Source organism: Tursiops truncatus, chromosome 14 (genome assembly GCF_011762595.2).
Source record: "Tursiops truncatus isolate mTurTru1 chromosome 14, mTurTru1.mat.Y, whole genome shotgun sequence".
Lineage (NCBI taxonomy): Eukaryota > Metazoa > Chordata > Mammalia > Artiodactyla > Delphinidae > Tursiops > Tursiops truncatus.
The window spans coordinates 15152598-15285460 of NC_047047.1; the positions used below are offsets into that span (position 1 = coordinate 15152598).

The 132863-nt window shown below is 40.3% G+C and overlaps 1 long non-coding RNA gene across 4 annotated transcripts; it reads left to right on the plus strand.

Annotated features, from left to right (window-relative positions):
- Nucleotides 1-863: 863 nt before the first annotated feature.
- LOC141276382 (uncharacterized) lies at nt 864-85794 on the plus strand. 4 transcript variants are annotated; one of them, XR_012325874.1, is made up of 6 exons: nt 864-1048; nt 5007-5059; nt 7650-7697; nt 39506-39588; nt 66755-66968; nt 85709-85794. It is a non-coding gene; the product is annotated as an uncharacterized lncRNA (long non-coding RNA). The 4 variants fall into 4 exon arrangements; XR_012325875.1 differs by having other exon boundaries at nt 39506-39574; XR_012325876.1 differs by lacking the exon at nt 85709-85794 and adding an exon at nt 71302-71316.
- The last annotated feature ends 47069 nt before the right edge of the window (nt 85795-132863 follow it).

The following is a 132863-nucleotide window of genomic DNA, read 5'->3' on the forward strand; positions in this document are numbered from 1 at the left end:
AGGTTTTGTTTTTGCTCTTGTTTTTTTCCCTTTCAGCCTGTACCCTCCACAAAAACACAGAGAAGAATCTTTGCATGTTTCCTAAAGAACCTCCTTCTTACCCAGTCTGTGGACTGTCAGAGCCAGGTAGGCCTTCAACAAACGACTGATCACTTTTGTGAGGCTTGGATGGAGAAAGCCCAGCGCCTGCATCCTCTCCTTGCAGGAGACTGTGTCACTCCAATGTGCCCACAGGATGTATGCCCAGCTCAGGTCTGGCCGGCTCTGGGCTTTTGAGGCCTTTCCAAACATATATGTTTCTGTGAATCATGAGGGATGCTCATTGTTGGCATATTTAGTACCTGAACCAAGTGCAGAATCCTCTGTACCCTCTTCTGCCCTAATGGTCCTGCCATTTGGACTCATGCACTTGCCTTTCTTCTTACTTGCCCCTTATCGTGGGTCACTATTCTCCCTTCTGCCAAAGTGTGTCCCTGATATCCAGAACTCCTCGGCCTGGAAACAGATCCCCAAATCTATGAATTCTCATGTCAGGTACTTTAAACTGGGCTTACAAGACTGGGTATTCTGGACTGAGTGTCAGAAGCCCTGGAGAGGACAGTTTGGCCAAGAGATGCCATCTCCCAGCTCTGACCCAATGGTGCTGCCATGTATGAGGAGAATGACCCTGGTAGGAAGCTGTCTGGGTAGAAACCTCATGAGGTCAGCAGTGTTCACCCATAATGTCAGAGAGAGTTTGATATGGTATAGTGGGAGAGACCCTGACAGAATGTCAGGCAACCAGAGTTCTGATCTTAGCTCTGCCAATTATTAGCTGTCCAAGCCACTGTGATGTCAAACACAGATGCAGTGGGCCTTACCACTTCAGTTCACTCTGGCCAAGCTCCAACTGCCAGCCTCTGCTTCCCTTGGTCTGCAGCCTTTCTCTAAAGAGCCATGGAAGGTCACTCTGCCCACACCCTGTCCCAGCGGCCCTCAACCACTGACTCTGGGGAGGAGGCATACAAACTTTGCAGCTCCCTCGCTATGTGAGTGGCATCATTCTGAGGTGTGTGTTCCACTCTATTTCCAGAATTTCTTCGGGGATCCACCTTCGGTTGCCCACTGTGGCAGCTGGACAGATAACACATCCTTCACTGGCTGCTTTCTCTTTCTTGGCTCACTTTCTCCTTACTCTGTTTTTCTTGCATCTCTTAAAAAAACTATTTGCACATGAACCCTTGTTGCAGAATCTGCTTCTGGGGGAACCAAAACTAAGACAATAGACATGTGGGTCACTTACTTTCCTCAGGCCACAGGCTTCTCACATGTTAGGTAATAGTACAGTTTGCAAGTATGTTGTGGTGGTAGAGTTTCATGTGCATTTCTGCAGGCACCATTCTTATCTGGAGCTCAGGACAGACCTGTGAGCAGACAAGGTCTTGTTATTCAATTTTGCAGATGAGGAGTGAGAGGCTCTGAGAAGTTTTGTGAGTTGCCCAAGGCCCCTCCACTGATAAGTGGTTGAGCTGAGACTGGAGCGCATACCTTCAAGCTCTGAGGCCTCTCATCTTCCTTCCCAGGGTTTCTTGGCCTTCACTCTTCCCTTCTAAAAATTGTTTTTATATTTCTCAGAGTCAAAGAAAGAAGAGTTCAGTGTCAGATACAGATTCCATCATCTGGGCTTTGTCTTTGGAGCTGTGGTCAGTGCTGGCTGGAGGTGGTGCCCCTGGGGTATCTCTGGTACCCTGGAGGGGCTCAAAGCCTTCTCCATAGGTCTCCCAAGGGTGCTGAGCTCCCAGGGTCACTGAGTCCTAAGGAGTACATTCACATGTCATGATTCCACCTTCTGGCTGTCCTCTCCAGTTGGCTTCAGACCATTAGCTCCAGTGTCATAGTAGAACCCAAATGCATAGTCAAGACTGCCTTGGCCACAGGCTGCAGGATGGGTTGTCTATACTGGCTGCACATCTCCACTTGGCTGAGTCGTCCTAACCATACTAACTGGTTCTTAGTACTGACTCTCAGCAAAGCCTTTGTCATATGATATCCTGGGAAGAAGGTCAATAAGTCCCATGGGGGGCATTTCCCCCAGTAAGACAATAGCTTAATTATTAGCCCATCCTAGGGAGGATGTCTTTGGATGATGTCCCCCTGACCCTATACATCTATTCTGGCCCCAAATCCCACCCAGTCGTCAGGCAGGAGAACAAGTGTGTGCCTCTCAACTTTGTCGGTAGTTCTCTTGGACTTGTTGACTTCTCTCTCTCTCTCATTTATTCCTGGAACACTCCTTCACCAGAGCAACTTTCTCTATTACCTCCATTCCTTATTCTCAATCTCATGCTCTCCCTTAGTTCTAGGAAGATGGCAACATCTGACCAGTGCTATTTTGATTTGATATTCCTTAGCATAGGCTTATAGTCACCTGCACCTGCACCTGTTTCTGGCTATTTCAGGTAACTGCTTCCTCAGAGCCAGCTCTAGCTGCCAGGACCTGACCGGGTGTTAATTTCTTGGTCAGAACCTGGCTGGACCTGATCATGACAACCACAATGAGTATTTAGAAAAGTACCATTGATTACTTAGGTGACGTTTTTACCTCTGGACAGAAGCAACAAAGAGTATGTGGAGCTTTTGCAAACTCAAAGCTATCTGGGCTAGCTTTTTCTTTATTTCATGTGTTGTTTTTATTTTGAGATTATTTGGGGGCATCAGCCATGATTTTGGTCAGAGTGACGGGTAGACAGTGATGCTCTGATTGAAGGGGGCTGAAAATAGTCTCAGTCCCCACCCAGTAGTATCTATTCTCATTAGCCACAGCAGTGTCTGAAACTCTCACATCACTGTGGGGTTCATGATGAGTCAACAGGATCCTCATCAAGACTGCAGTACTCTCAGGGAGGCGTAACACTGGAATGACTTTTCTTCTTAAATACCTTCGCACACACGTGGGGACTCATGACCCTCAGAGATGAAGACGCTTCCTAGGAAGTCTAATGATCAGATTAGAGTAGATCAGTTCCTTAGAGAGAGGCCAAGAGAGTAGGACACAGGTAAGGATAGGTAAGTTTTGAAGGAAGGGAAGGAGTGAGTGACATCAGAATATAGAGTGCCACTCACATGGTCAACACAGAAGAGTTGCTTGTTTAACAAAGGGGCAGAATGAGGGTCCTTGGCATCAGAGGGTAAGGGACAAAAAGGCTTTACATTCTTGTCTCAGATCAGCCCTCACCTTGATCTATCTCATCTAATCTTTATAGCAGTCTTCCCAACCCATTTGTGAGGTATGCCACCTCAACTTTTCAATCTATTCCTTTCTGGGAGAAGTGTAGAATGAAAAAGCAAAAACCAAAAAAGAGCAGATGTCCAAAAATAATACTTGAGTCTCCTCTTTCTCATCTCTAGAATGGGAGAAATACAGAATTATTGTGAGGGTCCAATAAGATCATGTGTCTATTTTGTAAACTGTAAAACTCCTAGGCAAACATCCAGTTGAATTATCTTGGAGAACACCTTCCTTTGCACTGTCAATCACTCTCTCTTCACTTTTGGTTTCAATTTCACCTCAATATATTCTTGAGGTAATCAGAAACCTCTTTGGGTTTTGCCAAATCCAAAGGAGGAATTATTTCACCAGGCCTGCAGGCAGTGGTTATTTTTTTCTCTTGGGCTCACCTGGGAGGAACCATCCAAAGCATCATCTCCGGGGAGGTTCAGAGGAGAGGGTGACATGCGTGGCGAGGCAGATGGGGGCTAAGCCAACGCCCCTTCAAACATGAGAAAGCCATGGTCCCTGAGACCTTTTGTTCGGTGCTTTCTCAGCCTGCAACACAAAGCCTTTCTCAATTTTGGGGGTTCACGATGGTAGGCATTGTTGCCTAAGAACGCTCCACAATGTCAAAGCCATTATCAGGCTGAGGAAGGCAGTGTTTTAATTGAACTTTTCCTCCAACCTTCTGCCCTTCACAGCTATAACATGACTGATTGTGCCATTATGGCCCTTTTACAAGGCCCAGAATGGAAAAGGCAAATTATGTGCAAAGAAATGTTTAGACAGGAATAAGTCTGAACTTTCGAAGTGTTTGTTTTTTTATGTCCTGCTACCTTTTTGCTGCTGACATTCTTGCTCACAGGATCAGGAGACTATCCGTCATTACAGGTCTTCAGGCAGGTAAAAAAGAAGAAAAATACAAGCAAGAAAGGTAGGGAGGGAATTGGGCTGACGTGTCTCATTTTCCTTGAATTTTATAAAGATGCCCCAGCTCTCTCCCATCTAAAGCATAGCCCCCTCCTCACCCCACCAAATTCTTCTTTAACCCTGAATTTTCTTTCCCTCTCCCTATGGTCAAGCTTCAAAAAATGTAACCCAATTGCTGCCTTTACTTTCATATTCCATAACTTGCTCATTCCCTCAGACTACCTTCTGCCTTGGCTGGTTCACTGGCCTTGACCTTGTAATATCCCAAGGGGTCTCTCAATTGTAATCCCTTTCCTCTCTTTGGCTTGACTTCTTCTACTTCATTTCAGGCCACCATCGTCTCTTGGCTGGATTATTTCAGCACCTTCTTAAGTGGCCTTCCATCTCCTATCTTCTACCTTATCCTTTCTAATCCACTCTCTTCACTGTTGCCAAAGGGATCTCCAAAGTCACCTCAGTACTCTCAGGATGTCCGAATCCCTTTGCCTGGTTTATGAAGCCATTTGAACTCAGCCACTGCCCACTGCCTGCCAGTCCCTTCTCACATCTGGTCCTTGAGTCATATTGGTTTATTTGTAATTTTCCTAACTAGTTCTGCTGTTTCTTTTCTCAGGATCTTTGCATGGTCTTCTTCCTCTGTTAGAAAAATCTCCTCCCTTTGCTAGGCTGATCCCTGCTCATCTCCCCAGCAACAGCGTAGACTTCCTAGGCTCCGGGAAGCCCTTTCTCTCTCCATGAGTCTAATCCATCATGCAGTCCTCTAGCTCTATTTCCCCCATTCTCTCCTACCGTACCCGTCTGTTCACTCTCTTCTCCCCATTTCTAGACAGTGACCACCTCGAAAGCCTCAGAAGCTGACTCTAACATTAGGATTCATGGGTAAGTGATGTTTTAAAGAAAGTGCTTCTGGGCGTAAAGAGATGGGGAAGTAGGACAGTAATGGGGAGAGAACCAAGCACAGATCTGTCCTCAGGGAACCTCCCAGGGAGGGTTCATACAGGTCCTCTGGGGAGCCCTAGAGTGTAGGTGATGCCCCAGCATTACCTCATGGGACACCAGGGAGCTGGGCTGTGAAGTCCCCACTCCTGTCAGTCAAGGGCTGCCATGGGGAGAAGTAAATTCTGGAGATTCCAGCTCTCCTTCCGTGTGTAAGTGTCTGTTAAAAATGACTAAAGGTGATACAATAAAGTTTGTTTAAGACTCATGAAACAGGCAGTCTCCATTCCCAAGGGTGCAGAGAGCTGCAAAATGGGGTAGAAGGCAAGATTTTTTTTATAAGATAAAGAATAGGGAACAAGGAAGAGAAAAACAGAACACCATCTCCCCGGGCTCCTTCATTTGAGCAAAATTTCGGAGTAGTTTAAGTATCCTCAGGAATCTATGATCCAGTTCTTTTAACTTATAAACACAGCTCTGGCTGGACTGGATGCCTAGGTTAGCAGAGGTTCTGGAATAGCTGCCACACCACGCCCAGATTCCCCTCTGCTCTGATCCCTAGGCTCTGCTTCGGCCACCTTCCTCCTTCCCTGATGGAAACTACTTTGTTAGTCTCTTTTTCCATCTGGTGTATTTTTTTCTCTCCACTTTTATTGAGATATAATTGCGATATGTCTTTTAAGTTTAAGGTGTACCACGTGGTGATGTGACATACATATTTTTGTAAAATGATTATCACAATAAGTTTAGTTGACATTCATCTCCTCATATAGTTCCAAAACAAATTATTTTGTGATGACAACTTTTAGAATCTACTCCCTTAGCAATTTTCAAATATACCATACAGCCCAACTGCTGTCTTTTTTTTTTTTTTTTTTCAATTTTTGGCCGTGCCACATGGCTTTTGGGATCTTAGTTCCCTGACCAGGGATTGAACCTGAACCCTAACCACTGGACGACCAGGGAATTCCTTCTGCTGTCTTTTGAAGTCGTATGACATGTTCGCACATTTTCAAACCCTACTAAAGGACAGGGGTCAAGTATTTTTCCGAGGAGTTTTCTGAGCCTCTGCGTGGGGGTGGGGAAAGTCACCTAATTCCAGGCTTCAGATAAGGCTGAGGGCGAGCTCTAGCTGATCCAGCCCAGCTACTTCCATGTCTCTCAAGATCTCTCATTGTGTAACTCACAGCTGTTTCACCAGCCCATCTTCATCTCACCCCTCATGCCGTGTTCCACCACTAACAAACTCTCTGCAATTCCTCCAGCCCAGAGGTTTCACACTTCAGTGCCTTTGCAAGAGCTTTCCCTCTTCCTGGAATATCCTTTTTCTATTGCTCTGTTTAGAAATTCCAATTTTTTTATCAAGACTGAGCTTAATTTTCACCTTTTCTGTGAATGTTTTACATGATTTATTTCCCCTCTTAGCACCTGAGTTGAGATCATCATATCAACTTTATTTAGTGTTGTCTCTGGTACTGATTTCAGTTATTCAAACAATGACATGGTGCTACAATTTTATATTTTTGCTTACGTTTTCCTTTCCCATCGATACTATGAGCAATTTGAGAAAAAGTACTTGTTAAAATGTAGGCATATCACACAGGTGGAATTCAGCAAACGTTCCTTAAATAATTTCTTACATATAATACATTACATGTAATCACACTACATGTAATATTTGTACTTGGGCAGCTCTGGGGTTCACTTGAATTTGGAATCAAGTGAAAAAATTTGGGAGCTGCTGTCTTACAGTCTAAAGTCCTTTGCATGCAATCTGGTGTCCCCTGGATCAGGAGACCTGTCTTTCAATCTGCAGCTACTCAGTAGCTGCCACAGTGGGCAGTCACTTATCTCACTGAGCTTTGGTTTTCTTGTTGGAAAAAAGAGGGTTTATACATCCTGCAGAACTCTGGAAACTAATTGTGATGTTAAGAAGCTGCCTAGAAGAATGCTGAACACCTACAGGGTGTTCAATATATGTTAATTTACTTAATGAATAAAGGAATGAATATATTAATATCTCTTCGGGTAGAGTCGCTGACATCTGATCTAATATAGCATCTAAAGGAGAACAGTTTACATGTATACCAATAGCAACAACATTCTGATTTGTAAATGTATTTATGTGCTTCTACATTTCGTGCTCTCACATGCATTCGTGGGCACGTGTGACACACACGCCCTTCCTCTTTTGTACACACAGTTCCAGTGTGTCTCAATTTTGTTTGCCGGTTATACAACAGACCTCCAGGATGAGGCCTACCGGTGACAGAGAAGTTGAGGCAACTTTTGCTGCAGTTTTGACATTACGCCCCAGTGGCATTTTATTTTCTTGTCTGCTTTTCTTTAGTCCGAAGCTGTGGCACGCCTCTCCCCTATGTGCACAGCTGGAGAGAGCTGCTTACTACAGTTGTCAGCCGATCTGATGGCTCGCTGTCCACATTGCTATTCTACGAACCTAAGATTTCTGGTCTACCTAGGAAGCCCCGATATCTTAAGTTTTTTCCAGTGCTTACTTTGCTTCCATTTTTAGGTGTGATTGAATTCTGCAAAAACCCTCTCAGTGAAAGAATGTTTTTTGGTAAGTACTTGAAATCCTCCATTTGTCAGATTTCACTTTTAGTCGGTCTCTGGCTATTTCATACCACGTAGGCACCTCCAGGCTCTCAGTCTCTCTCTTGCATGCCTATGTATCACACATGTGCCATCACTGCCTGGTCTCCAGCCCAACATAACTACTTTCAATCCCTTCTCCATCTTTGAGCATACTTGGAGGAAAATGGATTTCTTTCACGTCTGTTCCTGAACTGTTTTATCTCGCTTCCCCACGGTCAGGCCCTTCTCCATCTCAGTTCTGTAGTCTTTGTCATTGATGATGTGGCCCTTATTGAGAGCCCTCCCTCAATAAGACACTGTCTTCCCATACTTAATCTCCCAAAGACAGAGTGTGTTTGGGGGACAATGCGTGGGGCATGTCCCCCACCCCCATGCACCCCATGGCCCACACTTTATTTCTCCTTAGCACCACCAGCATGATGTTAACAGTCTCAGAATGAAATCTTGAGGCCACCAAGAAGAATTCTAGTACAGAAGAGAAGTATCTTGAAACTGCCCCAAATCGACTAGCCGCCACCCAAAAGAATCTTTCTCTGATCACGTCTTATTTGAGCCCCATCCTGATGCTGGGTTAGTGAGTTGGGTTTTCTTCTCAGAGACAGTTTCTTCACCTTGTTCATCACTGAACTTAGAGCCTCCACCCCTGCCTATCATGTCGTTCAAAAGAACGTTCAAATCCTACTCCTGTACTACTCAGGGTAGTTTACCTTCCCTGTGTCTCGACCATTTTCTCCAGCACAACCTTGGGCTTGCCCTTTCACACCAGAAAGAAATGTCCACTGGGGTGTTTACCGAACAGAAAAGCAAACTTCCCCCTCCTTCCCTTGAATATTGTCATGCCCCTTTGAATAGGAAACATTATACTTAGTTTCCATATTTAAAATTAGTATCATTTTTTCCTTTATGGCACACAGATTTTACTTTTTCAAATATTCACCCCCAGGTTTACATTCCAAACAGTTTTTTCTTATTGATCCATTAAAAAGAAGACACTTTAACTCACTAATCCTTGGCCATTTCAGTTACAACTGATCTGCTAATTCACACCTATTACAACAATTATGATATCTATTAATGATAAGGAAAATTGTTAAATTATTATTAATTGTTGGCATATAATGTATCTGTTATAAATATTTGTAATAACTCATAACTACATACTCATCACTCAGTAAAAGGGTCTTCTCCTTAGATTCCCACACCAGGGTGTATTTAGCTGTTACTGTGCACCAGAGCAGTGTACCAGCCAGCACACATTTTGATTGATCCACTGTGATTGATAGATGCCCTGCTAAACATTATCAATATTACCTTGGTCCACACTCATGTCTGGCTTCAAATAAACAATTAAAATAAAATCTGTCAAGTTTCTAACTTCTTGGAATACCTAAGTCCAGGTATTAGTTTATTTAAATTACTGAGTTGGTTTAACTCAACAGCTACTTGTTATTAGAACAGACTTTTAAAAATATATACAGTGTAGAACCCCATCCTAGAGGCTGGGACTGTGTGTTCAGGTAACTGAATGCTAATTGGGTAGATAGGATCACCCCACATAGTGAGATCTTCATACCTTTGTATGTTATGCTTATTTCCCCAGGCCCTTCCTGATCTTGGGATAACCTTGGCCTGGGTTGATGATGACATGTTTTTTGACTCTGACAGTCTGCACCATTTGGTTCTCAGGACTCTTTTATGTTTATCTTTGGTTTCTGGTGGCTCACTCACTCCTCGGGGGTGGTTTCCAGGTCCTCGGTGGTAACTTGGTGGTGGGCAGCTTTCCTATCCCAGATCCTCTGGTCTTCTGTGAATGGCCCTCCTGGGTTAGCAGGAGGTCTGGGGTTCCAGCCTGAACTTGCTGTAGGGCAGAACTAGCTGTGGACTGTAGAGCAAAGGGGAACCAAAGGCAGCATCTCAGACATAATGTAAATCCAGTGGAGAGTTTAGTAGCCTGGGTAGGAAGCAAAACCTAGAGCATGCTGACCAAAGAGGTTGAGCGGCAGAGGAAAGATCTTTGAGGCAATGATCTGTGGAAGGTGGGAGCCTTTCATATAGGGCCGGTGACTTGGGTAGGAACTGAAAGGCTGGCGATCTTTCCTACTTTTTCCTATTATTGTGGGCATCTTCATTCAGCAGAGGACTCTGTTTATACCTTCAGGACCCCACTGCTCTGCAAGCTGTAAAGGAACTCCCCCGCCTCCCCACAAGAGACTACAGATTCTTGCCAGCATGGCATGATCTAATATCTAATTGATAGATCTCAACCATATTTTAAAATTTACTATGGCTTCTCTTATGAGACGTCCAACAAGTTTTCAAGGGAGCTTGACACTTGTGACACTACCAGAACCACCCTCACACCCGTGGACTGTATTGGGTCCCTTCGGCTCTCTCTTATTTCCAGGGTGCTCTCTGCCTTTTTGGGGCATCCTCTTTAGTGGAATCCTCCCTGTGGGTTGGTTAGCCACCAGTTTCCTCTTTGTCCAAACGTTATAATCCCAATGTCCTAGGGCCAGACCTTCAGCCTCTGAGCCCCTGTTGATCTGGAAGCATTTCTGCAAATAGTTTCCTGGTGTCCTTTCCTGCAAGCCTAGTGGAGGGAAACAGATGGGTCTTCTCCCTGACACCTCAGATGGTATCCAGATGGAGGTGCAAGGCAGTGTGCACAGACCCCCAAGTGTGAGGCTCCCCTGTGACTGTTAATGTCAAGAGAACAGGGAACCCCCACACCCAGTCTTGTGCCTCCTTCCTCTGTTCTAAGGTAACATCTGTCTGCTCCCCCTGCCTCCCTCTCTCCCGTCCCAGTTTTGGCTTGTCAGCCTAATGAAGTGACCTCAGCACTAACTGTCCCCTCCCTTCTGCCTTTGAGTGCCATTCTACAAGTTAATGCTCCTCTCAACAGGAGTGAGGTGAAGCGTTCTTGCCACTTGGTCCTCGCTGGGCACCTGCAATGCCAGTTCAGTCTGCCAGGGGCTGGGCAAATTATGGCTGCATAGGGTGTAAGACTATCAGCTGCTGTCAGTCATGGGCACTTCAGGGAACTTCAGGCTATGGTGACATTCTAGGAAGGAGGGCTGAAAGGAATTGTTCCCTTCTGTTTGGAAATCACGAGATCCAGGTTATCCTTGGTAGCAAGGTGGACCCTGCTTTCCTGGTGGGAAGAACATATTTCCACCATCACTGCAGTCTTTACCTGTTATTGGGAGAGAAAAACGAACCAGCTGAGATCCTTCCCTAACCCCCATGAATGCTGATGTCTGGTTCGGAAGCCTGAGTTGTATGCTGGAAGTGACATAAGGATAACATAGGGACAAATGCATCAGAAGGAGGCAGTGAATTGTGGGCTACTCAGAGCAGGGCAAAGAGCCCTGGGCTGCTTAATAAGAGATGAAGCTCTAAGGCCAACCCAGACATCACTTGAGTAGCTTTAGCTACTGTCTTGGTCAGTTCAGGCTGCTCTAACAAAATGCCACAGGCTGTGTGGTTTATAAACAACAGAAATATTATTACTCATAGTTCTGGGGACTGGAAGGCTGAGACCAGGGTGCCAGCATGGTCCAGGTTGCAGACTGACGACTTCTCGCCACGTGCTCACATAGAGGAAGGCACTGGGAAGCTCTCTGGAGTCTCTTTTATAAGGGGCGCTAATCCCATTCATGAGGACTCTACCCCATGACCTAATCACCTCCCAAAGAACCCACCTCCTAACGCCATCACCTTAGGGATTAGGATTTCAACATATGAATTTTGGGGAAACATATCACATTCTCTTTGTCTCTGAGGTTCATAGGTCTTTGCAGCCTAACTTCTAAGACCCTCTGAGGACCTTTCACTTCTTGGCAGGGTTGGGGGGGAGCAGAAATGTCTCTTAATTCCCATTTCTACCAAAACACATCAAACTCCAAGCTCTACTCACTTGCTATTCATCATGCTGGTGCAGGCAGCTGTTCTTTCCTAGGACGTAAGGCACTGGGGGCCTTTGTTCTTAAATCCCCCATATGTGTCTGGAACTCGGGCTTCTTTTTACCCCACCCCACCCCACCCCCAGCTCAGCACAGGACTCTGAGATCCACAGGAAAGTTTACACCTGTTTTTTCACTCTCTGACTTTAATTTCCCCTCAGCCAGTCTAGTCTAGATTGGTAGGGACCCTGGCACTTTGTATATTCTTTTTTATTTGAGGATGTTAACATTTCATGCTCTGTATTCTTTAGGGCTTAGGCTTGCAACTAAAACAACCTAAAGCTTTGCAAATAAAAAGCCATGACTTTTAAGTCTTTGCTACAATTTTTCAAAATTTATTTAGAAGCTCTACAGCATTACGAGCCTCTTGTTTCTTTGTATTCTGGATAATTCCTCCCAGTGGGTAACACTTGTCACTGACTCAGGAGATGAAGATGAAAAATCTGGTAAGAAAGTGGGAAGGTGGGAGGCTGCAGGAAGAGCTAAACTAATCCCATCAGACAATGAGATACGTATTAATTTTTTTTTTTTTTTTTGCTGTGCCTCCCGGCATGCAGGATCTTATTTCACTGACCAGGGATCAAACCCATGCCCCCTGCAGTGGAAGCATGAAGTCCTAACCACTGGACCACCAGGGAATTCCCATAGTGTATTTCAGTCCATTTTCCTCTGCTGGATACAAATATTCCATGGCAAAGACAACAGAGAATTCATAATCAGTCGTTATTAGCTACTTAATGTGAATTAGTTTCTCTTATTTACAGAGGCTGAGTTCTAAAAGCAGGCTTGACAGGAGACAGTGGAGAGGTAGGTTTAGGATAAAGGCAGTGGAAAGACCAGGTACAGTGGGAAGAAGGAGCAGCCAGGGAGTATTTTATGGGCAGCGGAAGGCTGTGATGGAGGGTTAGGGCTTGGGGAGAGGGAAGAGGGATGGAGCACCCAAGATGAGCTTCACATATTTCCCAATTATGCCAGAATTGGAGAAACCTGGGGTCAGCACATCCAGGCGGAGGAAGAGGGAGGTCTGTGTTCAGAGCCAGGTCAAGAATTGACTCAATGATTTGTAAAAGTACGTGGGAGACAGACTTCTCAAATTTCCAGGTGACTCAAAGGGATGGAAGTAATTATGAACGTGAAAGGGGATGCCCAGGTCCAGTGGGGAGATAGGCTATTCAGGAATATAGGAGAGAAGAACGGCCCTCGTATGACTTGATCCCATTATGGCAGAGTGTTCTAGACTGTGGGATGAACAGCTCTGTAGGGATGGGTGGCGGTTATCATTCTAAAATTAGAGCTTTTACATCTAAAGTGAGACAAAATAGAATCCTTTTATTGCACATGACTGAGAAAAACAGGTGGACACTGTCTTCATGTTCTCTTCAGTTTCCTACATGCTGTCTCCCTACCCTGTTTCTGGAATGCCTCCCAAATCTTTGCTTTGATCCCAAGCATCAGAAAGTGTGACATTGCTTGTTAGGCAGGGGAAAGAAGGATTCAGCTTTTTGCCTTGAAAGCTCCTTGTGTTCTGAGTTTTGGACTCTCTTTTTAGGGATATCTTCATTAAAAACCATTCAATCACAAGATGACAGTAGAGATATAATCTAAATTTATAAGCTAGGATGCATGGATGCATCCCATTGGGGGGAAAGCATCTAATTTATGTTCGCGCATATAGTTTTCTTTGGTTGGTGTTTGTGTTCTAAGTTTCTGGAGGCATCAAACAGAAAAGCCTTGTAATTCCAGACGGGATTAATGTAGAGAGTATTTCATTCAGGAAGTGAGACCACAAATAAGGGGAGGTACTTTTAGATGGCCTTTAAATTTTTTGAGATACCACTCAAGTGCCTGCAGAAACCCAAATCAACTTTCTACTTGCATTCTTAATTTTCTCTGCACCTCATTTCTTTCCTGGATAGAGACCATTTTTCAGGCTGGACAGGAGAGAAAGAGCACCCATGAAAGGTGCAGACTTTTCCCTTTCACGTTACTTTCACCCTAGCTCTGAATTCTGTTTCCTTCAAAGGAAATTTTCTTGGGTCATAAACAGTGCTAAACAAAGCAACAGGGAAAATATGTAATCCTTTAGGGTGGGTCAAAAACCTTTGTCTGGGAAGATGTATCTATTTTGCCATTCTCCCTGGATATGCCTTTCTCAAGCCACAAAAGGGTTCTGTAGCATCACCCATGTCTTTTTCAATAATGCCAGTTATTCTTCTGAGAGAGATCTCAAATGCTTCTCAGGATTCATTCATTCATCCAACGCACTAATGGTGGCTATTATATATCACACACTAGGGAAATACGACCAGCTCACATTAAGTGACCACTCACCAGGCATCATAGTACTCTAAGTACTTCACACATATTTTCTCATTTGGTCCTCTCCGCCTTGCCATGAGGCAGTTATCGGCAATATTCCCATTCATATTACAGATGAGGAAGCTCATCTGTAAAGTAAAGTAACAGGAGGTAAAGTAAAGTAACACAATCAGACAGTCAGGGACCTGACCCATGATCAACAACCAGGCAGTCTGACTTTAAAATCCATGCTCTTAACTACTGAGCTGCAGGAGACCAAAGTTTTCTCTACAAGTAGTTTATACTCTAGTAAGAAATGAAAGCTTACACTCTAAGGCACACAGGCTGAATCGAGGTGAGATGACACTTTTGTGGCATATTGGATGTGACATACGAAAAAGTGTTAGCACAGAACATGGGTCAATTTATTAAAGGTTTATGGTTTACACAGGGAAAAATTAGGAGATAGGCTATTCTTCCACCTGGAGAGTGAGATGGATATTTCCTTTCCTTACTTCTTCATCCTGGACATTGCAAGGTAATAGGCATGTGAAAATGTTTAGACTCAGAAATTTCGATCGGAGATTCAATCTGGGGGAGGAGGACAGTGGCTATTGGCCTATATTTTTGGAAGTATTTTGGCCTGAGTGCTTTTGTGGGGTTGTTGCTTCTTCACTTTTACTATTTTCCCTGTTTAAATGCCTTCCTCCTGAGAGTCCCCTTTGAATCTGGAAAGCTCAGAGAAGACAAGAAAGCAGGCTACGTAGTTGTGGTACTGAGTTCAAGGGTGAGATGGGAACTTTCAGACCTCCTAGTTTGTTTATCTTGGCTCAGGAAAGGAGGCAGTGATTTGGGGTAGAAGCTCTGTCCAGCGATGGAGAGTATGCATTTATCTGAAACATCTCTTGTGCTATAATTCTCGGGCACCAAGGTGAGGCAGAAGGAATGGATGAACCCAATGCCGATCTTTTCATATGAAAACATATGAAAATTAATTCTTTGCCTGAATAGCAAAGGTGTCACTAAATCATATTCTTAGTACACCCAAAATCCTGTTAACTGTATATTTTCCAATTAAATTTCATGTTAAGAATAACCTGGAGTTGTTTAGCTCTTTGTGTCCTAGATAAACCTATTATTTTGGGATAATTTTAGTCCTCTCAGTTTTTGCTTTTCTACATTTTGAAATTTGCATGAGTTAGAAATAAGTTATCTAAAAACACCTGCTTTCTTTGTACTTTTAGAAAGAAGAGATGATTAAGCTCTTTTCTAGTCTACTTTTAACTGTCTGAAGTTTGAAAAAACCATCTTCAGAAGATAGATCATCAAATTGAGGCCATTCTTAGGGAATCATGGCATTAAATGGTTCTAAGAATACTCAAAATGACAAAAATCCAAGGAAAAAAAATAATGCTTGACTTTCATTTTACTGTTGAATCATTTGAACTATTAAAAGTGAGAAAATTTATTATAGTGCAACAGTTTACGTTTTCCCATTTCTAAAGAGATAAATAAATACAGAAATGGGGCCATATTTCTTCAAAGATGAATGGCTTAAGACAACAGAGAGACTATTCACTAAAAGCCATAATGAGTAGGGGCTAAAAATATAGCCACTTTACGATGTCTGCAGTAGCTCTTCAGCTATCTGCATTTTATAGGATAGAAGAGAGAGTGCCTTCACCTACCCTGACTTATCCTGTATTCATTGCACTTACTCTATGTCTCAACACCGTTTTCTGGTGTCCAATGTATTTCCTTTTATTTTTACAATGACCAAGAAGCAGTTTGGCTTAGAAGACTAATCTGAGTGTGAGGATGGGGGAAAAGGCAGGACCTGGTGTTATAGTTTTGACCAAAATGTCTATCTGACCCTAGAAGTGAAACTTTCAGTCATTTGTTCTCATTTTTTAATCTCAATGTCGCCAGGCATCCTTATTAAGAATAAATACAATAGTTTTATGAAACAGGAAAAGGACTGTGTCCACTAGTAAGATTACTCTCAGGTTGCATTTACGTAGTCAGTTAAAGCTCTTTTCCATGGAAGGTGCTGCTGTATGCCCTAAAGAGAGAAAGCTGTTCACTTTTAGTCTCCCCCTGCCCTGATTCAGAGACTCTTGTAGGGCCTGAGAGTGCTAACAGGATCATTAGCTGACATGTGTTTAAATGATAAATAAACCTCTGAAGAAGTGGAAAGCAGGAGGTCTCACAGTTCAGAAAGCAGAGGGTCTTCCAATCAGTTTGCTATTCTGCTTATTGAACTCATCAAAATTCAGAGGAAACTAGAATAAATTAGTATAATCGCCTTTCACTACATAAATTCTTTTGATTGGCCCTACATGATTCTCTGTAAAGAAGAAAACCAACCTGGTCAGTTCCGGGCTGGTGTTCATCTCACAAAAGGCCTCTGGGGCATTAGATGTTCTCATTGTAATGGGCCAGCCGAGCCCATGACCTTTTCCGAGCCCATGACTTTTCCCATTTTCCAGGAACTATTCTCTCCTCCTCATCTACAGGAGTCGGCTTCCAGCTCCATGTTGGTTTGGCATGACTCTTCTCCCTTGGGAAGGACTAACTCTATCAGAAGTTGAAATTTGTCTCTAACTGGGAACATTCTTTTCCAGGATTTGGAATAGGGCGTGGGAGAGGGAGAGAGAGAGAGAATGAGAACAGACTGAAAACATGTAATGGTAGGGGCTGTGGAGTGGTCGTGGTCCCCTACAGTCAACGGAGAAAAAGCTGAGAGAGTCGGTCTGGTGTAAACAGTGAGAAAAAACAGCAGCAGCTTTTCACGTTTTTTTTTTTTTTTCTCCTTGGTTTTTGTGAGAATCCCTACATCCCTGTAATATTGCTCCAATGTATTTTACCTAGATCAAATTGGTTTCTGTAACTTGCAATCAAAGGATCCTAACGAAAACAGTTAGTGGGAAGCAGCTGCATAGCACAGGGAGATCAGCTCGGTGCTTTGTGACCACCTAGAGGGGTGGGGAGTTGGGATAGGGAAGGTGGGAGGGAGACACAAGAAGGAGGGGATATGGGGATATATGTATACATACAGCTGATTCACTTTGTTATACAGCAGAAACTAACACCACGTTGTAACACAATTATACTTCAATAAAGATGTTAAAAAATTTGGTGATGTATTTGGCTTGTGGATTCATTTCCAATAATTTAAAATAGAAACCTGAAAAATGGTTTGTATCCAATTTGATATGACATTAGAACAGGAAAGTCAGGTACAGACTAAATGGGGCATAAAGTATGCTTTGGAATTAAAACAGAACAGATACCAGCCTCTTACCATCTTTAAGAAAGTGGGCATATCATTTAACCTCTCTGAGCCTTCATTTCCTTAACTTTAAAATGGAAATTATGGGTGTCTTATAAGATTATTGTTAAATTTAATGAGCTACAGTATGTAAGGCAGCTAGCTAGCAAAATGAGGCACTCTCTCCTAGTTATGGAAAGTTTATGTTGGGGAAAATCTATTAATTTGCCTTTTTTTTTTTTTTTTTTTTTTTTTGGTCCTGCTTAGTGTTGGTTCAGGAACTGGAGAGGACTGGAGGACTGAATCTAGGCATGGAGGAGTTATAGTGTCTCCAGAGAGATTCTGGATGGGTAGGGGGTGCAGATGGGCTGAGGATTTTTGAAGGGGAGAAGATAAAGGGAATAGAGAGGGGCAAATACAAGCTTCACTTACCTGATAGTTTTGATGATGACCTGGCCAGGCTAAGAGATCCAAAGTGACTGATGAAAAAGCTGCAGTAACTATACTACAGGGTGGTTCCCTTCTCACCAGTCTGCGGTTCTGATGCATTTACATGTGATGCTGAATTTATAGTCAGCACCCATGTTTCACGGAGCCTCTTAAACAAGGGTTTCTCAGTTTCAGTGTTATTGCCATTTGGAGCCCACAGTTCTTTGTTGTGGGGGCTGTTCCATGAACTGTAGGGATGTTTAGCAGCATTTCTGTCCCTTATCCAATAGCTGTGACAACTAAAATTGTCACAAATGTCTGAAAACATTGCCAAATGGCCCTGGAGTGGGGCAAGATCACCCACGCTTGAGAACCACTACTATAAAATATCTTTAAAAAAAGAAAAAAAAACCAGATTGGTAACTGTTTTCATCAGGGACTCCAATCATAGAAAAAACAACCAGTAGAAATGGGACATTCCATCGCCAACCTCTTATTCCTACAAACTTGGCCCTGATGGCATCACGAGCAACTTGTAAGAGGGCTGGATTTGGAACAATAAGACCTGAGTTCAGATCCTCTCGCTGCCTCCTGCCTGGTGAGGGACTTGCATGGTAGCTGAGTTGGGGAAACCAAATACTCAGCTCTCTGGTTCTGATCGATAACAGAGACATGAAGGGCACCCGCCATACTGTTATCAAAGTCTTGGGTTAATATGCAGGCTATTGCAAAATCACACCTAAATGCCTGGTCATGTGCGTGGGGGAATGTGGCTTAGATGGGGGTTTTCTCCACCCCCTTCCCCCTCCCCCCGCAACCCCGGCCCCGGCCCTTTAAGCTTTGGGACTCGGTGAGTGGGGAGATCTGCCTAGGAGACTTTGAAACACACTTCCCCAGCCAGCAGTAGGCACTTCTCATACTCCCAATTTTTTTCCGGGGCACACGGAAAGCAGTGGGCCTCTTTCACCCACTGAGAAGAGGCTCCACTTACACATTTAACTGAAATGTTGGACCAAGAAGCCTGCCAGTAGAGTGGCTCTTAACCCACCCACAGACTCCAGCCAAGAACCAGAGATTCAGTTCCACTCTGAGCTTGTGCAGAGGACCTCGCCCTGGCACCACCCCCTGGAGCTTCTGCCCAATCAGTGACCACTCTCACTAATTCTAGGAGCCCCTCCCCTGGGAGGCAGGAGTAAGAGGGAGGGAACCTGGACCTTCTTGCTTTGGGGAGAAGCGAGGGACTCTTGCACAGAAATAGAAGGCAAGGGAGGGCAAGTGTCCCCACCAAGACGATGCCTCATTCTCCTTTGTCTTCAGGGTATGTGCAAAGAAAATTAAAACAGAAGAGAAATGTATGGGACTTGGTTATCAGTAGTTATTAGTGCTATTTTAAAGAGGCATTTAGTGGTTTGCCTAGCTAAAAATCACCAGACTTCAAATTCACGGAGGTCCTTCCTTTAATTCACCACTCCCCACCCACATCACGGACTGCAGCAGGAATTATGTTGATTTGGCATCCAAGGCCCAGCAGGAACAACCGGTGATTAGAAAACGAAATGTCCAAGTCTCAGAGTGCTCTTGATCCAGGAGTTATGAGGAGGCGCAGGGAGCTTGTAAATTAAGCTCACTCCTTTAAGTAGCATTTAAAATATTAACAAAGAAAAACAAACCGTTGGGTAAATCCTTATATAATCTTGCACACTGAGCACTATCTGTTTTGCATTGTTTTGTGTTTGGAATGCTGTAGATGACTCCAGCTGACCCTTGAGTACTCGCAGCACAGCCGCAGTGGGCACAGGCAGACCTGCTTCTGGATTTCTTATGCCTACTTCTCATAGCTGCTTTTGACTGTCATTAGGGGCAGTAGCTCACTATTGTTAGAATTTGTTTATCACAAAATCCTTTAGATTTCCTGCTGAAAGTCAAGTATAGGCTAAGATACCAAATGACTAAACTTATTAGAATAGTCTCTAAAATAGGAGTAAACAGCCTCTGCAATGAGGGCCTATAGCACATTTCTCTAAGTCATGAGTAGTGTTAGCTAATGGACTTTATAGTATCTTTTTGTAAAAATTTTTATTGGAATATAGTTGATTTATAATGTTAAGTTCAGGTGTACGGCAAAGTGAATCAGTTACACATATACATATCTTTACTCTTTTTTAGATTCTTTTCCCATATAAGCCATTACAGAGTATTGAGTAGAGTTCCCTGTGTTATATAGTAGGTCCTTATTAGTTATCTATTTTATATATAGTAGTGTGTATATGTCTATAATATATATTTTGAAAATTTATGACCTCTATCTTTTCTCGCTGTCATTAAAAACAAAGAGATAAACATTATTTTGTTCTGAGTAGCTGACATTTTAAATAACTGACCTTTATTAAACTTAGGTGAGAGAATACATACCGGTACCACCTAAGTTCAAACAATATTAGTCGGAAATAAAAATTTCTAGGAAGGGAATTCATTCTACTATTAGATTTCTTTGTTAGGAACCAAATAACAACTCAGCAGTAAACAAAGAGTTGAGGGAGAGTATATTAATACTGTATTTTGGAAAACAGTTGTTCAAAATATGTGCATACACCTTTGTCAATTTAACTAAATAATAGCTTAGCCCAGACAACTTAGTCTAGAAATCATGTACCCAAGACATGCTTCTATGAACAGTGTTTTAAAATTAGCATTGTGTTTTAAAATTAGCACTTTTTAATAATATAAAGCTTCCTTTATCTAAAGCTAAAGCTCACTGAAAACACCTACAATGGGGACTACCACAAGTGAGGCAGGCAATTTTGGTATTTTATTGGGAGGGGAGAGAGTTATATCTGGAGAAATGTTTTCAGAAATTCATTTCAGGTTCAGACATCCCCAAAGGCTGATGGAGCCCGAGGTCTGTGCCCTTTACCTATAGGTTGCATTTCTAGTGTCTCTGGAAGAGAAACCTTCCTGAAAATCCATCTGGCCTATCTGGACAACCTCTCTTTTCCATTTGTCCCTATTGCGATTAGGAGGAATTTTTTAACCTGTAACTTGGGAGAGTCTGGGAAGTCAGCTTCTAACTTTGCTGGGTTGGGATGAAATAAGAGGAAATAGTGTGGTGTTTCCTGGTGCAAATGCTGCTCAAACTTTTACCAGTTGTGTTACCTAGGGTGAGATTTTGAGGTAATGCGTTTAAAGTGTTAACATAGTGCTGGACACATAGTAAGTACTCAATAAACTATGTAATGTTTTGTAATTTTCAAATTACTCTTTTTGACCACAGTTCTTACTTATTTATGATTTACTAAAACTATCTGACAATTGAAAGTGTGTTGTCTCTCCCCAGTGCTATGTAGTGTGGGGGTTGGGTGATTTGATGGGGATGCTGTGGACTTCTGAGGCCTCCTCTCCCTTGTCCCCACACCTGAAGGGTTCACCCAAAGCAGATGAGAGACTTATCAAGTTGAGCCAGTGTGAAGATGATGACCTTTTCATCTATACTTTTCTCAAACACTCTGACTGAGTCTTAGTTGACACCAAGATTGATGTGAGTGGTATTGAAAGGCCTCTTGGTCCCCAAATGCCTCTTCATTTTGTATCAGTGTCTGGGATCCCCACTCTTCTGCCTAACAGCAAAGGAAGTTTTGCAGAAGGAAATACGAGTTTGACTAGTTTGTTCTTCCCTTTTAGAGGTGAGAAAACAGGCAGACTACTGAGCCCTCCTGTGTCCCAGCTCTTGGTACTATCATCAGAGAAGGACTCCTGGGCAGGAAGGACCACGGAGAGCTTTTAAGGTTTTTAAGTTTTCTCCTATGTTACATGAGTGGTTTCTACAGGAGTAAACAGGTAACATGCAAGCAATTTCTCAATGCCTCCTGTTGAAATCCATGGAATCCCAGAACAATACTGGCCTCAGACTTTGACGGTTCGTATGTCATTCTCCACTTTAGTTGCAGAAGCAGCAGGTGGAGTGAAAAGAGCGTGTTTAGTGCAGCCAGATTTTGTTTTGGTTGTCAGCTAAAACAGAAACCCCATCATTCTGGACTTGGCAGCGTGTTAGTAGAAAAGCCACCAGGAAGCTCTGAGTTGGTAATTTAGAGCACAGACTTATTCCCTGATACAGCTGCAGAGCAGCAGGTGGTTAGGACTTAAGCAAACACTAGCTTAAACAGAATAAGGAAATGGAGAACTTTTTTTTTTTTTGCACATATCAATATGGCTAAGGATGTGAGAGTTCATTTCTTGTTCCACTGGATTCTCTTCTTATTAACTGGCTCAGCCACATATAAGAGAGAATATCACTCAGTTCTATTCAACTTAATGAACATTTATTGAGAACCTACTGTGTGCCAGACACAGTGCTAAGTTTTGGGAATCTTCGTTCTCTAGTTTAGATTTTGGTGTGGAGTCAGATATACATATAGATTCATAATAAAGGAACAAAAATATTCCTTCAGAACACTGGACGAGGAGTGATTCTGATCATGAAATGGGAGAAGCCTACTAGGAGAAAGGGAGCAGAAGGTAAAGGGTAAAGAGAGCAGAAATGGATTGGAGAAGAAATTCAAGGCAGAGGGAATTGTCAGAGGAAAATCTGTAGGATAACAGAGTGCGTGTTGGAGGAAATATAAAAGGGATGTCCATTCTGTGTCTCAGTCTGATGGATATGCTCATATTAAAAAATGCAAAGGGTCCTTTAGATTATCTCAACCAAATCATCTTCTGTGGGAGGCCACAGACCATAGACACCCCAAACTACAAAGATATGCAGGAAAATTTTCTTGTTATATGAAGTATGGGGCGAACAGAAAGAAGAATTGTCAAAAGGAGATAGAGACTAAGGGAAGCTATGGAAAGAAATTTAGAGTAAAAAGAGTGTAAAAAGATAAATGAATATAAAATGAATATAGGAAAATCAATAATTTTTATCTATACATCTAGTACTTCTTCAAAGATATAGTGGGAAAATGTTATCCATAAGAGCAACACAAATGTAAAATACCTAGGATTTACCTTAATCACAAATTTGGTGCAAAGCCTAGATAAAGAAAACTACAGAATGCTATAGAAGTTATTAAAACAGGTTATTAAAAAGATTTGACTAAATGAATGAAAATAAAATGTTCATGAATGGGAACCCTCAATTTGTAAAGATATTGTGGGTTCCCCAATTTTTATAGGTTTAATGTAATTCCAATTAAATTCCAACAGGATTTTCTTTTTTTTTGAAATGTAGTTCTAAGAGTTCACCCATTAGAATAAATGGCCAAAAAATTAGGGAATTTTGAAAAAAATGAGTGTTACCTTACTGGATAGTAAAATGCATTTTAAACCTAAAATACATAATATTTTATAATATTGAAGCAAAATACATATAAATAAATTGAATAGAAAAAAATAACAAAGCCCTGAAACAGATATTTACATATAAGAATTTAGTATATGATTAAAGAGAGATTTTTTAATTAAAAGAAGGATTTGTTAATTTATGGTGCTGGGACAATTAACTATCTATATAGAAAAATTTTCCCGTTCTTATAGCACACAGTATACTAAAATACATTAATGTTAAAGAGTAAATGTAAAGTAATAAATCATATGAACATTTTAAGAAAATACAGGCAATTATTTATGTTTGAGGGAAAAACATTTTTTTTTCAACATCAAAGCAAAGGTATAAATTATCACACAAAATATTTGACTACCATGCTTATAATTTAATACAAAAAAGTAGTGAATAAAATAAGTTAAGTGAAAAATATAGAAAAGTATTTGTTATGTATAATTCAGAGGGTTAGATCTTTAATATATAAAAAAGTTTTAACAGATCAATGTATAACAGCAGGGAAATGACAAAGAATATGATAAACAATTGGCAAAAGATGGCAAACAAAAGGAATGTTGAAACATTTTTGTTTTGCTTATCAAATCTGTAAAGAATTTTAAAAATACAATATTTGGTATTGATAAAGGTGAGGAAAGTAAAAATGCTCTTTCAGTGTTAATGAGAATTTAAATACTTACATATAAAAAGTGATTTAATAATAGTCATTACAAGCTTTAAAAATGCTAGGCTCACTCTGCTATTTTTTTGTAGGAATTTGCTTAAGGAAATGATCAAAATTGTGTGCAAAGACTTGTCGATGAACGTGTTTACCCCAGTGGTTTTACAAATAATAGTCAATAATTAGAAATTACCCAGATTTCTGAAAATGGGAATGTCAAATAAATTTATATGATAGAATAAAATGAGGAGAGTTTAAGTAAGAAATCTGCTTGAGGAATCATACTGAGCCATTTCTTTACTGGAGGGCTGGGCAGAAAAGAATCAAAACACACAACAAAGCAAGGAAGAGAAACTTTGAGCTCCTTTATCACACCAGACATGGCAAATTCCAATGCATAGTTACAAAATGGGAGACCCTAAGACTATAATCGTGAGTACTGTTGGAGTCTGTTTGGTGTTGAATGAAATTATGTAACATGAAGTATTTTGTAATTCTCCCTAAATGCTAGACATTATATATTATTTTAACTATTATGTGGGGAAGCAGTTTCAGGTTGGAGAAATAAACTCTAGGTCATGGGATGGTTAGTGACTGGGTGGCCTCAGTACTGAAGCCTGAAATCATGAAGAAACTTACTATTAAAAATTACAGAGTGGGGAAAAATATAGTCCATAATAGGCATTTAAGATAAAACATCTTCTCTCAGAACGTATTAACTAGACAACAGGAAGAGCTTACTGGGGACATCTTGAAGTGTTAAAACTAAAAAAAAAAAAAAAAAAAAGAAAAAGTGTAGCCTATAAAAAATCATGTTGTATAAGATTTAATGACCATGGGAAAATATTCCTCCATTTACTTTACATTGAAGAAGAAAAAAGAGAATAAATTAGAACCATATTTGGGTATGATATCACGATATGAAAAATTTACAGTTGTGTACATATTTACAAATTTAATAACGGAAGCACATAGATCTACATGTTAACAGTGATTATTGATGGGTGATAGGATTAGAGATTATTTTAATTTTATTCTTTGTAGTTTTCAAGTCTGCTACCAAGAACTTGAAATTGAAAAATAAAACATATACACTCCATTTTCAACAGCCTAATCTCAGTGCCTGGCACAGAGCATGCTTACTTCCCTGGTGGTGCTGTGGTTAAGAATCCACCCGCCAGGGCTTCCCTGGTGGCGCAGTGGTTGAGCGTCCGCCTGCCGATGCAGGGGACACGGGTTCGTGCCCTGGTCCGGGAAGATCCCACGTACCGCGGAGCGGCTGGGCCCGTGAGCCACGGCCGCTGAGCCTGCGCGTCCGGAGCCTGTGTTCCGCAACGGGAGAGGCCACAGCAGGGAGAGGCCCGTGTACCGCAAAAAAAAAAAAAAAGAATCCACCCTCCAAAGCAGGAGACATGGGTTCGAGCTCTGATCCAGGAGGATCCCACATGCCGTGGAGCAACTAAGCCCCTGTGCCACAACTACTGAGGCTGTGCTCTAGAGCCCGTGCTCTACAATAAGAGAAGCCACTGAAATGAGAACCCCGTGCACAGCAACAAAAAGTAGACCCGCTCGGCGCAACTAGAGAAAGCCCTCGCACAGCCACAGAGACCCAATGCCACCAAAAATATAAATAAGTTAAAAAAAATTTAGTAATTGGAGTGGAAAGTCCAGAAACAAGAATGTCAATGGCAGTGAGCATGGTGCCAGGACTGGGGTCCCCTTGATTCTTGACAGGCTGAAAGACCCAGAGGCCCCATAGGACAGGGAGTGTGAAGAATTTGTAAAATAGTCCAGAAATCACATCCTTCTCCTCCCTGTTCTCTACTCTCCTCAACCCTCCCCACCCACTGTAGGGTTTGTAGGGTAACTAAAGGGCTGATGAAACACGAATGGGCTGAGCTATGGTGCTGTGCATTTGAAGCCATGCACCTCAGATTGGACTTGAATCCATGTGCCTAGGACTCGAACCCAGCCAAAATCTACATTGGGATTGAACCCACAGGCTGGGACTTGAACCCAGCCAGAACCCACTGTCTTTTTCTTTTTTTAAAAAAAAAATTATATTGTTTAACATCTTTATTAGAGTATAACTGCTTTACAATGGTGTGTCAGTTTCTGCTTTATAGAAAAGTGAATCAGCTATACATATACATATGTCCCCATATCTCTTCCCTCTTGTATCTCCCGCCCTCCCACCCTCCCTATCCCACCCATTTAGGTGGTCACAAAGCACCGAGCTGATCTATGCGGCTGCTTCCCACTAGCTATCTATTTTACGTTTGGTAGTGTATATATGCCCATGCCACTCTCGCACTTTGTCCCAGCTTACGCTTCCCCCTCCCCGTATCCTCAAGTCCATTCTCTAGTAGGTCTGCAACTTTATTCCCATCTTGCCCCTAAGTTCTTCTGACCATTTTCTTTTTTTTTAGATTCAATATATATGTGTTAGCATACAGTATTTGTTTTTCTCTTTCTGAATTACTTCACTCTGTATGACAGACTCTAGCTCCATCCACCTAACTACAAAAAACTCAGTTTTGCTCCTTTTTATGGCTGAGTAATATTCCATTGTATATATGTGCCACATCGTCTTTATCCATTCATTGTCGATGGACACTTAGGTTGCTTCCATGTCCTGGCTATTGTAAATAGAGCTGCAATGAACATTCTGGTACATGACTCTTTTTAAATTATGGTTTTCTCAGGGTATATGCCCAGTAGTGGGATTGCTGGGTCATACGGTAGTTCTATTTTTAGTTTTTTAAGGAACCTCCATACTGTTCTCCATAGTGGCTGTATCAATTTACATTCCCACCAACAGTGCAAGAAGCTTCTCTTTTCTCCACACCCTCTCCAGCATTTATTGTTTGTAGAGTTTTTAATGATGGCCATTCTGACCGGTGTGAGATGATATCTCATTATAGTTTTGATTTGCATTTCTCTAATGATTAATGATGTTGAGCATTCTTTCATGTGTCTGTTGGAAATCTGTATATCTTCTTTGGAGAAATGTCCATTTAGGTCTTCTGCCCATTTTTGGATTAGGTTGTTTGTTTTTTTTGATATTGAGCTGCATGAGTTACTTGTATGTTTTGGAGATTAATCCTTTGTCAGTTGCTTCATTTGCAAATATTTTCTCCCATTCTGAGGGTTGTCTTTTCGTCTTGTTTATGCTTTCCTTTGCTGTCCAAAAGCTTTTAAGTATCACTGTGCTCCATTTGTTTATTTTTTGTTTTTATTTCCATTTCTCTAGGAGGTGGGTCAAAAAGGATCTTGCTGTGATTTGTCATAGAATGTTCTGCCTATTTTCTCCTCTAAGAGTTTGAGGGTGTCTGCCTTACATTTAGGTCTTTAATCCATTTTGAGTTTATTTTTGTGTATGGTGTTAGGGAGTGTTCTAATTTCATTCTTTTACATGTAGCTGTTCAGTTTTCCAAGCACCACTTACTAGAAGAGGCTGTCTTCACTGTATATTCTTGCCTCCTTTATCAAAGATAAGGTGACCATATGTGTGTGGGTTTATCTCTGGGCTTTCTACCCTGTTCCTTTGAGCTATATTTCAGTTTTTGTGCCAGTACCATACTGTCTTGATTACTGTAGCTTTGTAGTATAGTCTGATGTCAGGCAGCCTGATTCCTCCAGCTCCGTATTTCTTTCTCAAGATTGCTTTGGCTATTCAGGGTCTTTTGTGTTTCCCTACAAATTGTGAAATTTTTTGCTCTAGTTCTGTGAAAAATGCCAGTGGTAGTTTGATAGGGTTTGCATTGAATCTGTAGATTGCTTTCAGTAATATAATCATTTTCCCAATGTTGATTTTACCAACCCAGGAACATGGTATATCTCTCCATCTATTTGTGTCATCTTTAATTTCCTTCATCAGTGTATTATAGTTTTCTGCATACAGGTATTTTGTCTCCTTAGGTAGGTTTATTCCTAGGTATTTTATTCTTTTTGTTGCATTGGTAAGTGGGAGTGTTTTCTTATATCACTTTCAGACTTTTCATCATTAGTGTATAGGAATGCAGGAGACTTATGTGCATTAATTTTGTATCCTGCTACTTTACCAAATTCATTGATTAGCTCTAGTAGTTTTCTGGTAGCATCTTTAGGATTCTCTATGTATAGTATCATGTCATCGGCAAACAGTGACAGCTTTACTTCTTTTCCAATTTGGATTCCTTTTATTTCTTTTTCTTCTGTGATTGCTGTGGCTAAAACTTCGAAAATTATGTTGAATAATAGTGGTGAGAGTGGGCAACCTTATCTTGCTCCTGATCTTAGTGGAAATGGTTTCATTTTTTCACCATTGAGGACAATGTTGGCTGTGGATTTGTCATATATGGCCTTTAGTATGTTGAGGAAAATTCCCTGTATGTCTACATTCTGGAGGATTTTTATAATAAGTGGGTGTTGAATTTTATCAAAAACTTTCTCTGCATCTGTTAAGATCATGATATGGTTTTTCTCCTTCAATTTGTTAATATGGTGTATCATGTTGATTGATTTGCATATATAGATGAATTCTTGCATTCCTGGGGTAAACCTCACTTGATCATGGTGTATGATCCTTTTAATGTGCTGATGGATTCTGTTTGCTACTATTTTGCTGAGGATGTTTGCATCTATGGTCATCAGTGATATTGGCCTGTAGTTTTCTTTCTTTGTGACACCTTTCTCTGGTTTTGGTATCAGAGTGATGGTGGCCTCATAGAATGAGTTTGGGAGTGTTCCTCCCTCTGCTATATTTTGGAAGATTTTGAGAAGGATAGGTGTTAGCTCTTCTGTAAATGTTTCATAGAATTCGCCTGTGAAGCCATCTGTTCCTGGGCTTTTGTTTGCTGGAAGATTTTTAATCACAGTTTCAATTTCAGTGCTTGTGATTGGTCTGTTCATATTCTTCATGATTCAGTCTTGGCAGGTTGTGCATTTCTAAGAATTTGTCTGTTTCTTCCAGGTTTTCCATTTTATTGGCATGTAGTTGCTTGTAGTTATCTCTCATGATCCTTTGTATTTCTGCAGTGTCAGTTGTTACTTCTTATTTTGCATTTCTAATTCTATTGATTTGAGTCTTCTCCCTTTTTTTCTTGATAAGTCTGGCTAATGGCTTATCAATTTGTTTATGTTCTCAAAGAACCAGCTTTTAGTTTTATTGATCTTTGCTATCGTTTCCTTCATTTCTTTTTCATTTATATCTGATCTGATCTTTATGACTTCTTTCCTTCTGCTAACTTTCGGATTTTTTGTTCTTCTTTCTCTAATTGCTTTAGGTGTAAGTTTAGGTTGTTTATTTGAGATGTTTCATGTTTCCTAAGGTAGGCTTGTATAGCTATAAACTTCCCTCTTAACACTGCTTTTGTGGCATCCCATAGAGTTTCGGTCGTTGTGTTTTCATTTTCATTTGTCTCTAGGTATTTTTTGATTTCCTCTTTGATTTCTTCAGTGATCTCTTGGTTATTAAGTAGTGTGTTGTTTAGCCTCCATGTGTTTGTATTTCTTACAGATTTTTTCCTGTAATTCATATCTAGTCTCATAGCATTGTGGTCAGAAAAGATACTTCATACGAATTCAATTAAATTTACCAAGGCTTGATTTGTGACCTAAGATATGATCTATCCTGGAGAATGTTCCATGAGCACTTGAGAAGAAAGTGTATTCTGTTGTTTTTGGATGGAATGTCCTATAAATATCAATTAAGTCCATCTTGTTTAATGTATCATTTAAAGCTTGTGTTTCCTTATTTATTTTCATTTTGGATGATCCGTCCATTGGTGAAAGTGGGGTGTTAAAGTCCCCTACTATGATTGTGTTACTGTCGATTTCCCCTTTTATGGCTGTTAGTATTTGCCTTATGTATTGAAGTGCTCCTATGTTGGGTGCATAAATATTTACCATTGTTATATCTTCTTCTTGGATTGATCCCTTGATCATTATGTAGTATCCTTCTCTGTCTCTTCTAATAGTCTTTGTTTTAAAGTCTAGTTTGTCTGATATGAGAATTGCTACTCCAGCTTTCTTTTGATGTCCATTTGAATGGAATATCATTTTCCATCCCCTCACTTTCAGTCTGTATGTGTCTCTAGGTCTAAAGTGGGTCTTTTGTAGACAGCATATATACAGGTCTTGTTTTTGTATCCATTCAGCCAGTCTATGTCTTTTGGTTGGAGCATTTAATCTGTTTACATTTAAGGTGATTATCGATATGTATGTTCCTATTACCATTTTATTAATTATTTTGGGTTTATTATTGTAGGCCTTTCCCTTCTCTTGTGTTTCCTGCCTAGAGAAGTTCCTTTAGCATTTGTTGTAAAGCTGGTTTGGTGGTGCTGAGTTCTCTTAGCTTTTGCTTGTCTGTAAAGCTTTTACTTTCTCCATCAAATCTGAATGAGATCCTTGCTGGGTACAGTAATCTTGTTTGTAGTTTTTTCTCTTTCATCATTTTAATTATTTCCTGCCACTCTCTCTGGCTTGCAGAGTTTCTGCTGAAAGATGAGCTGTTAACCTTACGGGGATTCCCTTATGTGTAACTTGTTGTTTTTCCCTTGCTGCTTTTAATATTTATTCTTTGTATTTAATTTTTGATAGTTTGATTAATATGTGTCTTGGTGTGTTTCTCCTTGGATATATCCTGTATGGGACTCTCTGTGCTTCGTGGACTTGATTAACTATTTCCTTTCCCATATTAGAAAGTTTTCAACTATAATGTCTTCAAATATTTTTTCAGTCCCTTTCTTTTTCTCTTCTTCTTCTGGGACCCCTATAATTAGAATGTTGGTGTTTTACTGTTGTCCCAGAGGTCTCTGAGACTGTCCTCAATTCTTTTCATCCTTTTTTCTTTACTCGGCTCTGCAGTGGTTATTTCCAGTATTTTATCTTCCAGGTCACTTATCCGTTCTTATGCCTCAGTTATTCTGCTATTGATCCCTTGTAGAGGATTTTAAATTTCATTTATTGTGTTGTTCATCTCTGTTTGTTTTCTTTTTAGTTCTTCTAGGTCCTTGTTAAACGTTTCTTGTATTTTCTCCATTCTCTTTCCACAATTTTGGATCATCTTTACTATTATTTTTTTAAATTCTTTTTCAGGTAGACTGCCTATTTCCTCTTCATTTGTTAGGTCTGTTTGGTTTTTGCCTTGCTCCTTCATCTGCTGTGTGTTTCTCTGTCTTCTCATTTTGCTTAATTTATTGTGTTTGGGTCTCCTTTTCACAAGCTACATGTTCATAGTTTCCATTGTTTTTGGTGTCTGTCCCCAGTGGCTAAGGTTGGTTCAGTGGGTTGTGTAGGCTTCCTGGTGGAGGGGACTAGTGCCTGTGTTCTGGTGGATGAGGCTGGATCTTGTATTTCTTGTGGGCAGGTCCATGTCTGGTGGTGTGTTTTGGGGTATCTGTGGCCTTATTATGATTTTAGGCAACCTGTTTGCTAATGGATGTGGTTGTGTTCCTGTCTTGCTAGTTGTTTGACATAGGGTTTCCTGCACTGTAGCTTGCTGGTCGTTGAATGGAGCTCGGTCTTGGCGTTGAGATGGAGATCTCTGGGAGATTTTCACTGCTTGATATTCCATGGAGCTGGGAGGTCTCTTGTGGACCAATGTTCTGAACTTGGCTCTCCAACCTCAGTGGCAGAGCCCTGATGCCTGGCTGGAGTGCCAGGAGTCTGTCCTCCACACAGCTCAGAATAAAAGGGAGAAAACAAAGAAAGAAAGAAGATAAAATAAAATTAAATAAAGTAAAATATAATAAAATAATGTTATTAAAATAAAAAATACTCATTAAGAAAAAAAATATTTTAAAATAATTAAAAAAAAAACCCAAAACGGACAGACAGAACCCTAAGACAAATGGTAAAAGCAAAGCTATACAGACAAAATCACACATAGAAGCATACACATACACACTCACAAAAGGAGAAAAAGGGGAAAAGTTTATATATATCGTTGCTCCCAAAGTCCACGTCCTCAATTTGGGATGATTCATTGTCTATTCAGGTATTCCACAGATGCAGGGTACATCAAGTTGATTGTGGAGATTTCATCCACTGCTCCTGAGGCTGCTGGGAGAAATTTCCCTTTCTCTTCTTTGTTTGCACAGCTCCCGGGGTTCAGCTTTGGATTTGGCCCCACCTCTGCATGTAGGTCACCTGAGGGCGTCTGTTCTTCGCTCAGACAGCACTAGGTTAAAGAGCAGCTGATTCGGGGGCTCTGGCTCACTCAGGCTGGGGGGAGGGCGGGGTACGGATGTGGGGCGAGCCTGCAGCGGCAGAGACGGATGTGACATTGCACCAGCCTGAGGCACACCGTGTGTTCTTCCAGGGAAGTTGTCCCTGGATCACGGGACCCTGTCGGTGGCAGGATGCACAGGATCCCAGGAGGGGATGTGTGGATAGTCACCTGTGCTCGCACACAGGCTTTTTGGTGGCAGCAGCAGCAGCCTTAGCGTCTCATGCCCGTCTTTGGGGTCCGTGCTGATAGCCGCGGATTGTGCCCATCTCTGGAGCTCCTTTAAGCCTCGCTCTGAATCCCCTCTCCTCGTGCACCAGGAAACAAAGAGGCAAGAAAAAGTCTCTTGTCTCTGCGGCAGCTCCAGACTTTTTCCCGGTCTCCCTCCCGGCTAGCCGTGGCGCACTAGCCCCCTTCAGGCTGCGTTCACGCTGCCAGTCCTCTCCCTGCGATCCGACCGAAGCCCGAGCCTCAGCTCCCAGCCCCACCCGCCCCAGCGGGGGAGCAGACAAGCCTCTTGGGCTGGTGAGTGCCGCTCGGAACCGATCCTCTGTGCGGGAATCTCTCCACTTTGCCCTCCGCACCCCTGTTGCTTCGATCTCCTCCGTAGCCCCGAAGCTCCCCAGCTCTGCCACCCACAGTCTCCGCCCGCGAAGGGGCTTCCTAGTGTATGGAAACCTTTCGTCCTTCACGGCTCCCTCCCACTGGTCCTGTCCCTATTCTTTGTCTCTGTTTTTTCTCTTCTCTTTTGCCCTAGCCAGGTACGTGGGGAGTTTCTTGCCTTTTGGGAGGTCTGAGGTCTTCTGCCAGCGTTCAGTGGGTGTTCTGTAGGAGTTGTTCCACATGTAGATGTATTTCTGATGTATTTGTGGGGAGGAAGGTGATCTCCGCATCTTACTCTTCTGCCATCTTGAAGCTCCTCCCCCACTCTTTTAATTGAGATCACACACCTGGTCTCAGGACTTAATGAAGCTCAGTTTCTTGATGTCTCATTGCAGAAAGAATTCAGTGAGAGACAAAGTGATGGGTAAGAAGTGGATTTATTTAGAGAGAAACACACTCCACAGACAGAATGTGGGCCATCTCACAAGGTGAGAGGCCTTGAAATATGGGGTGGTTAGTTTTTATGGGCTGGGTAATTTCATAGAGTGGGAGGATTATTCCAACTATTTTGGGAAAGGGGCAGAGATTTCAAGGAATCAGGCCACTGTCTACTTTTTGACTTTTTACAGTTAACCTCAGAACTCTCATGATACTGGTGGGTGTGTCATTTAGTATGCTGATGTATTTCAATGAGTGTATAATGAAGCTCAAGGTCCACTGGAAGTTGAATCTTCTGCCATCTTGGACCTAGTTATTTCTAACCAGTTTATGTCATGTCCTATGGCTATGTCATTCTTTTAAAGGTTGTGCCCTGCTCCCTTCCCTCCTGTTTCACATCCATCCACATCTTGTTCTCTGTGCATGCTCCCCAGCTGCTGTGACCTCCAGAAGTACCTTCGATGTAAAATAGAAGAAAAGAGCTTTCTTTTTTAAGCAGCTGACTGATTGGAGAACCAGAGGGAATGGCAGTTAACACGGACTGAGGATCTCTTAGCTTCCTTCATCAAAATGAGTCAGCATGATGAATGAGAGTCCCCAGTACCCACAGGAAAATGAGAGGTTGATTGCAAGTGGGCTAGAGCTGATAGTACAACCTGGACAGAACACAGGGGGACTAAAATGAACACTGGGGTAGGACTGGTCATGTTCTACTCACTCCTTCTCTCTCCCTCCTTCTCTCTTCTCCTTGTTTTATTAAGCACCTACTGAATATTGCCATACCCTGGGAGCCTTTGTTCCAAATTTCAAATTGCTCAGAGTGTAATGGAGCTACCCTTCTGGGATAGGTTGCACTTTAGGCTCTCTGTAATTGGCTCCTATCCTCTTCCAGGGTTTCCTGGTATCCTGTCCCCCCGACTCCATTACTCCCTGAGGGATGAAGTGAGTGATGATCTGTACACTCTCCCATGATATTAGCTAGACAGTAGGATTTAACACGCTTCTCTCTTGCAGGTGGTGATGCTGGGAAGACAGAACAGGATGAGTCCCTAAGTCAGTGGAGTGGGGTTAAGGGGTAGAAGTAGGGGAAGCTTCTTAAAATGCAGATTCCTGAGCCCACATCCAGGTCTTCTGATTGAATGGATCAAGGGTGGGGTCCCTGGTGGATTCTGAAGCAGGCAGTCCTCCACACTTTGAGTCCTTGTCATCTTGATGGACTTTCTGCTTCTCTCAGATTTACCTCCCACTGGTGACAGATGCTGGCTGTGGACCCTGGGAGCTTCTGGAAACAATGGTTAGGTGTCCAACCAGGCAGGAGGTCAGGTCAGCTCCACTTCTTGAGTCTTCTTCCTGCTGAGACCCTTCTCTTGGGCCCTTTCTGCCATTGTACAACTGGGTCAGTCAGTAAGCAGTGTTTCTGAAGGGACTTGTTCAGCTTCGTCTAGGTTTCAGGGAAAGTCCTAGAGAAATTAGCTATTTCCTCAATAGAGTTCCAGAGTGATCTCCTTTAGATCAGTAATGAGGGCAAAAATAGCATGGTAATGAGGCTGATTCTTCCAGAGTAACATTTGGGCTGATCAGTGCAGAATGACCCTCTGACATGTATCTTTCAGGCAGGCGGTTGCAACCTATCCAAGCTACCAATTTCTTTTTCCTACAAGGAAGGAGTGAGAGAGAGCTCTTGAGAATCTTCTTGATTACACCTCTGTCACTTGCCATGTTGTGCTCACCCACCCTTCTGTCACCTTCTATTTCAGTGCTGGCTGTGGATCCTTATTCTGGTTGAGTCAGTTCATCTGTGTCTCAGATCTCAGTATTAGCTGATTTCAGGAACTTGATTTGTTACATTTGATTTGTTCAGCCCTGACCTTGACCTCCTACCTCTGATCCCAGATATTCTCTGATCCAAGTTCTGAGAATGATAATAAAATGTGGTACACATTGGACCTATGTTTTGGTTCACAAAGAGACTAGATTAGAAGCCAGGCACCTCTATCCTCAAGCACTAGCTTTAGAAACACACGGTCAGTGTGCTTGAGGGAGCTTGGCTAGCTTGGCATCTAAGGTTCTACCATGGTGGAAATTCTCAGGTCTTGCCTCTTGAACTTTTTTTTTTTTTTTTTTTTTTTGCGGTATGTGGGCCTCTCACTGTTGTGGCCTCTCCTGTTGCGGAGCACAAGCTCTGGACGCGCAGGCTCAGCGGCCATGGCTCACGGGCCCAGCCACTCTGTGGTTTGTGGGATCTTCCTGGACCGGGGCACGAACCCGTGTCCCCTGCATTGGCAGGCAGACTCTCAACCACTGCACCACCAGGGAAGCCCCTTGCCTCTTGAACTTGTATCAACAAATTACAAAATATGACCTTTTATTAAATTTATACCTTTATGTGTTTTGTTGAAGTAAAAAACCAAAAGGTACATGCTCCTCCGGGAATGGAGAAAGCTGAAGATATTACACTCTGAATCTGAGAGCTGAATATTATTTAACCAAGTTCTGAGAAGCAGTGATAAAAAAACATTTCATTTTGGATCCATGGTGAGGCTTGTGCAATGTGACTGGGAGGGCAGCTGACCCTTAGGAAGGGTAAACAGACTCATGCTGCTTCCGTTCTTGGTGGCACATGTAAGATCTGATCTGGGGAGAAAATGATGAAAGGCCAGTCCTGCATGGGTTGGCAAGACCACTTGACCTTTTTCCTGGTTTTGCCTACTGTTTTTAAGTGTTACTTCTTAGTCACTTCTATAAAAGGTCTCATCCCCTTCAGCAATCATCCTATATAATTCCACGTGATGTTTTTCTGATTTCTTCTTCCTCTGAACTCTTGGAACTTATCCACAGTATTCATTTTCAATTGACTATTTCTCATCCTGTCCTGTTTCTGATCACTGCAATTTGTTTTTTAGCCATTTTGAGAGCCTGTTCCACATTATTCTTCCTTGTATTGTGGAGACAAGTTTTCTACTCTTTCCCCCCTACTTCTGCTCCTCTGCATGTGTTCCTTCCCATTTCCTCTACCCTGCATCCTGATAAAAGACATTTTCACATATTGATGTATGGGGAAGACATTCTGGCTTACACATTAGTTAACTTGAATTTGTTGCTAACTAGAACAGCCTCTTTGTGGCCTATCAAACATGCATTGTACATCTGCTTTAATTATTAAAGAAAAGGGTGCATCGACTAGAAGTAAAGGAAGTCCATGTTAAATAAAGATTAAATGACTCCCTTCCTGGGACACTAATGCTGGTACTCCTTCAATGATAAGACTCCCATCGCAGGTGCCAAGACTATACTGACTTGCTGTAATGTGCAGATCTGTTTTTTATTTATGTATTTTGTTTTTTGAATCCTTGAAGGACTGTATCCTGACTTGTTTAATGTTCTTTGTTCTGATGAGATATAAGACTATGCTGAAAACCATGCTTCCCTGGAGCAGTTCCTCAGAGTTATCTGAGAGGCTGTCCTCTGGGCTGTAGTCCTCAACTTGGCTCAAACTATTCCTATTATAGATTGTTTATTGATGATTTTCATCAACAATCCTGTTCTCAAGAGTAGTGGAGCCACTACTCTGAGCGTTCACTAGCTGGGAATCAATTATTAATGAGCACTGTCACTGGGTGTTTTTTTTTTTGTTTTTTTTTCCGGTACGCGGGCCTCTCACTGTTGTGGCCTCTCCCGTTGCAGAGCACAGGCTCCGGACGCGCAGGCTCAGCGGCCATGGCTCACGGGCCCAGCCGCTCCGCGGCATGTGGGATCTTGCTGGACCGGGGCACGAACCCACGTCTCCTGCATTGGCAGGCGGACTCTGTCACTGTGCTTTGAAAGTCAACACAGCAGTACTTACTTTGGTCCTTCTCACCCCTATGTGCTAAGTGTACCCTGGTGGGCTGTTTTCTCCTACTTCATATGCTGGTGTTCTCTGGGCCTCTCTCTGTTGAGGCCTGAGCATCTCTGGTGCTGGAGAGAGTGAAGTTATTTATGGTAGTTGCGTGTGCATGTGTGTGTGTGTGTGTGTACGAGTGTTACCGGAGAGTAGGTTCTTGTCTCGTTGCAGAAAGAATTCAGAGATGAGACAGGGAAGTCAAGAAAGCAAAGCAAGCTTTGATTAAGTGACAGTATGCTCTCAAGGGGAGAGGTGAGTAGCTGCACTGAGTTTCTTTGGCAAGCCAGTTATGGAGGGTATGAAAACAAGTGGGTAAAATATTCACTGGGGAAGGAAAGTTTTGGGGGTCGTATTCCCTGATTTTCATCCCAGCTCCACCTTTCCGAGAAGAGGAGGGATTTTTGTCCTTATTCAGTCTTGATCAGAAGCTTCATGGTGTTGGTGCATAATGGAAACTTGTTGTCTGCAAGGCTAATTTTATCGTAATGAGAGCAAAATGGGCAAAAGGTTACATTCGGGTGCCAGAGATTCCAACCTTTTCCCACCTTTCTTTGTCTGCCTCCAGGACGCTTGCCCCCCAAAATGTGTGCTTTCCTGTCAGTCTGGAGGTTTCTACTTTTCCTTGTCTGCCCCAGGACCCCGTTGTTTACAAGATGTATGGTTTCCTGCCGTTTGGCCCGTGCCCATGTTTCTCTGCCCATATCTAGTTATCTGCCTGCTCTAACACAGAGATGGACACTTAAGACTGAAACCACATCCCTGTCCTCTAGGTCAGCTGTTACCAAAGACCTCGGCACCTGGTCTTTGGCTTATGTGTAACAGCTAGCGCCGGCCAGACTCCACCATGAAGTCTTAACACAATGCATCTTCCATAGTACTTTCATTCACATTGTGCATGGCCGAACGAGTGAGCAAAAAATGAAGTAATGAAGAGGCAAAAAATGGTGATCTTTAGAGAGACATCTTAAAAAGTGATTTGAGTGTTTGACAGTAATGGAAGAAGACACATTCCCTGTCTCCTGGAAGGGCTGGCCTGAGGCAAAGTTGTCAAGTAGTTAGCCTGGCTGTCAGTGGCCTTCTTTCCTGCTCAGTCATCTAGTTTTCTAATCCTGCCTTCAGGCAGTCCAGATTCTTCATGTTGTTTTTCTTCTATTACTTTTCAGTTTAGTATTTACCCCCACCCCCAGACACATTCCTTGTCCTTTGTTACCGTGAAATAAGTTAAGTGTTTGAACTCTTTGGAGCCAAGACCTAAGGTCCACAGAACCTGCATTTCAGAACAATGTGGGGCAGGGGGATTCCACTGGGATTGTTGGTCTGTGAGGCGTAGGAGGGAGGGAAGGAATAATTCTACAGTTAAAAGGAACTTGGGATACGTTTCTTTTCTGTTTTTCATAGGTGAGAGTCTTCCCAATGTAGAGCCAGTAAAGTGGCAATGTGCCTAACACACAGGAAGGCTCATTCAGAGGAGAAGCTCAGCCTTCCCTGTGAAAGGCAGTGAAGTCACAAGTGTGGACCTGAGGGCAGCTGCTCATGTATGATCTGAAGGGTGGCAAAGGTTATGCTGAAAACTCAGCCTCTGTGCCCTAGTAACGAATCAAATCTCGGAGAAAGAGTTTTGGGTGAAGTGGAAAAGAATGGGTTAACTGGTTCCTCTTCCACCTGCCAACTCAGTCATCCAGGGCCTGCTTCCCTTATGCTGCCATGTGGTTTCCAAAGAGAAGTGTAACATGGAGGAAACAACCACTCTAGTTGTCTCCAACAGGGAGAGGTGCATCCTTTTCACTTACATTCCCGTTGGCCAGAACTAAGTCCAGTGGCCCCAACTTAACTACAAAGGAAGTGGACAATGCCCAGGGACAGAAAATGGTACAGATATGTGGCATGATCTCTGCCATTATCACTGATAAAGACCTTCATCCCAGATGGTACCTGGTAGAACTGAAAAAAAGTGCAGCCCTATGAAATAAGACTGATCTGAGTTTGAATTCCAAGTGTCAGTTCATTCTCTGAAAATGAAGATAAACTCATGGGGTTTTGAGGAGAATTAAGAGATGTGACGTTAATAAAGCTCCCATTTCAGTGTCTGGCTCAGAGAGCACACTCAACAAATGTTATTTTCCATCACTTCCCATGCCTGACTATGTAGGATACAGCATTGCGGACAACGGAAACATTATAACCCAACTTCTTCCTTACGTATTCTGAATAGATCATTTTTTGGAGGGTAAGTGGTAGGAAGCTGCCACGTTTTTTAGGCTAATTCCTTCAATTCACTCCTTTGGTTTATCTTTAGACTTAACATTTACTAGGATGAACAGGAATATCTCTGACCATCAGAGTGCTGAGCTAGAGAAATTGCATATTCCTTCTTTCTAATTAATCTGGCTAGTCCCTACAGCTACTTTAACAAGCTATGATACGCAAAGATGAAGCATTCCAATTATTTTTCTATAATGCTATAATGCTTTTACAAGTGCTTTCCTCTAATGTATAATCTCCTAAATCAGACACTAAAGAAGAAATGCCAGCTTTGATTTGCCAAGCTTATCCTTCTCACCAAAGTGGGGGAGAAACAACCTACCAAAATCTTGATTCTCTCAATAGCTGTGAACTATTCCCTTTAGAACCAAGTCTTTCCTCTGTTGAGTGCTGAGTACTCCTTCTGTGCTTGTTTCCTGCAGGGCCCACCACTGATGATGGCATTTGGATTCAGTGACTTTTCTTTGCGATGAGGATGAATAAGACATGAAGTGAGCAGAAGCGGGTGTGTGTGTGGCGGGGAAGGGGCAATGATGAGGAAGAAAAATAGGAGGTGGAAACAGTCCAAGGAGCAGTGGAAGAGGAAACAGAGAGGGGGAAGATGCACAGCAAGTGACCACACTGGGTCTCATCAGCTACCCCCAAAACGCAAAACCAGATAGTTGGGGAGGGGAAACCAGCTCGAGATGTAAGCAGAAACTCCAAATTTGAGTTTTGTGGGATTTGGGAATGAGTCCCTGATCTACTATTTTCTAGGTGTATAATTCTAACTGCCAAAATTACTGTTGTAAGATTTAAAAAAAAAAAAAAGGTGAAAGAACCATGTGATATCGAAGACATCATACAAATGTAAGTTATTTTTAGTTATTTTATAGAGATGTAGTTAGATACATATAGCATTAGACTGAGAAACAGCAGGGGAGGCAAAGCTTATACTTGTTTAGGAAATTTTCTGAATATACATCATATGTCACAAGTTTAGTGAAGAGTCTCGCCTCATTGGGGGTATAAACAGGAAGTAGTTTTGTTTTTCTAAACAACTGCTACCAGTTGTGCACTGTCCAACCTTTCTGCCTCATAGCAAAGATTGTTATGGACTCAGTCTGCTTTCCTAATTTCTCAGATACTTTTTGTTAACAAAGCAGCCTCAAGTAAATTCTGTGAGACTCAGTCCTGATTATTTTAAAACTTCATTCTCATGCATAAATCAAAGTCATTCCCTCCTTAGCTCTTGGAGTTGGATCAGAAGATGAAGGAGAGAGTGATGCCAAAAGCTCGGCCTCTGTGCACCAGTGATGAATCAAATCTCAAGGATAGAGTTTGGGTGAAGTAGAAAAGAATAGCTTTATTGCTTTTTCAGGCAAAGGGGGACACAACGGGCTCCTGCCCCTCAGAAACTATGCGTCCCAACCTGGGAAGGTTTGGTGAGTTTTATAGCAATGGTTCAAGGGCGGGGTTGCTGATAAGGATCAGGGCGTGCACTGGGCCTACACTTCTTTTTATTTATTTATTATTTTTAAAACATCTTTATTGGAGTATAATGCCTTACGATGGAGTGTTAGTTTCTGCTTTATAAGTGAATCAGCTACACATATACATATATCCCCATATCTCCACCCTCTTGTGTCTCCCTCCGAACCTCCCTATCCCGCCCCTATAGGTGGTCAAATAGCACTGAGCAGATCTCCCTGTGCTATGCTGCTGCTTCCCACTAGCTACCTATTTTATGCTTGGTAGTAGATATAAGCCCATGCCACTCTCTCACTTCGTCCCAGGTTATACTTCCCCCTCCCCGTGTCCACAAGTCCATTCTCTACGTCTGCATATTTATTCCTGTCCTGCCCCTAGGTTCTTCATAACCAATTTCTTTTTTTTTTAGATTCCATATATATGTGTTAGCATATGGTATTTGTGTTTCTCTTTCTGACTTACTTCACTCTGTATGACAGACTCTAAGTCCATCCACTTCACTACAAATAACTCAATTTTGTTTCTTTTTATGGTTGAATAATATTCCATTGTATATATGTGCCACATCTTCTTTATCCATTCATCTGTCGATGGACACTTAGGTTACTTCCATGTCCAGGCTATTGTAAATACAGCTGCAATGAACATTGTGGTCCATGACTCTTTTTGAATTATGGTTTTCTCAGGGTATATGCCTAGTAGAGGGATTGCTGGGTCATATAGTAGTTCTATTTTTAGTTTTTAAGGAACCTCCATACTGCTCTCCATAGTGGCTGTATCAATTTATATTCCCACCACGGGTGCAAGAGGTTTCCCTTTTCTCCACACCCTCCCCAGCATTTATTGTTTGTAGATTTTTTGATGTTGGCCAGTCTGACTGGTGTGAGGTGATACCTCATTGTAGTTTTGATTTGCACCTCTCTAATGATTAGTGATATTGAGCATCCTTTCATGTGTTTGTTGGCAATCTGTATGTCTTCTTTGGAGAAATGTCTATTTAGGTCTTCTTCGCATTTTTGGATTGGGTTGTTTGTTTTTTTGATATTGAGCTGCTTATAAATTTTGGAGATTAATCCTTTGTCAGTAGTTTCATTTGCAAATATTTTCTCCCATTCTGAGGTTGTCTTTATGTCTTGTTTATGATTTCTTTTGCTGTACAAAAGCTTTTAAGTTTCATTAGTTCCCATTTATTTTTGTTTTTATTTCCATTTCTCTAGGAGGTGAGTCAAAATGGATCTTGCTGTGATTTATGTCATACAGTGTTCTGCCTATGTTTTCCTCTAAGAGTTTGATGGTGTCTGACCTTACATTTAGGTCTTTAATCCATTTTGAGTTTACTTTTGTGTATGGTGTTAGGGAGTGTTCTAATTTCATTCTTTTACATGTAGCTGTCTAGTTTTCCAAGCACCACTTATTGAAGAGGTTGTCTTTTCTCCACTGTATATTCTTGTCTCCTTTATCAAAGATAAGGTGACCATATGTGTGTGGGTTTATCTCTAGGCTTTCTATACTGTTCCATTGATCTATATTTCTGTTTCTATGCCAGTACCATACTGTCTTGTTTACTGTAACTTCGTAGTATAGTTTGAAGTCAGGGAGCCTGATTCCTCTAGCTCTGTATTTCTTTCTGAAGATTGCTTAGGCTATTTGGGGTCTTTTGTTTTTCCATACAAATTTTGAAACCTTTTGTTCTAGTTCTGTGAAAAATTCCAGTGGTAGTTTGATAGGGACTGCATTGAATCTGTAGATTGCTTTGGGTAGTACAGTCATTTTCATATTGTTGATTCTTCCAATCCAAGAACATGGTATATATCTCCATCTATTTGTATCATCCTTAATGCCTTTCATCAGTATGTTATAATTTTCTGCATACAGGTTTTTTGTCTCATTAAGTAGGTTTATTCCTAGATATTTTATTCTTTTTGTTGCAATGGTAAATGGGAGTTTTTTCTTAATTTCACTTTCAGATTGTTCATCATTAGTGTATAGGAATGCAGGAGATTTCTGTGCATTAATTTGGTATCCTGCTATTTTACCAAATTCATTGATTAGCTCTAGTAGTTTTCTGGTAGCATCTTTAGGATTCTCTATGTATAGTATCATGTCATCTGCAAACAGTGACAGCTTTACTTCTTCTTTTCCAATTTGGATTCCTTTTATTTCTTTTTCTTCTGTGATTGCTATGGCTAAAACTTCCAAAACTATGTTGAATAATAGTGGTGAGAGTGGGCAACCTTGTCTTCTTCTTGATCTTAGTGGAAATGGTTTCACTTTTTCACCATTAAGGATGATGTTGGCTGTGGGTTTGTCATATATGGCCTCTATTATGTTGAGGAAATTTCCCTGTATGTCTACATTCTGGAGGGTTTTTATCATAAATTGGTGTTGAATTTTTTCAAAAGGTTTCTCTGTATCTGTTGGATGATCATATGGTTTTTCTCCTTCAATTTGTTAATATGGTTTTTCACATTGATTGATTTGCGTATAGTGAAGAATCCTTGCGTTCCTCAGATGAACCCCACTTGATCATGGTGTATGATCCTTTTAATGTGCTGTTGGATTCTGTTTGCTAGTATTTTGTTGAGGATGTTTGCATCTATGTTCATCAGTGATATTGGCCTGTAGTTTTCTTTCTTTGTGACATCTTTTTCTGGTGTTGGTATCAGAGTGATGGTGGCCTCGTAGAACGAGTTTGGGAGTGTTCCTCCCTCTGCTGTATTTTGGAAGAGTTTGAGAAGGATAGGTCTTAGCTCTTCTGTATATATTTGTAAGAATTTGCCTGTAAAGCCATCTGTTCCTGGGCTTTTGTTTGTTGGAAATTTTTAATCACAGTTTCAATTTCAGTGCTTGTGATTGGTCTGTTCATATTTTCTATTTCTTCCTGGTTCAGTCTCAGAAGTTTGTGCATTTCTACGAATTTTTCCATTTCTTCCAGGTTGTCCCTTTTATTGGCATATAGTTGATTGTAGTAATCTCTCATGATCCTTTGTATTTCTGCCATGTCCATTGTTACTTCTCCTTTTTCATTTCTAATTCTATTGATTTGACTCTTCTCCCTTTTTTTCTTGATAAGTCTGGCTAATGGTTTATCAATTTTGTTTATCTTCTCATAGAACCAGCTTTTGGTTTTATTGATCTTTGTTCTCATTTCCTTCATTTCTTTTTCATTTATTTCTGATCTGATCCTTATAAGTCCCTCCCTTCTGTTACCTTCGGGATTGTTTTTCTTCTTCTTTCTCTAATTGCTTTAGGTGTAAGGTTAAGTTGTTTATTTGAGATGTTTCTTGTTTCTTAAGGTAGGATTGTATTGCTATAAACTTCCCTTCTAAGAACTGCTTTTGCTGCATCACATAGGTTTTGGGTCATCGTGTTTTCATTGTTTCTAGTTATTTTTTGATTTCCTCTTTGATTTCTTCATCGATCTCTTGGTTATTAAGTACCATGTTGTTTAGCCCCCATGTGTTTGTATTTCTTACAGACTTTTTCCTGTAATTGATATGTAGTGTCATAGCATTGTGGTCGGAAAAGATACTTGATACAATTTCAATTTTCTTAAATTTACCAAGGCTTGATTTGTGGCCCAAAATATGGTCTATCCTGGAGAATGTTCCATGAGCACTTGAGAAGAATGTGTATTCTGTTGTTTTGGGGTGGAATGTCCTATAAATATCAATTAAGTCCATCTTGTTTAATGTATCATTTAAAGCTTGTGTTTCCTTATTTATTTTCATTTTGGATGATCTGTCCATGGGTTAAAGTGGGGTGTTAAAGTCCCCTACTATGAATGTGTTACTGTTGATTTCCCCTTTTATGGCTGTTAGTATTTGCCTTATGTATTGAGGTGCTCCTATGTTGGGTACATAACTATTTACATTTGTTATATCTTCTTCGATTGATCCCTTGGTCATTATGTAGTGTCCTTTTTTGTCTCTTGTAATAGTCTTTGTTTTAAAGTCTATTTTGTCTGATATGAGAATTGCTACTCCAGCTTTCTTTTGATGTCCCTTTGCATGAAATATCTTTTTCCATCCCCTGACTCTCAGTCTGTAGGTGTCCCTAGGTCTGAAGTGAGTCTCTATTTTTTTTTTTTTTTTTTTTTTTTTTTGCAGTATGCGGGCCTCTCACTGTTGTTGCCTCTCCTGTTGCGGAGCACAGGATCTGGACACGCAGGCTCAGCAGCCATGGCTCATGGTCCCAGCCGCTCCACGGAATGTGGGATCTTCCCGGCCGGGGCACGAACCTGTGTCCCCTGCATCGGCAGGTGGACTCTCAACCACTGCGTCACCAGGGAAGCCCTGAATTGAGTCTCTTGTAGACAATATACATACAAGTCTTGTTTTTGTATCCATTCCGCCAATCTTTGTCTTAGTTGGAGCATTTAGTCCATTTACATTTAAGGTAATTATTTATATGTATGTCCCTATTACCATTTTTAAAATTGTTTTGGGTTTATTATTGTAGGTCTTTTCCTTCTCTTGTGTTTCCTGCCTAGAGAAGTTCCTTTAGTGTTTGTTGTAAAGCTGGTTTGTTGGTGCTGAATTCTCTTAGCTTTTCCTTTTCTGTAAACTTTTTACTTTCTCCATCAAATCTGAATGAGATCCTTGCTGGGTACAGTAATCTTGGCTGTAGGTTTTTCTCCTTCATCACTTTAAATATGTCCTGCCACTCCCTTCTGTCTTGCAGAGTTTCTGCTGAAAGATCAGCTGTTAAGTTTATGGGGATTCCTTTATGTGTTATATTTGTTGTTTTTCCCTTGCTGCTCTTAATATTTGTTCTTTGTATTTAATTTTTGTTAATTTGATTTATATGTGTCTTGGTGTGCTTTTCCTTGGATTTATCTTATATGGTAGTCCCTGTGCTTTGTGGACTTGATTAACTATTTCCTTTCCCATATTAGGGAAGTTTTCAACTATAATCTTTACAAATATTTTTTCAGGCACTTTCTTTTTCCCTTCTTCTGGAACCACTACAATTCGAATGTTGGTGCGTTTAATGTTGTCCTAGAGTTCTCTGAGACTGTCCTCAATTGTTTTCATTATTTTCTCTTTTTTCTTCTCTGCAGTAATTATTTCCATGGCACACCCTGTGTTTTCCCGGGGAATTTGTCCCTGGATCATGGGACCTTGGCAATGGCGGGCTGCACAGGCTCCCAGGAGGGGAGGTGTGGATAGTGACCTGTGCTTTCACACAGGCTTCTTGGTGGCTGAAGCAGTGGCCTTAGCGTCTCATGCCCATCTCTGGGGTCTGTGCTGATTGCCGCAGCTCATACCCGTATCTGGAGCTCCTTTAATCGGTGCTCTTAATCTGCTTTCCATACACACCAGGAAACAAAGAGGCAAGAAAAAGTCTCTTGCCTCTTCAGCAGCTCCAGACTTTTTCGCTGACTCCCTCCTGGCTAGCTGTGGTGCACTAGCCCCCTTCAAGCTGTTTTCATGCAGTCAACCCCAGTCCTCTCCCTGCATCTGACCGAAGCCCGAGCCTCAACTCCCAGTCCCTGCCTGCCCCAGCAAGTGAGGAGACAAGCCTCTCAGCTGGTGAGTGCTGGTTGACACTTATCCTGTGTGTGGGAATCTCTCCGCTTTGCCCTCTGCACCCCTGTTGTGGCGCTCTCCTCCATGGCTCCGAAGCTTCCCCCCTCCACTATCCACAGTCTCCGCCCATTAAGGGGCTTCTAGTGTGTGGAAACCTTTCCTCCTTCACGGCTCCCTCCCTCTGGTACAGGTCCCATCCCTATTCTTTTGTCTCTGTTTATTCTTTTTTCTTTTGCCCTACCCAGGTATGTGGAGAGTGTCTTGCCTTTTGGGAGGTCTGAGGTCTTCTGCCAGCTTTCAGTAGGTGTTTTGTAGGGGTTGTTCCACATGTAGATGTATTTTTGATGTATTTGTGAGGAGGAAGGTGATCTCCATGTCTTACTCCTCTGCCATCTTGAAGGTCTCCTCCTACACTTTTTAATCTGGCCTCAGGTGGTCTCCTGATGAGCTTCAAGTTTATCAAACTGACCTCCTCTCTGGAACATCTTCCGTTCTGTGGGTGTTTTAGTTCTTCAGAAGAGCTTAAAGACATTGTTATGTGTATCCCTTGAGGTGAAATCCTGCCCCTGCCCCAAGGTTACAGTATTGTTTCTTGGCTGCTCCTCCCTTGTCTATGCATCTGCTCCTTTCCTTGATTAGCAACTGTTTGAAAGCCTTCCTGCCCAGGAGCCCCACAGTGTCCTGCTTTCAAGAGGAGGCTGAGGTCCTTACTTACACAGCAAGTTTACTCCCCTCTCCTGTGCTCATCCTTAGCATTAATCTAGTTATTTGTCTGTGGGCTAATGTGACTGGTTGCTGATAAGTGGTTCACACCCAAATTGCTTCTTGGGCACAGGTGGTCCTTTCTGGGGCAGGTCACATCCTCTGATTGACCCTCAGCTAGAGGATTCCCCCCAAAATCCTCTGCTCAGAGGGCCTGTTTACCCTGTGGCTGAAATTAGCAAGTACTTAGAAGATTCCTGCCCCCCAAAATGGATATATACTAAATTTAGAAGTGGAGAATGTTATTACTATTTTTTCTTAGCTGTATCCTTAGTTATCAAAACTAGGAAAACTGAGGAGAACCTAGTCTCTCTGGAGTTTGTGTATATTGCTATGTAATTATATAATATTAATTAATGAACACAAACTCAAGCAGGATCTATCTATCATCTATCTATATATATGTATGTATGTATTACCTATCTATCTATCTATCTATCTGTCTATCTTTCTATCTATCTATCTATCTATCATCTGTCTCTCTGTCTTCCATTTTTATCTAAAGCCTAGCACAGAAAATCTTGAAATCGTTTAAGCACAATTCATTTCAAAAATTTTTATATTAGTGGTAAATATTTCCTCTCATTTTACAGAGAAGATCACTTTCATGATACTATAGCTTCTCTTGTAAATTAAAAATATTTTTTCCAGCTTTATTGAGATACAATTGACCTATAACATGGAGTAGGTTTAAGGTGTACAATGTGATGGTTTTGATTTGCTATACACATATATTGTACAGTGCTTACCACCATAAGGTGAGTTAACACATTCGTCACCTTACACAGTTATAATTTGTGTGTGTGTGTGTGTGTGGTGAGAATTTTTAAGATTTATTCTCTTAGCAACTTTCAAACATATAATAGAGGTTTGTTAACTATGGTTACCATGTTGTACATTACATTATATCCCCAGAACTTACTCCTCTTATAACTGGAAATTTGTATCCTTTGACCATCTTCACACATTTCTCCCACTCCCACTCTCCACCACCTAGCAACCACCAATCTGTTCTCTGTTTTTATGAGTTCTTTTTTCCCCCCTCCATATATATGGAGATTATATAATATTTGATTTCTCTGTCTGATATTTCACTTAGCATAATCTCCTCAAGTTTCATCCATGTTGTCACAAATGGTAGAATTTCCTTCTTTTTTATGGCTAAATAATATTCCATTCTGTATGTACACCACATTTTCTTTATCCATTCATCCATTGATGGACACTTATGTTGTTTTCATGTCTCGGCTATTTTAAATAGTGCTGCAATAAACATGGAAGTGCAGATATCTTTTTGAGATAGTGATTTCATTTCTTTTGGATATATACCCAAAAGTGGAGTTTCTGGATCATATGGTAGTTCTATTTTTAATTTTTTGAGGAAACTCTATACTGTTTTCCACAGTAGGTGCAACAATTTTCATTTCCACCAACAGTACACAAGTGTTCCCTTTTCTCCATATGTTTCCCAGCACTTGTTGTCTCTTGTCTTTTTGGTAATAGTCATTCTAACAGGTCTAAAGTGATATCTCATTATGGTTTTGATTTGCATTTCCATGACGATTAGTAATATTGAGCATCTTTTCATGTATCTGTTGGCCACTTGAATAGTATCTTAGGAAAAATGTCTATTCAGGTCCTTTGACCATCTTAAAATCAGATTACTTGCTTTTTTGCTACATGAATTTCTTATATATTTTAGATATATCAGATGAATTGTTTACAAATGTTTTCTTCCATTCCATTAGTTGCATTTTCATTCTCTTGATTGTTTCTTTTGCCACACAGAAGCTTTTTAGTTGGATGTAGTCCCACTTACTTATTTTTGCTTTTGTTGCTTGTGCTGTTATATCCATAAATTCATTGCCAGTACCAATGTCAAGGAGATTTTTTCCCTATGCTTTCTTCTAGGACTTTTATGGTTTCAGGTCTTACATTTAAGTCTTTAATCCATTTTGATTTAATCTTTGTGAGTGGTGAAAGATTCTTGTAAATTTTTGGATAAAGAAGATGTGGCACATATATACAATGGAATATTACTCAGCCATAAAAAGAAACGAAATTGAGCTATTTATAATGAGGTGGATAGACCTAGAGTCTGTCATACAGAGTGAAGTAAGTCAGAAAGAAAAAGACAAATACTGTATACTAACACATATATATGGAATTTAAGAAAAAAAATGTCATGAAGAACCTAGGGGTAAGGCAGGAATAAAGATGCAGACATCCTAGAGAACGGACTTGAGGTTATGGGGAGGGGGAAGGGTGAGCTGTGACAGGGCACGAGAGAGTCATGGACATATACACACTAACAAACGTAGTAAGGTAGATAGCTAGTGGGAAGCAGCAGCATGGCACAGAGATATTGGCTTGGTGCTTTGTGACAGCCTGGAGGGGTGGGATAGGGAGGGTGGGAGGGAGGGAGACGCAAGAGGGAAGACATATGGGAACATATGTTTATGTATGACTGATTCACTTTGTTATAAAGCAGAAACTAACACACCATTGTAAAGCAATTATACCCCAATAAAGATGTTAAAAAAAATTTTGGAATTATGTGGCTATCAAGTGATATTGAAAGTTTCCAAAGATGGGCATGATGGAAAATTCTGCATATGAGATGACATGAGATCCAAGGTAGACTCTAGCCTGCAAGTTGAGGTTCCCTATATTTGATGAGGAGCATTCTTAACCTTGATGAAATGGGAACTTGTTGTTAAACTTTTTAAGTGAATAATTACAGCTCCTTATTCTTTTCAAATTTATTGTATTGTCAGTTTACCTATTTAGATTTGGGTTTTGTAAATTTAAGACACACTTGTAATGTTTCTTTGATTCTTGGAAATATTTTTGTTGGGTCCATATGACCTTAGAGTCATCTTTTCCTTCAGTACAAGCTTTATGCCAATATTTATTGCTAACCTCACTAGGATGTGTTTTCACAAGCAGAAGCTGGGCATTAAATCCCCTAGGTAAGATTCATCAATTGCTTCCCTTTGATTCTGCAGTTCTATACACACTGCTATGTTATTTTCTGATGATTAGCCCCAAGGCCATTAGAAAGATATCACTGAGGAATGCTTGATTACAACAGAATCCTAGGAAATGAAAGGAAGCACAGCAGCCATCCCTAAGGAATGGGCTGCAGGGTGGTAACTTCTATTTTTCTATGTGTGTAACCAACTTTTTGTCTATTAATACAGTTCCATTATGAAGGTCTTGCAGAGACGTTCACTCAATAAATTAATGTCATCCCAATTGTAAAATTAGAAAATCTCAGAGTTGGAAGAAATCTTGAAAGCCAGGTAGTCCAGTGATCTGCTCTATGTTTAATTCCCCCTCCAATATCCTGAAAATATCTCTCAGCATCTGTTTGAACAGCCCCAGGGATGGGGAAACTACAACCCCAGGGGTCAGTACACTCACTGATATTGAAAGTATATCCTGTGAGGAAACAATCGATCACCTGTCCTTTCCACCCTTCAGATCTTGATTATAACCATTTTCTCTCCCGTAGATTTCTTCTCCATTTCAGTCATCACCCTCACCCTGCTTCATCACCTCCTCATTTGACAAAAGTTCCAGGCCTCCATCACCTTATTCTGCTCATCATATCTTCTTTAAGTGTCATCTCTAGATTTGAACCCAATATTACAGGTATGGTTTGATCAAGCTCAGAGCAGAGCAGAGGAGAATCACAGCCCTTATTCATTAAAACCTCTAAAGTTTTCTTTATCCCCTCTCCCCCTCTTTTTCAGATGCTAAATCATGTTTCCCTTGTACCTGTGCACTTGAATTTTGGATCTAAGGACAAGATCCTGTATTTGTAGACACTAAATTTCATATTGTTAATTTCTTTTAGAAACATTTTCTTATTTATTACATCAAATAGCCAGCATGCTTACTTTATACCATTTTTTTTAGAAATAATTCTTGAGCTTTGAAAATAATTTTATTTTTATTTAATTAATAACACAGATTTAGGTAAAGATTTCTCCTAAGCCTTTGCACCTATTTCTAAGATTTTGTTCTATGAGGATTGGTTTATATTTCTCCTTCTCCCCATCCACCTAAGAGAGACTGTTTTTAGACAGAATAATTTTTGAACTAAAAAAAAATTATCCATAATACCACATATCCTTCTTTTTTATGCTTCTGAAAAAATATTATTTGTATTTTTAATTCAAGAATTTAAACATTACTTGTCTGACATCATCTGTATTTCATACGTGTTCTGAAAGTCTTTTAAATAATGATTTCTTCCTTCCCTGTTTAATTTTAAAGAATAATTGTGGTGAAGTTTTCTATTATTTATTTCCTCCATATCTTCTCTTTAACTGTCTTCCAGAATGCTTATGAATTGGTGATTATTTCTCCCTGACCAATTTTCATGGTTCTCTATATAAGGTTTTTAACCCTCATTATTGCCTGAGTCAAGGAGGTAATTTCCTTTTCTCTCTGTTTCTTCTGTGCCTCCTCTTCCAAAAACCTGCTTTCTAGTGTTTCTTTCTGACTGTAAATGGTTTCCAATTTACTATTTATTCCTTTTAATGTCATCTTCTCTCAGTTCTTTTCAACAGACAATCCTCTAAAACTTCCTACTGGAAATGGTGGTAAGTTTTCCAGGCATCTTTTTTTTTTTTTTTTTGAATTTTTGAATTTTATTTAATTTAGTTTTTTATACAACAGTTTCTTACTAGTTATCTATTTTATACATATTAGTGTATATATGTCAATCCTAATCTCCCAATTCATCTTCCACTCACCCACCACCACTTTCCCCCCTTGGTGTCCATACATTTGTTCTCTACATCTGTGTTTCTATTTCTGCCCTGCAAACCGGTTCATCTGTACCATTTTTCTAGGTTCCACATATATGCATTAATATATGATATTTGTTTTTTTCTTTCTGATCTACTTCATTCTGTATGGCAGTCTCTAGATCCATCCACGTCTCTACAAATGACCTAATTTCATTCCTTTTTATGGCTGGGTAATATTCTATTGTATATATGTACCACATCTTCTTCATCCATTCGTCTGTTTATGGGCATTTAGGTTGCTTCCATGACCTGGTTATTGTAAATAGTGCTGCAATGAACATTCAGGTGCATGTGTCTTTTTGAATTATGGTTTTCTCTGGGCAGGTATCTTGAAATTAAATGTTTTCTAAGTTTTTTTAAGGAGGAGCCAATGGAATTATCTATTTCTGCCTCTTAACATGCTTTCAGAAGCTTGCCCTTCCAAAATGCAAGCACTGAAGCACTTGTTCAGAAGATTGTTTCTGATTTTAGGCTTAGCCAACAGTTTTCAAAAAAAAAAAATCTAGAAAAACTGCTTTGATTTTCCTAGTCCTTACCAAGGCCCCCATTTTTGTGTACTCTCTCCTGCTGTCTCAGCAATGTCACTTTTTAGTTCAGAGTGCCAGAGACTCCCATTTAGGTGTGTGGCCAAATGTGCCAACAGCTGCCTTCCCTAAATTGGGCTACAGCAGCTGAAAATCTGCCCAGAGAAGAAATGCACAGATTTTTGGCTTCAGGGAAATCCTGGAGCAGCTCACAACTTTGCTTCCCCACATGTCTGCAACAGAAGGTGTATGGAATAGTGATAGAGTGTTGCTTCCTAGGTGATTTTGTACCGTCTGGACCATGATCTGAAAGAGAGGCTTTCATGATGTTTCAAAAATGTACATTGTTCTTAGTTTCTTGTAATCAACACCTTTCTGAGGCAAAGGAATATTCCCAGAGGATGAAGAACCATGGCTTCTGGGCTTGGTTCCAAATATAACTGCAGAGACATACAGTAGATACAGCCTCATCATCTTTGGGAACTTTAAATCTGGTCCAACCAGGTAATCTCACCTTCTGACCCTAGGGTCAGGCCTCCAGATCTGTTTCTAAATCCCCCTAAAGTTAATGATTTGTGGTCATAGTTACAAAACTCTCAGAGATGATGGAATATTCCATCTCTCTCTGTCCCTTAAGAAGGTAAAATGATGTTTTATTCTTTCTTATTAAGGAACGTAGATACACAGTTCTGAATATAGCACACTTCTGTTAATGGCATCAAGATTGGTCTCTTTTCTTAAAATGTAATGATATTTTCTTAGGCAGGAATTCAGCACCGGAGATGGTTTTCAGCAGCCTCTTCCCTTTGATCATTATAATTGAATAATTATTACATACACTTGAATGTTCTATTTATGCTAATACATTGGTTATGGGGAATGACACAACAGTATTCAGATTATGCTGGTTGCATTAAGAATGGAAAAAAAGGCCACTATGAGGTAATTTCATTTCATTATTTTTGTAATTTTTTCCTCCTCATTAACGTTTTTTGGAATCTTCATATTCAAAGATAGAGTTTATTGAACAAAATTGCTCTCTCTTAGGCTAGATCATTTTTCACAAAGCCCACAAGACTGGGGAACATTTAGTATCAATCCTCTTTGTTAGTTTCATCTGTTGAAAAAGGTCATCCAAACTAAGTAAGCTAGAAGTTTATTTTTCTTTGAGATGGAAGTATGCAGGCATGCAGGCAGTCTAAGTTATGGTGCCTCTGCTCTACAAGTTGTGAGCAAGCCAGGCTCCCTCAACTTGTTGATGCACTTTTTTGTGCTTTCTCTTCCTAGTGTCAACCAATGGACCAAGATGGCTGCCCAACTTCAGCCATCAGGTTTACATTCCAGTCTACAGAAAGGAGGAAATGCTGGGGCAAGGGGTACATATCAACTGGTCTCTAGAGGTGTGACATCATTTTTTTAGGCCTAATCAGGCAGTACTTAGGTCTCTGGCCCCATATAATTGCAAAGAAGCCTGAGAAACAGTTGTTGTTTTTTTTTTTTCTTCCTCTGGGCAGACATGAACTGAGCTTTTTAAAAAACCCAAAATTCTATTACTATTAGAGAGGAGAGAAAGTTTATTGGTAGTCAGCCAGCAGTCTTAGACTCATTGTCCTCCAACCCTTGAATGAACCAGAGAGACATGTGTTGGAACGTCACTGAAGGCAATCTGAATGAGGCTGATAGAGGGCCATTCATATTCTGCTCCTACTGTTGGCCTGATGGGAAGTTCATCTTGGTTCTCTGGGGAAAGACATTTCTTTCTCTTAACCTTCTCTTTCTCTTATGGAGCCCACTCATGTTCTTTAAAATGTTAAAGCTTTGGATAAAATGCAAATGTTCTTTGAGAATATTAATGGATTAATTAGCATAATGTAGTACAAAGGACATAGATATTAGAATCAGACAAAACTACATTTAATTCTGGCTCTCTCATTTATTAAATGAGTGAATATGGGAATGGATATGAATATCCTGGCCTCAGTTTTCTCATCTGTAAAATGAGTACCATAATACCTTACATTTTTATGTGTGTGTATAGTAAATTATTTAATGTTTGCAAAGGGCAAAGTTGGTGATTAAAAATGATCCCTCCTTTGCATTTCCCTACTAACCACACACACATATCAGCTCCAATCATATCTTATATCACCACAGCACTGGGCCTCAAGTAGATGTAACCAATGATGGGTGAGTTTTGATAGAGGATGGTGAGAATTATTCTGGAGGAGAGGGAGAGCTTTGTGAAAGATCTGGGTGAGTTACCATGGTACAAGGTCCCGGTGAGTATTAGGCAAGATTAGAATTCCCAGCTGCATCCAGGAACATGTTTATTTTGACATGTTGTAGGGATAGTTTAATTCAGTCATTTTTAATATGGGCATATTTGGATATACTCTGAAAAACAAACCACTAAACTTTCACCTTTTAAAAGTTGTCAGTCATTGGGCAAAACCAGCATCCATTTGGAGGGAACCTCAGGACGTGTTTGAACAATGGGTGGGTGTCAAGAATGAGGGTGAGACTCAAGGATGGAGTGAGGATCAGGGATAATTATTAATCACATAGGAGATATGTAGTCTTTTAGAACTTCAGGAAATCATCAGTGAAACTGGGGAGAAAGACAGGACCTGAAGATCCCTTCAGAGGAACTTAGAGCAATCAGCATATGCATACCCTGGACGTGTGTCACTGTTTATGAGTTGTGATCCTGTGCTTTTGAATTTGTGCCATGACATGTGCTGTAATCTAGGGTGGAGTTAGCCAGGAGTGGTTTTTACCCACCTAAAGGACTGTTGTGAAGAATTGCTCTCTCCTCCATGGTTTATGGCTACCATCTCCATGCTATATGTGAAAGCAGCCAAGCAATAATGCACTAGTGGTGCCTTTCAGAGCTGCGTAAATCCTTCCTTTGATAAACTAGGAACATGTGGACAAGGTAAATGCCCTAGGACAGAAATGCTATCCAGGATCCTGAAAGAAAAGCACCCTCACATATGTCATAATAGACATGAAGAGAAATTCTGCTCAGAATAGTATTTTTCTAAACCTCAGAATTTTGTGTCATATTATGTTTTTCTGTTTAAAACCCTGTCTGGCAATGCCTATAATTTTAAGAAAAAAAGCAAAATCAATCAATCAATCAATAAATGTGGCTGTGTATCTTATCTTTGTTATAATGCAATGGTGAATGGTGGTAATTTTTGTGTCAGCTTTACTATCCCTAACTAGGGATTTAAGGAGTAGAGTAAGGTGGCCATCATAAGAAGAAATATGGTATATTTAAAAAGTTACTGATACATGACACTTATGGAACTACAACTGAGAAAGCAGTGATGTGAGGGTTTTGGAAAAGAAATAAGTTAAACTGTCAGCTCCTACCTCTGTGTGCTACAAATCGTTCTTGGATAAAATACAACAATTCCAGTGTTGTGTATCATAATTGGGAGGTGTAAATAAAGCATTATGGTAAAAAAAAGTCATGCAACTTTTATGTGGAGAAATAAAAATGACCTATTGTCTCCTATAAAAGGGTGTGCCGCCGTCATATGAGGCGAATGTGAGGTCAAGAAATAAAACATCCATAAAATATGGCCACAGTTTTCTAAGTTTTAAATCTTATGTAGAAGTTGACCTTAAATGAAACCGTGGGTTACGTCCTGAATGCCTGAACTAACCCTATTAATTTGTTGAGTTTATAAATGAACCCTAAATATATACTTTTCCTCCAAAAGAAATAAAACCTATTTGTCTTTTGTGTCTGTTTTAACCAACCAGGGAACCAGTTTGAATGGGACCTGGATTGAAATATATTCAAAATCCAAAGATATAAAACATCTAAAATATATCCTGAATCAAATCAAAATTCCATTTGGTCATCTCTTGAGAGGGTCAAACCATCAAAGTATTATTGTGAACAGATACTATTATCAACTAGTAGAAGAGAAGTAAAGTGCCCCTCCTGCCCCACTTTTAAACTTTTTTTTTTGTTTTTTTTTTAGTGTACATGCTTTCTCTTTTGAATTCATCTGCTTCTAGTTCATCTTGCAGCATTTAGATTTTCATTCATTTTCACATGGTGAATTTTGCATTGGAAATATTTGCTTAATACATGACAGGTTTCTCATTTCTCTAATATTTGAGTTCATCTTCAGCTTTCTTGTTGGTTCTTAACTGAAAGCTTCATCGAGTGAATATGTTGGACTCTCCAGTCTAGATTCATCAATTCATGGAGGGAGGGCAGGGCTTTTGTTTGCCCTGGGTTGCTGTGTTTATCTATTGAGATGCTGAGGATTTCGATAGGTGCTCTCACAGAGTGAGGATCTAGGAAGGTAGTTAAGGAGGAGAGAGAAATCTGGAAGCCTCTCTTAATGTTTGCATTTGTTGGAGAAGCTAGGAAGTTTAGATTTTGTTTGTTTTTTTTAAACATGGCCGATGTTCAATTTGGTTTAGATGGAAGAGCCATTAATCACTAAGGTGATGAGCAGTGAGAAACAGTCACTGAGAAATTGTTGGGACTAGGAGGATGGTAAGAGGAGAGACCCCTGCATGTCTTCATGGACACTTTCAAAGCATTGAAACCTTGTCTGAGCCTGCCCCGGTTTTATTCTTGGTGAACATTTCTCAGCATCCCCATCCTCCCCAGGCTCACATTCCCATGTATATTTACAGGCTGCTCAATGCTTACATTGATGCGCCTCAGGGTTTGATATTTGATGTTACGTTATTTTTGTTTTATCTTCCCCTTAAAAGCATTGAACTGAATCATAAAATAGTGCTGGTAAGACATAGGCACATACAAAAAAGGAAGGAGTGGGCCTGACGCTGTGAGGCAGGAATTGGGTTTGTCCTGTGTTGGAGCTGGGTGAGTCCCCACGGGCAAGACCAGGCTTCACCCTAAGGGGTTGGGGGAAGCAACTTGCTTACACCTGGCATAAAGGCTGTGGTCATTTTTTAAAACTGGATGAAAGATGTCTAATAAATCTTCCAATTTACTTTTGTTTTTGTTGTTTTCACTTTTGTTTTGTTTTTGGTGCGTATCTCCCCTACACGTTGTGGATATGATCAAGGACAAAGCCAAGCTTGCCCATCACTTTTTCTCCTCTGGCGATACCCACCAGAATCAGAGTGCTGGGCTGATATGACCATGGGCATATCCTAGAGGTAAACTCTGTTGGTCTTTGTTAGAGAAATTGTATTTTGTTAATTCATGTTTTTCTAGAAGGAGACATCCACTTTCCTCCCAGCAGAATGGGGGTGGCATTGGAGTGACATTTCTGTTTCTTCTTGTAACCTCTTTACTGCATCTTTTGCCCAAGAAGACTGACATTTGATTGGTGAAGTTGGTGGGAGGCTAACTTCTCTTGGACCTCATCACCTAGGCGAGGAGGCTAATGCATTGAAAAGACAATGCTTGCCCATGACTCGTGTTCTTGGCCTCTATTTTGCTGATTAAGCTTGTAAATGGGCTTTACCTTGCACTTCAGGCTTTCATTTATGAGGCTGATGCTTTGATCCCTCATCTTGTCATTAGTTCCTTGTGTTTGTGCCCTGACCCTCCTGTAAGGGAGAGGAGAGGGGTAACTGGTGTTCGAGTGTGCCCACTGCCTAGGTGCTGCCTGATGGCTGCGTAGGGCTCACCACTGTTGAGACCCTTCCAGGACTGACCTGAATTGGATCCTAAACCATACTCGTCATTAAACTCCAGAGCTAATGAATCAGCACTTCATTGAGGAGAGTACAAGATTCTGTGTTTTGAATATGTCCTACAGGTGACTGTGATGATCAGCCAAGTTTGAGAAGCATCTTTTGAGACTTTTACCAATATCTTCCTCTACCATTAAAACTTACATTTTCCTTGTCATATTCTTTCAGGTTCCTATTTAGGAACTAATCAATGATTGACTTTGGTGGGGTGATTGGTTTAATATACCACTGCTCCAAAAGAGGGTATTTGTATGTGTTAACAAAGAACTTCTTGGGGCAATTCTAGGATTAAAAGAAAGACACCATTCCAGGTTCTGTGTCATCCTGTGGGGCTGTATGTGAGTTGTCGTGGTGGTGGGGAGCCCTTTAAGCACTGTTCACATCACAGCCTCCTGCAGAACTCACATAGGCCCTTAGAGTGTATTTCAGGGTGACAGTATTTTCTGCCCGTGCTGCTGGACTTGGAATGAGAAAGTAGATGAAATGTAAATTCAGACACATTTGGGAATGAGCATTTCCTTCTTTTGAATAGACTGTCATGGAGTCGAAGATACAGGTTACAGGCCAGGGATTGGTGACATTCATAAATTATCAGATCCTAAAATTCACATTCTAACAGGATTATTTTAAAGAGGTTTAGCTCCCTTTGGTTGCATAATGTCTTATTCTTTCATCTTAAGCATTCATGTTTGATAAAAATGATTCCTCATGTAAATTCATTTATTATAATTCAATCCTTCCTAAATTCCCTTGATATAGAGCTACAGAATGTTACTTTTCTTTTTCCTCTTGAGAAAGGTGCTAAAAATGCAATGCTGCCTTATGGTATATGAATTCATCCAAAATTCTTGCTACAAATTCTCCTGCCTTTTTAGAAGCCCTTTCTTTCTATAACTTGATTTTTGCCTGCCTCACATATTACTGTCCACTTTTGAGCATACAAATACTCATTATGAGTACACATAATGAGCATTGGATTCAACCAAAGTTATCCAGTTGATCAATTTACTCCCTTCTTTCCTGAGCAGTCTGCCTTTCACTACTTCTACGCTTTTTAGCCATTTTGTTCCTCCCCATGGGATGAATGCACCTTCAGAATGACCATCCTGGTTATGCCTCATGGTCCTGCCAATCCAGAATTACGGCAGTGACAAGGGTATCAAGGGATGACTGAAGTGAGATCTGGTCACTGAACTTCCTAATATTGACTTCAAAATTACAGAGGTATATGGTTTATCTTTCTCTGGCAATTGCAAACTAAAATTAACAATAACATGTCAGTTAGTATTAGTCTTATGAATATTTGGTTTATAGATTAAGGGTTAGGTAAATGTCTGCTAGGTATTGAAAGAGAGAGTAAAAGAGAGGAGCTCTTGCTGCACATGAAAAAGCCAATGGTCCTTATCTGCATGCTAAGTGGTTCTCTGTTCCTGTTGCTCAACTGATATGATTCAGTGCCTTACTTTGTAGATGGTTTACGCCTGGCAAATGGAGATGCTCAGCCATGGAGCCAGTGATGCTGCATCTTCCTAGTCACGTGTCTTCAGGAGATGGGCCTACTGAATTAGTATTTGCTATGGGACAGTGAGTGAGGAATTCAGCTGCAAGAAGCCAGCAGAACAGGAGGCCTTGTGTTTGCCCCGAGTAACCTCCACAATGTAATATAGAACCAACAGAGAAATGCTTTGGTGTTTCCAAATCCTAACTTTAGAAATTTATTTATTTGAGATAATATACTATACTTCCAGGAATCCTATGTTAAAATATAAAGTGTTTATCCTCCCTAGAATGTCAAGTCATTATTATTAGCCCAAACAAATGAATGATGGTCTGTCACCAGATACAACCAGTATCCTGAGGGCTGGGGCAAAGGATGGAAAAGTTTGAGACTGAGCAAGTGAGGATGGCCAGACGCTTACTCTCTCCCAGGAAATGCCCTTTGGCACATTATCAGTAAGCCACAGTAGGCAGTGTGAGTATAGTTGCCTTGTATCCAACCTAAGGAGCAGATACTTAGAATGGAGTCCTGAAAGGTCTAGGGTCTGAGCTGGACTATCCCCATCTACAAGTAGTTCTCTTAGCTCTTGAGAACTTTGTGCTCTCCTCTAATGCACCCTAGGAAGGGCATCCCTTGGGAAGGACCCCCAACCCTTGCTGCTTGAAATCATGTTTCCTCCAATGCAGCTTTATTCAAGGATTTTTAATACTCATTTGGAAGTCATAGTAAATTGCCATCTGACCACCCTTATGAATCTGATTTATATTTAAAGATATTTATATCTATACATTTTTTTTTACATTGAGTACAGCTATCTCCAGTGTTGCTCCTTAAATCATAATCCTTTTTAAGTAAAGTGGTAGTTTAGCCAAAGAGATTGACTTCCAGGACTGATGGGTTACTGGTTTCTGAAGAAAAATGTATTTGCCCAATCACTTAAACATGGTCAGGAGGTATTTCTTTAGTAACTAATAAACTCCTCCACTCTCTGGTCTCTTGTTTGTGGAAAGGGATGTGAGCTTGCTTTTAGGCATGCGGGATGATGCATGGGTGAATTTTCTACTTATTCTTAACTGCAGATCCTATGTCTGAAGCTCTTGGATTTGGGGTTTGCTTAGCATTAGAACCCCTTGGATTGGGGTTTGCTCAGCCATTTTGCTTAATGTTTTATAATTTCATCATAATTGTGTGAAAGGCAATCAAGTATTTTATCTTTCTTTAATAAGCCTCACTGTAAACAGGAATAATGGATCTATCCCAGAAAAGGAAACAGGACACTGATTTTTTTTTTAAATCATTCCTATGCTATACCTTAGAAAAAGGCGTAAAGGCTGGGAAGCAGCAAAAAAGAGGCTACTGACAGAATCAGTTTTGATATATACCTGAGAAAAAGCTCTGAAAACTGAGAATGTTTATATCCACAGCATATTGTGAGAAACTCATAAAGTGATTCCTCCCCAGAAGTCAATTTTATTGAAATTAACTGCACCTCCACAGTCTGCACCATAATTTTATAAAATGTAGCCATGTAGATGTTTGCAAATAAAATCATAACAAATTCCCCAAAGCAAAAAGTATAAGGTTAGAATCATTATTTAAAATGCATTCACATTTGAAATAAAAGAGAGCCCTGTCAATTCACCTAAAACAAAACAAAACCTTTGAACATCATACGATTTAAAGATAAATTAAGGTGGAATCCATGAGTTGCTTAATACAAAAAAGGACTATATATATATGTGGAATCAAGTCTCAAGTTAAAGTATTATTCAGAGAAAAATTGATAGTTTTAATTCATTTATTAGAACACAAGAAAGACTGAAGATCAGTGAGCTAAGATTTCAGCTCAAGAAGCTAAAACAGCATAAAAAAGTACATCAAAAAATATAGAGGAGGACTTCCCTTTTGGCGCAGTGGTTGAGACTCCGCCTGCCGATGCAGGGGACACGGGTTCATGCCCCGGTCCGGTCCGGGAAGATCCCACATGCCGCGGAGCGGCTGGGCCCGTGAGCCATGGCCGCTGAGCCTGTGCGTCCGGAGCCTGTGCTCCACAACGGGAGAGGCCACAACAGTGACAGAGGCCTACGTACTGAAAAAAAAAAAATGTAGAGGAAAAATATTGATATAGACATATGCTGAGAGAAATCAGTACAGATGAATGCAGAAATTAACAAAATAGAAAGTAAAAAGTAAAAGATGCTTAGTCAAACTAAAATCTTTTTCTTAGAAATAATCAATAAAATTGTCAAAGCCTTGTCAAAATGATCAAACCAGAGAGCAATAAATGAACAATAAAAATGTTTAAGAAGAAAAAAGGGATGTATGTAACAAAAAAAGACGGTAAAAATATAGGACGAGAGGGTTCACTTTTGAAAATACAGCATGAGGAGCTCTACAGACGCATTCCTCAGCAAAATAACCAGAGATGTGAAAACTATTTAAAAAAATGTAAAGTCTTTGTAAATAATCCTTCAGGTATACAAAAAATGAAGAAATAGCATACTCAAGAAAACCCACTAAAATTTTGTAACAATAGTGAGAGTCTGTGGCATTTGATCCATGGCCCTCTTCCTCATTATCTTTATCCCAGCTCAGCTTGACTAAAGCTCTATTCTGGGTGGGTGTAGCCAAGAAGATGGGACATCCTTTCCCCTCAGCTCTCACTAAAACTTACCTGTCTCACTAAAAAGGGCAGGCAATCACCACTTCTCATCCCCTCCAACTCCAAGTTGAAGAGGTTAAATTCCTGATGAGTGTGGTCATGAGGTCCCTTCCTTCATCTAGCTCCCAACCACAGGGTAGAGGTTCTACCTTGGGAGTAAAGAAATAATACCAGATAATAACTCAGACCCACAGGAACAGATGAAAAGAATGAGAAATGGTAAATAAAAAGGTAAATATAACAAACTTTATAACTATATAATTGTTCCCCTTTCTCTTCTCAATTTCTTTTATAGACATAGAAGTAAAAATTATAACAAAATATTGATGGGTTTGTAACATCTATAAATGTAATATATATGTAGCAATAATAGTACAAAAAGGGGTAAGAGGGAATAGAGGCATTAGGAGTAAAATTTCTATATCTCACTTGAATTAAGGTAGTATAAATTTGAAGTAGAGTCAGTAAGTAAAAATATATGTTAAAAGCCCTGGAGCAACCACTAAGAAAATTATTTGAAAAAAACCATTCAAGGTAATAAAACATTTCACTAGAAAATATTCACTTCATGAGAAAGAACACATAAAGGAGAAACAGAAGAACATAAAAGACCTGAGATGTCCAGAAAACAAAAGTAAAATGTCAGATATAAATCAAATTATATCAATAGCAACATTAAATGTGAATGAATTAAACAATATAATCATAATGAAGAAATTGTCAGCATGGATAAATAAACATGATCCATCTGTATCCCATCTACAGCAGAAATACGTTAGATTCAAAGATTGAAAGCAAACAAATGGAAAAAGATATATTATTCAAGAAGCAACCGTAGGAAAGCTGGAGTGGCTATACTAATATAAGACAAAATAGACTTTAAAAATGTTACAAGAGATAAAGAGGGGCATTGTATAATGATAAAAGTTTCAATCCATCAGGAAGTTATAATAACCATAACCATATATGCACCTAAGAGAGAATGTTAAAAATATGTGAAGTAAAAGCTGATTGCATTGAGTGAAGGAACAGAGAATAATAGAGACTTCAATACCCTACTTCAATAATGAATAATAAAAAGTAGGCAGAAGATCAACAATGAAATAACAAGTTTGGCAACACTACACACAACGTAGTTCTAATAGACATCTCTAGATCACTCCATCCAACAACATTAGAATACACTTTCTTCTCATGTACCCATGGAGCATTCTCCAGGATGATCTATATGCTACACCTTAAAACAAGTCTTAGGACTTACCCCGGTGGTCCAGTGGTTAAGACTCCACGCTTCCACTGCAGGGGGCATGGTTTCGATCCCTGGTAGGGAACTAGGATCCCACATGCTGTGCTGCATGGCCAAAAAAACCAGAAAAACAAAAAAAAAACCTTAATAAATTTAAAAGGATTGCAATCTTACAAGGTATGTTCTATGATTGCAATGGATGAAATTGGAAATCAGAAACAAAAAAAAAAATTGAGAAACCCACAAATATGTGGAAATTAAACAAAATATTACTAAAAAAACCCAATGGGTTGAAGGTGAATTAGAAAACACTTTGAGATGAATGAAAATGAAGACACAATACACCAAAACTTATGGGATGCAGCTAAAACAGTGCTTGTAGTGGTACATACCTATATGGTACATACCTATGTCAGAAAAGAAATTTATAGTGGTACATACCTATATCAGAAAAGAAGAAAAACCTCAAAACAGTAACATAAACTTCAATTTTCAGAAGTTAGAAAAAGAAGAGGTAATGAAACTCAAGTAAGCAGGAGAAAGAAAATAAAATCACAACAGAAGCAAATGAAATAGAGACTAGAAAAACAATAGAGAATATTAACTAAAACAAAAGTTGGATTTTAAAAAGAACAATAAAATACATGAATCTTTAGATAGATTGACCAAGAAAAAGGTGAGAGCAACTAAATTACTAAAGTAAAAACTGAAAGGGAACATTACTACCAAACTTACAGAATCATAAAGAATGATAAGGGAGTAATATGAATGGTTGTATGCCAAAGATTAGGTAACTTAGATGAAATGGACAAATTCATAGAAAGAAAGATACTACCTAAACTGGCCAGGAAGAAATAGAAAGTCTGAAGCTAGAAATTGCAGTATTAATTTAAAAAAACTCCCCACAAAGAAAAACCTGGGACCGGATGAGCTTACTGGTGAATGCTACCAAATATTTAAAGAAGAATTAATATCAATTCTTTACAAACTCTTACAGAAAATAGAGGAGGAAGCAATACTTCCTAACTTATTTTATGAGGCTAGTATTACACTGATATCAAAACCAGACAAAAACTCTAGAAGAAAGAAAACTACAGACCAATATAGCTTATGAATCTAGACACAAAAACCCTCAACAGAATACTAGCAACAGACGTTATGCACAATGACCAAGTGGTGTGGAATACGATCTATGCTGGAGAAACAATAAGACTGTCAACCAAGAGTTTTATATCTAGTAAAATGAGTGATCAAAAATGAACAAGAAATTAAGAAATTATGATACTAAAAACAACAACAAGAGCTTAGAGAATTTATCAGGGGCAGGCCTGCCAGATAAAAAAAATAATAAAGGAAAACTTTCAGGCTGAAATGAAAAAAACACTAGGTGGCAACTTGACCCCAAATGAGAAAATAAAGAGTATATGGTATCATTTGCATTTGGATTCAGATCCCAAGTCAACCATTATTGACTATGCCAGTTGCACATGTGACTTAACCTCACTCACCTTCTGTCTCTCTGTGGACAAAGTGGGGTTAATCACACGTGAAAACATGGAATATAACACATGGAAAGCTCCTAGCAAAATGCTTGGCACATAGTAGGTGTCCAGTAGCTAGTGGCGGTATCTTGCATTTGTTTTTCTCACTCTTCATTATGTTAGTTGGGGAGTGTGTTTTTCTCGGAGACCTTACTTTTTCTTTTCTTTCTGAAAGGCAGGAAAACTTTCCAGCCCTTGGGCAGGTGATGTTTAATTTCTTTCTGACTGAGCCCAGGGGGATCCTCTGAGGACTGTGCTCCAGGCAAGCGCCACCAGAGTCCTTCTTTGTCCTCTGCCTGAGACAGGCAGTTTCTGTAGCTGGTGCCTCCTGTCAGTCTCAGCCAAGAAGCTGCGGGTGCTGTTTGACCTGAGAACACCAGGTGGCAGCTGTGGCTGGTCTCCTGCTGCCCCTATCCAGTCACAGGCCACTTGGCCTCAGGCCCCTGGGAGGGGCTGGGCCAGCCGTTGCTAGCGCAACCAGGTCAGTTCCTTGTCTGTTTTTCCCCATGTCCTTCATCCCCTGCCCATCTCCTGTCCTTCTCCACAGCTCCGGCTCCATGGAGCAATACTGACCATCTTGAATCAGAAAACACACTTGTCCACAGTGTAGGTGTTTTGGGCCCCTGGGAATTTTGCCTCCATGATTCTGAAGAGGGGAAACATGCCTATTTAGAAACGTTGCTCTTTTAAGCTCGTTTCTTCTCTGTTTATCCATACCGTGCTGCTTCTTTCATGGTAAATTTTTACAAAGATTTTATGTCTGAGGCGTTCACACATGGGCAGTGAGTTATGTGATCTCACTCTAGAGTTGAGGTTTTCCAGGAATTTGGGGGTAGTCTGGCAAGAGAGTAACAGAGGGCTTCTCCCTGACAAGAGGTTACGAATTGGACCAACATAAAATGGGAGGGACTCCTGCTATTAACCCTCTACTGCTCCAGGACCCATTAGAAAACATATTTGTATGTGGATTCAGCCTGGAGATGAGAAAATGGGTTTGATGTTTCCTTTCTGTGCCACTGCTCTTCAAATTAACCTAAGCAAAGTAAGGGCACTGAACCCTTTGAAAAATGTTGTTATATAACACTTTGTTTATTGTGTTATTATTTGTTTTCATATTGTTTTCTCCCAGTAGGCTGTGAGCTATTCAAGGTCAGGAGTAACCCTTCATCTGTGTCTTTAGATGAGCTATCCTCGTAAAAGCAAAAACCTTCATTTATACTATTTATACTCTATTCTACTAGGAGGTTCTAATGAAAACTGTGGTTTGCTTTGCTAAAAGCTCAGTTGAAAATCTTTTCATTTTAGTGAATATTGTAGGTGATATGAGGTTTTTCCTGCTTTATTGAATCCAATCTAGTGAAACTGACTGTGAAAGCCTTCAGAGCCATTATTCTGAACCTCACTTCTCCATGCTCAGGTCTCAGGAGGGAGTTAGGACAGGTATAAGCAGGGCTGGCAAAGAGAAGGCTTGAGTGCCTACTCTGTCAGCCAGTGTTCAAGGCAACCATTAATATAGTATCACAACAGGGCTCTCCCACTGAGCTCAGACAAAGCCTTAGCATTCTTCTGGAGGGGGTGCTCCAGGCAGATGCTACCTACTGATGGGAAGTGGCAGTTGAGATGGAGTCTGTTTGCCAGCTTAGCTTAAATGAGCCACAGAAGTCCTCTAAAACCACCTTTTTGGCTAACTTCTTGGTATCTGCTCGCTTTTCTTAGATGAACTCCTTTGGCCTAAGCAAGCAGGGACTTCTCCAAATCTGAGCATAGTCAGCAGATTCTTTTGCTTAAATGCATTTACCTTAGAGTGTTACTATTGATTTAACTGAATAATTCAACTATTTTACTTCGCATTGGTTGAGTTCAATAATCCTGATCTCGAAGTAGACACATGGTTTATTTTCTTTCTTCTAGGCAGGATCCGCACTCAAGAAATGCCAGACTTGCCCATCTCTAGGAGATACATCCTCGTTGCCTGAAAAACCCCTTCTTTCTTCCAGACTCTGTCAATAGAGAAAAAATTGCACAACCTAAAAGTTGAGAGTTATGTTTTATTTGGCAGACAGCACTGAGGACTTAAGCCCAGGACGCAACCTTTTAGATACCTCTGAGGGACTGCTCTGAAGAGGTAAGAGGGGAGCCAGGATATAGAGGGGTTTTTGCAACAAAGACCAGGTAGTCGGAACATCAAAAGATTATTGTTAATTAAAGAAAACTACATATCTTAAGGAATTTAGTGATTTTCTATGTATGGGAATATGCAAGAATCTGGGCTTATTGAAATCATTCCTTTGATATGCACCTCAGCTATCTAGGGCCAGTATCCTGTGCTTTCTCATCCTGAGTCTCCTCAGGATGCACCACTGTGAGGTGGCTGCAGTGGCTGATGGCTTGATAGTGGGCATCCTGTTTCTATCCTAATTTCCCTCAGGGCTCACCATTGGGCTGGCTGTAATGTGATGGCTTGATGGCTGTAACATCCTTTGTTTACGGATATGACAGGCAGGCAACATTGTTTTCACTGATAACTCTCTATACTGTACATATCCTACAAAACCTAGAAGTTTCAGGTCTCACTCTCGTTTCTTGATTCCTCTCATTACCCCAGTTCTCATGGTTCCCAGTTCTTCCTCCAAAGGAAGCCTGTCAGACCACCTGGCTTCATTGACCTCTCCGAGGGAAAGGACTATATCTTTTAAATCTTCAGATCTCTGTAGTGCCGGGGATGGTATTTGACATATAGTGAGCTTCCAATAAATGTCTGTGAAGTGAATGGATTTGTATGTACAGAGGTTTACAGTTTATCAAGTTTTCTTTCACACACATTATCTCTCTATTAAATCCTCAAAATGGCTCTGTAAGGCAAATATTATTCCAGAAGAGGACTCAGTAGCTCAGAGAGATTAGGTAATTGTTCTGAAGATGTACAGCAAGCAAGAAGCAAAACTGGGACTCTACCTTACTCTTCTAACTGTAAGCCATTATCCTCCCACCCTCCTATGTCATAGCTTCTTGGTTATGAGCTGTTATGTTTTCATTCACTGCTATATATTCTGGGTTCATATCATCTCTACACCTAGATTATAAACTCCTCAAGGGTAAGGTAAATATCTTGCTCTTATTCTGTCTGCACCTTTTCTCTCATTATTGTAATAGTTTGGCAATTCTAAAAGCCTGTATTCTGTATTGTCTGATCACTGAAGGCCACAAATCACTGTAAGATAATTTTTTTGGTCTTGTTTGCAAAAAATCTGATTTGTCTGATGAGGTCATTAAAAAGAAGCATGAAATATATTCAAAAGAGTCTGGAATTTTATGCTGTGATGGCAGTATCTGAGCTACCTGAGCACATATAGAAAACCATTAAAGAAGCTGGTATTCTTATTAAATCTTACAAAAAATTTTCCTTTAGTCATTGTAAGTGAAAAGACTTCAGTATAACACTTGCCTACCAAGAATCACAGAGGATCTAGTGGGACAGAGCTTAATAATAAATTCTGGCACTTGGAGATGGGTCCTGGTTCTGTGAAGGTCTCTTGCCCCCTTTTCTGATTAAGAATTTTCCCAGCAGTTTGCCACAGTGTGGGGAAAAAAAAAAGGAGAAAGAGAATTTTCCCAGCAAAGGAATATTGGGTTAAGCAAACTTGGTATGTTCCTTGAACTCATCCCCATTATATATGTTACTGATGCACAGTGAGGCCAAACAAATTGAAATGTCAGAGTTTGGAGGAGGGAAATGTTTATTGAAGGGCCAAGCAAAAAGAATGGGTGGCTTGTGCTCAAAATACCTGGAAATCCCTGAAGGATTTTAGCAAAGCATTTTTAAAAGCCAAGTGTGGGAGAGGGGTCACAGGGTATGAGATCAACTCATGAACAATTCTCTGATTGGTTGATGTTGAGGTAACAGAGCAGTTAATATTATCAATCCTTAGGCACATATAGGTCTGGGGACTCATGACCATCAAGTAGTTAATTTCTTCTGTTTAGTGGTGGTTTTAGCATCTGTAAAACAACTCAGGAAGTATGCGTCAGATACTATTATCTAGGTGCTTCAGAGAGGAGCTAAAGCAGAGGATATGGGGAAGGGAGTAGGGTCCTGCTTGGTTTTATATATATATAGTCTTAAAGTAAAGTTAATAAGACTTTCTGGGTTATACAACAATTCCCATGATATCTAATGCTACCAGTTAGCTAAATTTAGTTGTGGTATGGCCTAATTTTACTCTGTAAATATACGATCTGAAATCATATTCCCATTAAGCAGGAGCTGAGGGTAAAACCATCCAATAGTTAGTTTTTTAATTTAACTTAATTTTTATTTTATATTGGAGTATAGTTGATTTACAATGTTATGTTAGTTTCAGGGGTACAGCAAAGTGATTCAGTTATACATATACATGTATCCATTCTTTTCCAGATTCTTTTCTCATATAGGTTATTACAGAATATTAAGTAGAGTTCCAATGGTTAGTTATTAAAATATCTTATGTTTAGCCAAAATATTACTCTCTACAACTATAAATCTTTTGATTTTTTTTTTGTTGCTCTTGGAGAAAGCTGAAGAAGTTCTTTCAAATCTGTAATTAATGAATATGATTGCAGTCCAGGGAGGCCTTCATGGTTGCCTATGATGCAGAAGACATCAGACTAGGGACAGAGATACGAGGGTGAGGGACACTTGTTATAGCTTCAAACAGCTTAGAATCAAGTATGGAGTGGAGATAAATGTTTTTAAGGTAAACAAGAGATATTAAACCACAGGGCTATGTGAAAAGGAGGAAGAGATTACCACCAGCTTAAACAATTAGGGCAGGCTTCATGGACAAGGTGGAATTTGGACTGAGTCTTAAATGTGGAATTGGATTTTGAATGATGAGAACACTGTGAGTAAAGCCATTCCTTAGGGAACAGTGAAAAATCCAGTGTACCTACTCTCAGTATGTGCAGAGAAGTAGTGGGAAACAAAATTGGAAATGTAGATGGAGTCATGGTATGTGGGGTCATTATTCATAAGGAGGTGAAATTTCTTTGTGTAGGCTGTGGAAGCTTCTACCAGAAGATTTTTAACCAAGGTACTGCCAGCTGTTGGAAGTCTGGGTGAGATCAGAGAAGTTGGTCAAAAAAGGGACAATTTAGGGCTTCCCTCGTGGCGCAGTGGTTGAGAGTCTGCCTGCCGGTGCAGGGGACATGGGTTCGTGCCCCGGTCCGGGAAGATCCCACATGCCGGGGAGCGGCTGGGTCCGTGAGCCATGGCTGCTGAGCCTGCGCGTCCGGAGCCTATGCTCCGCAACGGGATAGGCCCCAGCAGTGAGAGACCTGTGTACCCAAAAAAAAAAAAAAAAAAAAAAAAAAGGGACAATTTAGAGGCTTATGTGTGAATAAATTTAGTATGAAACTATGTAGAGTTCAAATACTGAAAGAAAACTTTCATGTCTAGTCAACAGTCAAGTTTTGATCCTTCACAGATACTCTCTCTTGACTCCTCAAATTCAGCCTCTACTGTGTGGAGAAAAGGGAACCCTCTTGCACTGTTAGTGGGAATGTAAATTGGTACAGCCACTATGGAGAACAGTATGGAGGTTCCTTAAAAAACTGAAAATAGAGCTACCATATGATCCTGCGATCAAAAAGATACACACACCACAATGTTCATAGAAGCACTATTTACAGTAGCCAAGACATGGAAACAACCCAGAGGCCATCAACAGATGATTGGTTTAAGAAGATGTTTTATATATATATAAAAAAAAATTATAAAATATATATAAAAAATTATATATATTATATTATATATAGTATATATCTATAATATATATATCTATAATATCTATATAAATATCTATATAAATAATATATATAATATATATATATTTTTTTCATTTCTAATATCCTACTGGTCTTTTTAAAAATTTATTTATTTTATTTTTTTGACCGTGCTGGGTCTTCATTGTTTCATGCAGGCTTTCTCTAATTGCAGCGGGCAGGGGCTACTCTTCATTGAGGCACGCAGGCTTCTCATTGCCGTGGCTTCTCTTGGTGCAGAGCACAGGCTCTAGGTGCACGGGCTTCAGTAGTTGTGGTGCACAGGCTCAGTAGTTGTGGCACATGGGCTTAGTTGCTCTGTGGCATGTGGGATCTTCCCAGACCAGGGCTCGAACCCATGTCCCTGCATTGGCAGGTGGATTCTTAACCACTGTGCCACCAGGGAAACCCCAGGGACCATCTAGTTTTTCAACTTGTATACTCGAAACCGAACACAGAACCTGGCACACGGTAGATATATAACAAGGGCTTATGAAAAACAAGAATGGGAAAACAATGAATATAAAGACCACTACATGTGATCCTCTCTTTAGGATTTGAGTTTCAGTGCACGTAAGAAAGCTGGAAGAGTTTGCAAAAAAAAATAAATAAATAAAGCATACCCTTGCATCTTGCCCTTCTGTGTCCATTCTCCCCAGGAGATTCTGATTCATCAAGACTGGGGTAGAGCACAAAAATGTGAATGTTTGAAAATATGCACTTGTGGTTATGACAGAGGCAAAAGGTAAGAACCATTGATCTGATTTCCTAGGAGCAGGAGGGATGCTGGTAAAATTTGCCTCTGGATTCACAGGCAACTGCAATAAACTTGAGATGTCAGAGGCTTTGCCTCCCTCTGTTTTGTTGTGAGTCAGTGTTTGGGGATCTTGAGGGACTTTTACCCTTCTCAATTTGAAAGCAATCATTTTATAAACACTTGACCGGTGAGTTGGTTGAATGGTTTTGTGTACAGACACATTGAAGAAACTATCATAACAGTGAAAGGATTTTTTTTTGGTGAAAATTAAAAATTCTTAAAAGATCATTCAGGATATCAGAAGCTGCCAGGTTAAGATCTTCCATTTTTCTGGGGAAAGATTAAATTTCCCCCCTTAACTGATTGCTTTTTGTGAATTCTTCTCTTTGTGAAGAATTGACTCCTGCAAGTACCCCCTCCCTCTACATGATTAATTTTCTCATTTTCTGTTGGATCATTTCCAGTATTAAATATGCTAAAATAATTTACATCTCTTTTTTTTTTTAAAAAAACTATAGTCTTCACATTACCCTCCCTCCGACACTAATGTTCTATTTTCCTGCTTTTATTTATAGTCAAACTCTATGATAGAAACTTGAAGAACAGTATCTCTGGACTGACAGTGATAGGTTTAGCATTGGGGTCATAACAAAAAGGCTGGGTTTTGGAAAAAGCTCAAAGAGGGGATGCAAGTACAGTTTACATAGGATAGCAGAGCAACAGTCTAAAACTACATATCAGACAGGCTCAATGGCCTTAAAGTGAGAGGCGGGGACAGATCTTGCCATCAGTTGATGAGCAAAGGATGAAAGAGAGGCAAGGAAGGAAGACTTACAGTAAGCCTGTGCTTTTTTTCTAATAATTTGCCTATGAAGAGAAAGAGTTTAACATGCTTAGAGGGACTAGGAGATCAATTTGAAAACCACAGTGCATTAACTAACCTGGATGAGGATTGGACAATTAGACAATTTGGAAGAAAAGGGTGAGGTTACTTAATTAAAACTGGCTGTACTTGACTTTGTGAACTGCATTTCTATCTTCAACTCATCACAGTGATTTCCTGATTTTACTATTTAGGAGTTGGAAGTGGGATCATATCCATCACAGAGAGATTCCCCTCCTCTGTTACAAGAATAACATGTAGCAACCCTAAGCCTTTGATGTTGTCAAGTTCAAATGGGCCACTGTAAGAGATACTGAGTAGGCTTGCCATCTCTCATGGTTGATAAAATGACACTGAAAATACGTAATCCCTAAAGTTCAATTCTATCCAATGGCTTCTCCTTCTAATGTGACTACAGTACAAGAAATCCCACCATTAGAGTCAGTTTCAAGGATATGATCTTAGCATATTGAATTGTATTATCTTAGATTTGAAAGAGTCCAACCTGTAATCCAATTTAGGAATCTATTCCACCATCACCATAAAGTCTTAGTTTGAACTTGCCTTTGGGACCCTTAACAGATTCCTAATGTTTTCTTCATGAGGAGAACTAGTTGTCATCTGATTTATCCAGGGTAGCTTGCTGTCACTTAACAAAGGGGAGGGCTCTCAGAAATAGGAATCAGGACAATAGGTCTGAGAATATGGAAAGGTTTCTAGGATGCTGCCCAGGGAAAATCTACCTGAGTGAGTTATAAGAGTGAGGGTGGAGGGTATAAGGATATAGCTTTAGTGGTTAAAGCATCATTGAAAGAATACCAAAAACATATTTTGGGTATGAATTTCTTCCATCATTTTGCCCAGCTTTGGCTGTGAGTGACAGAGCCCCATGGCTCAGTGCCTAGCAGGGTACCTGGCACAGAGTAGGTGCCCAATAAATATTTGTTGACTAATAAATATCTGTTGACAGCATGCCTACTATTTTTTTATTTTTTTTGCGGTACGCGGGCCTCTCACTGTTGTAGCCTCTCCTGCCGCGGAGCACAGGCTCCGGACGCGCAGGCTTAGCGGCCATGGCTCATGGGCCCAGCCGCTCCGCGGCATGTGGGATCTTCCCGGGCCGGGGCACGAACCTGTGTCCCCTGCGTCGGCAGGCGGACTCTCAACCACTGCGCCACCAGGGAAGCCCAGCATGCCTACAATTTAAGAATATGTTTCTTAGCATTAAAAAATTCTGGATTTGATTGCTGGTTTTACTGTAAACTCGTTGTTCCTGTTACCTCACTGACTCTCAGGTTCTGTTTTGTGAAATGGATGTGCTGGTCATACTAATCTCATTGGACATCTGTAAACATATATAAATACATAAATACACATACACACACTATAGGTATCTTTATCTATGTCCGCCTCTTTCTCTCTCTCTCTCTGAGTAGGCACAGGGAGGTTAAATAACTTGCTCAACTAATAAATAGAAAGCTGTGATTTGAAGTCCGACAAGAGCTCTAGAGTCTGTATTCTCAACCACTGTGTCACCTTTCCAAGGTGATGCATGTACAATTATTGTGCCTGGCACAATGTTCCCTTTGCACCACTATTACTATTATTTTAGTCTCAGGTTAAGCTCTTATTATGGTTCAGAATGTCCCCCGAAGACTGAGAGAACCAAGATCTCCAAAGCTGAGAGGCTAGGATAAGATGATCTCCATCACAGAGGATGTAAGTAGTAGCATGCTTTGGTAATAACCTCTGCTTCTCCAGCATTTGTTTGAGTTTTATTAAGTGTGATTCTATGACAGCACCCCCCTAGGGAGAAACCAATTTCCCTGGTTCTCAGTACAGCATGTAGCGTGGTACATGTACTTGACAGTTTACTTCAAAAGTGATTATCACACTTGTGTTCATCTATCAGCCAGCCAATGACCCCCAAAGATTCAGGGAGACTGAACAGTGCAGTGCTAGATCAATATCATATTTCACTTTGTCAACAATGGATATCTGGAATAGCTGAGTAGGATGAGAGGGAAATGAGCTATAGGATTATTGAGCGGGTTCCCTCTGGAGTCATCCTGGTATTCATCAGATATAAACCAGGAGCCGAATTTTTGTTAACCATAGACCCAGAAAGAGATAAAAAGTCTTTTATTTGATAGCTGATAAAGTATAACTTATGGGGCACGATGTAACTAGTGAAAAGTTTTCCTGGTGATAAAGGAAAAAAATCCCTTCTATATTGTGGTAGTAATTGATTATATGTTTATACTCTCCTCTAACTTTCCAAAGTTTTTTGCATGCATTATATTTCCATAAATATTCCCCTCTACCTGGGTGTCTCCTCATTTCTTATTCTTCTCAGCATTGTTGGAGGAAAAGTGAATTTTTCTGGATAATTTTTCTCCTCCTTTTATTGTTGGCACTAGATTATGAAGGTCAGTTATTTAACAAATGTTTGTGTATTGTTTCCTCAAGGCCAGTTTCTATGGTCGACAGAGTGGAATGAGGCACATTACCTATTCTCCCAGAGCTTGCAGTTGAATAGGGGAGGGGGAAACCAAAAGAGAAATAACTGAATATCTTGGAGCTGATTCCACTCTATATTATGACTGATGCTTCAAAAGGGGTGAGAAAGGAGTGTGAGAGGTGAAATGACCGAAATTTAAAAATCGGAGGGAGGATGACAGAGGACGCACTTGTTACCAAGAAATTAGGGCCCCATGCTATGTGTGTGTGAGTGTGTGTGTGTGTGTGTGTGTGTGTGTGTGTATGTGTGATGTAGAGTTAGATCTTAGGAGTTCTTTTATTCCATCCAAATGTCTGAGAACTAACTCACGGGCAGATATGGGTAAAGGAGGTAACTTGATATGAGTCAGGATAGGACACACCAACCTACAGTGATAACTCTTAAATCTTAGCTGTTTATTACAGCAAGTGACTTTTCTTGCTTACACTATTTGTCTACTTCAGGTCAGTGATTGCTTCTGTCCAACACTTCCTTCCATTTGGACCCACACAATTTTGAATGCCGGGAGTTGTTATGTCAGGGGAAAAAGAGAGTGAGTTTCTTGAACTGGCCATTAAATGCTCACAGCTAATTGGCCAGAACTAGTCATGCAGCCTCAAAGAATCAGAGATGGGTTGGAAGTCTAATACCATCTTGTGCCCCCAAAGGTAGAGAGCTGGAAATATTTCATGAACAGCATCCATGACAAACTCAAACTACCATTGAACTTGGAACAGGGAAGCCAGCTGCTAGTAAAAGAGATTTCAGGCTCTTTTCCCAATCCTAGGTAACAGCAATGAGCAGTAGTGAAATGAACAGAGGAATACAAATTAGGACAACTGGATTCTAACCTCAAGCCTGATCAAGAACATGTGTCTAAGTTTCCTTACCAAAACCAGTTTTATAGAATTTTTCTGAGGATTAAATGATATTAAAGTTTTATGGGTAATAAGAGTGAGGAGATAGGTGAGGAGTCCTGAAGGTTCTCCTGTTTTTCTTTTTCTCCTCTTCCCTGCTGTAGTGTCTTCTCCTGCTGGACCCAGGCAGCTGTGTTTTCTTCTTGGTAAATGAATGGAAACAGCTTGAGTACTTGTCTCAGGAAGTGGGCAGGCCTGCGTCTTCAGGGAGAAGGAAGTATGAAGTTGAGTGAGGGGCAATTGGAGGCTTTGCCCCCTACCAGATGTGTCTGAACATGTGAAGGGGGCATTTTTAAAAGAAATTTTATTGAAGTATAGTTGATTTACAATGTTGTATTAATTTCTGCTGTATAGCAAAGTGATTCTGTTTCATTCATATATATATATATATATATATATATTTTTTTTTTTTCATATTCTTTTCCGTTATGGTTTATCACAGGATATTGAATCTAGTTTTTTATGCTATACAGTAAGACCTTATTGTTTATCCATCCTATATATAATAGTTTGCATCTGCTAATCCCAAACTCCTAATCCATACCTCCCCCACCCCCTTCCCCTTGGCAATCACAAGTCTGTTCTCTATATCTGTGACTCTGTTTCTGTTTCATAGATAGGTTCATTTGTGTCATATTTTAGATTCCACGTATAAGTGATATGTGGTATTTGTCTTTCTCTTTCTGACTTACTTCACTTAGTATGGTAATCTCTAGGTCCATCCATGTTGCTGCAAATGGCATTATTTCATTCTTTTTCATGGCTGAGTAATATTCGATTGTATATACGTACCACACCTTCTTTATCCACTCATCTGTCGATGGACATTTAGGTGGTTTCCATGTCTTGGCTATTGTAAACAGTGCTGCTATGAACATAGGGGTGCATGTATCTTTTCGAATTATAGTTTTGTTCGGATATATGCCCAGGAGTGGGATTGCTGGATCATATGGCAACTCTATTTTTATTTTTTTGAGGAACCTCTGTACTGTTTTCCATAGTGACTGCATCAATTTACCTTCCCACCAACAGTGTAGGAGGGTTCCCTTTTCTCCACACCCCCTCCCACATGGTGGGGGCATTTTGGACATTCAGACTGAAGTGCACAAGTGGCATTTGGCAAGTGTTAGGTAGGGATGCTAATTGTCCTGTGATGCTCAGGACAGTCTTGCATGATAAAGAATTGCATGACTCGGAGTACCAGTAGTTGAGAAACACGTTAGGGAAGAAGCAGCTGTCAATACAGGGTATAGAAGCTCTGTAATTTAAGGTAGCTGTAAGCTCCAGAGAGGATTGCGGTGAGGTTGCTAGATTCTTAAGAATGGGGTTTCAGTCTTCTTTTTCTACTTAGACATTGTACATGGTGATCGCTCAATTAAATACATGGTGAGCGAATGCCCCAGTTACTGTGTTCCTGGCTCTTTCCTAGCTCTTGTATGATGGTGTTCCTGAAGATAGCTAGAGGCTTCAAAGGAAGGTTTAGGTGACTTCATGGATGGTATTCTAACAAGTTAGAAAAGGCAGATAGGGATATCTGGGACATGTCCCTAAACTCTTCAATTTAACATCAGGGCAGCAGGTGATGCTCCCTGCTGCATGTCCCTTGATGCCTTGACCCCATCAGAAATGAGACTCTTTTCCTGAGATACAGAGCTTGGTCCTAAGTCTGGGTTAGTCTTTGGTTCATACACTCCCCCCTGCTTGTCTACCTTTAGCCATCATTCCAAACTTTACTTTTCTTCAATGTCAGGTTCAATTATGCTTCAGAAAGTATACATTCTTCTAGACTGCCTGGTTCTTTTTGTTTGTTTGATTTTTTTTGGAGACATATTAAACAAAATATGAGATTTCTGTTTAGGATAACTTATTCTACAGGTGGAATGGAGGGTGACAATAAGAGATAAGAAGTCAGTTCTGTTATAATGCTTGTTTTGAGAATACAAATTTGTTCCAACATGATTGAAATATTAGAGCATGATTTGAGCACCATGTGAGTTGAGTGTTTGCTTGTGCACAATTTTGTCTACTACAAACACTAAGTGAATGCAGAAACTGCATGTTGCTGAATGGTGACATGGAAGAAGGCACAGAAAGTACACACACACTTACCAGCTCCCTCAGTGCAGCCTGTGCTATGAGCCACATCCCTCCTCATTGGGCTCTTCAACCTTCTGATGTGAGATAATCCTTCTCTACCACTTCACAATAACTCACATCTGCAACTCTTCCAATACCCATGTACCCTGGCAAACTTCAGGTCTTTCTCAAGGTAAAGACCCATATTTATTGTTGTATTTATGCTTTTCTTAACCATGTTAGATGTGTCAAACTGGACTATCATTTTGATTTGTTTCTTAGCTTCTGTTTTTGTGTCACTGATAAAGGTTTTGAATGTTGTGCTCCCAACTCCATTTTCGCCATGAGTCTTATAATTTTTATTGCACAAAATTGCATAGCATGATGAATTTCAGGCACACATAGGTCCTGTTAGAGCATAACTGACTGTACCATTTTGCAATCCAAGTTTTGGGATACTTAGTCAAAATTGCTTGCAGGGAGAAGATGGGGTACAGCTTTTACCCCACTTATTATCTGAAGAACCCACACAGCATAATAACTAGGAAAGACCTTTATCAAGAGGGAGTAAAAAGGGGAAGCTTTGGGGAAAATAATTATGCATCTTTACATGGAGTGACTAAGAAATTACTCTTTGTTACATGTCCACTCTTGTCTTCATGGGCCTTTTCCCTTGATTCCACATGGCAGGGAAAAGAGAGATGACGCTTCCTCAGTTTTGTAGGCCTGCCACAAGTTCGTCTATGGAACATTCCTATACTGAGTTACTGATCACTTGTCTTAGTTTATATGCTCAAGACGTATATTTCATAAGTAACAAAATTACGGAACAATAACTGGTGCTTAGAAATGTACTCTGACAGCAAGAAGACAATGAACAATATCTTTAGTTTTGAAATAACACCTAAAACTCATCTTTTGCCTTAAATAATAATAATAAATGTGAGTTTGGGAGCAGGCTTTGTTTTATACATCAAAAGAAATTGGTTTTCTTTACAGGATAATGGAGAATTCTGAGAGTAAGATGATGGGGTTTATTCAGAGGCTGAGGGAGTCTTTCTTCCACTTCTATACTTCTGCTACTCTTGGATCCTCCTTCTTCTATCTTGAGCATCTCTCATTTGGGCAGTCTGGGCCTTGTCTTCACAGACTGGTCAAAATCCCTGTGATTAAAACAGAAATGGTACCAATCCTTTTAAGGAGTTTGCGATTTATAGATGACTCTCAGAAAACTAAAGAGCCTTCAAGGTTCAAATTTCTAATGGTAGAATTCCGGACATTGTAGTGTTTTTGAGCTTTATTTGAGTGTTAAAATTTTATTTAAATTATAGTTATTAAAGGGACTTCCCTGGTGGTGCAGTGGTTAAGAATCGCCTGCCAGTGCAGGGACACGGGTTCGATCCCTGGTCCAGGAAGATCCCACATGCCGCAGAGCAACTAAGCCCATGCACCACAACTACTGAGCCTGTGCTCTAGAGCCTGTGAGCCACAACTACTGAGCCCGCGTGCTGCAACTACTGAAGACCACATGCCTAGAGCCCATGCTCTGCAACAAGAGAAGCCACTGCAATGAGAAGCTCACGCACTGCACCAAAGAGTAGCTCCCGCTCACCACAGCTAGAGAAGGCCTGTGCGCAAAAACAAAGACCCGACACAGCCAAAAATAAATAAATAAATTTACAACAAATTATAGTTATTAGAGAAAGATTAATATATGTTTTTAAAAAACTGAAACACATACAAAATGGGCGAATGGTGTTCATAGATTAAAAGGACAAGTGAGGGCTTCCCTGGTGGCGCAGTGGTTGACAGTCCGCCTGTCGATGCAGGGGACACGGGTTCGTGCCCCGGTCCGGGAAGATCCCACATGCTGCGGAGCGGCTAGGCCCGTGAGCCGTGGCCGCTGAACCTGTGCATCCGGAGCCTGTGCTCCGCAACAGGAGAGGCCACAACAGTGAGAGGCCCGCGTACTGCAAAAAAAAAAAAAAAGGACAAGTGAAAACCATCAAGTCCACGCTTTTTGAACTCTGCTGAGGGATTTTCTTGGTGGGGCTGGGTGCAAATTAGTAGAAAGGCAAATAGCCAGGTTTCAACTTAGATCTGCATGCATTTTACGTAGGATTTCTTTTAAGAAAGAGTTAAGCTGCTTAAAAGATGTTTGCAAACCAGAGGCTTAGCCTCCTGTTTGCGTGGCTCCTGGCTCAGTGCTTTCTCCATTAATTGTCCTTTGGAAAAGAAGTTCTTTTTGAATTAGAGAACTGAGCTACTTAGCTTCCAGGTGACACAGAGCTGGGCTTACTCTTGATGAGTCAGAGAATGAGAAAAGGAACTAAGTTTATTGATTGCTTATGAGAGGCAACACACTGGGCTGCCAATACTTTCCATTTTATTGTTTCAATAAAACGAGAAAGCACCTGTAATCATCCCCATTTTGTAGCTGAGAAAACGGAGGCCCAAAGGTTAAGTCCCACATCCCACGTCACAGGACTTGGCAATTACAAAGCTTTCATGGAGTCCAGGCCATTTGTATGATAAAATAATTTCTTCACCCTTCACACTATGTTGAGTAGGGAAAAGTTCAGGACAAGAGAGATAAAGCATGTTACAGTGTCTGCTGCCAGCAAGCTGATGTGAGGCAGAGTGTGAGACCAATCAGTACTAATTAGACATTTGGGGAGGGAGGGTCCCTATTTGAAAGTTCACTTGGCTTTTCCAGCCTCAGGTAACAGCTTATCCCACTGCAGCATTAATGCCTCTTGTTTTCACCCCAACCCACCCCCCAAAACATGATGGCATCTCTATGTATATGTGTTATTTTCTTTCCCTGTGCAATACTGACCTGCATTATAACTGAGTCTGACTTGGCTCATGCTTTTCCAACCAAAATCCTTGAGGCTTTCCCTAGTTCTCTACTCTTGGACAACAAGTCCCAGGAGAGATGGAGAAAGCAGATATTAACCCCTAAGAAGAGGAGCTGGATTCTGCTTCATGGTCTCTGCAGTTATGACCACTGTCTTCCTGTCTCTCTTGCTTTCTACATCTGTCCACTGTGCCTATAACACCAGCTTCGGCCTCTATTGCTAAAGCTTCAACTTCAGGGTTATAAACAAAAATCTCTTTTCATTTATAGGTAGAATATTTTGCTGTGTTTGTTGTTGCTATTTTAGTATAATTTTAACAAAATGGCCAAGAAGAAAATGGACAAGCGACTAAAATTTACAACTCTATGTTCATACAGAGATGGCCTATCTTAGAGAGTGGTGCCCTGAACCCTTTAGTGGAAGAGGGGTGGTGGCATCACATGTGAACTGTTCCCATCTCCTTGTTTATCTTAGAGGAGGAACACTCCTATGACTCATTTGTGGAAGCTTGAGACTTATGATGGGTTTTGTTTGGGTCTGAGATGTTCGAAGTGAAGACAGGTGGTGTAATAGGGAAGAACAAATGTGACTCCATATTATATCTGTTTCTTTTACTTTAACCTTTGTATCCTATTGCCTTTGCTTGGAGTTAAGAATGTTGCCTATAGCCTGAAATATACAGGATAGCCCAATCTCAAGGCTCTGACCTTTAAGAGTATAACACTTTCCCATTCATATAGAGCTAAAAAGTTGCAAAACAGAGAATAACATTTGTCTTGTTGGAGGTTTACAGGAACGTCATGACCTGACCTATGTGGACAGCTGTAAGAACAAAGGATTCCCACACTAATAAGTTTGCCACAACTAGATACGCCCCTCCCTCACCTTGCCTTTAAAAATGCTTTGCTGAAAACCTTTGGAATTTTGGGGAGCACAAGCCACCTGTTCTCCTTGCTTGGCCCTGCAATAAACCTTTCTCTGCTCCAAACTCCGACATTTTGGTTTGTTTGGTCTCACTGTGCGCTGGGCACACAACTTGTGTTCGGTAACCATGAGAGTAAAGAGGAAATTACTATAGGATAATGGGTCTAAAATGTAGGGGTTAGTTTCCCTCTTTCTATCCATAGCACAAAGATTCCTTTTATTACAGAGCCCTCCCTCCTGGCCAGGGAGTGGAGGAAGCCTTTTGTATGAGATTCTTCACTGATTAGCATTTCTGGTAATTAGGTCCATAAAACATGTCCATGTTCTCTACCTGGTAAGGATAACTTCTCTTTTATCTTACCACACTTTTATAGTTTCATTTTGTGTTAGTTGTTTGGAGATGGTATCTTTCCTTTCCACCAATTTGGTAAGGAAATTGTTTTCCTGTGGCTTATCTAAATTGGATGTGCAGCTACCAGGCCATGGAGAGCCCACACATAGACGTAAGTGATACATTACATGCTGAGATGTTGAGGGTGACAGAATACATATAGGGACTTTCAACAGTGCTCACCTGGCAAGTGCTATTTATTGCAAACTGATAAGAATCTACAAGATGCAAATGGAGTCTGTCCAGAAAGAAATATCAAAACCTCCCCCCAATTTACCACTTTTGATAAAGGTGCTTATGATTTCTTCTGGATCATGGGTGGCGCTGTTTACAGCAGGTAGCTAACCTATGAGAGGACTGAAAAGAAGTAGTCATATTGAAGGAAGTGTAGCTCATGAAACTTTCAAGCAACATCAGTGTCATCACATTTCCTGCTCCCAGGGTATGGCAAGAGAATCATGAGGCCAATTAAATATCCTGATTCCCAGGCCAGACTGCACCAGAGTCCACTGTTCCTTACTAAGAGAGGGACCCTGGAGCAGTAACACCAAGGATCATTGTACAGAAAAGGACCTCAGGGCCATCAGTCCCCCAGTGTGAAGGAGTTTCCTTGCCCACAAGTCATCTATTCACTCAGCTAACTTTTATGCGTACCTATTTTTTACCATGTAGACAGGAAGAGAAGAGCTCTGGAGGTCTCATTACACATGCAAGCATCAATGCATACATGTTTTAGGAACTTGGACAACTGCCAGATGTGTGAAAAAAAAAACAACCTGGAAAATAGTAAACCTGGGATTAGATCTTTTGGGGGCCATGGGTGAAAAGATCCACAGTGCTGGCATGTCTTCCACCCCACAGATGATGATCATGGCGTGCAGGACAGTGAGGGTCTCCCCTAGTTTCTCTTTGCCTCATCTTACTGGGCTCTAAGTTCTGTGCGCCTCCAGGTGAGAAGAGGGGCTTCTAGAAAGAGCCGAGATGCATGGGACATTGTCCCACTTGCCAAGATCATTGTCCCACTTGCCAAGATGAGGCTTATTCTGGAGATTAGCCAATCTTAAAGGGAAAGGGAAGGGCTTCCCTGGTGGCGCAGTGGTTAAGAATCCATCTGCCAATGAAGAGGACACGGGTTCGAGCCCTGGTCCAGGAAGATCCCACATATCACGGAGCAACTAAGCCCGTGTGCCACAACTACTGAGCCTGCACTCTAGAGCCCGCGCACCACAACTACTGAAGCCCACGTGCTAGAACTACTGAAGCCTGCGTGCCTAGAGCCTGTGCTCTGCAACGAGAGGCCACCACAATAAGCCCGCACACTGCAACTAAAGAAAGCTCACGTGCTGCAACGAAGACCCAACACAGCCAAAAATAATAAATAAAGAAAATAAATAAATTTATTTAAGAAAAAGGGGAAAGGGGAAAAGAGAGATGGAGAGGGCAGGGAGCATGTGAGCACAATTAGTGAAATTCATATTGGCAATTCTGTGGGGATCCCCAGGGACTACGTGGGCAGGAATCTCTAGGTTCCCAGGCAAAACCCTCTGGCTGTCTGGCACATCTGGTGGCAGCCTTGTCACATTGCATCAGCTTTAGGGGCCTGGAGAGTTTTCCACCGAAGACATCTGGCTGACAGAAACACAGTTGAGATGGTGGGCCCCGAGGTGGCCCCTGGCAGTCATGTGAGATGTGCCTGAAGTGTCCCCGTGCTTCATGTGACTGGGCTCCAGACAGCTTCACTTTTTCTTCACTATTACAAGATGCTAAGAGTCTGTAAAGCACTAGATGAGGCTCTGCAGAGAGAGACATTCAAAATTCCCCTTTCTAGCTCCAATAGTGGTTCTAGCAAACACTATGGGTGTGGGCTTTTTGATGAGATTGTTGAATCTACCAACAGTAGGCCAAAACATGAGTTGCATAAGCACCAAGAATTTCTAGGACCCTGCAGTCTGCTGGTTCCCTGTCACAACCTTGGGCCTCCTTGGGGTCATCTGAGAACAACTGGGACCCACTCTCAGTCCTCCACATGCCTCCCTCTGCCATTGCTGCTCTGCCTCTCCCACCCCACGTTGGACTGAACAGCTGCCAAAGGCAAAAGAGGACATCCCCCTTGCTATGTCCAGGAGGTGGAGGAAGCATCCTCAGTGTTCACAGATTCCCTCCTGATCTGGAAGTTGTTACTCCTGGAGCCTCTAAGTGCAAGGAGAGAGTGAGGACACTGCTGACATTTCACTTTTGTGGGTCCTTCTGGAACTCTCTACCACCTTCCCCCAGCTACTTCCCCTGTGCTGAGTAGCTGGGCTGCCTGTTCTTATCCCTCTCCACCCATGACTCTGTCCCTATGCTCAAGGTTTGCTCTTGATATGGAGAGGGAAGCTTTTGGAGTTTGGAAAGCCATTTTGTCCTTCCTTTGAGGACTACCACTTCACTCCTGATTCAAAAACCCCAATTTGAAAACTCAGCATTGGGCAAGGACACCTTTATTTTAGGCTGGATCCTTCCTCCCCTGATTAAATATGGTGGGAAATGACAAGGCAATGATATTCACAGGGGATGGAAGACATTTCAGTTTACTGTCTCAGTATATTAGTACTGAAATTAAGTTTATGAAATACCCACATTATAATTGGTTACCTCTCAGACTCCTGAGAGGATCTATAGGTTCCTCTGAATGCTGGGGCATCTGGCTCTCCCAAAAAGCTGGATGCAGTGTTTCTCAGGCTGGGGTAATGTGCAACATGTTTTGACTTGCTTCTAACAACAGAATACAACAAAGAGCCTGGGATGTCACTTCAGTGACTTAGGTTACAAAAGTTTGTGACTTCATGTTGCTATCAAACTCCCGCTATTGCTTTTTTGGTTTGCTTACTTTGTTGAAGCAAGAGTCCGTATCAGAGAGGTCCACATGACAAGGAAATGAGAGGTGGCCTCCAGCCACCTGCCAGCTAGGAACTGAGGTCCTTGGTACCAAGTCCAAGCTAGTATTTTTTGCTGTACAACAGGCCAATAAATCGAGGTGCTGGGACAAGGAATAGTGACTTTATTGGGAAAGCTATCAGACCAAGAAGGTGGCTGACTAGTGTACCAGAGAACCATCTTACTTGAGTTGGAATTCAGGCTTCTTTTATATCAAAAAGTGGAGAAGGTGTAGCTGGTTGTTGCGGATTTCTTGGCTTTGGAATCATTTGTTCTTGCAGTTGTCCAAATAGGTTGTTCACAATGTTCCTATAAACATCCAATAAGACAATTTCTGTTCTACAACTTTTTATCATATTATACCTTTACAGGTCAAGCCTGGGAGGCAGAGTCTTGAGAATGGGCTATTATGTATATTTCAGGTTATAGGCAACATTCTTTTACAAAGGAGCAGAGCCAGCATGACTAAGTACAGGCAACAGAGCACAAAGTTTAGAGCTGAAGGAAGAGATCTAACACGGAGTCAGGTTTATTCTTCTCTGTTGCATCCTCTGTCCAATAGCCCAATGAAAAATTGAGTCTTGCCAACAACTATATGATCTTGAAAGTGGATCCTTCCCCTGTTGAGCCTTTTAAATTATTATTATTATTATTACAGTTAGGCTTTCCTGTACTCCTCTGTGTGGTATACTTAAGCTTTTCTGGACTTCTATCATTTTCTCCAAGTAAGTGGGGACTCAAAAGGGATGCTGGCACCTCTGTCCATATTGTAGTGTTTTCTAATCCCACATCAGGGGCTGGAAAATTGATCTTGATATTTCCTTCCCCGTAAATGTTTCAGGTTTATGTGGACCAAGAGCAGCATGCACAAGGATGTTGCAGAGCCTCCATGACATATTAAAGAGTGACACTGCTAGCATACCACTGGTAGGGAGATGCTTAATGTGTTACCCAGAAAATGTCTTGGTATCCATATTTCTATTCAAAAGGACCTTCTGCTTTCAGTTTAGAAATCTTTGGGGGAAGTTCTCACCACCTAAGATTGACAGAATGCGTACAATGCATAGAAGAAAGTAGGAAACATAACACTCATATGTAGAAAGAGAGATATCTTTAGAATATAAAATGTCGGGAACATCACAGGAACTTAATTCATATTTGTCAAATTAATGAATAATAATTAAAGGAGCTATGTGAAACAAACCATCCTTAACAACATATTCAATCAAAGATCTGGAAATCAAAATTTAAACAGTTACATAAGAAGAAATAGAGAATTACCAAAAGCAGTATGCCATAGACTAACATAAGATAGTAATTGTGTGGGGCTAGGATCAGAAGAATCTGTATTTTAGGAAAAGAGGAATCTTAGCCTGGTAACTATCTATCTTGGGTTACCCATGACTGTCCTGGTATATAAATATACCTGTTGTTCTGACATAATCATTTATAGCATCCTATTTTATTCTTAAAGTGTCCTGGTTTCAATGATAAATTATATAGTCATTCTACTCTTAGCAAATATTCCTAGAGACTATTTATTATGGAGCCTTTAGGGAACTATTTGTAATGAATATCAAAATCCCCACTTAGAATAGCACTGTAGAAATAGAACACAAGTCATGTAAATAATTTTAAATGTCCTATTAGCCACATTAAAAAAAGAGATAGGGGACACTGATTTTCATAATATATTATATTTAACCCAATATACCCCAAATATTGTCATTTCAACATGTAGTCAACATATAATTATTAACGAGACATTTTACGTCCATTTTTTTTCACACTAAGGCTTTGAAATTCAGTGTGCTTTTACCCTTGCAGTTTATCTCGATTTGGACCAGCCACCTGTGCTCAGTAGCCACATATGGTTAATAACTACTGCATTGAACAGCACAGGTATGGAATATATAGTTTGTTGAATATAGTTCTATTATGTTATCTGTATAATGAAATACATGTAACTCCTATTCCATTCTTGAGTCATCTGTTGTCATTATAAAATTAAGTTAAAGAATCTCTCACCATTAGGACTCTTTCTTCATCTTTGGATCTGTTTCATTCTACTTTGATTTAATTTTCAATCAGGTTCTTTCTTCCCACAGGTAATATGACCACTAAGCATTCTAGACTTATTTTTCACCAAATTGAAAGTGACTTACTCTTTCTCAATAGTTACAGCAAGTGTCCAGGGATTGAGTCTGATTTGACCAAGCTGGGTCACATGCCCATCCCTGATGTGGTCACTGGCCCAGGGTGAAAAATTCTGACGGTTACACACCTATCCCTGGAGCTCTGAGGACATGGGGGTTAAATTCCATCCAAACTTGATGAACTGTGAATGAGGAAGGGCTTTCCCAGTAGAATCTAGGTGCTATTACTAAAAGGGAAATGATAATCCAGGGGCAGCCTTGAGTAGTTCTGTAAGAGAAGACACCTTCCCTCAACTGCCAGAAGCTTATTAAAGGCCACCAATGAAATCTCCTCTCCATACATCTCCGGCAATCATTCTCAGTTATTCATATGGTAAGTGAAATGATATCTAAAAGATCCAGTGTCAGCCTCCGTTGGGAAGATTGCGATGAATGTGTTCATTTGGCTCCCAAACCAGGGCTTCAGCCTCTCTGGGGCTAAAAGGAAAAACATCCATTTTATCCAGATTTCTTTGGGATTTCTCTTACATTCAGTGTAGACATGAATGTCCCAGAAAGGGCCAAGCCATGTATAGCTAGTTAAGGACCCATATCTTTAGGAATGCATCCTAGAAGCATGCCTAGAGCCTAAAGGGCACATTGACCCCACTAGCAACAACATTTTGATGGGCTTTAGGGGTTATGACAAGTGGACCCTGACCATGCTTTGGGGGTGCTGGAGGGCAAAAGCCTGCAGTTCAGAGCAGGTGGGGGATGCCAGAGCATCATGGTAGTGCAGTGGCTAGGAAGAACTGTAAGAGGGAAAGGATGAGCCTGGGCTAAGGAAGAAATCAGCAGAGGGGTCACATGGTCCCTACATGCTGTATCTAACAAAGCCTTGGGAACTCCACTGCTAGGGTGTTACCCAAAGCCTCAGGCAGTGAATGCTGCTCTGTGAGTGGTAGTCCTGAAGAGCCAGGTCCCCCCAAGCCCACTGTCAGCAAGAAATCACTACGCCATCTGCTGGGACCAGTGCCTGGACAAAACTCTCCCCTTCATGGAGGTCAGTAGAGTTCCGAGCTTTGTAGGCATCCTTCTGGAGCATGCCCCACTGACGGTGTTGTTTTGTGACATGTATACTCGTAATTGCCACATCCATGCAAAACTCCCTGATAAGTGAGTAGAGTGGACAGAACATGTGGCTGGGAAGCAGAAAGTCCAGGACTGAATCCTGGCCCTGCTTCCTATTAGCTGTGTGACTCTGAGCAAGTCCCTAAAACATTCTGTACCTCAGTTGCTTCATCTGAGAAATGGACAGTTATAATGCCTGTCTTACATCACCATTCTTGGATTAGTTCATTTATTCATTTGTAACACTAAATATTCATAAAAGGTCTGCTTTGTGCGTAGCACTGACTTAGGTATTGTTTATAACACAAAAATAGTTCCTGCCCTAATGGAGAGGATCAAATAAGATACTTGATTTAAAATTACCCCTTAAACTTTAAAGTATAATAAACATGTAAATGGTGATGATGATCATGTTATATTAATAATGCAACTTACTTTCTCATGCAGCTGCCTCTCTCCCAGCCCCTCCTCATAAGCATGTTGAATATACATCAGCAATTTCCTTCTCTTGGAGCAGAGATTTCATTTTCTCTGTCAGTCTAGGCAAGCAGTGCTTATATTTATAATTGCCCCTACACAGGCTCTGGGGGCACCCCAGGGCCAGGCATGCCAAAGTCGTTAAGATGTAGCCTCCTCTGCTCTCTGTCACCATGCAATCATTGACCTACAGAGCCACACAGGCAAATGTGTCATTGATGTGTAATTAATGAAGAGGGAGTCAGGGGCCCAGCGTTGACACCCACAAATCAAGGCCTTGTCAGGCATGGGGGCGTCGATGGGACTTTTGTTCTTTTAGCAATATTTACTGTTACAAAATGCTGCACAGTCGAGTTGGGAAGGGGGTGCCTTTGTGGCATTGGTGATGTGCCTGTTTTCAGGAGCCACAGGGATAGGCATCCTCTAGATTCTCTGATGAATTCAAGACGTCATAGGCTGAAGTGGATGAGGGAGCGGGAGGGAACATTCTTCTGTTTAAAATGTATGTTTAGATTCCCTCTGATTGTGGGCTGCCCTTGGTTTCTACAAGCCCAGGGGCTTTGAAGGACTTCTGTTCATCCCAACTTATTGAGCATTCCCTATGCGTAGGTGATAAAACAGGACATGACCCATGAGTTCAGGTTTTTTGCATTTAGTTGATGAGGAACAGGGGCCCTTGCAGGCCAATCGGAGATGGAAGGAATCTTAGAGCCTGTATTGCCTGACACTCTGGACAGGAATCCTTTCTATGTACTTCTAAGTGCTTACCCATATTTTCCTGACTATGGTTAGACTGACAGAGCAATGGGTCACAGCACCTAATCCCAACTCCTCACTTTTTGGGAGAAGACAGAGGGGGCAAAGATCAAATGAAGAGGAAAAATGACATCCTTCCTCTTCTCTAAAGGCTCAAGGAGAACCCAAAGCATGATGATAATTGGGAAATCCAAAGCAGACCTATACTGAATCCAGGCTTTAATACTTGGACCACATATGTTGGGTTGTTTAGTTCTGGGACATTGACAGTCCCCTCCCAAAGCCAAGTCTCAGTCCTTGTCATCCCTTAGAACTGATCTGTATCTAAAATTTTATGCACAGCTTTCCCCATCTCTGAGCAAACATTTCTGTCTCTCCAGCCCTCTTGCTTCTTTTCTCTTATCACACATACTCTACAACCTTATCTCTACTCCTTCCTCTGTCCCTTTTTCTGTCTTTGCTGGGTCATAGTGTATCACTTTGGTCACTCTCTTGCCAAGAACATACCAATTATCTTACTCCATGGTCCTTATGCTGCAACTTTCCTACACATTCCCGAACACTTTTGATCAATTTGACCATCTGCTTCTCTGCTCCAACTTCCAGATGGCTGGATGCTGTAGGTAGGGGAAAAGCACATGACTGTACAGGTGTGGTTTCCAACTTTAGCTAGATTCTCAGTGCTGCTCTGCAATCTTCCTACATGGTCCCAGTTGGTATCGTCATCTGTTCCTCAAAACACTTATGCAACTCCAGCCACTCCTCAAATTTATTCTGCAAAGATGGCTTTGTTTCCTATTATCACAGCGAAAAGTTAAGGCCCTTAGACATGAACTCTCCCCATCTTTCTTCTCCTAATGCTACAGATTTATTGATTTAACTCATGTTACAAGATATCTTTCCAAATCAGTTTCTGAGACAAGGATTCTTGTGTGTAGTTTATTTGGGAGATGACCCCAGCAAACTTCAGTAGGAAATGGAACGCATACAAGGAAAGGAAGGCAGCCAGTGGGGGTTGTGTTATAGAGTGAGTTTCCTGTGTAAGTAACTGGGGCTTAATCCTGCTGGCAATTCTGAGAGTCAGCAGAGAACACGTGTGAGAGTTGCCCTACCCACCCCCCTACCAAGGGATGAAGGATATTTACACACCATCTCCCGTTTAATTTGTGACCAAAGTCTGCTGCAGGAGCCACTATGTTACTGACCAGAGTTCTTGGCTCCCTTAATCTATAAAAATTGATCAGAGGCCAGACAAGAAATTCAGGCAAGGCTTTATTGGGGCCCCTGCTGCAGCAAATGGGAGCAAGAACAAGCAACAGTTTCCCTTGCTTGCCTGCTCACTCCCTGAGCAGGGGTTGGGGGGGGTTAGGGGGGGAGCTGGTTCCTTATATGGGATGAAGGTAGTGGTGGGTCCAGGGGTCAGGCCGGAGGGGTGGCTTAGGTAGTTTGCCCACCGCTTTGGTGCTGTTGTGTGTAGGGGGCATGTACCCTGTTTTTGCTCCTGGCTTTTCAGAAATGGCAGTTGGGTTTTTGGTCTCTTTGTATTTTGTTGTCCTTAATTTGCCCCAACTGTGCATGCACACAGTTATTTTTAGTCCCTCATAGTTTCTTTCTATTTTGTTGCTTGAGGAGATGTTTGTCCAGGTCAAACACTGCAGCAAAGGGTCCCAGGTCCCAGCCTTTCTCAATTATTCTCCAGAATTCTTGGCCTGGTGCAGTCACATTCTCTTGGAAGGGTAAGACCTTGTTCCAGCTGGTAAAACTTGTGAAACTTTTGGGTGGGACCTACCTGGCTCTTACATATTCTGCATTCTCTTTCCAATAAACTATTTATCTAGAAATGCTAGGCTTTTTCCATGAGATGACAGTTATTTAGTATTTAAGTCAAGATTTTTAGAATAACAAAAATATTGCCTTGCATCAAGCACCTGGCTCCTGCATCTGAAAATCGTGGTTTTCAAGAGATATTTTGTGTGTGTGTGCATGTGTGTGTGTGTTTGCACATACTATAGGTTTACAAAAGACTACCTACAGCCTTTTCTTGTTGCATATTATCTTCTCTGAGGTAATGAGTCACATACTTTCGCTCTATATTTAATATTGGAGGAAGCCAAATGATGATGATGGTGATAATAAAATCATCCCTGAGAAAAAATAAATTGGGATATATTTAAAAATATTATCTTCTACTCTTATCTGACAGTGTCTCCCCTGTTTGGCTGATGATGTGACAGACCATAATGCTGATGCTGGCAAAGATGCATGCTGGACTCCAAGTTCTGAAGCTGATGCCCACCAGAGTCCTAACTGATGCCCAGAATTCATGTCTGTCTAAATTCTTGGCTGCTGAGCCTGTTGGCCCTAAAGCTGCTCTAGTTCCGAGTTCTCCATGTCTCTCAAGACTTTAGCAGAACCATGCTTTACTTTTGTTCCTATCATATGTTTCCAGCTTTCTGCACTAAGAATTAGGCATAAACTCTTGGGGTCTATACCTGCCTCTGAACCTTACCCCTTTGGTTTCCTTAACATTTCTAAAATATATCTCGTCATCCCCATATCCAGTGGAGGTCCTGGCCCATGGTATGTGTTCACCTATTGTTTACCAACTAAACTGAGTCTCATTAGTTTTCCTCCAGCTCTCCCACTTGTTCTACAGCCTGCTTGAGAATAATTTCTCCAAAAGGCTAAATAAATAATATGTAAACCTTCCCATAGATTAAAGAACCAACTCCTGAGCAGCACGCCCAAGACTGTAACAGGGAACAAATCTGACTCTGTATTGGATCTGTTTCTTTTACTTTAACCTTTGTATTCTATTGCTTTTGCTACAAGTTAATCACTAAAGGGATGTTGCTATAGCATAAAGAATACATAATGGCCCATCTCCAGGAACCCTGCCTCCCATGCCTGAGTGTTAAGTTAAAATACCTTTGTTTAGCTCACAGGAAACATCCTGTGAATGGCTGCAGGAAAGAAGAAATTAACACATCCCCTCCAGAGTCTGGTGGAACAAGGAAATATTTGCAACAACTTATCATCTTTTTTACTTTACCTGCTCACCTACCCACTTTGTTCTATAAAGAAAATTAACATTTAAACCCAGGCAAGATGGTTCTTTGGGACACTAGTCCACCATCTTCTTTGTCTGCTGGTTTTCCGAATAAAGTCACTATTCCTTGCCCCAGCAACTCATCTCTCGATTTATTGGCCTGTTGTGCAGTGAGCAGTATGAGTTCTGGGAGCAGTTGGAGTTGGTAACAAACCTCCCATGGTTGACTTTTGTCTTTCACTTCACCCTCACCTCTTGCTGTAACCTCCTTTTTGCCTGTTGTCTGAACACATCGATGCACTTGGACATCTGAACACATGTGAGCACTGTGACCTCATTGTGCCCTTCTTCCCTTTGGTCCTTCTGTTCTGCATACCCTTTCCCCTGCCATGTGCCGGGGGACTCCAAATGTTTTAAAAACTCAGCTCAGTCACCTCTTCTCTGGAGCTCATATATGCTCCCAGCAGAGATGCTCATTGACTTCTATTGGGACCGCATATATAAAAGGTAGATGAGGAGAGTGTCTACCACAACAGTGGCTGTGGGGTTTTAATGGTATAAAATGATATAAAGCATGGAAATCTTCCTGGTGCAGAATCAATACTTAATGCATGTTAACTGTGTTAGTTCTTTAGACACCTTTACTATGAAGATCATCGCAATCTGTGGTGTCATTTATGTGCACATTTCCCAGTGCCCATGGGATGGAGCTGTGTCTTATTCATCTTGTGTCTCCAATATTTAGTATTATGTTAAATAAATGGATGAAGGAAACCCATCTCTGCGACACTTGTCTGACACTTACCTGGAGTTTTATAGGCCAAAAAAATACCCCTTCATTATTTCACTTCATTCTTAAATTTTTTTCATGAACAGCCAATTTTTTAGGACAGTGAAACTATTCTGTATGATACCATAAGGACAGATTTATGACATTAAACATTTGTCAAAACCCATAACTGTGCAACACAAAGTGAATCTTAATGTAAACTGTTATTATTAGTTAATAACAATGTATCAATATTGATTCATCAATTGTCACAAATGTTCCACATGAATGAAAGATGTTAATCATAGGAGAAACTGAGAGCATGGAAGAGGGAGGGGTATATGGCAGTTCTCTGTACTTTCCGTTCAATTTTTTTGTAAACCTAAAATTGCTCTAGAAAATAGAGTTTAAAAAAGTTAAAAAAGTTAGTTAAAAACGTAGGTTCCTGAAGCTGTGAGGAATAGTGGGTGGTATTACCTGAAAATTAGAGACGTGGTATAGTTGGCCCAATGACACACAATTAAAACAGAAACAAGATTTACATTTTCTTACGCTGCACTTTCTGTAGTTAGTACAGGATGAACATAGAATCTCCACTTAACTTTTTGTGAGGGATAAGACAACCTCATCCTTGACATTTTCCTTCCAGCACTTTGGAAAGTAAATCTTAGGTGGAGTAGAGTTTATTAGGGACTGGATGAGAATACCCTTCACAAGACTAATTTAGAGTCTTTATGACTCAGTAGAGGCTGTCAGTCCTAAGTTATTTGACATTTAATTCCTGCTGATATAAATTTTATATGACAAATAGTTTCATTTAATTGTGTCACCTCTGGCTTATATACACCATAAAAGGTTTCCGTTTTAACAGCCAGCAACAAAAGAGTATCGGCTGAGAGGAATAATGTTGAGAAAACTTGCAAGAGCACGGATGGCTTTCTGGGGGAGAAGATCTCTGGAGGGAGGTGAGGTGGCTTTGGGCCCAAGTACACCTGCACCTGCGCTTGTGCTGAGTGCCTGGACTGGCAAGGGCACTACTTCCTCTTGGGACCTTGATTGATACTCTTTTCTTCTAGCAATGAGTCCACATGTCTGCCCCTCCTCTGGCTTATCCTTTCCACTGATGGGTTTTATGCAAAAAGAACTTGCTTCATAACATGCTCTGGCATGCACTAATAACAATTTCATAATAATTTCACGAAGAGTCTCTAATTTTGTATCTTTGTTTCTTTAAGTAAAACCACTGTATTTAGGGATAGTGGCATGACTGAATCCCATTAAATATTTGGAAAGTACTGACTTGTATTTATGTATCAACAAACTATTTACTGAGCAACTAGTATATGCCAGGCTGTATCATAGACACTATGGAGAATGAGTGGTCTCTGTCCCCAAAAGGTTTTCAGTCTACTGGGAAGAGCTGACATACCTATATAATGAGACAACAATAAAAGGCATATGTGTGCAGCACTTTATAATTTATTAAGGACTTTCATGTGTCTATTACAACAACACTCTTGGGGGGAGAAGAGTGTATTGTATTTCTCCCATTTTACTGGTGACAACTCTGAAGTCCATGGTGTGACATGGAGCCTGATTGCTGATAGGAGATTAGTAATAACGGTTGCGCCTCAGAATGACATTTGTCCTCAGGGTAGGAAGTAGCCTACGAATGCGGTGGCTATAACTGTGAATAGTAGTATTATTCCAATATTTCATGTTTCTTGGAAGGCGTGGGAACCATAGTATAGGCCATGTCCTACATGGGCGTAAAGGCAGATGAAGACTATAGAAGCTCTGTTTGCATGTAAGTATCGAATAATTCAGCCATAATTAACGTCTCAGCAGATATGTGTGACAGATGAGAAGGTGGTTGTCATGTCTGGTGTGTAGTGTATTGCTAGGAATAGGCCTGTTAGGATTTGTATGATTAGGCAGTGGCCAAGTATGGAGCCATCATGAAGAGATGTTTGATGGGGTGGGGAGATCAATAAATGTGTAATTGAGGGTTTTTGTTAGTGGGTGTGTTTTTCGAATGTTGGTCATTGATGTTCTTGTAGTTGAATAACAATGATGATTTTTCATGTCATTGGTCATGGTTGAAGTCCATGTAAGAATAATGATGATATACATTGTTTTTATTATAAGCATTATTTTTGTAATTAGTCTTGTGGGGGTTTCTTCAAAGCCTTCGCCTATTTATGAGGGTTTAGGGTTGATTGTGGGTGGCGGTGTTGGGTGTGGGATTGTCTTTAGCTTTGGTGGTTCCTTTTTAGGTTTAATAGTATTTTTGATTTATTTGGGGGGAATGTTGGTTGTGTTTGCTTACATGACAGCTATGGCTACTGAGCAATATCCTGAGGTTTGGGTTTCTAATAAAGTTGTGTTAGGAGCGTTTCTTTTAGGTTTAGTGGCAGAGTTTTTAGTAGTGTTATATGTTTTAGAGAGTGAGAAGGTGGATATTGTGTTTGAGTTTAATGGGTTGGGGGATTGGATTATTTATGATACAGGAGATTTTTGGTGTTTTTAGTGAGGAAGCTATGGGAATTGCTGCTTTATATAGTTATGGTACTTGATTGGTTATTGTTACAGGTTGGTCATTGTTTATTGGTGTTGTAGTTATTATGGAGATTACTCGGGGTAACTAAATAAGAGTATACCAAGTATACCAAGAGTATATTTGGTATACCAAGAGTATACCAAATAAGGAAAGATAAAAAGTAAAGTTTGATAAGGCCCTGTTGGTTTGAGGTTACTATGGAAGCCTTTAGTTGAATAAAGGCTGTAGTTTTTGGTAAGATGATTTCTATTCAGGTTAGGTCTAGTAAGGAGGTTGCTAGTTTTTGGCTTATTAATAGGTTTAGGTGAGGGGGTAGCCGATGTATAATTGTGGGGAAATATCCTAATAGAGTGGAGAATTTAGTGGAGTTTGATGGGTATACGTATTTTAAGTTTTGTGAGTAGATGTTAATTTCGAATGCGAGAATAAAGCCTAAGGTTGTTATTGTGAGAGCTGTTAGTTTTAGGTGCAAGGGTATGGTTATTAAAGGAGTGGTTATTGGAGGAATATCGTTGGACAGAATACATCTGGCAAAGATACTTCCGATTAATAGGCATTTGATAGGGTTAATTAATAGGGGATTATCTTCATTAATGTTTGTGAAGGGAGGGAAGTGAGGTTGTCCTAGTAGTGTAAAGAAGATAATGCAAGTGCTATAAATAGCTGTGAGGGAGGTAGCGGTTAGAGTTAATAATAGGGCTCAGACGTTGGTATAAGACGAAGTGGTGGCTTCGATGATGAGGTTTTTAGAGTAGAATCCGGTGAGGAATGGTATTCCTGTTAGTGCGAGGCAGCCAATAATAAGGGCAGTTGTGAAGGGAAGGGTTTTGTATAGTCCTCCTATTTTTCGAATGTCTTGTTCATTGTTTAGGTTATGAATGATAGAGCTGGAGCATAAGAATAATATGGCCTTGAAGAAGGCGTGTGTGCAAATGTGTAGAAATGCCAGGTAAGGCTGGTTGAGACCAATTGTTACTATTATTAGGCCCAGTTGGCTGGAGGTGGAGAAAGCAATAATGTTTTTGATATCGTTTTGGGTGAGGGCACAAATGGCTGTGAATAAGGTGGTGAGGACACCTAGAGAAAGAGTTATTGTTTGAATGAGTTTATTATTTTCTATTAGAGGGTGGAAGCGGATGAGTAGGAAAATACCTGCTACAACTATTGTGCTTGAGTGGAGTAGGGCTGAGACTGGGGTGGGGCCTTCTATTGCTGAAGGGAGTCAGGGGTGAAGTCCAAATTGGGCTGATTTTCCAGCTGCAGCTAGTACGAGTCCTACAAGAGGAAGATTTGAGGAGTTTTGGTTGAGTGTGAAGATTTGTTGTAAATCTCATGCGTTTAGGTTAAATAAAGATCATGCTATTGACATGAGGAATCCGATATCTCCGATGTGATTGTATAAGATTGCTTGAAGGGCAGCTGTATTTGCGTCTGTCCGTCCAAATCATCAGCTGATGAGTAAGAAGGATATAATGCCTACTCCTTCTCATCCAGTGAAGAGTTGAAAGAAATTATTAGCTGTAACGAGGATAAGTATAGTGATAAGGAAGATGAGTAGGTATTTGAAGAATTGGTTGATGTGGGGGTCAGAGTGCATATATCATATTGAGAACTCTATGATAGATCATGTGATGAACAGTGCCACGGGTATAAATATGAGTGAAAAGTAGTCTATTTTGAAGCTAAGTGTTAGTTTAAGGGTTTGGATGGTAATTCAGTGTCAGTTTGAAATGAGTGCTTCTTGGTTTGTGTGAAGAAATATTATTGTTGGGATTAGGCTAGTGATGAAGGCAGAAAGGATAACATTTTTTACATAGTGTTGGTACTCGTTGCTCTTGTAGAGGTTTGTGCTGGATATTATGATTGGGGCAGTTAATATTAGTACTGTGAGCAAAGCAGAGGAAATGAATAGGTTTATTACTTTTATTTGGAGTTGCACCAATTTTTTGGTTCCTAAGACCAATGGATAACTGTTATCCTTTAAAAGTTTGCAAAAGCCACACTGTTAGGTGTGGGGGCATGAGTTAGCAGTTCTTGCAATACGTTTTCGGTAGATAAGAAGCTTTGATCTTCTGTTACTAGTTTCACAAACTAGTGTTTTCTTTAAATTATATTTACAGTAAAGGGGGCCTAGGATAATTTTGAGGTTTAGTGATAGAAGTAATAGGGGAATGATGTGTAGGGCTATTAAGGCATGTTCTCATGTGAATGAGGGGGTGAGGTTGTTGATATGGTGAGTGTGTTTGCCGCGTTGTGCTGTGATTAACATATATAGGGAGTAGAGGGCTGTAATTACAATATTTGTTCCTATTAGGATAATAGTGAGGTTTGATCATGAGAAGGCTGATATAACTACGAGTAGTTCTCCGATCAGGTTGATAGTGGGGGGGTAGAGCGAGGTTTGTTAGGCTTGCTAGTAGTCATCAGGTCGTTATTAGTAGGAGAAAGATTTGTAGGTCCCGTGCTAGGATTATGGTTCGGCTATGAATTTGTTCATAGTTCAAGTTTGCTAGGCAGAATAGTATAGAGGCTGTGAGGCCATGGGCGATTATTAGAGCGGTAGCTCCTATGTAACTTCAGCGGGGTTGGATAAGGATGGCTGCGATAACGAGTGCTATCTGGCTGACTGAGGAGTATGTGATGAGTGACTTTAGGTCTGTTTGACATAAGCAGACAGAGCTGGTTATGATTATTCCTCACAAGGAAAGCATGAAGAAAGGGTAGGCCATATGTTCTGTTAAAGGGTTAAGAATTGATGTAATTCGTAGTATGCCGTAGCCTCCAAGTTTTGGTAGTACAGCTGCAAGGACTCTTGAACCTGTGATAGGGGCTTCTACATGTGCTTTGGGTAGTCAAAGGTGTAGTCCGTAGAGGGGTATTTTTACTAGGAAAACTATTATACAGGCTAGTCATGAGGATATTGGATCAGGAAGTGGATAGCGGTTGGATTCAGTGTTGTAGTAATAGAAAATTTAGAGATCCTGTTGTATTTTGTAGGTATGTTAATGCTACTAATAAGGGAAGGGACCCTATTAGTGTGTAGAATAGGAAGTAGAGTCCTGCATTGAGTCGTTCTGTTTGGTTACCTCAGCGGGTAATAATGATGAGAGTGGGGATTAGTGTGTTTTCAAATATGATGTAGAATAGGATTAGTTCTGTGGCGGTGAATGTTATAATTAGGAGTATTTATAATGTAATCAGTATTGTAATGTAAAGCTTTTTTCAGATGAGTGGTTCTTTGAGAAGGTGGGATTGGCTTGCTATTAGTATTAAGGGAAGGAGTCATATTGTTAGGATTAGGAGTGGTGTGGAGAGGGGGTCGGAGAAGAATGTTAGGGAGTAATTGAGGCTGTTGTCGTTGAGTTGATTAAGGAGGTTGGTAGGCTATGAGTTGTGGTATTAATTCAGATAGAGTTGTTTTTTGATAATCAGGTTAGAAGTATTAGTATGATAGTAGGAGTGATGAATTTTAGCATTGGAGGAGATTGAGATTTTGTACGTAGTCAGTGCTGTATGTGTTGGAGATTATGACTAGTAGGGCTAGTCCGATGGCTGCTTCACAGGCTGTGAATACCAGGAGAATGATTGGCATCATGCTGGCTAGGGTGAAGTGTGAGTTTAGGATTGTGAGAGCTGCTAGAATGAACAATGATAATATTATACCCTCTAAGCAGAGTAGCGTGGATATTAGGTGGGATTGGTATATTAATAGGCCCGTAAGGGATATGGTGAAGGCTATTAGGATGTTTATATGGATTAGAGAAACTTGGTATTTGTGAGTTTGAATCACAGTCTAATAGGTCGAAATCACTTGTTTTATTTTAAACTAAGTACCATATTTGTCTCATTCTAAGCCCTTTTGGGTTCATTCGTAGGCTAAGCTGGCTGCTAGTAGGGAGATTAAGAATAAGGTTATAGTAAGTATTGTTCCTAGGTTACTTGTTTGGGTTGCTCACGGGAGGGGAAGTAGGAGGGAGATTTCTAAATCAAAGAGAATAAAGGTAATTGCTACTAGAAAGAATTTTATGGAGAAAGGTAGACGAGCAGATCCTACGGGGTCGAAACCGCATTCATAGGGGCTTGCTTTTTCGGCGTGTATGTTTAGTTGAGGGAGTCAAAAAGCGATAAATACGAGTAGTAAGGCTAGCGTTGTATTTGTTAGTAGTGTTAATAGGAGATTTATTGTTCTTTTTCGGGGTGCACCAAAACTGATTGGAAGTCAGTTGTACTTATTAATACTAAAAGGACTATGAGCCTCATCAATAGATAGATACGTAGAGAAATAGTCATACAACGTCTACGAGATGTCAGTATCAAGCAGCAGCTTCGAAACCGAAGTGATGGCTTGATGTGAAGTGGAATTTTATTTGGTGAATAAAACAAATAATGAGGAAAGTGGATCTGATGATGACGTGTAGTCCATGGAAGCCTGTGGCCACAAGGAAGGTGGATCCCTAGATTCTGTCTGAGATTGTGAATGGAGCTTCATAGTATTCTGATGCTTGGAGTAGGGTAAAATAAAGGCCGAGCATGACTGTGATGAAAAGGGCTTGAAGTATACGTTTGCAGTTCCCTTCTATGAGACTGTGATGGGCTCAAGTGATAGATACACCAGAGGCTAGTAATACAGAGGTATTAAGGAGTGGGACTTCTAAAGGATTTAGGGGGTGGATGCCCCACAGGAATCAGCTGGTCTTCTACTTCCAAGATCTGGTGCTCTGTCCTCACTATGATTTGTGTCCATGCTTCTATTCCCTATACACTACAGAATCCCCCAATAAAATATGAACTCTTCCAAGATGCTAATATGACAAAATATGTGTTACTCTTGTGTATGCCATTGTTGACAATGCTTTGGTTCTGGTGGTGGGTATTTTGTACATTTCTAATTATAAGAAAATCAAATATTATTATTATTATATAATAATAATGATACTTGTTAATATCCAACTATCCATAACCAAATGTGTATGGATTTTATTAGCACACCCTATATCTTAGACATTTCTCATCTTGAGTCTAATATTCCTTCCTAGTACCGACTTTGTGCATTTAAAAGTTCTATCCTCCATGCAAAAGATGTGATACTTGACAAATCTTTGCGGATGACTCTCACTATTTGTGCTGGATATCTCTTACTCCACTTAATCCATTTTTCACACCTCTCTGTACTTTCCTACCCTGCTCTCTGCCTGCAGAGGCTGACCTGCATGAATTATATCAGTGGTCTCCTGTGCCCACAGGAAGAGGTATCCTATTGGATTTGGCCAGTTGGGATTCCTGGCAGGAAATCAGAGGGAGGGAAGAGAGTGAGGCCAGGATATTTATTCTCCAGGCTCTCCCTCTATGAGGTCATCTTGGGCTGACTCTACTGCTCCTCATAAGGTGGACTTCTCTCCTTCCTGCATCTTCTCCTTCTACTTGTCTCCTCACATCTGGGAGAAGTAACAACTGTTTACCAAAAAAACTTATTTACAAAAGAGACACTTTATTTGTAAACAATTCCTTTGTCCAGTAGTCTTTATCCTAATCTGAGTGAGCCTTTTGTTTCTTATCAGGACCTATTTTTCTATTGACACCTTTAAAGAGTCCAGGTACCTTGAAAGGTTCATGCTCCATGCACCAGCCTCTGTCCTAGCTTATCCTTTCTACGAATAGACCTTTTGTAAAGTGAAAATAAGTAAAATGACCTCAGAAGGAAAACTCAGTCAAAATGAGAAGTATAAAAAGTTAATATGATGTGAATGTTGGGGTGGGAGTGGAGGTGGGCAGAGCTAGAGATAAAAGAAAGGGCACCCTCCTAACAGGAAGTCTTCTGTTTCTCATCTTTGAGTTACTTATAGTGGCATTTGGGTATTTTGAGATACACAGAAAAAACTTCCCCTAGGAATGTCTATTTCTAAAACACACACATATGTACATTAGGAAAATAGCATAGTGCAATGGGAAGGGATCTGGGAATAAATTTTTGATCTACTACTTACTAGTTTTATCATCTGTTAACTTCTCTGAGGTTTGATAGCCTATAGGAAAAGTGTAGATAATATAGCCATAGACCTTTAATAAATGATAGGTATTCCTATTTGTCTTTGGGGTTTAATTATATTCTAGGTATGTAGAAATATAATTTTCTAAGTAAAATGTTTTTGGGGGGCGGAACCTTATTTTTGTATCATACATAAGAGGAAATATAGATCATTGTTTACCCTGAAAATTAAATTCTTCCCCAAATATTCACCAGTCAAAGCCAGACTATCCACAGTTGAGAGAATCTCAGTTGCTTCATGTTTACCATGTTTACCATGTTACCATGTTTCTCAGTTTACCATGATAGAACCTTTTGGAATAAGGGTTCTGGGATTGATGACACCACTTTGTATCCTTAAATGAATCTCTAAGGAAAAAGTTTATTAAGTAACTGTTGCATTTTTGTGAGGACTTATGTTAGGTTCTTCATATATAAAAAATAAGTAAACCAATGTCCTTGCCTTCAAGGATACCTCAGCTTGGTTAGGGAGAAGGATAAGGGCTGATCTATCAAGGTCATAGGTCATATCATATTATCCTTTGTCTCCCCAGTGTTAATATACCTCCCAGTCCATTGTGAGTATGTAGCATAAAAGCTTGTTGAATCTGAATAAATTGATAGCCAGCAATGCCAGGCATGGGAAGCAGAGACACCAAGTACATTAGCTATTCAAAGAAGAGAGAGCTTTTTGTGGCCTTAAAATTTCATGGAGGTGGAGAAAATTGCTCTGGGTCTTGATAAGTGTGTAGATTTGGGTAGGTTTAGAGGGGCACAGACACCACTTTGGGGGACTAATTATTTACTTAGTATAGATTTATAGAAACCAAATTACCAAGTAAAGTGGTATGAATTTTAATAAGAAATTATTTAGACACAAATTTACATAGTCTTGACTTTAAAAGCACTCGATTTACATATACCTTCCAGAAGAGTGTGTTGATTTTTTTTATCACAACCAGCAATATGTGAAAGTGCTATTTCACCATAACTGTATTAGCATAGTGTGTTATATTTGAAAAATATTTATTTGCTTTGTGATAGATGACACCATATCTCAATTAATAATGCATTAGTGAAAATTTTAATTAATTGAGCAAGCACAGGGTGGAATAAAGATGCTGTGATTGCATCAGGTTAAGAGGAGCAAGAGGAATTGAGGCACAGGAACGGGGTGAGAGTGAGAACCATGACTGAATGTAAGCCTTGTTAGGTTGGCTCTCCATGGTGTAGTCAGCAGGGGATCAATAGGCTGTGGGAAGTGAGCAAAGTACAATATGCAGGAATTGTGATGGGAAGGGCGTGTACAGCAGGAATAGCTATGGTGAATGGAAACACATCTGTCATCCAGAGGGAAGGCTGCCAAATGGGAACCTTGGAGGTGGGGCAATTATGAGTGAGGAAAAGGTGTGACGTTGGCTTGAGTCTGCAGGTAGGGATCGGTGCAAGCAAGGAGGATAGGAACTGGGAGTTTGGGGGTCAAATGCATTAGCAGTACTTTTTTGATGTATCTGAGGATGAGGTCCAGGATTGTGGGGTAACTGGGCATCTCTTACCATCAATAAATAGCAGGAGTGCTCAAAGAAATGTCCTAGGATATTGGGGGAGAAGGGGAACATTGGGAGAAAGTGGAATATTGGATAGAGGAAGTGTGGCTTCAAGAAAGAGGTTTTCAGGGCAGGTTAATACTGGGATCAGCTTGTATAGGTATCAGGAGCCAGTAGAGCTTATTAGTTATAGTAGGGCTGGCTCTTCCATTAGTCAGTCATTTGATGTGGGCAAGGCCCTTTAAACTTTGGGTGTCTCAGTTCCCTCACTTGCCAAGTACATCTTTTAAAAATGAGTTTAAATGAGATGTTACATTTCACATGAGCAGAATGGTGTCTGGCACACAGTAAGTGCTCCTAAGTGTCAGTCACTTTTGTTGGCTGTAGTGTTGTATTGCTGAGGTCGGAGGTGGTGTGTTTCCTGGTTGCTATTTTGTATGTTGTTGGAGGAAAGGTGTTTGTGTGTTGTTATATCAGGGATCTGAGGGATGGAACTGAGGGGAAGGCTGAAGGCCAGTATTTTCAGGAAGGGTATATGGGACTGGCCTCTAATTCCTTCCAACAACTGTAGCATTGAAATTGCTAAGTGGCGTCTTGGGTGTGCGGGTGTTCTGAGAAGCTCTGGTTCTTTATGTCTCAGTGTAGAAAGAATTCAGCTAGAGGCAAAGTGACAGATAAGAAGTGATTTATTAGAATAGGATGCTTGTGAGCCTTACAAGTGGGCAGGCGAGAGGGTGCCACACCCGAGAACCTAGTGGACTACAGTTTTATATTCAAAGGAAAAGTGGGGAGGGGGAGAAGACCACATTCTTCCTCATTCTTGAGTAGACGTCGAGCTTCCATCATCAGTTCCTCCTCCATGTCCGATGAGGAAGTTTTCTTATCTCTGCATGGTCAAGCCGGCACTGTCATGGTGCAATGGAAATGAGCAAAAAAATGGTAACATATTTTGGTAACAAAATATGGTAAATCATCTCAGCTTTCAATATAATGTCACCCTTTCCTATAATTTTGCTTTTAGTGTGTGCAGAGGAGCATGTCCTAGGAATCATTAACTTACTGACCTCACTGGGCAGGATGTGGGTCTCATTTTACCATTGTTTTATTGTTTTGGGGCATGTCTCATGCTTCTGTTGCACGGTTTTGTTGCAAAGAAAGTCTGCTTTCTTGAATGATCATTAACTTACAGGGGTCTCCCATACTCTTTTATACAACCCCTTAGTGGAATTAACTATTTAATCACCTACTTTGTCCCTTTCTCGTATCCCTATCAGAATGCTCCAGGGGATGCTGGAAGAATCCTTCAGTGCCCTTTATGGGCATGTCATCCAATTAGCATCCTCCTAGATCTCCTCAGTCTTTGGACTTCAGAGTCCTTTTATATACAAAGTCACACTCAGAAAAGGAGCAAGGCAGGAATTGGGGTAAATAGTCAACCTTTGTTGCAGAGTTTCTTTCTCATTGGAAGGAGAGGAAAAGTCTGGACTGACTTTTTGACTTAGTCCCAAATATGCCTCTTCCTTGTAGGTAGCTGGGGACACCAGTCTGACTACTGCCTATCATGAAACCCAGGGGTCCCTAAGTGCACACTTGCAGTCTTGGCTTAATCTTGGTTTTCTGCTTCTTTATGTGGGGGTGTATATGGGTGTCATCTGTTTTGATGGGCTTTGTTCCGTAAGGTGAGCTTATGAGCTTTGCAAAAATAGCCTCTGTTTTTAGCACCCTTTAGCTCCTTAGTTTGTCATTCTTGTTTACCTGTTTAGACTGTGATCTTTATTTTCTTTTTGGTGTGGCCTGACAAGTTTTAGCCCAGAGTTTATAGCTTCTACCACGTGTATTATTATTCTACACTTGTTTAAAGCCACAGCAGTGTGAGAGGCCTATTTCTCACAATGATTTGAATACTAGTTGAAAAGCTTCTACCCTTTGTGTTCCCAGAAACCTAAGGGCCCAAACAACCTGAGTGCAGACTTAAGGTATGTGTTTCAGTTGGGGGATTGGAAGAGAGCTTCCCAACTTTGAGTTCTGGATAAAAGGCCCTTCCATCTTAGATGAAACTAAGGTGAAGAATACATCAAACCATTATTTGGCCATAACAACCTTGGTCACAAATTAGTTTAGAAAATTCATTCTTTTGTAGGCTTTTTTAGTAGGACAGGTCACTTCTGACAGAGGGACAGGAACTAGGAAAGGTCCAAGGCCTACCTAGGAAGGTATATCACCACAAATGGGGCTCTGGAGAACTGAAGAAAGTGTCTGCAACACACTTTGTGTTTGCTTCTGTTGATAGTGGTGGTGGTGGAAAGAAGTGGCTTGTAAAAGGGAAAAGGAGATTGGAAAAATCACAGGTCCTTGCTGACAATCTCGATCTTACAGTACAATCTTGGGTCATTCAAGGGCATCAGCCAATCAAGGTAAGAGGTCTTATCACACTTCACCTGATTGGGAAGAAACTCGGTGAGAAAGGGGCAGAGCTGAGATTTCCAGAAAGTGTTTTTTTTTCCATTACCAGCCCATCTGAGGGGATGGGGTTCCAGTACAAAAGAGTAACTTAGGGCGTACAAGATAATACAATGAATCTTCCTTTCACAGAACAAAAATTATTCTCCCCCCATGTTTCCATTACTAAGTGAGCTGCCTCCTGTGTTGGTTTATAAATTGTTAGCTACTTTGTGGGTTCAGTGGGGCTAGGGGTGGGGTAAAAACTTATCTTCCAGTGTAGAGGCATAAAGCATTGCATATCCAAAGAAGAGGAAAAAAAGAGATATAATTGCTTTTTATATATCTACTCCAACTAGACTAAGCTACTCAGAGTCCTCAGAGCATACTTTATACACCTGATTCCTAACCTTTCTTTCCCAGTGTTTCTCTCTCCGATTCAATCTCACAAATCCAGTTTACATTTGGCCTTCTTTACCTTTTCTTCCTATACACATACAAATGGATGTTCCTTCAGCTCTAATTATCTGTTTCTGAGTAGGATGTTCTAATTTGTTGATTTCCTTCTTGAAATGTGATGCTCAAATTTAAAGACAGTACATCAGATGTGATCAAATAAATGTTAACTAAAAATAAAACAACAATTATTTCCCAGGTTCTATTGGTGTCATTGAAGATGGCAGCCACAACCCACTAAGATCCTTTGTCTCCTAAAACTTCTGGGCCTTTTCTCCTTAGTTGCTGCTGGGCCATATTCGTACCACAGGTACTTTGTGCAGTTGGCTGTTTCGACCTAAGTGTAGGAATTTACATTCATCTTTGTAAAAATGACATCTTGTAAGATTCAGCTCATCACTCTAGCCTATTAAGATCTATTTGAAACTGAATTATAGGAGATTAAGTTTCTTTTCCGCCTAACATCATCCATATGGTTGATGCACGAGGCCAGGATCTCATAAAAATATTGAAAAGACATAACAGAAGAAACCCTCAAGTTCAGGGGACCCTGTGCTAAAGCTGATAGGAGCCCGAGAACCACCAAGTTCCAGCCTGCTCCAAACGTTAGCTTCCAGTGCCTCCTCCCTGCCTGAGTCCTCTGCTCTCCATCCCGACCCTCTTTGCTGTCCTTTTCTGACCCTGTGCTCATGTAAAGTGTTGGAATAACTCCTTTCTAAGCTGTACCTTCCCTTTGTGAATGGCCACATGACTCAAGCCCATATTAATGTCTCCCATTTCTGGACCACTCCTTTTGGCCCTGGGTATATACTTCTCATTAATAAAATAATTATTACACTAACATGAATTAATATTGTTTGAGCCCTTAATATGTATCTGACCCTATACTGAGTGTATTGTATAAATTATCTGATTTATCTTCATAGTACTGCTCTGTGCTGGTTGTCTTGTTTTATAAATGAGGAATCCGAGGCTTAGAGAGTTTAAGTCACCCATTCAAGCTCATCTGGATATATCAAGGCTTGAAAATAGGTCTTTCTGAGACTTCACATCCTTTTGGGTTGTAAAGACTTTGAGGGTAGAGACTGGTTTTATTTATTTATTTTAACGTGTTTATTGGAGTATAATTGTTTTACAATGTTGTGTTAGTTTCTGCTGTATAACAAAGTGAATCAGCTATACATATACATATATCTCCATATCTCCTCCCTCTTGCGTGTCCCTCCCACCCTCCCTATACCACCTTCTAGGTGGTCACAAAGCACCGAGCTGATCTCCCTGTGCTATGTGGTTGCTTCCTACTAGCTATCTATTTTACATTTAGTAGTGTATATATGACCATGCCACTCACTCACTTTGTCCCAGCTTACCCTTCCTCCTCCCCATGTCCTCAAGTCCATTCTCTACAGCTTCATCTCTATTCCTGTCCTGCCCCTAGGTTCTTCAGAACCATTTTTCTTTTATTTTCTTAGATTCCATATATATGTGTTAGCGTACGTATATATTCTTCTCCTTCTGACTTACTTCACTCTTTATCACAGATTCTAGGTCTATACACCTCACTACAGATAACTCAGTTTCATTTCTTTTTATGGTTGAGTAATATTCCATTGTATATATGTGCCACATCTTCTTTATCCATTCATCTGTCAATGGACACTTAGGTTACTTCTATGTCCTGGCTGTTATAAATAGAACTGCAATGAACATTGTGGTACATGATTCTTTTTGAATTATGGTTTTCTCAGGGTATACGCCCAGTAGTGGGATTGCTGGGTCATATGGTTGTTCTATTTTTAGTTTTTTAAGCAACCTCCATACTGTTCTCCATAGTGGCTGTATCAATTTATATTCCCACCAGCAGTGCAAGAGGGTTCCCTTTTCTCCAAACCCCTCCAGCATTTATTGTTTATAGATTTTTTGATGATGGCCATTCTGACTGGTGTGAGGTGATACCGTATTGTAGTTTTAATTTACATTTCTCTAATGATTAGTGATGTTGAGCATCCTTTCATGGGTTTGTTGGCAATCTGTATATCTTCATTGGAGAAATGTCTATTTAGATCTTCTGCTTATTTTTGGGTTGGGTTGTTTGTTTTTGTGATATTGAGCTGCATGAGCTGCTTGTATATTTTGGAGATTAATCCTTTGCCAGTTGCTTCATTTGCAAATATTTTCTCTCATTCTGAGGGTTGTCTTTTCATCTTGTTTATGGCTTCCTTTGCTGTGCAAAAGCTTTTAAATTTCATTAGGTCCCATTTGTTCATTTTTATTTCCATTACTCTAGGAGGTGGGTCAAAAAGGATCTTGCTGTGATTTATGTCATAGAGTGTTCTGCCTATGTTTTCTTCTAAGTGTTTTATAGTATCTGGCCTTATTTAGGTGTTTAATGCATTCTGAGTTTTTTTTTTGTGTATGGTGTTAGGGAGTGTTCTAATTTCATTCTTTTCCATGTAGCTGTCCAGTTTTCCCAGCACTACTTATTGAAGAGGCTGTCTTTTCTCCATTGTATATTCTTGTCTCCTTTATCAAAAATAAGGTGACCATAGGTGCATGGGTTTATCTCTGGGCTTTCTATCCTGTTCCATTGATTTATATTTCTGTTTTTGTGATGATACCATAGTGTCTTGATTGCTGTAGCTTTGTAGTGTAGTCTGAAGTCAGGGAGCCTGATTCCTCCATCTCTGTTTTTCTTTCTCAAGATGGTCTTGGCTATTCAGGGTCTTTTGTGTTTCCATACATATTGTGGGATCTTTTGTTCTAACTCTGTGAAAAATGCCAGTGGTAGTTTGATAAGGATTACACTGAATCTGTAGATTGTTTTTGGTAGTATAATCATATTCACAATGTTGATTCTTCCTATCCAAGAACATGGTATATCTCTCCATCTGTTTGTATCATCTTTAATTTCTTTCATCAGTGTCTTGTAGTTTTCTGCATACAGGTCTTTTGTCTCCTTAGGTAGGTTTATTCCTAGGTATTTTATTCTTTAGTTGCAATGGTAAATAGGAATATTTCCTTAATTCCTCTTTCAGATTTTTCATCATTAGGGTATAGGAATGCCAGAGATTTCTGTGCATTAATTTTATATCCTGCTACTTTACCAAATTCACTGATTAGCTCTAGTAGTGTTCTGGTAGCATCTTTAGGATTCCCTATGTATAGTATTTTGTCATCTGCAAACAGTGACAGCTTTATTTCTTCTTTTCCGATTTGAATTCCTTTTATTTCTTTTTCTTCTCTGATTGCTGTGGCTAAAACTTCCAAAACTATGTTGAATAGTGGTGGGATGGGCAACCTTGTCTCGTTCCTGATCTTAGTGGAAATGGTTTCAGGTTTTCACCATTGAGAACGATGTTGGCTCTGGATTTGTCATATATGGCCTTTATTATGTTGAGGTAAGTTCCCTCTCTGCCTACTTTCTGGAGGGTTTTTTTCATAATTGGGTGTTGAATTTTGTTAGAAGTTTTTTCTGCATCTATTGAGATGATCATATGGTTTTTATCCTTCAATTTGTTTACATGGTGTATCACAATGTTTTGTGTATATTGAAGAATCCTTGCATTCCTGGGACAAACCACACTTGACCATGGTGTATGACCCTTTTCATGTGCTGTTGGATTCTGTTTGTTAGTATTTTGTTGAAGATTTTTGCATCTATGTTCATCAGTGATATCAGCCTGTATTATTCTTTTTTTGTGGCACTTTTTTTCTGGTTTTGGTGTCACGGTGATGGTGGCCTTGTAGAATGAGTTTGGGAGTGTCCCTCTCTCTGCTATACTTTGGAAGATTTTGAGAACTATAGGTGTTAGCTTTTCTCTAAATGTTTAATAGAATTTGCCTGTGAAGCCATCTTGTCCTGGGCTTTTGTTTGTTGGAAGATTTTTAATCAGAGTTTCAATTTCAGTGATTGTGATTTGTCTGTCTATATTTTCTATTTCTTCCTGGGTCAGTGCTGGAATGTTGTGCTTTTCTAAGCATTTGTCCATTTCTTCCAGATTGTCCATTTTATTGGCATAGAGTTGTTTGTAGTAATCTCTCATGATCCTATGTATTTCTGCAGTGTCAGTTGTTACTTCTCCTTTTTCATTTCTAATTCTGTTGACTTGAGTCTTCTCCCCTTTTTCTGGCTAAATGTTTATCAATTTTGTTTATCTCCTCAAAGAACCAGCTTTTAGCTTTATTGCTCTTTGCTACCGTTTCCTTCTTTTCTTTCTCATTTATTTCTGATTTGATCTCTATGATTTCTTTCCTTCTGCTAATGTTGTGGGTTTTCTTGGTTGTTGTTGTTGCTGTTCTTTCTCTAATTGCTTTAGGTATAAGGTTAGGTTGTTTATTTGAGATTTTTCTTGTTTCTTGAAGTAGGATTATATTGCTATAAACTTCCCTCTTAGAGGTCCTTTTGCTGCATCCCATAAGTTTTGGGTCATCATGTTTTCATTGTCATTTGTTTCTAGGTATTTTTTGATTTCCTCTTTGATTTCTTCAGTGACCTCTTGGTTATTTAGTAGTGTATTGTTTAGCCTCTATGTGTTTGTAATTTTTACAGGTTTTGTTTTCCTGTAATTGATATCTAATCTCATAGTGTTGTGGTTGGAAAAGATACTTGATATGATTTCAATTTTCTTAAATTTACCAAGGTTTGATTTGTGACCCAAGATATGATCTATCCTGGAGAATGTTCCCTGAGCATTTGAGAAGAAAGTGTATCCTGTCGTTTTTGGATGGGATGTCCTATAAATATCAATTAAGTTCATTTTGTTTAATGTATCATTTAAAGCTTGTGTTTCCTTATTTATTTTAATTTTGGATGATCTGTCCATTGTTGAAAGTGGGGTGTTACAATTCCCTACTCTTATTGTGTTACTGTTGATTTCTCCTTCTATGGCTGTTAGCCTTTGCCTTATGTTTTCAGATGTTCCTATGTTGGGTGCATAAATATTTACCATTGTTATATCTTCTTCTTGGATCGATCCCTCGATCATTATGTACTGTCCTTCTTTGTCTCTGTAATAGTCTTTATTTTAAAGTCTATTTTGTCTGATATGAGAATTGCTACTCCAGCTTTCTTTTGATTTTCATTTACATGGAATATCTTTTTCCATCCCCTCACTTTCAGTATGTGTCTGTAGGTCTGAAGTGGGCCTCTTGTAGACAGCATATATAGAGGTCATTTTTTGTATCCATTCAGCCAGTCTATGTCTTTTGGTCGGAGCATTTACTTAATTTACATTTAAGTTAATTATCGATATGTATGTTCCTATTACCATTTTCTTAATTGTTTTTTGTTTGTTATTGTAGGTCTTTTCCTTCTTTTGTGTTTACTGCCTAGAGAAGTTCCTTTAGCATTTGTTGTAAAGCTGGTTTGGTTGTGCTGCATTCTCTTAGCTTTTGCTTCTCTGAAAAGGTTTTAATTTCTCTGTCACATCTGAATGAGATCCTTGTGCTGAGTAGAGTAATCTTGGTTGTAGGTTTTTCCCTTTCATCACTTTAAGTATGTCCTGCCACTCCCTTATGTATGTCCTGCCACTCCCTTGGTTTTCAGAATTTCTGATGAAGGATCAGCTGTTAACCTTATGGAGATTCCAGTGTGTGTTATTTTTTGCTTTTCCCTTGCTGCTTTTAATATTTTTTCTTTGTGTTTAATTTTTGATAGTTTTATTAGTATGTGCCTCATCATGCTTCTCCTTGGATTTAACATTTATGTGACTCTCTGTGCTCCCTGGATTTGATTGACTATTTCCTTTTCCATGTTAGGGAAGTTTTCAACTATAGTCTTTTCAAATATTTTCTCAGACCCTTTCTTTTTCTCTTCTTCTTCTGGGACCCATATAATTCGAAAGTTGGTGCATTTACTATCATCCCAGAAGTCTCTGTGACTGTCCTCAATTCTTTTCATTCCTTTTTCCTTATTCTGCTCTATGGTAGTTATTTCCACTCTTGTATCTTCCTGGTCACTTATCCGTTCTTCTGCCTCGGATATTCTGCTATTGATTCTATCTAGAGAATTTTAAATTGCATTTATTGTGTTGTTCATCATTGTTTGTTTGCTCCTTAGTTCTTCTAGATCCTTGTTAAACTTTTCTTGTAGTTTCTCCATTCTATTTCCAAGATTTTGGATCATCTTTACTACCATTTCTCAGAATTCTTTTTCAGTTAGACTGCCTATTTACTCTTCAGTTGTTTGTTCTGGTCATTTTTCCCTTGTTCCTTCATCTGCTGCATATTTCTCTGTCTTCTCATTCTGTTTAACTTACTGTATTTGGTATCTCCTTTTTTCAGGCTGCAGGTTTGTAGTTACCATTGTTTTTGGTGTCTGCCCCAGTGGGTGAGGTTGGTTCAGTGAGTTGAGTAGGCTTCCTGGTGGAGGGGACTTATGCCTGTGCTCTGGTGGGTGAGGCTGGATCTTGTCTTTCTAGTGGGCAGGACTGTGTCTTGTGGTGTGTTTTGGGATGTCTGTAAACTTAGTATTATTTTAGGCATCCTCTCTGCTAATGTGTGGTATTGTGTTCCTGTTTGCTAGTTGTTTGGTATTGGGCATGCAGCATTGGAACTTGCTGGCCATTTGGTGGAGCTGGGTCTTAGCACTGAGATGGAGATCTCTCAGTGAGCTTTCACCAAATGATAGTAGGTGGGGCCAGGAAGTCTGTAGTTGTCCAGTGATTTGAACTCAGCTCTCCCACATTAGATGCTCAGGCCTGACACCTGGCTGGAGCACAAAGACCCTGTCAGCCACACGGTTTCTCGTTTTGTTAGATAAAGTCTTTAAGCCTGCTTGTAGGTTTTGGCATCTCTCCATTGGTGGGAGGGAGTTCTCATTCAGATATGTGTTGTTCCTGGTGCATGGTGGCCAGGTGACTGAGCTCCTGAATGTCCTCAGTGAGGCAGGGGTGCCGTGGGTGGCCTCCCTGCTTTCCTCCACCAAGAACCTGCCCCTGAGTGGCTGCATGCTCTTCCCCGAAGCCCATGCAACCCACCCATGTGGACCACACCTGTCTCTGCACCCCTGTGGATGAGAGCGAGGGCTCAGAGAGGTGGAAGAGGAGGGAGGAAAGTGCCCACTTCAAAACTTTGAAAATGGAGTAGTCCTGGAGACTGGCTTTATATTTCTCTGTCTTCCTACCTAACAGAGATACCTCACAGTGTACTGACATGAGCATACTGTGGTGTTTAATATATATGTGTTGAATTAAAGAGTAGATTAATTAATGAAATAGGTGTTGTACAACATTCTTTTTCTTTCTGATACTATGTAAACATCTGGAGACATTTTTCAAGGTAAGAGAGATGATAATATATACGTGTCTGGAATACTACTTGTATTAATATGCTAGGACTACGATTAAGTACCACAAACTGGGTGTCTTAAACAACAGAAATTTATTTTCTCATGATTCTGAGGCTAGAATTCCAAAATCCAAGTGTTGGTTGTGTTGATTTTCTCTTAGGTCTCTCTCCTTGGCTTGTAGATGGCCATCTTCTTCCTGTGTCTTCACATGGTCTTCCCTTTGTGTGTGTCTATGTCCTAGTCTCCTCTTCTTATAAGAACTGCAGCCATATTGGATTAGGTTCCACCCAATGACCTCATTTATTTTAATCACCTCTTTAACAACCCTATGTGCAAACATTGTCACATTCTGAGGTTCTGGGGATTAGGACTTCAACATATATATTTTGGGGAGATGCAATTGAGCCCATTACACTGGAAAGTAGACTCCAATGAACATCATGAAGTTTCCAGAATGTATATCTTTCTTGGAATCTTTCACTGAGTTATTGCTAATATATTTGTTATAGACTAGGGGAAAAAAATCAATCTTCCCTTTAGGCATAGTTTTCTCAGCAGTTTGATATTTCCTTTTAATTAAGTCAAAGGTATTTTTGATATTTGGGGGTCTTTGTTCCTTTTCTAAAAGAAAAATCAATGAAGTTATAGGGTGAAATAGGGTGAATAGTCTATTGAATGAGAAGAATCTAATTAAAAGTCTATTTTTTTCATGCATTTTGCCTCCCTCATTTGGCTCTCTCTGCATACTTTACTTAAAAAACATTTAAAGTTAACATTTGACATAGCTGACATCTAAGATGCTGAAAACTGATCTTAGGATATGGTGCACCTAGATTCTTATTGTTACTCTATTATAACTGCCAGGGTGAACCTTATTTCTTCTTAATTTGTCATTTGCCTATGTCACTCATATATTCAGGGCCTGCCAAGGTTTTGTGATCTTAAGGGTGTCTGGGAAAATGACAGCTGCTATCCTACTGTTAAACTGCAATCTTTTAGCTTAACTTTGATTCCAGTTAAAGCACAAATTCCCTGGGAGGGTTATGCTAAGTTGTTTACAGTTTAACCTGACTGAAACCTCTAATTAGGGGAAGGAAATAGAACAGCATGAGAATCACCAAAAATGGGAAAGGGGGAGCCAAAAAGGAAAGCTCGGGGTACAAAAAACTCACCTACATTATAATATTGACCAGAGTCAGCTTTTCCTTAGGGATGTTTAGGAAAAGTCTGTAATTTAAGAACTGTCGTGTTCCTTTCTGATGGGGAATGATGGCTCCTTGAATTAATTAACTATTGCTTGTATCAAATTACTAAAAACTTAGGGACTAAAAAGAATGCCCATTTATTATTTCAGAGTTCTGTAGCTCAGCAGCTGAGGAGCTCTTGACTGGGTTCTCTGCTTATGGTCTTATGAGGTGCTAAAGTCAAGGTGTTGGCTGGGCTGTGTTCTTGTCTGGAGGCCCAGGGAAGGATCCACTTCCAAGTTCCATCAGATTGTTGGTAAAATCAACTCCTTGCAGTTGTAGTCCTGAAGTTCCTGTTTCTTTGCTGGCTGTCAGCTGGAGTTTACCCTCATTTCTTAGAGAACATTCACATCACTCTCATGGCTCTGTCCTTCTTCAAATCGGTAACGGTCATAGAGTCCTTCTCACATCTGGAATCTCTCTGATTTTCCCTCTGCCTTCCTTTTCACTAAGCAGCTGGAGACAGCTTTATGCTTTCAAAGGCTAATGTGATCAGATTAGTACTATCCAGATTTTTTTAATATATTTTAAGGTCAACTAGGGACTTTAATTACAATTATAAAATATTTTCACAGCAGTGCCAAGATTAGTTTGATTGAATAATATCAGGACAGAAATTTTCTTGGTGGAGGGGATCTTTAGAATTTTTCCTGTCACACTCCTCTTAAACACTTCTTGGCCCAGCAAACAACATCCTAACCTCCGCCTTGTGCCTGCGTTCCCCAAGGAAATAGAGGGTTAATCTTAGGGGTTTCATAAGCTCTAGAATCCAGTTAATTGCCCTTCTCATTATTTCTTCACAGCTCACTTTGTGAATAATCTGTTCATAGACCACTTAATTTTCCCTTTTAAGACAGTTACAGAGCACTTTGAATTTTTTAGTGCCTCAGGACCATCCTGTTGACCAGGATTGGTCCGGTGCATGGAAGGAGCTGGAGTTGCTTCATGGTATATTTGGAAGCCTCCTTTGCATCTCTCTGACTTGCATCTAGGACTGCCCAGCCCCTCCCCAGAGAATTTCTGACAAATGGCAATTCAGACTTTTTTCTTGAGTTTCCCGCTTCACACTATTCTGTAAAGGAAGCCTTCCCACTCCTGTCAGCTGCAGCCATTACAATATTCTTAAACTGAACCCAAATCTGCTTCCCACTGGTCTCAGTTCTGGCCCTATATAGGATAGACCATTCTGACAGCTCTTTTTTGGTCTCATTCTATTTTCTGTTTTTCTATTTTCCCTTTGCTGGGAAGCAGCATATGCCTCAGTCAGCTGAGATTCAGACCCTGACCTCTCTCTCAAACAAAAATAAATACTGTCCTCCTTAGACTTTTTCCTCCTTCACACCTGCCCTTGACATTCTTTTAATGCATATTTCAGATAGTGGGCTGCACGGGCTTTGTGTTCTAAAACGTGGCAAGTGATGCAGATCACAAATACCTGGAAACCTGCTTGGTGTACCGGGGAGAGTGTATTCTGCTGAGCTGGATGGGTTTTCTGCTCATCTGTTGGAACTGGAGGATGCTGTGGTTTGAGGGGAGGCTGTGAGGAGTATACCTGGGAGTGTGTCCAGGGTGGGCCTTAATCAGGAGTATTGTGGGATAGCAGAAAACCAGAGATCTTTATCATGAAGAAGCACATACTTCCATTTTTGTGTAGAATGACGTGAATGGTTAACAGTGAACCAGAGGATGAGGTGACCTGAGAAATTTCAGTGCTCACCTGCATTACAAACAGGCCTTGAAGTGTATGCATACATAGCATTTTGTGTACTCTAACCTTATTGTACTTGGCATTCAGGACAGCAGGGCAGGGCAAATACGTCATTCAAGGATATGCCATGTGCAAGCAGTTGTCAGCTGCTGCCACTCTGAGCTTTGAGATGTGAGTAAAACTGTTTTAACACCCCATTGAACATCCTGTGGGAAATTCAATGTCCACCCCAAGATTTCTGTGCATTTCTGGGAGTTTCCTTCTCATGGGCATTTCTGAATCAGAGCACCTGTCTCCCCAACCCTCAGTCTCCTTCAATCTCATTTTCTTGTTCCGTTCCTTCTGCTCTATGTTTATCCACCTCTAGAACTCAGCATTTCCCCTTGCTTCTCTCCTAAACCAGTCACACAAAGCATTTACAAATGTCACAGAGTTTATGGAAGCATAGAGGAGGAGAGAAGGTGATTTGTAGTAACATAAATAATTTAAATTGATATATTAAATATCCCTATTATTAAAAGTCCTTTGATTACTCTTGTCATTGAGATTTTCTGACTGGTCACCTTCATGTGGAGCCAAACTTTTGCAATATTTATTTGCCTTTCTCTCTTCCCTTCCCATCCCACCACCCCCCTCTTCAAGTTCCACTGTTTCTGTTCCTTTCTCATATAAAACTATTTAGCTGTCATTTTGACCCACTGTCATTTTCTGAATCATGGTCTCACCTACTATACTCAAAGGGACTTTCCTAAGCACAGTTCTGGCACTCTATAGGATGAACCTAAAATAGATAATTCCTTTATGGGGAACTCTTTAAATAAATCTATTGTCATCCATTACACTAAATTCCTAAAAGGAATTTATTGTAAAATTATGTGGCTACCAGTGTTGCAGTTGTTGATATATTAGTCTCTTCCTAGACTAGGAGCTCTTTTAAGGCTGAGATCTTTTGTGTCATTTCCATGTCATTATCTGTGCATGTGTAGCTCCCCAGCACAAAAGAGATGCTCAGAATATATCAAAACTGTCTTGGCCAATGTTCTCCTTCTGGATCTTCATGGTGGTTATGTGTGTGTGTTCACTTTGCGATGATTAACTGAGTTGAGCACTTACCATTTGTTCAGTCTTCTGTGTATGTGCTATATTTCAAAAAATATGCTTTGTAAGTAGCAGCTTGCACAAGATGACACAGTGATTAAGTGACAGGCTATGGTCTGGTACTCCCAGCGAGGAGCGTCCTCCTCAAACTGAGCTGCTTCTCCAAAGGCTATGGTGGGTTGACTACCTTCTCCAGGGACGTGGGGCTCTGTGTCAAACAAATGAAGTTAATGTTGCTTACACCTCTCCTCTCTGTGCACTCATGTCATCTCTTCAGAACCCCAGAATCAGGTATATTCTTTTCTACCAGAAAATTTGTTCACATCCAATTCTCTTTCAGTGAGTAGTATTCATTTGATTCCTTCTCTCAAGAGCATTTGTTTTTGGTGGGGGGTTTACTCACTCCCACATTATGGCAGGATGGGCTTGGATTCTCTGGTTAGGGTTATCAGGGGTTGGAGGAGAGGATGCCATTTCCAGAGGCTGCTGTCTGCCCCAGCTAAGACAGAGGTTCTCAACCTTGGTTGCACTTGAATCACCCAGGCAGCTTTAGAAAATACTGGGCCCTGAGCCCTAACTCTCCCCCCCCACTACAGACCCCATTGTAATTGGTCTGGGCATACAGATTTTAAATCTCCCTAGGGGATGCTAATGTATGTCCAGCCACTGATTATGTTGACACAATGTTGGCAGCCACTGATTCTAATTTAATCTCTTGGCAGGACCTGCTAAATGCCTCAGCTAGAAATGGGGAGCAAGATCCTGAAATGTAGCATCTGATTTTTAGCTCTACCTGGGACAGTCTTCCTGTGGAGCCTGCTAGAGAATCAGAGTCTTACTGTATCATGTAATAATTAGTCTCCACATCTGATTGAATCCCCACCTATGGTCCAAATTAGGCTGAGTAGCTTATAGGACAGAAGGCTTCTTAAGATGTACAAATTGTTTCTCTCTCTGTTTCTTTTGCTACTTTGGCTTAAGCAACTTTTAGCCACATTTTGGTTAGTCACAGATGTATGCTGGGCAGGAAACTCAGTCTCACTGAGCTGGGTGGGAAAGAAAGGATGTGAAGATGCGTGAGACAAGGATGCTGAAGGAAGGCAATTCAGCTGCACAGGAAGGTTGTGTTTGAAACAGCTCCTCACAAGACCAGGGCCTGCCTCCTGTTGAGTGGTGCCAGCAGGGCTATAGGAGCTGGAGTAGCACCAAAAAGTGACAGAAGTTCTGGCTGAGGCTTCTGGATGTGGGAGCTCAGACCAAGTCCTGAATTTCACCAGCTCTCCCACCTGGACTGAGTGGGCTCCTTTCTTCGTTCTTTTACCTGGTTTCCTAGCTGATACATGGTCCACTTGGTATCTGGAGGCTTGGCTGCCTTTTGGGCAGTGATGTCTGTCTGCAGTGTCAGAAACGTAATTCCTCTGCTCATCACATACATGACAGGTGTCAAACTTTATAAGCGCTCGCTCTGCCCTCGGAGTCATTGCAGACTTGTAAGGGAAAGATTGAAGCTTGTCTGTGGATTTCTCTAGTAAGTTTTTAGGCTTATCTACTGACCTGCCTGCTCCTAAAGTCTTCGCTCAGCCATGAGTGCAGCCACCTACCCAACCCCACACCCCCGCCACTCTCCACCCCCATCATGTCTCCTGGTAATCCATGGGGACTTTTTCTCTTTTCTCTTTACCATCCCACCTCCAAATTGTTATTCATACTGTGGAAGAACTATGCTTTTTCTTCTAAGACCAGCCTATAAATACTGTTTCCAAGAAGTCATTCCCTATTATCCCCGTGGAAATTGCTGTTTTCTCCTACGCATTCCTGGCACAAACTGTTGGTAGCTTCATCATCCTTATTACAGACTTCTCTGAGGCCACTGTTTAGGGAGCATGGACAGTGTTAGTCATGAAACTATTAGTAGAATTGATACTACAATGTTACTAACGGTCGCATTATGCTAAACTAGTTTTTACCTATTTATCTAATTCATGTCCTTCAACAATTCCATCAGGTGGGTTATTAGCCCTACTTTACAGATGAGGAACTGAGATTAAATGGGTGCTGACATGCGGGTATCAACCCACACAGTGTTCACTTGTCTATCTCACCAGTCTGAGAGGTCATAAAATACAGAAATGTATTTTTATAAGATGCACAAATACCTTTTAACATCCACTAGAGTGCATAGTATTGCTATTTTTGCATGGCACTGTAACTTTGTTTCTGAATATGCATAATGTTTATTGGATTGTTTTCTTTGACTTACGTAAAAAAAAAAACATGCAGACTTAGGGAAATATAGTGATCAATAGCTCCAGTAAAAACGTTTGCTTGTTTAAAGTTAAAATATACAGTTTTTATCACTGGAAACAAGGCCACCTTTAAGGTGTAATGGGGCCAAGCAAAAAGTTTTGGGGGGTTCCTGTCTAGAGAAACAATTTGATTCACCCCAAATCAGCATGTCAGCTCCATTCTGGCAACCCAATCTTGTGCAATTCCACTAAAGGAAAATCACCCTGGATAGCAGGAATATTCTGGTCCAAATGGGAACTGGAGGTGGCACAGGACCCAGGTGGGCTCAGAGTTCCCCATCTAACTGCCCTGATCCAGCCCTCATAGTCCCAGCCACTGGAAGGTGCTCAAAAACATGGGGCAGCCTGAGGTGGGGGTCAGGCAGAATTCTGCTTACCTGAGTCTGAAGTGTGGTGCTGGATGGAAACATACCATAGGCAAAGAACGGTTAAGATACTTGAAATAAAAGGCTTGATAGTCATATACCAATCTCTGTGCTTGGTAGGTGTAATAAATCTCAAGGTATCTTGGCTTTGTATTGTACAAATTATTCTTGGGCTCTAAGCTCATAAACAATTTCTTCCTTTCTTACTTACAAGCTCTGATTGCACAAGCAATTAAGTTCTTTGAACCTGTTTCCTCATGCATATAATGGACAGTGATGGCACCCTGCCAGGGTCATGTGCAAAAGTGCTGTTATAATTATAATAGCCTGTGTTTATTGAATTCTTATTGTGTTCCAGGTACTATTTTCAGTGCACCACATGGATTATCTCATTTACCCCTCACAATAGCCCTTTGAGGTGGGTTCTTAATTCTCCTTTTATAGATGAAAAAATGAGGCATGGAGAGACACCCCATTTGCACCTTCGAGACCAATGTCAGAGTCTAAGCATATAACCATCACGCACATGGCCTGGCTTAGGTCTCTTCAACCCTGCTTGCATGGTAGAATCATTGGAAGAAATTTTAAAAGGTACCACTGACCAAGCACTACACACCCCACCTCTGAAATTCTAATTTAATTGGCCTGAAGCGAAGCATAGGCATTGATCCTTTTTATAGCTTCCCAGGAGGTTCGTGGGGCAGCCAGGACTGAGTAGTAATAGGCAGCAAACATGCAGTGAACTTGTGTTGAATCTCAATCAGGGTGACTCAACCTTGACAACACCAAATTAGTAAATGTGCCCAAATGCATTTCAAAACTAAGTCCTCCACACATATAAGAAATTCTATTTGCTATTTGTTAAGCTAGTACTTATCCAGGGTCTTCTTTGTTCATACCACTGACTAGAGAAACAATTATGTATGGCATCTCTCTTAAGCAGGAACAGGGGTGGGAAGGTTGGGGTAGATGATGGGATGGTGGAAGTGGCAGCGGGGAGGGTGTTTCATCACTGGTTGTGTTTAGAAGCGCCGGGGCATGGTGATAATAAAAATCAGGCTGACTTTTGGTTGGTTTTATTATTATTCTAAAATTCTCAGGACTTCCCTGGTGGCACAGTGATTAAGAATCCGCCTGCCAATGCAGGGGACACAGGTTTGATCCTTGGTCCGGAAGATCCCACATGCCGTGGAACAACTACTGAGCTTGCTCTCTAGAGACTGTGAGACATAACTACTGAAGCCTGTGCCCCTAGAGCCTGTGCTCCGCAACAAGAGAAGCCACCGCAATGAGAAGCCCACACACCGCAATGAAGAGTAGCCCCTGTTCGCTACAACTAGAGAAAGCCTGAGTGCAGCAACAAAGACACAATGCAGCCAAAAAAAAAAAAAAAAACTCTATACTCCCACCCTGCCCCATCCCCATGCTACAACTTGGTATGTCGCTGCTGCTGCTTTTAAGTAAATCATCCAAATTATAAAGTAAGTGTGTATGTAAATAAAATTATTTACCATCAGTATATATGAATACTATGTATTATATAATAGGTTAAATTATATTTATATGTAAATTATACATATATTTATACTAAATACATAAATATATGAATAAAATTATATAAATAAAAATGTTTATCATAACATTTTGAAAAAAGCATCATTACCCCCAGTTTACAAATGAGGTGCTTGAAACAGAGAACTTGGGTCACTTGCCCAATGCTAGAAAGCTAGTAATAAGTAGAAAACGCTTGTTGTACATTTGCTGTGTGGTTTACCTCTATTATTTCTTTTCATTCTTTCAACAATCTTATGACGAGATACTATAATTAGTTCTTTTTTTTTTTTTGCGGTACGTGGGCCTCTCACTGTTGTGGCCTCTCCCATTGTGGAGCACAGGCTCCGGACGCGCAGGCTCAGCGGCCATGGCTCACAGGACCAGCCGTTCCGCGACATGTGGGATCCTCCCGGACCGGGGCATGAACCCACGTCCCCTGCATCGGCAGGCAGACGCTCAACCACTGCGCCACCAGGGAAGCCCCAGTCCTTTTTTTTTTTTTTTTTTTTTTAAAGTAAAGGGCATGGGAGAAAGACAAAAGGAGTCCAAGGCACAGGATATCAAAGTAATTTTTCTAGCCTCTCCCATCTAGGAAGTAATTGAGCCAGAACTTTGCCCAAGGTGGCCTTCATTGGACACTGTATTCCTTAGCTTATGTCCTGCTGCCTCTGATGTAAGGTAGTAGGAGGTGAACCCAGATATTTTTTCTCAGTGTACTGGTCCCTCTTATTTACCCTCTATACTTTCCTCTTTGATTCTTCCTACCTTGCCTTCAACTTCCAGATCTCTATCAATTGAAGGGCACTAGACTATGTCACTCCAAAATATGGCACTTTGGCATAAAGACTATATTGAATATGTAATTGACAATTAAGAGGAAGCAGATCAAAGAAAATCTGCTTGCCCATCCCCTATTTGCCTAAAAAAGAAGAACTTACATTTTCAAAGGTGTCCTTCCTCCCTTTCCGTCAGGAAGGGCAAAAGTTAATTACCAGGGGAGACAATTTTAGACTCTGATCAATCTGGAGATGGCACCAGAGGATGCTACATAAACAACTTTACTAACTAGCCTTTATCTACCATCAGTTTCCCATATGTTTACTTTCTCACAGTTTCCCATTCTTGGAAGCCCAAAAACTCCTTCCTCTGTCTTGCCTTTTGTCTACAAGTTTATTTACTTATTTATTTATTATTCAGGCTAACAAGCTTGAATTCTAGACCACCTCTTTGAGTTTCTCTTTCCTGAGTCCCTCCCAAGTATATATGATATATACATACTAATAATCTTGTTTGTTTTTCTCTTGTTAATCTGTCTTTTATTACAGAGACACAACCAAGAACCTAGGATGGGTAGAGGAAACATTCATTCCTCCCCTACACAAAATAATGCACACAGCTCTTTGTGTTCCCCTTTAACCCTGTGACTTGAGTACTTCCTGGTTCAACAATGGATACCTCACTCAACATGTCTGAAATTGGACTCCTCCACATGCCCTCACATCTGCATTTCCTTTTGTGCCAGGGGCCTGGTTAACTGCAGCAGCATCCCCCAGTGTCCCAAACTAGACTCCCACTTCCCATCTGAGACTTGTTTCCTCAGGCAGGAGCATGGTTACAGGGCATATATAGCTAACATCCAAGCTCTCTCTCACAACCTCTCTCTCTCTCTCTCCTGAGTGCTTTTTTGCTTCTATCACAGTCTTAACTTCTGCCAAAAAGGATTACAGTTCTAAGAAGAAACTGAAACTAAATTTGGTGATTGTGGGACCTTGGAGAGGTTAGCAAATCTCCCTTCTTGATCCTTTCATCTGTTAAATGGAGATAATGTTAAGACTCTGAAGGAGGGCATGAGGTGTAAAAGTAGAGTAGACAAAAAATCATCATCACAGAGGATACACTTCCTTGCAGGAGAGAGAGGGTGTGTTTATTCTGCCTATCTTTCTAGGTTCAGTTTGTGATGGATGTCCGGAGTTTGTAGATCTCTTTCATTTCATCTGTGTTTGGAATTAAAAAATAATATAATCACTACTCTGGTCTGAATTGTGTCTCCCCAAATTTGTATGTTGCAACCCTAAACCCTCAATATGACTGTACATGGAGATAGAACTATTAAAGAGGTTAATAAGGTTAAATGAGGTCGTAAAAATGGGGATCTAATCCAGTATGATCAGTCTCCTTAAGAAGATGGTGAAACACCAGGAATGCCTGTACAGAGGACAGGCCATGTGGGGAAACATCCAGAAGGTGGCAATCTGTAAGCCTCAGGAGAAAGAAAACCTGCTGATCCCTTAATCTTGAACTTCCAGCCCCTAGAACTGTGAAAAAATAAATCTCTGTTTTTTAAGCCACCCAGTCTGTGGCATGTTGTTACAGCGGCCTTAGCAAATGAATACACTCACCTTTGCACTATAAATCTATTCAAAGGTGATTGCTTTCAATGTGTTCATTCCGTCACAGCCTGGTGGCAGCATGTAAATAAAGAACATTCAAGTCTGGCCTTGGCCATCCCCAAAGTGACTCTCATCTCTTTATTGCAGGAAAGAAATTATCACTTTAACTTTCACGCAGAGAATTTTATTGCTAATGACCCAAGCTGCATAAACAGCTTTCATCTTTTTGGAAGGAAAAAAGTCAGATTTCTTTTTGTACAGATCTTCTGGTCTTTTGTGTCTTATAAGGGGCCTGACCCTTTAATGATATTTGTCTCATTTTCATTTCTATTATTAGACCTCTCTCCCTGGAAGGGATACTCAGTGGAGTCTCATGCCATCCTCTCCCTCTTAATTGGACCTGGTGTTGAGTGACAGATAAATGATCTTGAATTAATAACAATGACAAATTGCCCTCGGATGGTACTTGTACATAAAAGGAAATACTTCCATTAAACAAATGTTATATCATTAAGAAACACATTAATAGCCCTGCCAGTGATCATAACTGTGTAATTTTTCTCATCAATGTTAATAACCAGCAAAGCTATAATTGCATATGGAGCTTAATTAAAATCTTTTATCCTATTAATGAGTGTCCATGCTTCAGATCTTCCGTCAAATGGTCTGCAAAACTTAGACCATGTTTCTTGAGGTCCAGGTTCTTGAGAAGGTATGGACAGAAATGAGGCTGGATTATAAAATCTCAGTATGCTGCAATTACTAGTCATTGGGTATTAAAGATGGAATTAGCCTTGTACACCATTTAAGCTAATTCCAGTATTTTAGGATGATATTTAAAAATTTTACATATTTGTGGCTCTTAAATGCAAGGTAATATAAATAATAAAGAAAAATTGCCTATCTCTTAAGTAAATAAACCTTTTATTTATCAAGTAAACTTGGCTGTTTAGTAAATTTACTCTTTCCCTTTTTATATCCTCCTACTATCCATTCATATACATATTGTGACACAGACTGGCCAGATGCTCACCATACCCACCCTCTTTTCTTCCTGAGTACTGACTATATCATGTCTTCCAGCCCCCTTCTTCTAGGTTTGACCAGGGCCCATGTGACTTTTTCTTGCTAGTGTCCTTGAGTGGAAGCCATGCTAGTCACTTTCAAGAAGAGGTAGTTAAGAGCAGGTAAGCCTTCTTCACATCTCATTTCCTCCACCTACCCTCCAACTGAAAAGGATCCAGGGAATGAGGAACCAGCAAGTGGTGGAACTATTAGTTACAAGAATCCTGAGACCCTAACTTACTGCATGGAGCAGAGAACACCCACCATTCCCTGCCGACATAAATCAGACTGTGATGTGAATGAGAAATTAAGCTTTATTAGTTTCAGCTACTGAGATTTTGAGATTATTTTTACAGCACTTGGCTTACCTTGATACATATATTTTACTTAATTTCATAGCTGGTTATAATTTTTTATTCTACTTTAAAAATTTTGATGCTACTGGATATAGAGTTTCTACATACTATGCAGTCTTGCATGTGATACAGAATTATGATTTTAATTCCTGAAGAATAGTCCATGTTAAGTGATGTGCCAAAGTAACATCACCATTTTTCAAATATTACATAGGACATTTCTTGTGTTTTTCTTCTTAGGGAATATCTTTTTTGCATATAATATATTTCCTTAGAATTATGTTGATAAATTATTTTTCTATAGTCATGTATCAGTTTATATTGCCCCTAGCCATTTCAAGAGTATAAGTTATAATCCACCTTTCTAAAATTGAGAATTTTTGCCCTTTTAAAATTTACTTGACATTATATGATACTTTATATATAAATACACTATCTATAAATTATATATTTATAAACATTATATTTAAACTTTATAAATAAAATATAAAGTATATATCAATATATATAATATACATGCACACTATATAATCACCATATGTGTACACTTATACAAACATAGTTTTTACTTTTAATAACTGGTGAGTTTGACATTTTCCATGTATGTTTGCTTACACAAACATATTACATATTAGCTCGTTTCACATGGAGCATTTAATCCTATCCATTGGGGAGCAAACAACCCTTCATTTTAACAGATGACACAACTGAGAGTTGAGGTGATTAGTGAGAGGAGGCAGTGTTAAGATAATGGCTGAGCATCAGAATACAGATCTGATAATTTAAATACAATGATTTTTCTATTATAACAAAACTTCTATGTTTATCAAATATGGCATGTCATTCTGGTCCTTATGATTGTCACCTTGGAAAGAATGATCATGACATAAACAAAACATTCATCTCACCATATATCATTTTTTGTCACTTAATAGACAAAGTGAATTCAATAAAGACCTCGGGGCTTTCAGTTGTGTGTAGCCTTGGAAGCTCAGAATCATGGATAAGCTCAGCTCTGACATGGATAGAACCAAGCACAGCAATGTATTTCCCAGTCTAGCTTCCTAGGTTTTGTCTATATGACATAGGGATGAATGAATTCTAGAAGACTGATTTAGTATTAGTTATTGAATGATTGATTATTAGAAATGGCAGGAAGAAGGACAGAGACATATGACATTTGACATCATCCTGAGCAGTGTTTACCTAGAAGAGAAGCAGGAGATAATGCTGGAAAGACAAGTTAGGGCTGGTATAACTCAATTCAATGAGCAAGTTCCTACTATGTGCCAGGCACTGCCATAGGTACTGGGTTGATGAAAGGCAAATCAGTTAAAGGTCTTGACTGAGCTTTAAATCAAATAAGGGAGAGTATAATCTAGCGAAGGAATCAGGAGGCTTTGTAAGTAGACTGGAGTTCGAGGCTCAACTCTGAATTTTGTAAGCTCAGACATGCTACCTCAGTGTAATTTCCTCACCTGTAAATTGGGATATCTATAGTACATACGTTGTCTGGAAGCAAGCTGGGATTATACCTGCAAAGATTTTAGTGCACTGCCTGGCACAGAGTGTGCCCCTTAAAATGCTAGTTGTTATCTTTAAAGTTTTATTAACTGGGAAGACCAACTATCAAAACAGTTACATCATGATTAAATGCAACACAGAAACATCTACAAGATACAACATTAATATAGAAGAGAATTAGAGATATAGTGAAAGTAGATTGAATTACTGATACCAATTCTTTTTTAAAAATCAAAGTATAGTTGATTTATAATATTGTGTTAATTTCAGGTGTACAGCATAGTGATTCAGTATTTTTGAAGATTATACTCCATTATTGTTTATTACAAGACAATGGGTCTAATTTCCTGTGCTGTACAGTATGTCCTTGTTGTTTAACTATTTTATATACAGTAGTTTGTTAATCCCACACCCCTAATATGTCCCTCCCCACTTTCCTCTCCTCTTTGGTAATGACAAGTTTGTTTTCTATATCTGTGAGTCTGTTTCTGTTTTGCATATGCATTCATTTGTATTATTTTTTAGATTCCACATGTATGTGATATCATACAGTATTGTCTTTCTCTGACTTACTTCACTAAACATAATATTCTCTAGGTCCATCCACGTTGCAACAAATGGCAGTACTTCATTCTTTTTTTGTGACTGCGTAATATTCCATTGTGTGTGTATGTTTAACATATATGTATTATATATATATATATGCCACATCTTCTTAATCCAACTGTCTATTAATGGGCACTTGGGTGGCTTCCATGTCTTGGCTATTGTAAATAGTGCTGTTGTGAGCATCCAGGTGCATGTATTGATATCAATTCTTGACCCCCTCTGTGTCCATGACCTTTGACATATAATTTACACAGTTCTTTCCATCTCTATAGGAAAATTATACTTTCTTGTACCTTAACTTTGGTCAACCATGCTATTTGCCTTGACCAACAATGTCAGCAAACATAAGGCAGAGGCTTGAATAGTGCTTGTGGAACTGTGCACTTTTGCTTAGCTAAGAGAAGAGCATGTCCTGCTCAGCTGATTGTCTTAGCATGAAGGTGTATAGACACATAGACACAGGGAGCTGAGCCAGATCCACAGATCTGAAGCTTGAAGTAGAAGTTACCTCTTCTAAACAAGCTTAGAACAGTTGACCCCCATACTTGTGAGTAAGAAGTAAATCCTCATTGTCTGCCAATTAGATATGGAATTGTTGTTCCACGACAATGCTTACTGATACAGGGTTGATGTTCAAGCATGACCTTTTTGGAAAAGTGACTTATAAATTGGATTTTGACCAAAGAACTGGAATTTTCTAGGAGGAAAAATGGAGTAAGTGTATTCCAGAAGAAAGAATATCAAATACAACAATTCAGAAATGTGAAATACCATAACTTAGCATTTCAGTATCTGGGCCCTGATTGGAGCAAAGAAGGTTAATAAAGGAATCAGAAGAATGATCATAGACATAAGAAAGAGTGCCCTGTATGCACAAAAGACATCTAAGAAGAAATTTTAAAGTGTTTATTTTTTCCTGAAAGAAGCAAATCCATTGTAGCAATAATTAAAATGATAGATTTTTTTTTCAAGTTTTCTGTGTGTTCTCATTTATTCTACTCTGCTCTCTTAGGAGAGGTAGTTTCTCAAACTGATATCAAGCCATGACTTTTTTTTTTAATTGGGGTATAGTTGTTTTATAATGCTGTGTTAGTTTCTACTGTACAACAAAGTGAATTAGTATTCCCTGTGCTATACAGCATGTTCTTATTAGTTATCTATTATATATATTAGTGTATATATGTCAATCCCAATCTCCCAATTCATCCCATCCCCTATGCCCCACCCTACTTTCCCCCTTTCGTGTCCATACATTTATTCTCTATGTCTGTGTCTCTATTTCTGCCTTGCAAACAGGTTCATCTGTACTATTGTTTTAGATTCCACATATATGCGTTAATATACAATATTAGTTTTTCTCTTTCTGACTTATTTCACTCTGTATGACAGTCTCAAGGTCCATCCACATCTCTACAAATGACCCAATTTTGTTCCTTTTTATGGCTGAGTAATATTCCATTGTATATATGTACCACATCTTCTTTATCTATTCATCTGTCAATGGACATTTAGGTTGCTTCCATGACTTAGTTTTTGTAAATAGTGTTGTAATGAACATTGGGGTGCATGTGTCTTTTTAAATTATGGTTTTCTCTGGGTTTTATGAAAGTGAAAAAAAAATCACAAAATGGAGAGAATTCTCATTAATTTCATGTCAAAATTATTTTTAAGCAGGTGAATTTTTCAATACCTAGACTTTTTGCCTCTTACCTATAAAAATCCCTCCTATGACCAATCCCTTCTCATCACAAAGGTTCCCTTTCCATGTTATTCTGGATATAGTCAATGAGATCCTCTCTTTAGATCTCTTAGGGCTCCTAAACAGACCTTCTCTCTTCCTAATTTAAGTTATAGTGGAAAGATTATTGGACTGAGAATCAGAAGTTCCTGGCTGCTATCCTGCTAAGACAATGATTTGTTTAAGTCCTTGGACAATCTCTTTTATTGCTTTGGGCATCACATACTCATCTGTGAAATCAGAGGTTTTGATTCGATAGATTTTAACATCCCATCCAGCAATAATATCCATATATTCATGTGTCTATCCATCCAACAGATATTCTTTGAGTCTCTACTACATGTCTGACAATGTCCTAGATCTTGTTCTCCTTTGGAGGTAAAAGACAGTCAATAAATATACTGATAAATATGAACAATGTGTGATGCCGATGAGGGTTCTTCAGAAAAATTAAAATGTGATGGGATATGATAGTGATTTGGTGACTGGTTTACACTGAGTAGATAGTAAGACATGGTTTCCCTCAGGAAGTGACATTTCAGTTGAGAAGCAAACTACAAAAAGAGGCCAGTCTTGTTAAGATGGGGGAAAAGTATGTCTATCCTGAGTGATAATTCTCAAGAATTTATTCAATAAATATGGGGGATGGTAGGACTGGGCTATGTGGGGCCGTCGCTAAATTGTCAAATAGTTTCTATTACTGCACTGATTGGTTAGTTCTACACTGACCGCTCAAAAGACCAAACTGCCTGTAGTGGGAAGGAGGCATAGGGTATGTAGACTAGCAGCACAATAAGTCAAATTACAGAGAGAGTGGGCCCTGAGACATGGATGGAAGGAAGTAAACCATGAGGGTGCAGCTTAATCACTTGGGAATATAATAGGACCATTAGAGAGCATCTGGGCAGCCCCTCCTCTCAGACAGGGAAATTGAGGCCCACAGAGGGAGAGTAATTTGCCTAAAGGCACAAGGTTCTACCCTGCATGTCAGGTATTTAATCCCTAAGAATCACTAACTTAAGTAAATCATGAATCAAGCCTCTGATAGGATTTGCAGATTTGAGGTGGGGGAGGGAGAGTACGCTCCAATATTACTATGGCTGGCTGGAGGGTAGTTACCTGTTATTACCAGATTCCACTACTTCTCCATATTCAAGTCCCATTTGGATACAGCAGGACAATTGCAACACTGACACTCACATACATCAATTGAAAGCTTAAAAAAAAAAAAAAAGAAAAAAAATAATTCTGGCCTGCTTACTCTATAGCACAGTCTAATTCCCATTGGGCTTATTCTAGAGATCTGAGTCCTAGACTTGACAAAGGAAGTCTTACGTAGTAGCAGGAAAATGCCAAAATCCTGGAATCACAGTCCAAAGCTCTGTGTTCTTTCCCTTTGTCTGCCCTTTAACCTTTCATTCCCCAGCCTGGAAAATGACTATCTCACTTGCCTAGCCTACCACATGTGGTTATCAAGAGTTAAGTAGGGACCTCAGGATAGCATTTTGTATATTAAGCAATAAATGAGAAAGGTGATTGGATTACTTACTAACTTAAATTATTAATTAGCTGGGTTGCTTCACTTTTCTGGGTCACAGTGGTCTCATTTTTTTTTACAAAAGAGGAAATTAGATAAATAAACTCTAAGAACCCTTCCAGCTCAAACAGCCTATGATCTGACAAAATGGTAGCCTTAAATCCTTGGAAAAGTATCCTCTGTGCCTTTCTTTTTTGCTATGGGGTTTGCCACTGACAACCTAATAAATCCTGTGCTAGTGGAGGGAGGATTTCATCACTAGAAAGTTGCTGGTCTTGCTTCACACATATGCAAAACTCTAAGGGCATTTGAATTGAAGCTGAAAAGGGTGTTTGACCCCACAGCACCCTTTTCTAAAGTTAGCTGACATAGAACCACAATTTCTCAAGTTTATGCTTGAAAAATAGCTAGATATTTCTATGATGCCTCTTGCTAGGTTTTCAAATGACCACTTGATGAACCACAAATCTAGCTGGATTTACACAACAGGAGTAGAGCCATTTATGAGTTCATGGTCATAGATAACCTATTCTCATTCAGGTTCTCAGGGCAGGATTTTGTAAATTGTTGGATTGGATAAATGCTCCCTGAATAGTAAAGTAAACTCATTAGGAACCCATGAAAAATTAACTCTCACTCTGAATCCGGAGATGAATTGGCCAATTCCCTAGATATTTCTGAAGATAACGGGTGCCATGTTGGATAGCAACTCTCAAACTTCTTTGTCAGAAGTTCACGTTTGCTACATAAAGCAAAACATAAAAAATGAAAACCACCTTTCTCATTTGCTCTGTTTCAAAAGGAGGAAAAAATTCACCTTTATTTAATTGTAGAAGAAGTGTTACTGTACAAGCAAATTTGGGGAAATTACATATCTATCTCTTAGCAGTGGGGCCTGGTGATATGTAATTTTTTACTTGAAAATATAACTTAAATCCCAGTTATTTGAAAATAATCAGTCAAAAATCCTGATAAACATGTATACCACTCTGCATGGTAGATTTACAAAAAAAACCAAACAAACAAACAAAAAAGAAAACTAAAACCAAACATAATTGATAATGATAAAATAAAACTCATAATATTTCAACACTGAGAAATAAGAATGTCAGCAAATGGAAACCATGGCCTACTGAAGACAACACTGATAATATATTGACAACCCTTTTGCTTTGTTACTGATGATCTTCACGTATAAAACCCACAGGATCACCAAGAATTGTAGAGCAGAAAGGCTTAGCAGAATACTGAATTATATATAGTCTCCAGTAAACTCTTGTAATATCCTAGTTTTCAAGTTCTATTAACCCTTGATAACTACCATAGGAGGTCAGTAGTTCTAAGTCATCTTCATCATTGCAAACCTGAGTCTACTACAGAATGGCTTATCGTTCACCTTACCACTGAAGAAAGTTTGTAGACTAAGAGAGAGATGTCAAGGTTCCTATTGTGGACTAATTGTCAGATGGTTAATAGTACTTAAATACTTTTTACGTGGAAGCTTTTGTGTTCCATATGAGACTATATTTTAGTGTAAAATGAATCATATTCTCTCTCAGTGGATCACTTAATTCCAAGAAATGGGGACTTAATCAAGTACTTACCAAAGATTATGATTTCAATTTAGTAATTACCTGAGAGAGAGAGAGGAAGGGAATATTACTAATTCCTCACTAAATATCAGGAATTTTGCTAATGTTTTACATATGTCACATTTTTTAATCTTTTAAGCAATCCCATGAGATATTTACTATTTGTATTGATTTATAGACTGGGAAGCAGAGACTCAGAATGTTACTTAATTTGCTCAAATTCATACAACTAGTAAGTCTTGGACCCGGGATTTGAAGCAGTATCTTTCAGCTTCAAA